At 43.6% G+C, this 142,840-nt stretch overlaps 7 protein-coding genes across 15 annotated transcripts in view; 1 reads left to right on the plus strand and 6 right to left on the minus strand.

Annotated features, from left to right (window-relative positions):
- Positions 1-12,886: 12,886 nt before the first annotated feature.
- col12a1a (collagen, type XII, alpha 1a) lies at positions 12,887-68,488 on the minus strand. Of its 4 annotated transcripts, none has more exons than XM_041953183.1 (66): positions 68,308-68,488; positions 66,746-66,851; positions 62,880-62,996; positions 62,620-62,763; positions 61,979-62,029; positions 60,457-60,720; positions 60,080-60,244; positions 59,659-59,832; positions 59,238-59,528; positions 58,492-59,094; positions 57,361-57,639; positions 56,996-57,271; positions 56,617-56,889; positions 51,611-51,880; positions 49,744-50,010; positions 49,403-49,595; positions 49,160-49,284; positions 47,416-47,565; positions 47,212-47,331; positions 46,928-47,092; positions 46,675-46,821; positions 45,868-46,007; positions 44,921-45,050; positions 44,001-44,146; positions 43,314-43,443; positions 42,980-43,116; positions 41,709-41,838; positions 41,456-41,595; positions 41,071-41,203; positions 40,835-40,858; positions 39,914-40,053; positions 37,029-37,158; positions 36,647-36,786; positions 36,398-36,527; positions 34,359-34,501; positions 32,650-32,779; positions 32,301-32,443; positions 31,944-32,073; positions 31,217-31,336; positions 30,932-31,078; positions 30,683-30,799; positions 30,420-30,572; positions 30,222-30,296; positions 29,992-30,131; positions 29,762-29,885; positions 29,513-29,656; positions 29,077-29,241; positions 28,782-28,820; positions 28,519-28,657; positions 27,653-27,795; positions 27,047-27,156; positions 22,752-22,910; positions 22,422-22,499; positions 21,416-21,502; positions 20,876-20,929; positions 20,421-20,516; positions 20,040-20,093; positions 18,997-19,050; positions 18,632-18,685; positions 17,915-17,986; positions 17,799-17,834; positions 17,643-17,709; positions 17,368-17,550; positions 16,992-17,069; positions 15,709-15,879; positions 12,887-13,801 (listed from the first exon to the last, which is right to left on the minus strand). In XM_041953183.1, exons 2-66 carry the CDS (start codon positions 66,813-66,815, stop codon positions 13,653-13,655), a joined length of 9,348 nt encoding a protein of 3,115 aa, XP_041809117.1. In that variant the 5' UTR covers positions 66,816-66,851; positions 68,308-68,488; the 3' UTR covers positions 12,887-13,652. The 4 variants fall into 4 exon arrangements, with proteins under 4 accessions (XP_041809117.1, XP_041809118.1, XP_041809120.1 ...); XM_041953185.1 differs by having other exon boundaries at positions 13,659-14,700; XM_041953184.1 differs by lacking the exon at positions 40,835-40,858.
- Positions 68,489-69,297: 809 nt separating this feature from the next.
- Positions 69,298-71,821, minus strand: LOC121618683 (cytochrome c oxidase subunit 7A2, mitochondrial-like). The gene is made up of 4 exons (XM_041954232.1): positions 71,725-71,821; positions 70,632-70,721; positions 69,776-69,860; positions 69,298-69,545 (listed from the first exon to the last, which is right to left on the minus strand). Exons 1-4 carry the CDS (start codon positions 71,740-71,742, stop codon positions 69,487-69,489), a joined length of 252 nt encoding a protein of 83 aa, XP_041810166.1. The 5' UTR covers positions 71,743-71,821; the 3' UTR covers positions 69,298-69,486.
- Positions 71,822-71,921: 100 nt separating this feature from the next.
- On the minus strand, positions 71,922-76,722 carry tmem30aa (transmembrane protein 30Aa). Its single transcript, XM_041953621.1, has 7 exons — positions 76,260-76,722; positions 75,409-75,528; positions 74,718-74,825; positions 74,550-74,637; positions 74,210-74,353; positions 73,910-74,119; positions 71,922-73,070 (listed from the first exon to the last, which is right to left on the minus strand). The coding sequence occupies exons 1-7, from the start codon at positions 76,506-76,508 to the stop codon at positions 72,877-72,879; spliced, it is 1,113 nt and encodes a 370-aa protein (XP_041809555.1). The 5' UTR covers positions 76,509-76,722; the 3' UTR covers positions 71,922-72,876.
- Positions 76,723-78,469: 1,747 nt separating this feature from the next.
- Positions 78,470-100,944, minus strand: LOC121618455 (filamin-A-interacting protein 1-like). The gene is made up of 6 exons (XM_041953969.1): positions 100,825-100,944; positions 89,969-90,263; positions 89,344-89,520; positions 88,906-89,084; positions 80,018-82,823; positions 78,470-79,127 (listed from the first exon to the last, which is right to left on the minus strand). Exons 2-6 carry the CDS (start codon positions 90,254-90,256, stop codon positions 78,921-78,923), a joined length of 3,657 nt encoding a protein of 1,218 aa, XP_041809903.1. The 5' UTR covers positions 90,257-90,263; positions 100,825-100,944; the 3' UTR covers positions 78,470-78,920.
- A 7,340-nt stretch (positions 100,945-108,284) lies between these two features.
- Positions 108,285-133,404, plus strand: tfb1m (transcription factor B1, mitochondrial). 2 transcript variants are annotated; one of them, XM_041953828.1, is made up of 8 exons: positions 108,285-108,318; positions 109,235-109,381; positions 109,937-110,088; positions 110,278-110,386; positions 110,480-110,631; positions 111,161-111,280; positions 130,688-130,815; positions 131,720-133,404. In XM_041953828.1, exons 2-8 carry the CDS (start codon positions 109,249-109,251, stop codon positions 131,985-131,987), a joined length of 1,062 nt encoding a protein of 353 aa, XP_041809762.1. In that variant the 5' UTR covers positions 108,285-108,318; positions 109,235-109,248; the 3' UTR covers positions 131,988-133,404. The 2 variants fall into 2 exon arrangements, with proteins under 2 accessions (XP_041809762.1, XP_041809764.1); XM_041953830.1 differs by lacking the exon at positions 108,285-108,318 and adding an exon at positions 108,694-108,770.
- Positions 121,305-122,039, minus strand: LOC121618362 (claudin-20). The gene has a single exon (XM_041953831.1). The coding sequence runs from the start codon at positions 122,037-122,039 to the stop codon at positions 121,305-121,307; it is 735 nt and encodes a 244-aa protein (XP_041809765.1).
- A 1,518-nt stretch (positions 133,405-134,922) lies between the features above and the next one.
- tiam2a (TIAM Rac1 associated GEF 2a) overlaps positions 134,923-142,840 on the minus strand; it is a 90,219-nt gene continuing 82,301 nt past the window's right edge. For all 5 annotated transcript variants that reach the window (XM_041953141.1, XM_041953139.1, XM_041953140.1 and 2 more), the window contains 8 exons: positions 141,020-141,199; positions 140,640-140,758; positions 140,035-140,143; positions 139,563-139,621; positions 139,343-139,445; positions 139,000-139,087; positions 137,519-137,673; positions 134,923-137,174 (listed from right to left, as the gene is read on the minus strand). In XM_041953141.1, the coding sequence (XP_041809075.1) occupies positions 136,471-137,174; positions 137,519-137,673; positions 139,000-139,087; positions 139,343-139,445; positions 139,563-139,621; positions 140,035-140,143; positions 140,640-140,758; positions 141,020-141,199 (1,517 nt within the window). In that variant the 3' untranslated portion in view covers positions 134,923-136,470. The remainder of the gene's footprint in view (positions 137,175-137,518; positions 137,674-138,999; positions 139,088-139,342; positions 139,446-139,562; positions 139,622-140,034; positions 140,144-140,639; positions 140,759-141,019; positions 141,200-142,840) is intronic.

Genomic DNA, 142,840 nt, shown 5'->3' on the forward strand with positions numbered 1-142,840 from the left:
TGAAGTGACGGCCTGATACAGTTTTCCTGATCACATTTAAAGGACTAACTGTCTTATCTTGGGACAGCTTTAGTCGCAGCCTTTTAGTATTTTATTTATATTAAATCTAATGGGCTGAAAGATTGTCAGTGCATTAAATTCAAACAAGGACGGGACTCTAGAGGTGTGCAGGTTAAAATTTTACCAAATAGATTTCATGCAGAAGCTTCTGGCAGGAACATCGCCCTGCTGAGCCTGAGAGACCCTGAAGTTCTAGACGCGTCAGACCAAAGGTTAAACCACCATTAAACCCTTGTACGTGTTTGCTTTTCATGTGTGCAATGTGTCCCACATTCAGTCAATTAAATGCAATTTAACAACGACGCACAACTAAAAATAATGATGATCATTTTTATTAATTTTGGTGTGGCTCATGTTATGGGAACACCTCAAACTGCCTGAAACTGGTGGTATATGGGGATGTTACTGTGTTGTAACATATGTAACACATGTAAAGAACACTGATGGTGCACGCATGCATCTAAAATAAAAGAGTGAGACTAAATCATGTGATGGTGCTCCGGTGCTGTGGGTAGAAAAATGAGTTTGGAGCCCTGAGGAACCGACTGCAGCACATGCTCGCTCACTCAGTTTCCAGTGGTGTAGAGTTATCCTACACCCTGTTATCAGAGCTAAATAGCACCACGATTTCTGGTGTTTTGACATTTCAGCAGTTCTGGTCGTGATCCAAAGAGACATAATGTGGGTTTTTTGCTCAAGCGTATTCCACACATCTTAGTAAAGAAAGAAATTATTTGATGCCACAAGTCTGTTTTGTCACGGTCGTATAACATATGCACCAGAGTTCCCGCTTTGCTTTCATGTCTCCAACATGTGTCGCGTGTCTCAGTAATTTAAAAAATATATTTAATGTCTTCTGTTGTGACTGCATTTCGCGTGATGCAAAGAGTTTTTCCAGTTATCTTGCCGAGATCCAGATCTCTATCCCATCTTATTTTTAAGCCATCCAGCTTTGGAAATTGTGTACTTTTAATACATTCACAGAATGCTGACAGTCCTCTCCTTTATGTCCTATCTCAAGGTAAAGTCCCTGAATTCCAGCAGGTCCTCTTCGATGGAGTCCACCATGTTGTATCGCATTGTTTCTACAGTAGCCCTGAACAGACAAACTAGCTCCAGAGAGGGCCTTTCACATTTTTTGTGTTTGTGTTGGTCACAGTAGGGGATGGGGGAGGCAAGGGGATATTCATTAGGTTGCAATCTGCAACATCACCGATAAATGCCACTAAATCCTCATACTGCACCTTTAACTGTACGTCCAGATATCTCAGAAAACAAGTCTGTAACTGAACACATGATGTTGATTAGTTATCAATAAAACATTGTCTGCATAAAGAAAAAGTTTGTGTTCTTCAATTTGTATTAGTCTCTAAGGCTATAGCCAAGGGTTCATGAAACATGGCAAAAATTAAAGGTGCCAAAGGCGATCCTTGATGTACACCACAACTTAAACTAACTTGATGACATAATACCATTGGTTAATACAGTGGCCACTGGATCCATATACATTAATTCCACCTGCTTCCTAAATAATGGTCCAAATCCAAATTTTTGTAGCACATAAAACAGAATGTTGAAAGTTTTCCACATAATCTGCAACAGACTGAGAGGACTGTCTGCAGAGCTCCTGCCTTGTATAAACCCCACCTGATCCTGATGGGTAAGTAGCAGGGCCATGTCTTTTAATGTGGTTGCTAAGACTTTGATGAGATTTTTTTCATCCATATTAATTACATATGGGGCAGTAATTAGCACATTGCTGTGGATCTTGTCCCTTCTAATGTAATGATGCTGACTCAATGCTTTCAGGTAGCCTGCTTCTTTGTGGAGCATCTTGACACACCAAAAATAAAAATAAAATATAATTCCTTGAGGCCTCTCCTAGCCAAAGACCACAGGTTGTTTTTCTGGTTTCTTCTATGGAGATATCGTCCTCCAACAGCACTTTCTCATCCTGTGTTAATTTGTTTTCCTCAACCCCACCCTGTATACAGCTACATCTATTGTCTGTATCAAAAATCAATGGAATAATGTTTAGAGATTGTAGCTGTGTTGCTCAGCCAGTCTGCCTCTCCTTGCTCGTAATATTTTTGTCTGGTACAGAACAAGACAAAGTGAGTTTTCCTATCTAGTACTGATTCATTTTACACCATGTATCTGAGTCCTGTTGCTCCATGTATTGCTTTTCAAGGGCATTTGCTTCTTACGGGAACAGAGGGGGTGGAAAAGGGAAGACCGCAACTCCTCCAGTTGTCATCCGGTTCCCCTCTTACAGCACAGCAGTGAGTAGCAGACAGGGATCATCTGTGAAATCCATCACTGATAGGAAGAGGATTATAAAACCTCCACTATCATTCACTTGGAATGTCCCTCCCACATGAATGAAGACCATCAGGCTTCATAGCACCTCTGTCATGTAACCCCCCCTCTCCCCATTTAAAGCCAGAGGAAGAAATTAAGTCACCCTGTGGGAGAGATCAAAAGATGAACATAATGATTCATGTTATTATTTTAGGTGTTTTATCTGCGATAATGACACACAGATAAACTACATAAATAAAATACAAGCTGTTGTCGTCGGCTGTGATGGAAACACACTCAGCACACCGAGTCGTCACGTAGCCTGCTGTACGTTCTGTAAACTTAAACTAACACGTTCCACCAAGACATTCAACAATGACTTCAGTGTGAAGCTGTAAAATGCTTCCAAATGACCGGCGAGGGACGTGGCGCTGGCTGTTCACTACCTGTTAACTGCAGCAGTATGGATGGAGTTAGGCCTGCTTTCTCAGTCTTCTCGGAACAATGTTCCAGTCTCATTTCAGCATACAGAATCAAAACAAACCAGTTCTCCAATATGCCATTGGGCCAAGACTCTCCTCTCCTGAGACAGTTCAAGTGACAAGAAATAGGTGACAATTCAATTTAGATTCTGCTTCTACCAAACTACGACGAGATTAACTGCCAAGTGATCTGATTAATCGTAAAACTCATCAAAGCCGTCTCGTCTTTCCAGTGTTACAAAAATCACCAGCTCTAGGTTTGGTTCTCTGAGTTGGATGTGAAAATCTTCAGGCTCTGGTTGCTGCTCTCCCAGTTTATGGCTCTCCTGTCCCAACCTGCTGTGCCCTCATTGTCCCCAGAGTCAGAGTCGCTGTAAATCACCTTGGCACCATTTTCCCTGTCTTTAAACTGGCCTTCTTCTGTGTCAGAGGCTGTGTTTGGTCACGATCCGGCCACGCTCATGCTCTGGCAGGCTGCTGACCCCGGCTGCGTTGGCGTAACGTTAAACTCTCTGAGCTCTCAGTCTGGGCAGACTAGCTGTACAGCTAACTGAGCTAACCAGCTAACGGCCAATTTAGTTAAAATTTGCGCAACTTGTGGCTCTGCCTAAGGATGACAGGAAACACTTCAGTTCAAAATCAGAATCAAAGTATTTTAATAATACAGAAGATATTCTGATGATTTGGAGACTTCTCTGATGTTTCTTCTAGCAGCAGTTTCTTGTTTTAGTTTTCCCTCGACTGATTCGCCTCATGACAAAACTGAATGCCCTGAAATTTGCTGTAGGTTTTGTTGGTCTCCCAAAGGAGAAATCGTTGTTTTGATGACCTTCTGACCTTTCCTCCAGCACCAACCATCCATCCATTTTATGATGCTGATCCAAGGTCTGGGTCACGGTGGCAGCAGGCCTAGCATGGTTGCCTGTACCTGTGGGTATCCCGCTGTCTTTCCGGGTGACATGGGACAAATCAGTCCCTAAGTGTGTTCTGCCCTGTGGTCTTTTCCCTAGTTGATCAGAATGGAAAACTTCCACAGGGAGTTGTCCAGGATGCACCCAAATCAGATGCCCGATCCACCTCAGTGGATTATCTCAGTAACTTGTCATAGGCTGATTGCAATGATATACAGAGCTGAAACTTATAGACTATATTTACTCAAACAATATATCTTACCTTAGTGAGAAAATGCTTACTTTAACCTGAACCTAAAAGGCCATTTTTGACCTTGAAAACCTTATGAAAACCGCTTAACTCAAGGACCACTTATTAGCTTTTTTTCTGAACAATCAACCACATTCCATGGAAAGTCTGCCCTAGCTGAACTCTATCTGCTAATGCAGACGCTGAGATGTAAGACTCTTTCACAATCAGATTCACCAAAGTAATTTATGCTAACCTGAATCTATGCTAAGCTAAACTGAAATATCAACAACTGACCCAAATCATAACCAAATCTGTGTAAGTGTCAATCGAAAGTGCCCCAATCCTTTTTATATTAGTAAATGAGTTCATCATTGTAAACCAGAGTATTTGTGGTCGTATTAAAACGTGGGAGTCCTGCTATAATTTAATGGGGGTTCTGTAATGACTCTATAACTCTAAAAATATCACTTGACAGTAAACGCTCAAGCATTTCTTTTTCAAGCAGCCTTTGACCATCACCTCTAAATCTTAACAGTAATTTAATCTTTAGCCGTGAAAAAGGAGTGAATGAACACATAACGCATGCTGACACAGATTTCACAGATTTACTTCCTTTCCTTTCCTTTTTTTGATCATTCCCAGAACACGAGCCCTTTTCTCTCTCTCACTGACATTCACAGACACCTCTGGGAGCTGAGTCATGGAGACTCTTCCTCCGCTGGGGGTTCGCAGGTCATCATGACGGCTGCTCTGCCAGCTGCTGCGGCCTGGAGGGGAAACCGGAGACGAGTTTCTCAAAGTTGCTCTGCAAGGAAAGAGTGACACAGCGTTACGTTGACCCCGGTAAGCGTTTTTCCTCGCTATCCTCCGGGGAGCCGGCCGCTGACGGTCCAGGCCCACACAGTCTGACCCCCACACCAACACCCACACAAACATCTGAATGAACTCACATGTAATGTCTGGTTACAATGTCCAACTCTATTCCAGCTTTTCTGGAATGTTTGTGTTTTTTTATGCCCTGTATTTTAGAGGCTTCACTAGCCATCACTTATTAACAATATTCCATGACTGATTTTGATCCGTGGTTTCCAGGATGGGACCTCCCAAGCAGTCCCAAGATAAATCTGAGGGGCCACCAGATGATTAAAGGGGTAAAGGAAAATCCTGTTAGAGAATTTTTTGTAACGTCCTCCTTTTTTTTGTGAAATACGAGATGCTTTCCCATCTTAATGCCTCTGAAAATGCTTAAATTAGTAGTTCTGGGAAATATGCTTATCCGTCTTCTTGCAAAGACTTAACCTGAAGATCAATACCAGTTTTATTTCTCTCTTTTCAATATAAGGTTATAATGAGAATGTTAGCTTAGCATAACAAAAATAGTGGAAACAGGGGGAAATCTAAGTTTGCTAACTGATGGTTAGCACGCCTGTTCTGAGAGGCTTATCTTCAGTCAGTTTCTAATGAAGGAAACGGTGAACCAAACGCTACGGGGATAAACAGTAGAAATAGTAGATAGTAGAAAATAGAGAGAAGCTCCAGGAACAACTAGCCGGGCCAGCTGCATCTATCATTTTTCCAACCCGGTTTAGATTAAACTACTTCTGTATGACGGATGTCTTGACGGCTGCATTCCCGTGGAAACCGCGATCACACGGGCCACTCCTCCTCCAGAGCCGTAATAGAAAACATGGAGAGTTGTCACTACGTCATCGAGCTTCCTGTCCCACCTATTTCGCTTGTGTGACCGCTGCTGCAGAAGTGGTAATGGGAGGATTTTGTTACTTTTGGACAGAGCCAGGCTAGCTGTTTCCTCCGTGCAAATAGCGATTTCCTCATCTGTCTCTGCAAGAAAACAAATAAATTTACCCAAATGACGCGCTAGTCCTTCAAAATAAGTGTAATACTACAGCAGAACCTTTCACCACTTCAGGCCTCTGAATAGCGTTCTAAACAGACAAAGTCGTGAAGGACCACAAAGCCGAGAGGGACCACTTGCGATGACAAGATTTTGGCCGGAATCAGACTCGGTGGTGCCTGTTTTTCAGGATTTATCTGCAGCAATATTTTCATTAAAGAGGCGTGTGGAACACCTACCAACAGCTATCTGTTCATCATTTAGAGCTTGTTTACAGGAGCATCCTGTCCCATCTCAGCTGGACAGCATGAAGTCATGTGGCGGTATCCTGTCCCCAGGACTTACCCCATCCTCTGGAGCATAATTTGTTAATTGCGTCTCATCTCATTTGACAGTCAGCAACTGATTGCATGAATACACGTGTCCCGTTCCAGACCACTTCAGAGGAGAGACATTTAGCGTGGCACAAACTTCAGAAACAACTAAACCTTTCCACAGTCTTCCCATGAAATCACTCGTTCTGTATTTACAAGTGGCTGTGACTTAACAAATACAGGATGACTTAGACGACATTTCCCTCCATGTTTGTCACACTTCATTCTTGACTCATGCTAGATCACTCTGACGAGCACCTGCGTTGGGATGTCTGATATCTTTAGTGAGAAATGCTAACTAGAGGCGCTGTGTGCTGCCACAGGACACTTGATTTCTGCATCATTTGGCTTGTAGTGCTGTGAAACCTCACTGGGCGGAAAGCACTGGAAAACACGGCTAAAGTAAGTGAGCTCTAATAGACGCAGATGGACCATGTCAAAAGTTGGGATGACTTACTCCAATAAAATATTTCACAGCTGCCTGGGAGCATTTAAACACCCCCACAAGGAACAAATAAACATGCACAGTAAACTGGTTAACGGTTGGAGGAGAGGCGTGTAGGAGAATGGTGAATCAATCAAGTTATAGACAGATTCATCCACACCTACGCTCTTGGATGAACTGAATATATGAAAGGATGTTGGTTTTTATGTTACAGTGTGCCTGCCTACAGCATTCAACCACCGTTGTGTGTTCACAGAGGTCCCCCGGATGAGTTTCACCTCATTAGCCCCTCAATCGCAACAACAAAGCATCTGAGACCACCCTCATCTCTCCATAAATACACCGGCTCACTCTGCAAAGAAGGTCGGGGATTTCACAAACATCGCTACAACCTTTCCTGGGATAGGCAGAGGAATCAAAACAGTTGTTGGCCTTCAACCAGAGATCTCTACAGCTGTGCTCTCCATGTGCTGCTTATTGCAACGGAGGGCAGAGCTCTGAACTGGGTGGAGGACTTTCAGAGACTCTCCTTCTTTGCAAAATAGACAACTTAAACAAGGGAACCTGAAGTTATAATGCTAAAGATTTTTCGGAAATCACACCACCTTTTTGTTGTTATTCATGTTCAATATTACATTCTATAATTATCTGGTGCCGGAGTCCGCCATGGATTCAAACTGCCTACCTAAGCATGAGGCACTCAGGAAACAATCTGTTATCGGCCTCGCTGTTTACTGTTCACATTGCCACAACCATATAAGAGCTGGATTAAGGTGCCGCAAACATCTCAACGCTTCCTGCTGCCGCTTCACATTAAAAGCAGCTTGTGAACCATGGGGGGGGGGCAATGTTGTGAAGCAGCCACAGGAAACACAATGCATCCGCAGAGGGACAACACAGCGAGACGGAGCAGCCACAACGAGGTGTCGATGAAGAGCTGCAGGCTCGTCGGCACCGTAACCGAACATTGCCCTGTCGCTGTGTGGAAAAGTACGTCGTGTGCAGCATGAGCTCGGATCATGGTTGGAGTTATTTTCGACCGATTTCTTTATTCAAACAATGTGAGTTTGTTTGGCTGCACTGTAAACAAACACGCTCAGTGGCTCTCCTGTTGTATTTCTGACAAAGCCGCTGCTCGATGAGTGTTTCCTGTTGTGTTCAAGTGCACATGCTGTTATAACAGAATCTACAGGTGCTGCCAAATCAGACGGGAAAAATCTTAAACATTACAATGCTTTGACTCCATTAGGAGACAAAAAGACTAAAAACACTACAACGACCATTATGTTACGAGACTGAGCAATCTTTGGCTTCTAATTTTAAACAGAGTGTTTTCAAGCATCTCATTAACGATTTAGGTTACATGATGCTATCGGCAGCAGCAACTGGGACCCCTGGAAACACTTGATTTATATCAATAAAACACTGCATAGTTCCTTGTTTTGTTTCTCATCTGGAGGACATTGTGCTGACAGGTAACACGGCAAATGAGGACATGGGGTTTTTAAGAGGAATAACTCATAATCAAAGCTTCATTTTTACAAGGTCAGCCGGAGAACTCGCTCTCCTCTTTCCATAGTCAAAGGGGAGTGCTGCTCGCTGTTGCTTTTGGCATCTCAGTCAGTGGAAACCTACTGTCTGCATGCTGACTGAATATTTGCCCTATAAGGAGTCAACCCCCCTTGAAGTTCAAAAGGACTACTTCATTCCTTCCTCAGGTTTTGGTTGGCAAGCCCAGAATCAAAGCCACTCCATTCTAACGGGTGGCTGCTTCAGGCGATGCAGTTCATATACATTTTTGTCTGCTTCCCTTTGTGCAGTGGCTCCCTTTCTAAGCCACATTAACGAAAAGCTGAGATGAGATACAGCATGATATGGTAGTGCTGTTTATAAGAGACTTACAGTAAAATGGTTTTATTGAGCCGATGGGATTCCACAAATCCATAATGATGAATTATTCTGCAGCATTATACTGAAAAGTTGGACTGTCACATAGTCTGAATGCTGGTTCCAAAGGGAAAATTCGAAGGGGAGTTTTTTGGGAATAAAAAACAGATAAAATCAAAGCAGACTTTTGGCTTGTAGCAAAGGCCATCCAATAAAAAGCTTTATTATTATTGGTCATCAAAAACCCATATTGGTCAGCCTCTCTCGTTATCCAATCGTAGGAATGAAACCTCAGCTCAGCTCTCGTATAAAGACACTTGTAATGTGTCAGTTTATGTTACATGTGTGATGGAGCTCATGCTTCAGCCGGGCGAAGCTTGTGTGACAGCATTTGTTCACCCCGCTGAGGTGTCCTTGAGCAAACCTTTGGTCTCCTGCACATTTAAAGGAATAGAGGAACATTTTGTGAAATAAGCTTTATTTTCTTGGCCTACAGTGGTCCACAAACCACTGTCATTGCTGTACGGTAAATGTGACGCTACCGCCAGCAGCTCGTTAGCTTAGCTTAGCATAAAGACTGGAAACAGAGAGAGAAGATTAGACCTTAGTTTTTGCACAGATTTAACAAGAAGATATTATGTGTGAACTTGCTAGCTTTAGTTGTGTTGGTAGGTGGATTTGCTACCTTTGGAAAGAGCCAAGCTAATAATAATTACAACATTATACTTGTTTTCAGCATTAACGTAGATGTTTACAATTCTGTCCCACTTTTCAAACATACTCCTTCCTTCGTAAAATAACTGGCAATGAAAATGCTGTGTTTATGGCGTCCATGGTACTGAAAGGTGCACTCATTAAGTGTGCTTATGATGTGTTCAAGGCAAATGTGAACTGCAGAAAAGCAGAGAGGAGGAAGGGCTCACCTCCATGTAGCTACCAGAACACTCAGAGCTACACTCAGTTTTGTCCTCCCTGTCTGTCTGATCAACGTGAGGACGTCCAGAGAATCTCAGCGCTGACTGAATCAAGCACGAAATTAAGCTGAAAAATTGGAACAGGTGCGAATTATCAAAATCACTTTGTGTGCAATTGTGTCTCACGAAAAATTTGGTTTACGTTTGGTCTGAACACGCTGTAAGCACAGAAATGATTGTCCCCCATCCTGATGAAACTGCCTATGCTACGTGAACGTGCGGTACACTTAAGGCTCCTGTTTTGTCTGTTTGAAAACCTGCTGCTGGCTGCAGCTTCACATTCACTGTACACACATGACAGTGGTATCAATCTGCTCATGGCGGGAAAAAGAAAAACATATTTCTCAAAAAAATAAACCATTAGGCATACTGAACCTGACTGCATGATGTATGGTTATGTATGATGACATATGTTAGAAGAGCAACATGTATTTACCCTCCCTCGCCAGAGGGTCATGACTTTGTTCTCTACCTCTATGTAGGGTCTGCACTGTAATGATAAACGTGCTGTACAGCAAGTTACAGTATGAGCAGAGCTGGAATGAAAATATGAACATTTTCCTCATGTTTGTGGTCGACAGCGTGTTATCTCCATTTAGCTGTCATCCCATCAGTTGTCACGCTAGAACCGTCATAGCAGTCCTTAAAGTCCAAATCAAATTCTACTTTTCATTTTACTATTTTTCAATACCAACTAATTTATCTCATCTGCTGCCGGTGCCCATGCCCATGATTTTCTTTTAATGAAGATACAAGAAAAAATGTCTTGCATTGTTCTATAAACTTTGACTCAGTAACACAGCTCCACAGTAAATCAACAGCTGATGAACTGCTGTGGTGAGTTTTGCTTTCTTTGAACCTCACTCTGTCTTTTGATGTGTTGCCACTGACGTCACATCACACAGTGGATATGAGTTTGTTGCTGCTGTACTGAAACAGTGTAAAAAGTCTTTGAAACCCTGAACAGTTTGAGATACTCTTCTGTAATATTATATCACATTTCCTATAAAATTATGCAAAACCTGACCTTATATACAGTTATATTCAAGTTTCATTAATTCATTGCATTTATCAACAATATGGCAAGAGTTTAACATTGTCCCCACATTTGACTTTCTGGCTGTGGAGCCTCAACAGTTATAAGAGTATGTTAACACATTCATATAGGCCCACACTATCTTTATTTGAGTGAGGAATAGCAAAACAGCTGTTTAAATCTGCACTAACTGATGTCGTTATGTGAACAATAGATGCTTATTGCTGTCTTCAAATGGCACTTGTGAGCTTGAGGTTATGACAGTCATGTGCACGGTATGGTCGCCATTTAGGGGGTTAAGTTATGAGAACGCTGCTGCTGGGTACTGACGACACAAGACCAAAACACTCCTTGTCGTTCTTTTGTTATTCTTCACTTCTTTCCAAGACATTTTGACTTATTCCTCAGACATATTATAATATTATGAAGAAAAACTCTATAAGACCAAAATTGCAGTATATTAACTTACCATCCATTGAAAAATGAACTTCCATCTGGCAAACATCCCAGAGCTTGTGAACTCTAACTTCTGGAAAATTTCCTCTTCCAAGACAGTGAATAATACAAGAAGGGGTCATTCATATGGATTCTTCTGGAAAACACAACATCATTTGAAGGCAGCGTATGTGGACTGTGAAAGATGTTGCTTGTAGTGATGAATGTGCAGAGAATCATCGCCCAACTCTGCAGTTTCCCTCATCTCTTTGGAGCATTTTAGCATCTTTCAGCTCGTTGTGTTGGTTTTAAGGCCTACAACCTTAATTCAGTCTCATTGTCCCTGTCAGTGTTGTTTTCAGACCAGCCAGATAGTGAAGCACGAAGCAGCTAAAAACACAAATATTTCGCTCAGGAGTTGATGGAGACCAAAACAGAGCAAGTAAGTGTAAATACTGTAAGTCAAAAAATCAATTAATGCAGGCTTCAGCCTTCATTTGGAAATGAAACGCTGCATAAGGCCACCGGTACCTCTCTTGTGGAGGAGTCTCTTTGTCTGCTGTTTGCGAGGGGGAGACTGGAGATAAAACAGGAGTTAGTTAAAATCTGTAAAGACCACAGATTCTGGAGCAGCCCACTTGAAACCCCGGCCACAAAGTGAACACAGATGCAAGCTGGATTGTCAACAAACTCAAAGAAATCAACAGACAGAAACCAGACAGGGTTACGGTGAGGATGGTATCAGGCATCACTGACAGTTTTTTAGTTTTCTAGTTTACAGGGTAACACCATATGGTTGAAAAGCAACAGCAACAGCTGAAAGCAACAGCTTCGTCTTGGAAGATGTCGTAGACTGAAGTTAAAACTCAAATCAGAGCCTGTTGGTGAGAAACAGTTCATCAGGTGTGATCATGTTTCAACAAGGCCAGTGTGTCTCAGAGAGAACTGCTGTGAGCTACGTATTAAAAATGACGGGCTTTATACAAAAGCCACATCATGACGCAGAGCCCATAGCTGTGGGTTTTCCCATATACGATGATGTGCTTGCTTCTCATGTTAGCCGTTGTCAGTATGTGAAATGCTTTTGTGGACACCGTCTCCGTCTCCTTTTTTTGAGGTTCCAAGAATAAATTTCTTGTGCACTTCAGAGAACAAATTGAAAGGTTTCCATTGAGGATTTCTCTCATGTCTTCTTGGGGTGGTGTTCTTGACCTCGATACTAACCCCCCCACTCCATCCCCACAGTTGTTATCTCTGGCATTTGTGCAGAACTCCTCCTCAGAGATGCTTTCCTTCATGATAATAGACAGAAGTGGCCTCAATTGTTCCTTACCTCATACATCTCTCATTTCACCTTTAGATATGCTTAATGGATGGAAATCTGTGAGTTTTTCCAGGGCTGGTATCTTCTCAATCTTATTTGCACTGTTTCCTCATGGAAATCTATGCATAATTATTACAACCTGACATTATGGAAGCCAACTGGGTGCATGTGAAAGCCTGTGAAGCAGTTCACATGTTGGAAGTGTTAGCTATTGTGGACTGTTTGTTTTCACACTCCGCTCTCTCTTCTGTTGCCCTGACATGAACTGACGTTCTGGACGGCACAAAATATCTTTAGCTGTCAAAATAAATAAAGGCTGAGACTTCAAAGTGTATTTCTCAAGGCCTAATGTTGGGGAGAAACCAGTTGTGTCACTCAAATGGTGTCTGTCAAAAGGAAAATGGTTGCATGTTGCTGTGTCATCAGGCAGCAGCTGAGGATCTGACCTTGGATTTGTCGCTGATAAACGTTAGCCCAGAGCCTGGGCTGTGTGCACGATGTGCCGATACTGTGACAAGTGAAGGAGCAATCAGCAAAAGACAAACACAAATGGAGGGCGGAAACAAATGCTACATTTTCAGTAGTTTTATTGAAAAATGCCTCTTCTGTTTCAGAAATAAATAAGAAAATAAGGCTGTGTGGAATTCACAAAATGTGCAGTTAAAACATGAGAAGAGCAATTCTATGTCCATAGTCTTGCAACCAAATCCAAACTGCATAGACAGAAAACAACAACTATATTCTGACTTCCTCAGTAAATATACAACACAAACATGCAATTCCACCTTTGGTAACAAAACAAATGAAAAGAAAAACGAGTTTGGTTTGTTACAATGAGTCAAATATCATTTGGTTTACAGGCCTAGAAAAAAAAACATCACAACGATCAAATCTTTGGAGATCAAATTAATTGTCTTTTTTTTTAACCAATGGAGTATCTGAAACAGTTTTACATACTGAAGTTTGACAAAAAAAACAACACGGGTAGCCTGAAAGTGTTCAGAAACAGACAAATTGTACTTCCTTGGAAAAACTTTCTGCTGGTTTTCACATGATTAGTGCATGACACATTGGAGTCCGATAAACACTTGCAGTTATATTACAAGCAGACACTTAAGGGGAACACTTAGCAAGCACACAGGTTTGTAATGAATGAACATGTAGGTCTGTATTAATGTTGCTAAACTTTCTCAGGTCAAAAAAAATATATGTTCAATATAGCCAGGGGTATCAAACCCATATAAGTGCTAGTTTTGCACTGAAAATCACTTCATCCTCACATGAGCGATCATGGATATTATTCAATATTACACTTTCTGAGAACTCCTTATTGTAGCTATGACGCTAGTGTCTCTGTATTGTCTTGTGGTAGTGATCTCTTTCCCCGTTGGTTTCGTGAGTAACCAGGTGATTGTATAGCTTCAAACTCTCCAGCTGGCTCCACAGGTATAGACTCTACCTCAGGTCCAGGCTGGTAGCGGTTAGCTAGAAAAATATTTGGGACGGCCAATCAAAAAAAAGGGTTCTTTCTACAACTTTTTACATGCACAATTTAAATATATTGCACTATGGAATTCCAAAAAAAAATCCCTGTGTCAAACTTTCACTTCCTAAAGTACCAAAAAAAAAAAAGCTAAATAAAGAAAAAAACTGTTTCAAATGCTGTGATGACACTTACCATAAAACCCATCAAGCTACTGGATAATAAGAAGTAGTAAAATAACCAGCTCATACTACAAAACACACATGGAAATGGCAAGAGAGCAACATACAACGTACACAAAGAACACGATCATTAAAAGTACAAATGGAACATGCTTCAGTCTGGACCAGAGCTGTTTAAGTCACTTAAGGCGTCGTAAACAGAGGTTATGCTGGTGGTAAGTAAGCAGAGGGTTATGAGGCACAAGCTCAATACAGATGTTAACTTGATTTTTAGTGACATGTCCTGGTTCATACAATCATTTACAAGGCACAAAAATTAGTTTTATTTACACATATCACCTCCACATTAACATTGCTTTCAGTTATGAAATCCTCTTTGTTAGTAGTTGTTTTGGGTGGTTTTTTTGTACATGCTCCTTCCTTCGTAGAAATGCTCAGTCTCTTTCTTTATTTTTCTCCCAACGGTTTGTGGTTCAAGATGCAAACAGGCCAGCAGGTTGCCATCACTGTAGCTTGTAGCTGTGAGATGATGTTAGTGCCAGTCCGCTCCGTTCTGCTTTTTTTTTTTTTTTGGCTTTCGTTATGTTTGTTTTTTAATGTTCAATTTGTGTCCATGGTGATTATCCTTACATGCCCCATTGCAAATGGGCAAACATCTCAGAAACGGGACTTCAAAGTGTAAGCGGCACAGGTGACTTAGAATGTTTACTATGCCAAACCTGAAAATAGTTCAAAGAGGGTGTGAGTTTTCTCTGTGGAACAAAGTTATAAGCATCGTATTTGATTTAATGCAAGTCATCATTCACTACTAGCTGGAATGCTTTACATGCCAGATTTGAAATTGTACATCAAATGTATGGAGGTATTGGAATATCATTGCTCCTATCTGACTGTTCCCTAAACCCCTCCCCTAAACTGTGATTGTCCAATCCTAGCTTAGCAGCTGTTGCTAAGCATGGCAGGCCTGTCAAGCTTTGGATTGCTCCATATTTTGAAGTGTGCATGGGGCTGCAGTAAGAATTGACTGATTGACTGATTAGGCCCACACTGCAATACAGGAACAATGTCGTTGTTTTTATTCTGGTGAAAGAATAAAACTTGTGAAAATGCAGACTTTTCGTCTGGGACATGAAGCTTTAACCTCAGTCTGTTAGCACGATATCTGTATGTAGCCATCGGCCGCATGTTTAAGAGACCCTTTTACAGGGTTCTCATTTTAAACAACTTGGAGTATTGAAAAGTCAGTCAGTGAGACAGTGCTTTCAAACAACTCATGAGCTAACGTTAGCTGAATTAGCTAGCTGCAGCTGATAAAATCTGCCGGCAGCAGTTGGAATTTCAGTAAAAGTAAAGTTTATGCATCGAGGGATAGAAATGAAAAGCCTTCTTTTGTGTACTGCTGACTGAAACTGAGGACGTATTCTTTCAAAAATATAAATTTTGATGGTAAATCTGCCTCTGTTGTCATTTTAAACTGCAGATGTTCATGCGAGAACAAAAAGCTTGGCAGCAACAATAAGCGGAGCTTAGCGAACCGTCAGATGAACTTCTTATGAAAACAACAGGTTTCTGTTCAAAAATCAATACTCTGGAACACTTGCATTCATATCTCCATACATTAACAAAGAAAGAAGTAGTGCACTGAGTAGCAAATGTAATTAGTCTGCATACACTTAGTCTTTTACCTAATGTAGTACCATGCAGGCCCTAGACAGTGTTGAGGGTACCTGTGTATCCTTGTCCATTGTAAGGAATGCCAACACACTGAGAAGAGTCGCAGTATCCAGGGGGTCCTGGTGGTCCCCTCACCCCTGGAGTTCCCTGGCGACCTGGAGGGCCACGAGCCCCAGCAGAGCCAGAAGGACCTGGGGGTCCTGTTCTCGACTCTCCCGGTGGCCCTGCAAAGGAGCGAGAGAAGGTGAGTAAAGACCTGTTTGAAAAGTCTCTGGAGCTGAGCGCGAAAACCCACTGACATCAGCCGTAAATCTTCGGGGTAACACGGGGCTGCGGCACTGTAATTTACATTTTCAATGGCTCAATTAAAAAGCTTGACCAAGAAAAAAAAAGTCTGGAGCTGTGTGGAGCTACCCCCCCGGCCCGTCTGTCTAGACGGTAAAACTCAGGATGGAATTTTCCCCCTCTCTCTTTTTCTCTGCCTTAAGTGAGCCCATGTGTTGTCAATGAAGCCACCAAAGAAAGCTCATTGTACAACAATCCGACTTCCCCACACACACATACACACACTCACACATACAGTATTCACACAAAAGTGAGTCATCAGTGCGGACTTCCTCCGACTGGTCCTCGGTTGTTTCTCACTTCATTCACAGAAACAGACAGTGTTTGCTGTTGTGGGGTAGACATCAATAGGTTTCTGTTGTTTTGTAAAAGCTTCCCCTGGGAAAGAAAGTCCTCTGAAGTGGTGAGCCTTTCAGAGAAACATATTGCATATCAGCTAGAACTGAGGAAAGGCTGTGGCCTTTTTCAAACTCACAAATCAGCCTAATAACATTTTTAACAGATGTTTCTAAAAAGGCATCACGGTCTTCGCTGAAAACTGATTCACAATTGTCTAAATGTTCTCCTCAGTGATGGACGTAAAAACCTTCCATTTACTGTATAAGATTTCTCATATGCAGTGTTTGGAGAAACTCAATGTACACGACACATAAATCTCTAAGAGAGGAAAGAATTGGGATTATGTTTGGGTCCCCTCCAAAGAATTTATGCAGTGCAGCTGCCCAGACGAAGGTGCCTGACACATATATACTGTAGGTAAATTTTCGCCTCTGGCTGGAACGTGTTAGTTTAATTGGACTAACGGGAGTACTCTGTGTCCTCGAAAGGTCCGCAAAAAAGGTGAAAAAGCTGTCACTGTGAGACACAAACTGTGAACAGTGGGAGACCAGCAGACTATCTGCAGCTGCTGGAGAACACTGTTCGTGTGAAAATGTGGACTGTTTCACCCATGAAAAGGGGAAAAAAAACCAAAAAAAAACGACTGTCTTACCTTGTGGCCCACTTGGGCCTCTTTGTCCTCTGATACCAGTTCCTGGAGATCCTCTCTCTCCCTTATCTCCTGGCAAACCTACATTAACCAGAGGAAAGGGTAGAAATCACTTTCACACCAATAAAGCATGTTTTGGGAAAAATCACCCATATTGGAAATCTGAAGGGCTTGAATTAAAGTAGTAATATTTTGCAATGCTAACTTGAATTATGTGCAGGCTACACAAAGTAATGCAGTTATGTTGTTATTTTACTCATGTTGGACCACCACTACAGTCCAGAGAGTCCATATCGCCATGGCTTCCATTCATTCTTTTGTTCTACCCCTGCTTGCTGCTTTGTACCACTACCAAACCTTCAGAGGAGAGATGACGTACCTCTTTCTCCCTGACTTCCAGGTAAACCTGGGTTTCCAGGGAAACCAGTCCGACCAGGTTGTCCAGGCTCTCCGCGGGATCCTTGGTTGCCAGGAGGGCCGGGAGGACCGGGTGGCCCCGGAGAGTTGCTGCGATATCCAGAGGGAATCTGATTGAGCATCATGTCAATTCTGCTCATCTGACCTGCAAGAGAAGAACGAATCATTTGGATTTCGATTACATTTGTGCTTTAACGACTCTGAAACTCCCTAAAGATTAAAGAAAGATTTGCTCACTGTTCACAAGCTGTTCACAAACTTGTCTGGCGATGGAGCGCATCATGTTCTGGGATGCAAAGTCTCCCTGGAAAATGAAGACAGTTACATGAAGACACTGCATTGCTTTGCTCATGATGCATTATTACCGGTGTAGGGTAATTTCATCACACGTACCCTCTCTCCTTTCTCTCCTTTAAGGCCAACAGGGCCCTGTTAATGAGAAGAACAGTGTTAGAACAAGCAACAATTGTCATGTGACTATAATTCGTGACTTGTTATTCAGTACACACAGGGTTTCCTGGATCTCCTGGTTTCCCTGGTTTCCCAGTAATTCCTGGTACACCTGGATTTCCAGGGCTTCCCTGAAAAGGAAAACATAGAAAGAGAAGTGTTTACTTTCAATCACTGCACACTAAACATAATTGCAGCAACATTTAACTCCTGCTCCCTGTTAACAGTTGTGTAACAAGCTTTAAGTTGGGATCTTTGCTTTGACATCTGCAGTGTGCGGGGGGGGGGCATGTGGCACAAGCCGCCAAAAACGCAGAGGAGGAGATGGAAACACTCACAACAGGCAACAGGGATGGGATGCGCACACACATACACACCAGGCACTGCTAATGAGTCTTGGAGCGGTCAGGATGGTATAGTGCATGTGAATTATATACTGGCACGTTGCCTGTTGGCATGATGGCTGGATTAAGTAGATTCAGACCTTCCCAAACCACAGAAGAAGAAAATGAGGCGCATGCACCATCCTCGTAACAGTGGGGGGACCTACAGTCTACAGTCTGCTGTTTTATGTGCTGTTCCAGCAGAGTGCAACTGTGGAGCCAGAGGAGTAATTGTTGCAGATAAACCAGGAAATAAAGCTCCTTCCAAGAAATATTTATTTGGCTCTCAACTGCACAACACAGAGACAGAGAGAAACAAACACACACACACACACACACACACACACATATGCACACACACACACACACACACACACACACTCACACACTCACCATGGGGCCTGGTGGGCCTCTGGGTCCAGATTGTCCCTCCTTTCCTGGTGGCCCCTGTGTAGAAACAACATACAATCACACATGGGTTACAACACACTGGGGACCCCATTCATGCAATACATCAGTGTCATGAGTGATGACGTTATATTGGTTTCAGCCTCGTCAGTCTTTATGAATCACATTTACACGTAATGGCTCAATTCTTCTGGCTGATGCAAGTCAAAAACTACATGACGGTCCTTCTGTATACGCTGAGCTAAGTGGGTGATCGCATGCAAAACATTCGCTCAGCAAAGTGTTGGATCCATTGGTGGGCTTTGAACACAGTGTGTACACTAAGCAGGCCTGGGGGCGGCAGATCTTACCCGTGCTCCGCTAGGTCCAACAGGGCCCAGAGGACCACGTGACCCGGGAGAACCCTGGGAAAAAAGCAGACACACTTAATCAAATGCTAATGACCAGGAACAACACATTTATACAGCTCCCTAATGCCTCTGTTGAGCTACAATCGACAGGAAAAAAAATCCTGCCGTTTCCCAGTTATTTGGCCAAAGATAATATATCATCTCGTTACTAAAAACTGGAATGTCTGTCGACAGGCGATGTCTACTCGACATCTGCATGGACGGTGCTACAATAAACGTATTTGTGTAAAGTAACCGAGACAATGCTGCCAGTAAGTTCTGAAGATCATAGAATAGGACTTTTCTCCCATGTCTGAATTTGCTTATTCGGAGGCCAGAATAACCAGTGGTGATGTTCTCTCCAGTTGAATGGTGGGAGTTGGCTGAATGACCTCAGCTGGATGAATTGGCGGTTGCTCGGCCAAGAGATGGCTATGTAAAACCAGCCCACTCAAAAGTGCCCTTCCACCAAAAAGGTCCCCCGTAATGTGAAATGGGTTGAAGCTTAAACTCGAATGTGCTTCTGACTCGAGAAAACGCTGAAATCCATAATTTTAGGAACTCTGAATGTTGTGCTAACGGTAAGTAAGGTTATATTTGACTTTATTTGATTGACATTTTCATCAAAGGAGGCACCAGAATGACATCTACTGAAAGTCAAAGATGCTCAAGCTTCAGACAGACTGCAAGTCTTCACTAAGTCACAATCATCCTCAATTACCAGGCTGGGGAAGAACATGTTCCATTCCCTGTTTCCCCTTTGGTAACACGAGTCTGTGCTCCATAATAATTTAACTGCATCTCTGGCCTTCTACTGTTTGTCAATCAACAGGCTGATCTGAGCGTGTGGGTCTCCCAGAGGATGGCATGGTAAACCTCCCACTCTGAGTGTGGTTTCAATCTCGCCATGTGGGCTGAAACTAGGCTCCAGTAGCAGCGCTGCTCTCTGTGGACAGCCTCCTGTTTCCTGCTCATAAACCACAAAGCGAGAGGGGCGTACTTACTTGCAGCCCAGTCAGGCCCGGGTCTCCAGGATCTCCCTTTGGTCCCGGGCGACCCTAAAGTGGGAGGAAGAGGAGGAAAAGAGTGGTTTGCAGAAGACGCTTTAGTCTTTGTTTCATCTTTTGTAGTCGGTGATTGTGATTGATTTCATGTTTTGTCAAGAACATCTGCAGGTAAGAAAAACAGAGAAGCCGGCGTGCTGCCTGGCTGGAGGTAGCCGGGGAGCGTAATGTGTTTTTACTTTGGCTGTGAACAATCTTCACACAAACACATCAGCACGAGCACTAATCACACGTGTCTGTCATATACATTACACTCCATCTACCACGGGGGCTTAACCGTTTCTTGCCTGGCTGGACTTGTGTGGTGTGCGGCTCACTTACAGGCTCTCCGGGTAGAGACAGTCCGTTAGGGCCCTGTGGTCCTGGTGGTCCCATTGCACCTGGGAGTCCTGGCTCACCGCGTGGACCCATCGAACCCTACGGCATTACCGGGACAAACAAAGACGTTTCACAGCCATGCTCTTGCAAAACACTTTTTATTGTACACATATACACAATGAAGGGCTTTTAAGGTGCTTGACACAGGCCCGTTTTAAATCAAGTGCAGGGAAAAATATACAGTTGATAACTGAATTCAGATGTGTGCAATTTGCTTTGTCTGATGGCGAAAGCTAACATAAGGCTGCAGCAGAGCAGTAACAGTTTCTGAAGTGAGACGATGACAATTATCATGAGTGAATCCAGCATTATTTATGATGTCAGCAAGCTTCACTAGCTGGAAACTGCATCAATTTATTTGAATACCACTTCAGTTACATATGTACGGTGTTACTCACAGCGCTGCCGGGCTCTCCTCTGTCTCCTCGTGGTCCCTTAGTGCCTGGGCTGCCCTGGAAAAGCATGGAGCCAGAAACACAGAGTGAGCGTAACAACAGGAGCAGATTCCACAAGCCCTAAAACCCCGAGTCCTACGAAATCCTCACCGGGGCTTAGCGTGGTTACCAAGCACACATATTCCAGACTTTCCCTCGAGACTTCCTCACTGTTGTTTTTCCGACAGGCATTTACAGTACAGTATCTTCTGACACTTCTCCCTAAGCCCACATTTCACCGCATGCCACTGGTCTCATCTTCAGCTGCTCTTCCCACAGGAAGAGAGAATAGCGCTCCTGATGTGAGGGACATCCTCAGTCTACTTAAGTTCAAACTGTATAGCAGGGACAGGTCAAGTAGCTCATTATAGCCGTACAGACATTAAAACACTAGCAGAGAAAAGTCTGGCTTCGTCATCATCATCAAAACATGTATGACTTCTGACAAAACCATTTTATCAGGTGAAGCGGACAGGAGACAAGGAGGGGTGACAGTGTCTTTACCGAAGGTCCGGGAGGCCCCTGAGGGCCAATGCTGTCCTGTGTGCATGTGCACGAGTGAGGAAGGGACGGACACTTGGCCTCATCTCTCTGAAAGCGGAGACAGACGATAAAGAAATCAGAAAGGAGAAATAAACACGCCAATACATGTCAGAGAAGTATCCCAACAGTCTGTCTCACACCCACCCACCCACCAATAATTGAGACCATGTCTTGGCAGTCTACAGAATGAAAGGGGTGAAAAAGAAAAGGCTTGATGTGATTTTGTGACAGTATTCTGGCAAAGCACGGTTGTGACTTTGCTCGGAGTTTAAGGAGAAGAGACAGCGTAGAAACCCTGCAAAGGTCATGATGGAACGGTGGCTCATGTCGAAATGCGCCTGGAGTCAGCTAAAGTCGGTGTGGGGCTCTGAGGCCAGATGCTCAGTGACAGCTGCAAACTTCATCCACATTTTTGGAAATGGGTCTTTGACATAATGAGTTATGTAAGACTGCAGTCATTGACGTGATGTATTAATATCTGATGCAAATTACAGATGAATTACTGATGATTGGATAAATGTGCATACATCCTGTATTTATCATAGTGTATCAAAATAAATGAGATTTACTGCCTGCTCTGCGATCTAAAGGAGCGCTTGTTTTCCATGTAATTGGGAGATACTGGCAACAGTCCGATTAGCACAATTACAGGGGACACAAGGTTCTATTCAGGTCAACTGAGGCACTTTCTTTTTAAATAGCCATCTATTCATCAGCCTAATGACTACATACCAGCGTACATAAACCTCTGAGAAGAAGAGGCTCACAGTATATACAGTTAATACCATGGCAATGGTCTTTCTACTATTAATTCCAAACAGCAAACAACAAGATTAAAGCAATTAATCCTACATGTGCATCAAATTATGTGAAAGAAAGAATCGAAATATCCCTCTAGTGCAGCTGCAGGGAGCCTCTGGACTTGACTTTACTGGTAAATGATTCTTAAAATGACACTTGTTCTTACTGTGGCGGGCAGGTCGCAGCATTTGTCTCGGCTGATCCAGCTCAAGCTGCAGATAATATCGAACATCTGGAGCTGGAACTACACAACAGAAGAAGGGGAAAAGATTGAGGGGTGTTACAAATGGCTCCCATTCCTGACGAAAATGCACACTGTTGAGACCAGACAACAACGAGTCCTTCAGAGAAATAGAAAGAGGCAGGCTTTCATGCCTCATGTATCAGTGCGCAGGAGGGTTTGGATATTGATTTTTTTGGAGAGTTGTGAAATTCTCTTCCAAACGTCCTTCCAAGCCTTCATCTTTTTAACGTGAAGGCTTTGTTTTTCACTTACCGTTGCAGACTGCCTCCTTCCGCCTCCAGACTTCACCATCTTGCCAAGCACTTCATAACCGTCCACTGTGATGTTGCTGGCCTCCTTGATGGGCTTCTCCGCCACCTCTTGGCAGTCCACGTTGAGCTTGACTTTCTCTGGAGAGATGGTGATGTGGAGCTGCAGGGGATGGAGAGGGGGCACAATTCAACAAAGCATTCTTGTCTTCTCAATGCTTCACAGCTGCCAGCTTTATTGCAACACAATTACTTGGCAGGAGGACTAGAAAAGCTGGAGCTTTAGAAAAGCTGGGTTTGGCAATCATATTTACTTGGAAGTGGCATGATTGCCCATTTAAAGAGAAGGGAAATTATTTAAGAAAGCGCAACCATAAGGCCAGGAACAACCTCACCGAACCTTTTTAAACCACGTTGTCTGAAGCTTATAAAGAAGCTGATGCTGTATCTCACACTAACACTCGATTCAGGAATGATTTAGTCTTTGCAGAAGATGTTAATTATAGGTTCTGATATTACCCCAGAGTGGTCACTGATTTGACATGTGGGTGCCGTTTGATGAGCCTACAGATGAATGGACCATAAAAAGAGGAAATATACAACAGTCTGTGATTGTATAACAACTCAAAATGACCAGATTTTGAAGTTTCCTGTATAGAGAACTCTGCTCCACATCTTGAAACAATATCATTTGCGGTGTGCCATCAAAAGACCTACACTTTCCATACTTTCTTCTCACAGTTGCAGATTTTCCCCTGCTCAACAGACAAGCTTTCTTTATGTCAGGAAAAGCAAGCTACCATTTCTTCCTACAAAGCCGTACCAACCGCAGATTGGGCCACAGCTCTTCACGAAATTCAGTTGACTTCCTTGGAAACACAACAAACTATCTGGTGGACCGCAAAGAGAGAGGGGTGTCATTTATCCCAGGATTCTGGCATGGGTATATTATACCATGATGCTTACAAAAACAGCTTTGGATGATATACTGGCATGGCAAATAATGAGCATGTATATATTACCTCACTGACCAATAAGTAAACATAATAAAAACAGTCTAGTCACTGGAAAATAGGGCCTCAGAAAAACTCGCTTTGTAGTGACCACTGCTCCCTCAGTTGATGGTATTTGCTGCTCAGTGATCTGGACATACTGCAGCGAAGTGTTGACAGAGGAATCGTTTTCGTTCATCAGTTGTTAACACAGAAGGTTTCGCTGTGCATCCCTGTGTCAACAGTCAGAGTACATATGGTAAGATTTCCAGCTGACAGCTCCGCTGCAATACATTTGACATATTAGCATGATTTCTATCAGATCGGGGTTTATTGTTCTTGGCTCTGGCCTGACTGCTCCTTTGTTTTCACTACCTGTCACTAGTTTCACGCATGCACTAATCAGCACGTGTCAGTCTCCTCTACAAAAATGCATCCAAAATGAATTTTGCTTTAATTGAGAGCAAAGGGGAATGTATAATCAGTATGACTCTGCAGTAGATTGGCGTTTCAGTGCAAACAGTGCTTTGACTGATCGTGAAATCCCCAGCTGGCCTGATCATTTTCATTGTGTCATTGTAGGTGGGAAGCAGTGAACAGACCAGGCACTGTGGTTTGTTTGGGAAGAGAAGGTAAGATATAATTCCCTGTATTTCTAGCGTGGTTTTTAGGGTCAGTAAGTCTACTTGTCCAGGTCACAGAGAGACGACGTCTGAAAGGAAGTTGTCAGAAATGAAGAACACAATGAGCGCAGTCATTGGACAATTTAACAAAAACCTCCCTCTCTTAATTAGTGGATGCATACATTGGCACGACCTTCCCAACAAAGTCACTGAAAGGAAAGTTTGAAAGAGAGTTCAAGACGGAGGCAAAGTACGGTCCGCTGTTCAGTAACTGCAGCAGCCGACACACTCGAACTTCTCCCAGTGTAACTCTGAACACATGACTAGTCACTATGACTTGTGGAAAATGTCTTCTTCACTTCACGTTAACAGGAAAGCTCCCTCTGTGGGCTCCCACCCTTCCAGTGTGGGAGGGGATTCCCCAGTGGGCTTGTGAGTGACCAGCATCTGCTTAAGTCATTGCTGAGAGCTTTCCCACATGTTCGACTAGCGGTAGACCACGACCTCTTCAGCCGGAGTTACTCTTTATTAACTAGCCAAAGGACAAAAGCCAAATCTGCAAGCACTCTCTGACCCAGCGCTGTGGCACACAAAGTGCGTCTCACACTTAAAAACAAAGCCTGCAGCTCAAATGAGAAAATACTGGTTGGGCACATGAAGATGTCTAAATGAAATTAACTACTAAAAAGCATGAAATTTAGAATTTGCTGCAGAAAAAGAAACACTTTCACTGGTTCCTGTTTCTCAAATGTGTGTATTTTCTGGTTTTCTCTGTTCTATGATAATATGCTCAGTATGACAATGACATTTGAAAATGTCACTGTGGGCTTTGGGAACATGTGATGGGCATTTTTTCCTATTTACTGACATTTTATAAACAATCTACAGATTTAAAAAAAACTTAAAGCTCAACATGTGATTTTATTGGGTTTTGTTTGTTTATCTCAACAAATGGACAATAAGCCCGACTGCCATTTGTGACAACCCTCGTGGTCACTTTTAGCACAGACACACACGCTGAGGTCACTCCGTAATAGCTACGGACAAAGTGTTGGGAAACCACTGACGACATGTAAACACACACCACCGCAGCACTCTGCAGTGGCACTGAGCACACCAGTAAATAAGCAGCTAGGTAGACCGCTGCAGGCTCGCCAGTTCATGGAGCAACAACTACTGCACCACAAACTAGCCACCTAATGTACAGTCAGACTACAGTCTCCACCACGGCCACAGACAGAGAGAACACACACACACACATGCACACACTGATCGGGCCGCCATCCCACTAGACCAGTAGTGATGTCATTTACATCCAGTCCTGACCCAACATTTTCCAGGGTCCTATTCATTCATGCAGTTACCCTACAATTAGTTGTGTGGATGCTAGATGGTCAAATTGAAAGGCCATTTACAAAACGCTCTGATGTTGGGGCCAATATATCGCTCTCATCTGTTCCCGAGTTCAAAAACCTTTAATATCAGGAAGAAGGCGAGCTTTGATGTCAGATAAGACCCCAGTATATTAAAAAGGGTCATTCATTTTGATTACCATGGAATTACAGCAAGAAAGAAACCTGTGTACTAAATAAGGGGCTCGCTGTCCTTGGAAACAAACTCAAGTGCAACTAGATGTGACTTTGATTACACTGGATCAGCCATTTTTTTCAGGCTGGTATGAAATAAACTGTCTGCTATTGTTCTAGTCTGTACACGCTCCTGTGGTGGAACAAAACAGGATGTTTCACATATGTTATTGCTCTGAGTTGCATTTTTTACTAACCTTGCTGTGGCCCAAAAGAATCTATACCATACAAGTGCTGTTTATCCCGCTTGTAAGCTCGGCATGTGCAGTGGTTAAACCACTGAAGAGAAACAAAGAGTTTTCAAAACAATAACACAACTGCAGGAGGTTATTTCAAGTTCGATGAGAGGTTTTGACAGATTCTTTGAAGAGTAGTTAATGTTAATGAATTTTTCAGTAAGTGCGCCCCTAAGGGAGTTCAGTCTTAATTTCTGGCATCAAAGACAGGGCGGGTGATTTTTCATTGAGACATCTGGAAACATCTGGATTCATCCTTTTAATCTGTTTCTTGCAATGCTTGCATTTTTCTGCCAAAGACATGACAAAGGAAGTCTAACAAAAGGTGCTACTGAGTTGCATTTTGGGAAATGTGGGATCCAGTACTGTTGAGGGTGGCCCATATTTGGAACCAAAAGTCAGGATACGTTGGACTCAGTTGCATCTCCCAGCATTCTGTAAGCGTCGCTGGAGATTTGCCTCCAACTTCTCTTTAAATGTATTTATAGACTCCACAACCCATTTATCAACTTAACTGCCTGTGGTCTAAAAAACAAAACTGAATGTCAAATCATAAAGAAGGCCCAAAGACCACTTTGACGACAGGCCAGCTGGATGGAAAGCCGGTAAGATGACACTAGTTGTTAGGTAATTCATTCAACTTAAGTGAAGTGTAAAAGTCAAATGGAGACATGTGAAAAGCTTTAAAAAAGAGTGAAAGAATGAAAACAATATTCTGTATGTAAAAGGATCTGAAAAGGAAAATCAGCCCACAGGTGACCACAAAAGATTCCCAGTCTGTCCTATAAAAAACGAAACTTTGATAATATCACCATGTGGTGCACACAGTACTCTTCTCTATAAGAATCTCGTTTGTCTTTACCTTGTGGAAGCTCCCGTGGAAAATCCACTTCACTTGCTCCTCGTTAAACGTGGCTCTCTGGATCTCTCCTCGGGTGTCCTTGTTGTAGAATGCTATTGTTTTGCTGGAAGCTGAAAAGAGAAGAGCCTTTGATGAATCCCGACACTGTGTGACGAAGCGGTGGCACGCAAAGAACAGACAGGACTATAGAGAACACATGGTCGTAGAGACAGGACATGGATAAAAAGAAGGCTTGGAGGGATTGAGTCTGTGTCCCTAATTATTTGCATGCACTCACCACGTGTGTAAGCGCACATTTGTAAAAGATACTTATTAAAAAATGAAGGCTTTCTTTCTATGAGGGAATAAAAAAGTCAAGCCAGATCCAAAAACAGAATCTAACTCAGCACAATGGATCGAAATCAGTCAAATTTGTTTTGATATGCTTCCACTGCCCTATTACCATGTCTGACAAAGATCAATTAGCTTTGGCTGTCTGTAAATTCGGTACAAGAGAGAAAGAAAGCAGTTTAAGTTGCTAATAAAGCGTGTACAGCTGTGTATATGTTGGGTCAGCTACAGCAGCTTCCCCCTCCAGCTGAGGGCCAAAACAGAATGGAGGCTTACGGTTGACGGTGATCCCGACCTCGGGGTTGTTGTTTTTGTCGGCAATCTGCCAGATATCAAAAGGTTCAGAGGGCGTGTCGGGCAGCAGGCGGAAGAGGAGGATGATGGTGTAGGATGGGGGAAGACCGTCCGGATGGATCTCCCTGTTAGTGTTAAAAATATAGACCGTGATGAGTCAAATCTGTGCAGTCAAACTATCACGATAGAAATTAATTCAGAGGCCATTAAATCTTGCTATAATGATACATCATCCAGTCTGTCACATAGGTTGCAGAGGCTGTAAAATATTGCCAGTTCTCCCTCTGGCCTTGCCAAAATTGTCCACATACTGAAAGTATTTTCTGTGCCTTTTCTTTTGCTGCAGTTCGAAGTGTTTCCATTTGTGCACATTAAGCCAATGGCTGCGCCCACACACACAAAACATGCATCATTATAAACATATTAACAAAGTATGTTGAAGAGGTTTGGATACTCAAGCAGTTCTGCAATTGCCTAACACCACTTAAACAAGGCCCAATAAAGAGACAAGGCTCTTGACCCAACGGTGATTGTTGTTTCTCAGTATGACATAGGTGGGAGGAGGGCCTGGTCCAGGAACTTTACAAATAAAGCAAGTTTTTCTGTTCCTGCTAGCACCTCATATTCTACAAGCTGCAAGAACAAATAAGGTTATGGGCTTGCTACCAAAGGGCATGGGGAAACCCCAACTGCGGAGGCTATTGAACATCATTAGGAATAATAACTGTGGGCTGGGCAGGATTATGGTGCACAGGAGATAAGGCCAACAGGCTGGGAATATCTACACAGTGAGACTCACACTCCCTCTGTTTGATACACCACAAATACTAATTAGCCTCAGCTCTTACTTGGTGGGCTGATTCAGGAAGGAATCCTTGTGCAGCCTGTAGGCAATGTAGCTGTTGAAGGAGCCCGGCTCCATGGACACACCGTTCATGGCAGCGAATGTCCGGTCTGTGATGTTGAAAGCCTCCAGCATTCTGAAGCCTGGAAGGGACAAAACAGGAGCCACGTTGAGAGTTTGAAAATAGAAATAAACCTTCCTACAGCACCGCATAGCTCTGTAGCGGATAGTTGACGTGTATGGTGTATCGTGATGCTGTGTGCTTACCAGGCGTTGTGAAACCATTGATGTAGATCAGAGGACACGCTGAAACAGGACAAAAAGTTTTAGAGGATTAGGAATTCAGACTAAGGATTAAAGAAAGTGATTCATGTCTGTTTATACGTTTCCTGCCAATAGATCAGTTGAAATGTGTGGCAATGGGTGAGCTTCCTGTTACCCCTGCTGGTGCACTAGTCAACCACAATAGTGATTACAAAATCAAAGTCAAAAGAGTTCCTGTTGCAATGCAGAAATACTAAACTATAATGGTGTTTTAATTATATACTAATGTTTGCCTTACTGGAAGTGGCCGTTTCACAGATGAAGGTGATCAGGTTGTCCTGGATCTTGGCAAAAGCGTCATAGTCGTCTACCACAAACACATGTCTCTCACTGGGCTTGCTGCCGATAATTCTCAATTCTGTCATGTCCACATCAGCCACTCCAACCACAAACACACTGTAGCCTGTGGGAGCAAAACATGCACACACACACCAAAAAAACAAAAAACAAAGACCATTGTTAAGCTTCCAACAACCACAGACAGTTTCATCGCTGTAGGGATTATTATAAGACTTTATTAAATCAGCCACAAACTTTGGCTCTGATGAAGCAAAAAGTTTGGGAGCAAACGGAGAATTTGGATAATTCAAAACAGCTCTGCTGCATACAGTATGAGCTGCAGACACAACACAGACCAAAATGTACATGAGAGTGATTAGTGATACCACACATACCGGAATGCTGCAGCTTTTCTGCACTCTTCTTCACGTCGTCCTGGGAGCGTCCATCAGTGACCACCACCAGTACCTTCGGGACGTTCCTCCTCATGCCACTGTCTGAGGTGAAGACCTTCTCGTAGACATGCTTCAAAGCAACGCCTGGTTGAGGGGGGGGAAGACAGAGAACATCGAATCTGAAGAATTCATTTTCTTTCTAACAATTTGTTTGCTCAGATGCCACTCTGATTTCTTTTCGTGATGTACCTGTCTTGGTGTTGCCTCCTCGGTAGCGCACAGTCTGCAAAGCTGATATCACAATGCCCTTGTCATGGTAGGTGTTCAGCTTGAACTCAGTTTTTGCGTCATCGCTGTACTGCACAAATGAAACCTGTTCAAAGAGAACAAATACGTAATAATCATTCAAAACATTGCATCAGGTCTGTCGTCTTAAGAAAATGCTAAACATTAAAGACAGCACCAAGGGATGTGCTAACCTGCATGCCCTTTGGACTGATGACATCAAAGGCTCCAGTCATGCTCTTGACAAACTGGATGACCTTGATGAAGCTCTCATCTCCAATACTCCAGGAACCATCAATGAGGAAGACCAGGTCTGCCTTGGCACCTTTGCACACTGTGGTGCAGGTAGAAAGACGTTAATGTAAAGCCTGATCTCAGCTATGCCATCATTATTCTAGCACACAAATGTCAAAGGTGTCCTCACCATCTAGCGCAGGGGGGACTGTTGCTGGAGCAGGGGGCGTGGGAGGCTCAGTTGGCACCTCCGTGGGTTTGACCACTGCGAGACAGAAAGGAGAGACATGCACAGAATTGAAAGTGACATATGACACTGTGGTTGATGAGGGCGCATTGGTGCAAAAGAAATCAGAAGGTTCTCGTAGCATGGGGGATGTTATCTTACATGTCTTCTCCTTTACGCTGACTCCAGGTCCCTCCAGGTTGGGGGTTTGGGCGTACACTGTGGCATTGTAGAGAGTGTCAGGGGTCAAGCCATCAAAGCAGTAACTACTTTCCGACCCTCTGACAGTAATCTCCTGAGATCCACTCTTGGAGGCTGGACGAGAAGATAATCCAGATTAGACAGATTCAGGTTGCAGGAATGTAACAAATTCAAAGCATAGTTCAACACGGCTTTCATAGTGTGTAATTGAGCAGAGCGCTTACTGTCAAAAGGATTGACTTTGAGCCTGTAGGAGGTGGCTGCTCTGTGAGGGGCCCATCGGATACAGAAGGAGTCGTAGCCAACGTTGTAGGTGGTCAGATCTGTCACATTCAGGTACACTAAAGGGAAGAATTATTCTTAGTGCATGTTCTTCTTTCACAAAAAGGGCTTGGCAGCCGAAACTAGCAGCATCCATTTATATCAATGCATATAAACCTGTCAGCCAATAAGTAATTGCATCATTAACTTACATGTGGTGCCTTGTCCAATCAGAGGTGCACTGAGGCCTGTGTTGTACTGTGCCAGCACCTTCAGGTCATAGGTGGTTCCAGGTTTCAGGTTGTGCAGTTGGTAGGAGGTCACATCTCCAACGAGCACCTCCAAGGACTCATCAGAGCCTGAAAGGAGACATGAACATGAAAAGGTCTCCAGGTGTGTCTGATTTTAAAAATGTACACCTGATGAAGAGAAACCATTAAAACACAGATATTCTCCATAACGAACACAGTTTTATATCCATAACAAAATGTCCATACCCTCAGGCTGGTAGATAAGCTTGTATCCATTAACCCTGGAGGGGGCAGGGTCCCAGGACACCCTGAAGCGGGTGTACCACTCATCAGACACACGGAGGTTCCTGGGGCCAAGCATACCCACTGTGGGAGACAAGACGGGGCAGCACAGTCAACACAGGCTTCGCTTCATTGCACTCAGATGGAATTCCAGTGTATTCATTGTTGGTGAACTGTCAGCAGGGTCATTTCCGTATTATATCTTATTATGGCTTTTGAATTATGTTGAAACATCTCAGTGAGTGATCAAGGGGTTGATAAATTCAACCACATCAGAGAAACCTGAAAAAATAAATAAATAAAATCAAGCCGCCTCAGGGCACAGTGTAAAATTATGGTATGTAATAAGGTTTGTTTTGTTTGAGAGACAAAATTAGGCAAAACATGGGCCAGCACTGCAAGCATGAGATCTCACTCACTGGAATACAGCCAGTTCATAATTCTCTGGCAAAGGCTCTGGGTGCTTTTGGCCTTCATGAAAAGGCAGGAATTCCACTTATTCCACTTTCACCACAGTGATTCAGGATCCTAATCAATGGATCAGTCTATTCAGATTTTCTGCTGTGGATTCCTCACTCTGTGTGTGCAGTACTGCATGATGTCTGTCATGTTGCTTAGTGTCTTAGTCCTTACATGATTTTTCCATGAGTTAACAAGTTATGCGTAGCTTACACAGTTTAAATATTCATACCTGTGCGTCCATCTCCCTCCAGCTCTCCTCCTGGTCCATCACCATAGATGGCAGTCACTTTGATATTATAAGGGGTGTCTGGATCCAGGTTCTGAAGGATCACGTTGTTTCTGTTTCCGGGCACTGTGGTCTACAAGACATAAGCCAAAACAAATAAAAAAAGGATTGATAAAAGAACTAATCAAAAGCATAGTAGAGATACGTGTGTATCAATATCTTGGATTGGTGAGAGTTGGGTTATCAAAATTATGATTATAGTCAAAAACTGGATAACTGTCACTCTAAAAAAAGTGCAGAAAGACAATTTATGAAGCCATGAGCAACAGTGGAATTATGATGAATTCTAAACCTGCTTACATATTCCTCAATGGGGTCTCCTGTGGTCTGGGCATAGGTGATGCGGTACTGCATGACGGGACCTTGGGCGTGTTCCCAGCTCACAGACAGAGTAGTGGTGGTGGGGTCGTACACACGCATGTTCCTCGGGCCACTGCGGGGCACTGAGTGAGGAGGAAGAAAGTGTTTGAGCCGTCAAATCAAAACATCTCCGTGTCAACGAGGTGTGTTTGTGTAATGGATAAAAATTGGCTAAGTACTTATTACTGAAATACTTATACTGGATCTGCGCACAGCATAATACATAAGGTCCTTAGACTGTTTTTCCTACTCAAGGATGGCCTTTAAAAACACTGGCCCGGATTCTTACATGTCTTTCCAGCGTCGCTGATGGTGGGTCCTTCACCGTCACTATACAGGGCAACCACTCCAACATTGTAATCAGTGTCTGGGAGCAGCTGCTGCAGGAGGGCCGTGGTGGTGGTCCCTGGGACCACAATCTGCATAGATACACACAGCATGTCAGCAACAGACACTTTGTGTAAAACCAATCAAATTATCAAAAGATAATAGCAAGTGTTTGTTTGTTTCCTAAAAACCTAAGCAATTGTGTAGGGGTTAAAGAGATCCCCCACCCAACACATACACAAACAAATATCTTTTCCCTGACTTCTGACAGCTGCATGAACACATCCATTTTACTCAACAACCCCTTGCTGTCAGCTCTAAGTGAAATATAGACCCAAATAATCCTTTGATGTTTGACAGCCAGCACCACCATTTAACCCACTCTGACAGTGACGACAGCTGATTACAGAGGGGTCAACTCCCCCTCACTCTCTCTCTCTCTCTGTCTCTCTCTCTCTTGCCTGTTGGAATGGGTCAGTGCTCCTCTAGGGCTCTGGCCTGGTGATAATGTCTGTGAGAGAGTGAGGAAGAGGGGAGGGATCAACACTTGTTTAGGTGCTTTGGATGGAAATGGAGAAATTGTGTGGTGAAGGGGGATGTGTGTGAGAGAGAACACTACGGGAGGATTAAACCAGCAAATGGGTTGGTGAATCTGCCTGCTATCTCTTCACATCACACATAAATGCAACAACACCGTCCCTTTGTCTGCTTTAGTTCTATTTCAGATGCACCACTCTCAGACTGCCACTATCTCACCTGGTCAGAAATTTACTGAAGTGCTTGAGCGTCTCAGTATAAAAATAAAATCAGAGGTGACATCGGTAAAGCTGGTAATTTGTGCTACAAATCCCAGCAGGAGCTAGTGTTAAATTTGTTGGTACTGGCTGGAAAAGGCTACATTACCTCTGACACACATCACTGGATCTCGCCATGGAAAAGGCCTGAGCCTGCCATCAATGTGCTGACAAATAGAGATGAAAGCAGAGTGCACCTCTCCATCGATTAAGTGGAATATGCCTCACTCTCCAAAGACCATGTTATTAGCGTCCCAGTGAAGGAACCACTCTTAATGGTCCAACTATCTGGAGAGAGCTAATGGTAGGATTTACAACAACACTTCAAAAGGTATTTGTGGATTCTTTAAGCAACCCAGAAATCCTTTACATGTGAAGATGTGGGCACACGGGTGCCAGATGCCACATATCGTTTCGAGAATTTCTGCTTTAATGAACACAGTCGTGGTTAAAACCTTTAGCAGTTTGTAAAAGAGAAGAATTCAGCTGGCAGCAACTGCACACATGCCTGCATACAAACACACTCACGAGGACCATTTGGTGAGCAGACTAGTGTTTCCTTTTAAATGCTAAGGATGGGGCTGTTTCAGCTTTGATGGCATATGGTATACTGTAAATGCTGGTCAAAATTTTAATTGGCTGTTGCTTGGGCAACATGTGCTCACACCTCCACCCTGGTTCTCCTTCTTAACCCTCAGTGTTTTTCTGTGTGCACTGTATGATTTAGAGGCATTGCAATAAGATCTTGCTCTGATAAAACAATAAAGAAATATTTATACTTATGGCTGCCATTGTGCACCTACTTGATGTAAGTGTTCTTTATTTCAGTGCATATGTGTTACACCTCCTTCTCCCCACACAGTGGATTGAAACTCACCGACTCGGAGGGCCTGGCACCAGTCAGAGGAGCGTAGACCACCCGGTACTGCTGGACTGGGCCTGTGGCAGCCTCCCAGCGAACGTTCAGCGTGTTGGTAGTAGGGTTGAAAACCTGGATGTTCCTGACGGGGCTACGCTCCACTGCAGATCCAGGAATGTCAGGTGGTGAGAGGGTGGTGAGAGGTAGACACAGAGATAAGGAAGAGAAAGGTTAGGTGGAGGGCCAGGGTGAGGTAGAGCAAAAAGGGGATACAGAGAGGGATAAGAGGAAGGTTACACATAGAGGAAAGAGTGATGACAAATTGAGGTTAAAGGCCAGAAACTCAAGTGGTTTGGACAGAATGGACAGATAGATGGAGGGATAAAGGCAGATGAGACAAAAAACAGGGATATTGTTTAGGTCAGGTACTCATAGGGGATGGACAGAGGTCAGTAAATTAGAGGCTAAAACCATCAATTACACAAGAACAAAGCAAATGCAGGCAGTATATTCCCATTCATATCTGTGTTTCAGCCCTGTTAAGTTTTACCTTGTGCAGTTTCATGGGGGTTGTTTTTCTAAGAGTTTAAATGACGCCTTTGTGAATCCCCTGGTTCCATACTAGTTTTGTGAAAAGCCAGAGCAGTCCAATGACTACATGAGAACATTTCAATAAAATAGCAACAATGCTGCCCAGTAACCAACAGAGACACATTTAAGACATTATTTAACAATAGCGCTATCAACAGGACACTTCCTGTCCGTGCCCTAAAGGTTAATGAAAAGGATACACAAGGCGTATGTGCTGCCCTGTGTGAAGCTTGCCTTCTCAAAACCAAAGCAGATGTTTAGAGGCTTTGTGCCGCTCCCCATTAAAACCCCATGAATGCAAGGGAAAAACACAGTGGGCAAAACACAGTGAGTGAGCTTCCGTACTTTAAAAGTTTCACAGAGCAAAGCCTGTTGCATAGAAAGCTGCTTTGAATTTTAAGGCACAATTAACAGGCAGCGGTGAGCAAAGTCAGCTCAAATACTAAGAGCTGAACCTTCCTTATATTGCACAAATTACTGCAGTTTGAATGAAAATTATAATATATTCTACAGAGGCAACAAAGTTACAAGGTTAGCAGTAAAAAAAGTTGTGTGTCAGTATGATCTGATATACTGTACATACTGTGTAAGAGCTTGGTTAACATGTCTAGGAAAAAGCCACAGAACATGAAGGAACCTTGCAACAGAAGGGAAAATGGGGGTAACAGTAGCATGCATGGAGCATGACCTTAGCCAAGTGAGCTGAGAGCCATAAAACATATAATGCTCCCCATTCATTTCTAACCCCACTTCTGTTTCTTTTTCCCAAAGGAGGGCCAATTACTCAATATATCCCCTCCCCCATTCCCCAGCCCAACCATTATCCTGACCACTACCCTTCATTCCAACCTATAAATGGACAATATTACGGTAAAGAGAGAGGAGACACCATTATAATGCTGCCAACCCGGAGGAATTCCTTCCTACGCAATCACCCCACAAAATGCTGACTCATTCCCAGCAGAGATTGGTGGTTTGGAATTGTGGGAGAAGCTGGCAACTCTCTGTTCTTTGACGAAGTTCAAACCAAGCTGAGTGAGCTTAATGCTGTCAGTTAACGTTATGTTTCAGGTTACATTTTTACATGTAAGGCATGTATTAAGTGTGCATTAGCTCACCTCTCGAGAAACAAATGGCATGTAATAGGATTGGCTTGACTTACAGGTTTTGAAAAGATTTGGATTATGACCCATGGACAGTTTTAACTGGCTGCCTTATTGAAGGTTCCTGACACACAGTTCCTGCAAGCCAACAACTGAGGCCAGTAAGTTCAGTCTGGACAGACATGAATGGATTCCTGACTTTAGAAAAAAAAATCCCACAGCCGTCATGTCATGTCTCAGAGGTCCTCTTCTCAGTCTGTATGGGCTATTCTAAACCCTGAAATCGGTCTTCTAGGGACGTCACTTCTGCTCCCAAACATCCCTGCATGTCATCTACAATGATTATACGCATGCTGTGCTTACATGTTTTGCCATTCTCAGACATGCGTTGACCCTCTCCAGCAGAGTAGACAGGAACCACAGTTACAGTGTAGACAGTATCAGACTGTAGGTTCTTCAGCACAGTGTTGTAGGTGCTGCCTGATACCTGGACCTGGATAGAAGTAGGACAAGACACACATCAGGTTGTGTATATAAATGCAATTGTGATTATCAAGGGTAGAACATTTTACTCAGCTTGCTCTAATACTCTACAACTATTTTGCAGATTACCATCTCTTCCTCTCCTCCAGCTGCAGGGACATAGAAGATCCTATACTGACGCACGTTGCCCTCAGCAGCCTCCCACTGGACATTCAGGGTGCTGGTAGAGGGGTCAGTGACCCGCAAGTTCCTCACACCACCCAAAGGCTCTGGGGTAAGATAAAGGTACGATACAGTTAATACCGCACATGCACCATAACAGCTTCATTTCTGCAGGGTGGTCATACTCAAACAGTGTCTATAAGCTCTAATGCAGTGACAGACCTTCCATAAGTACACCACTTAGACATACAGTACCACACTAAAACCATAACAACTGTACACATTGACTGTATGTGTCACTGTTATCATTCGTCATTTGGGACCACCCCCAGTGGAGAGGGCAACTTACTGGTCTTTCCAAGGCCATTTAGCTCCCTGCTGAGTCCTTTGGCGTAGACTGCCACCACGGTGATGGAGTATTCAGTGTCAGGGGTCAGCTTAGGAAGCAAGACAGTAGTTTTCTTTCCTCCAACTTGGGTCTAGGTGGGTAAAATTAAATGTTAGCATCCTTCTTGAAGATTTTATTTAAAAGTCTATTATTATGACTCGTAAATCAGTCACTGAAGCTGTCAAATGTTTGGAAATCCTGGACGATTATATTGGATATAAGTATGATACATTTAGTTCAGTTGTTTACATTCTCTTCAAAAGCATGTTCTACAAAATACACCTTGCTTTAACAACCTTTAGCAACTCTAATATACACTGAGGGAAAAGATATTTGATTGATCTGAAAATCTTGGGGTAGCACATCCAAACCAAGCTGTGGGCCGAGAGACTGTGACGCAGTAAAGGACGGACAAAGAAGGGTGGCTGGATATGCATTTGTTATTTTTTTCACATGAAATATTATGAAAAATATACATTATTGATTTTAATGAACAGTGCCTAATGTAAAATAAAAGAGAGAAGCACAATATACACAAGCATATTATGCATATATGACTCTTGAAGGGGGGACCAGTGGAGGGGCAAGCGATTGTATCAGGAGAGCAAGGTTGTGGCCCCCCTGGCCATCCGATGGCAGAGCGATTGCTCTCCAGGCATGCCTGAACTTGAAGTCAGTAAGCTGAAGGAAAAAATTCTATGTGAAAACTGTTGGATTGTCCATTTTTAAGAGGAGGAATGTTTTGAGTGGTTTGGGGCATGGCTAATACGCAGCACACAGGCCAAGGTAAATCTGTACGCTGATGGCTGAAACAGTTTCGCCATTATCAGTCCTGACTGCTGATGAATTTACGACACTGTTTTTGGCCGAAGCTATAAGGAGTGGGGACACACAGTGATTTTAAGAGCGCTGCGAGAGTGCGTTTTCATGTGGACTTGAGCATGATAATGCATGCACCTGTGCTTTTACGTCCGCTTGAATCCTCTGTGGATTTCTTTAATCACTGTACAGCTCCAGCTCACATTTTGTACACACGTGCAAAATCTGTGTCAGGCATTTCCGAAAAACAGACTTGTTGTCCCAGACGAAATAATGCAAAACTCCCTGGGCTAGCTATACTTACTGAAATCCTGACAGTGAATCAAGATGACTTGGCTGGTGCTAGCTTGTTAGCTTCCAGTTTTCCATCAACCTTTGAGTCTGATGTCACCCAGGCAATCAGCACAACCAAACATTCCATCTTGTGTTAAAAGGGAAACTAATGGTCAACCAGTGACCTACGTAACACCAGCTGAGCTGAAGCTGAATTTGGCACAAAACAGACGGGGTAGATTATAAGGACAGAATTATTTATTTTTAAACCTTAAGTAGCCTTTTTCCAGTTTGATAAATGTTGAGTGCCATCTGGACCTTATTAAAATAGGTGAAGAACAGGGAACTAATAGCCAGGTTTGTGAGCCCAGGAGCTTTTTGTAGCACTTTAAACACAATCTACTGTGTATGTATACTTTAGCTCATCTTTTGTCTCACACACGGCTTTTTTCCACCAAATGGAAACGATGTCCCCAATTAACTTTAGTCTGACATGTGTCCCCAAAAGTAACCTATGTCAGAAACACACACACACACACACAACTTGCAGACGATCAAACAGCACACACTGCCTGTGAGCCATCAAAGCCTGTTGCATGTAAATGTTAAATCTCTGAAGTATCTGTTTACTGTATCCCCTCAGAACTGTTAAATGGGCAGCCAAAATGCGTCATGTAAGCCTTTTACGACATTTATATTTTATCTCTCTTCAGAAACTCCTCACATGCAGTACGTGCCGAGTAGTGAGTGTGAAATATTTTCACGCAAGTTGGTTGGAACATTTAACTTTGATTTAAGGGTTTGTTTCGAAGCTTATCAGTGTGGCCACCAGACTGTAGTCTGCGTATGAGCATGAGCATAAGCACCATTAGCACGTTCCGGTCTCGCTTTTAAGTCTCGCTTGTGGAAAAATGTCTGAGAGCAAATTGAAACCAAACATTCAACTGTCATCCAAAAAGACTTTTGCGCATTCAGAAGGGCGGCCAAAGATGCATGACCAGCGGGAGACAGTCTGCAGCGTCAGGAAATATTGAGGAAAAACTAGGAAAGGTTTTGTCCATATTAGTGCTGCCATTTACAAACAACGGATTATGAGATTTGATTTAAAGTAAACTAAAATAATGCAATACAAGAGGCAGAGTTTCCTCCTCAGTTTTCCACTTCTGGAGGAAGAAACTAATCCAGTGACTGAATTAAAGCGCAAGGAGCCATGAACGACAGTTTGTCTGGTTAAGTAATGCTGGACTGAAGTCCAGTAAGTAAATGGATGATATTTTAATGCCTAGCGCTGCTGCTGTTTCAATTAGGTATACTAGCCTATTGCAGCAAAATCACAAACCCTGTGGTCGTGACCATATAAAAAATGTTACTCTTATTTATATTTCTTTATACTTAACCTAATACTTTTTATGTACTCTCTCTGTTGTATTAGCCATGTAATTTTGGTCGTCTTTTACACCTCCAGCCAAGTGTATTTGCTTTTATAGATGATGAAGTTTAAATTCTAACATCTGTTTCTTCTTTGCCATTAAAACTACCAGAGCATCTCTCCCTTTGAGAAACATTTACTTTATTAAAACTTCAATCTGCGTTTGTGTGTTTACAGATTCTGTGCATGTGAAATAAAAGCACTTTGTAAATAAATACCATGCCGTATGCCTTGTGTTAATTTTACGAGACATGATAGCTACACAAAGCAGTATGAGCACATGGTGCATTGTGGGTACGGTGCGTTGGTCTGCTGTGTGACTTACAGTCTGGCTCCTTCCTCCAGATGTGGGGACGTAAGTGATCCTGTAGTTCTGGACGCGGCCTGGAGCTGGATTCCACCTGGCGTTCATACTGGTGATGGTCTCATTGAACACAACCAAGTTGGTGGGAGGTCCATTAGGTGCTGGAAAAACGAACACACACGAGACCATTACTACCATGTCAATATCCATTATATGCAGTAAGAGCACTTTTTCCGTGGGGTTCCCTAAAAACATCTTTTAAAGACACAGTCCTTGATATCTTTGGTCAGCTAATGTTAAGATGTCTATTTTTAGTCATGAATGACTCAGTTGTCACCAAAATATCAGTTGATTTACTTCTAGATAATGCATTTTCTTTACTTTATGGTAAAACAAAACAGGTCCACCCCTGATTGTATCAAGGATTGCGGCTTTAAACAAGAAAAGACAAGCCTCCTCTGGGATTTTGTCTTTTCTAAAGCAGGGATGGATTGATGGAAAGATGATGATGGATGGATTGATATATGCATGGATGAATGCGATGAACAGATGGACGGATGAATAGATGATGGATGATGGAATGGGCTTCAAAAACAAAGGATTTTCAAATCCCCGTTTTGCAGGGCATGCATTGTTGAAATCCATCGTCAGCCATTTAATTCGACATTTGACTGAGTACGAACATATTCAGGGAAAGCCATGGGATGGATGGCATGGACAGTGAGATGAACACAGACAAGGACAGACAAACACATAATAAAACTGGCTGTGTCAACTGCAGCACAGCGCCACTGGAGCGGTGGATGGGTTAAGGGCCTTGCTTGATGCTGTAATGACGGTTGTCCGATGAATAAAAGTGCTGATGACTGGTTGAAGTAACAAAACATGCTTTCATCACTTGAAAGAAAAAGCATCCTCTTGCTTTACCGCAAATATACTTACGTGCGATAACACCATGCTTGGACACTACAGAGGCAAAAATAGAAAGGTATGATGGGCGTACCCTTCGCTGAACATTTCACTTAGCATATTTCCAGAAGGTAAAATCAAAAGGTTAATCATTATTCTAGCCTGTGGCCAAGATCCAACAGAGATTCTGTTGAGCAACTTAAGCAAAACAGTGTTGCTATAGTGACTGTTCAATTGTCATCACAGAGCGGCTGGGTTGTGCATCTTACATGTCCTCTCAGTGCCGAGCAGATCCTCGCTCTCTGATTCGTCCGGATAGATGGCGGTGACAGACACATCATAGGGCGTGTCTGGCTCCAGGTTCTCCAGAACGTGGGTTGTCTCGTCACTGTTAAGAATGGCCTGGTGAGGAAAGCACAGCATGTGGAACGGTGCTTGACTGACATTGTAGCCAATACAAACAAGCAACACAAGATTCATATTAGAGCGATTACAATTGGACTGGTGCAAAAGTCTGTTTTTTCCATGTTCTCACTGCCTCCACTGGAGGTCTTTTTCAAAGCAGCGCCAAAGTGCTTTCTGTGGGACTCATCAAGAAATACCTGCATGAATTATTAGACATGTAAACATCTTGGACAGCTGGTTTTCTCTTACGTATTGGAGGTTGCTCTCTCCCTTCTTAGTCCAACCAATGCGGTACAGAGCCACGTCAGGGGCTCCGTGCTCCCAGGTGGCTCTGAAGCTGGTCTGGGTAACTTCTGAGAATCGCAGGTTCTTTGGGGCAGGAACCACATCTAGAGAGGAGGGGGGGTTTAAGTGTGAGCTCTATCTCTGTGAGAAGCAGGCAAATGGAAGCCAGTCCCATTATCCACAATGTCATTATAGTAAGGAAGATGTCCATTATTACCAGTGATTGCTTCTCCCAACATTGGCTGACCAGGTCCCTCATCATAGATCGGGGTAACAGCCAGGCCATACTCTGTCTGTGAGATCAGGTTGTCCAATTGTCTGGTGGTCACACTTCCTCCCACTTCCAGCTGTAGAACAATCAAATGTTCATGTTAAATTTCATTACACAAAATCAATAATGCAAATATTTAGAGCTTTGAAAAGAAAAAAGAACTTCAGATGTTTTTCTCCTCATCTAACTTTTGCCAGGTCTTGTGAAACTTTAATTCCGTCCACAGTAGGAGTTTCCAGGAACAGTGGCGACAGCAAGAATGCACACCTAAGACTAGTAGGAAACTGTAGCAGAACATATAAAACTGCTTGTTTCTAGAGGAGAATGAGAACAAACAAGATGCATAACAAACAGTTAAAAGCAACAGAAATCAACAAAACACCTGCAATACTTACAGGATACACCACGCTGGTTTAACTGCTCTTGATTCCATTAACTTTTATTAGCTTGATCTCAAGAAATTGAACTTAAGGGATTCATTCTGAACACCCATTAACTTGAACAGCTGTTGTACGTTTGTCTCTCTGATCTTTCGCCTTTTCATTTGAGCTATAAGTCTAAACACAGTACTTCTGGACCATAAAATCCATGCAAAAGGCATCACCTGGATTGAATATGTCCTGCAGTCTGTGTTGTGGGCTCTATCACATAATCCATAAGATCAAACATGACATTCTGCTACTCTCTGAGCACTAAGCTCATCCTTCCTATGCACTACATTTATGACAATGACATCCTCAGCCTCACTTCCACATGTGTGTTTCCATCAGCGGAGCTTTGAGGATCACCTCCAGATGATTTATGGCTAAGGATGTAGCAAAAGGCCCAGAAGTCCCAAAAGGGAACATGCAACCATAAAGTGTTCATCCGATTCCCAGCCCCAGAGCCACCCTTTAACCCACGCAAAACCATGTTCTGATAGTTTCATAATCTTTTCATTGGGCTCCAAAACATTCCCCAATGTCCATCCAACCAGCTGCAGTGTCCATTATTTGCTCCCAGCCAGGATATTAAGGGGTCAGTCAAAAATATCTATGTAAATTCATCACCATCAAAGCAAATGGCTCAAACAGACATCAGACAATGAAAGTTCGTAAGAAAAACATGAGGGTATAGGACTGGTGAAAACACAGGCAGCTAACATCTCGTTTGCATGTATTCTATGGTTTCAGTGATGGCAGGAAATAAGAGCTGAACAGGACTTGAAGCAAACTCACTTCTTTAGCATCTCCATCCTCAGGCTTGTAGGTGATGAGGTACTTGCGAACAAGACCAGGAGCAGCATCCCAAATAAGTCTCATGGTGCTGTGGGTGATGTCACGAACCCTCAGTATGCCGGCAGGTGGCAGGGGCACTGAACAAAGGGCAGACGGTTGGTGTTAGTTTCAGGGCAGGAAAATAGTTAAGCATTAATGAAGACAATGTCGAGCCCACAGTGGCCCCCATAGACCTACTGTCAGATATCACCAATAAACAAGAAGCTATATATTTATAGCAACTTCATGAAATATGTGCTTCATGATATCAACTTGCAAGCGATCGCCTACATACGTGTGACTCCCTGCTTGGTCAGAGGCTCGCTAGCTGACTCTCCGTGCAGGGCGAACAGGGAGAGTGTGTAGGCCGTGTTGGGGAGTAACTTCACCAGCTGGACATCAGTTGTATCCCCTCCCACTCTGATCTGCAAGGGGGGCAGACCAAAGAAACAACATAAGGTCAGAGAGGAAGTGGATGACTCTTCAGTTACAGGGATTGAGACATTTGGATAAGAACAGTGGGAGAAATATTCGTGTTGCGGCACATCTGCAGATTCCGGTTTTGACCCACTGGGTTTGACACCTCATGAACAAATGATGATGTTCCCCTGGCAGAGTGAGCTCATGGTTCACCCACCCCCTTCGCGACTAACAATGTTCCTCTGTATTTTCCCTTTTGCCCTGTCTACTTAATGAAGAGACAAACACTGGTGACATTGTAAAATGTCATCTCAGTGTGTGACATCTGTGTTTTGTCAAGAGCTGCTGACAGTACATCGAAGTGCTTGGTCACTCTGAGTGTTTAGCTCGTGTTTGGTGCATATGAATGCATGCAAGCATGTGCGATCGTGTCCGCCCATAAACACATGTGCATGTGTTCATTTTCTCGTTGTTCAAATCTGTCATGTCCACAGCTGACTGGCTGCATGCCCTTTTGTTCAGTAACAGTGTGTACTCAGTGTTTTCCGAGAATCTCTCTTACCTCTTGCTCGAGGGTGGGCTGAGTGGCATTGATGGCGCTGTAGAGCAGCATGTAGCCGGTAGCACCCTCCGCCTCCTCCCATCTCACCCGCATGGTGGTGGTCTGCTCATCATAAATGTCCATGCGCCTCACGGCACTCAGAGGCACTAGGTGACAAAGAGGAATGTTGTTAAAGTCAACAATTATTGGCACAGTGAACTGTGTACATATGTATATATATACAGGGAACATTTGTGAATGTTTCTTTGATTGCAGGCAGAGTTTCTCAGGGCTTTTTTGTATGCCACTCACACTGTGCAAATGTAACAATCAGTGCTGCTTTATATGTGCTTTAACGATACTATATAAAACTATAAAATCTCCCCTACTTTAGAGAGTCCCAATAAAACAACAATTAACAACATCTTAAAAGAAAGAGAGAAGTCAAAATTGCACTTGAACCCCAGTGTAATTATGTAAATTGTCTTTGAAATTTCATCTAATTAAGATTTACTATTGCTATCTTTTTGCAGCCACATATGGTTTTATAAACATGACCAACATATATACATATTACCTTTAAAGGTTGATTAATGAAAGCCTCAAATTTGAAAGCATCAAATTTGTGTTATACAACTGAGCACGAGAGATTCAGTGACGGAGGCTGACTCAAAGGCTCATAATAGCAAAGGTTGCTGAAATTTAAACTGTTGTTCTTTGACAACATCATTTATCAGGGTTTCCTGAGGTGGGAAAGTCTCTGTGATTTAGAGTATGCTTCTTTAAGCAAGTTAAAGATAACATGCTCACATCCCAGGCAGCCGTTTTTGTTAAATAGTTTAGGTAGTTTACATTCCCACTAGCAACTTTTACCATATGTCGATTTTTATAAGTGGATCTCTTTAAAGTAAATGATAGAGGCCTAGAAAGAAAAGACTTACGTGTGGTCTCGGTTCCTTCCAGAGGCTCGCTGCTCTCCTCTCCCACCACTGAGTAGACGTTGACCGTATACTCTGTCAGAGGGTAGAGGCCCTGGAGAACCACTGTGGTCTCAGTGCCATCCACAAACACCTAATACAGAGGGAACAGTTATAAGATCACAGCTATAGGAGTCATCTGTAAAAATGCTCAATTATTTTGTAATGTTTTTCACACAAAGCTTTCATTCGGTTAGGTTTGAGGGTCAGCCGAGTTACATGTGTGGATACATTTTGCAGTCTCATCTGCAGTTAGAGTGAAAGTGTGAAAAATGAGGCGTTTTCGTTTGTGTGTGTGTGTTTGTGTGTGTGTGTGTGTGGGGATTATCAGTTTAGAAGCACAACAATCAAAAGCTCGATCAGTTTACTGTATCGACTTGAGCAGCTTTCCAATTTATACCAGAAATTCCTCTGACGAATTTTTACTGGACTAAAACTCAGCATGTGCTTCAATTTTCAGATCCATAAACAATAATAAAACCTCATTCACTATGTTCACTGTGAAACAAAACCATCGGCGCTGGACAAAAACAAACATGATTCCGACATGTAATTAGATTCAGACACCAAAAATGCGTCTATTCCACACATTGTGGAGCCAGGACCCTGCTGGCCAATAGAGCTATCACTCACGAAGCCAATATTTGCTTTCTAATCCTCTAAACTGAGAGCCTTGTGTTTTTGTTTCTTTGCCCTGTGTCAAATCGTAATGTAATTAGACACCCAAACAACAGGAGGCCAACACAAACAGGAGGCTGGAAGTAGACGTTGGAGCGGAGTTTCCCATTAGTCTCAGAAACAGTGGGTCAGGATACATTAAAACCAACGTGTCCAACCAACTACACTGACTACAGTCTTTTGACTGATTGAATTAGTGGCAGTAGTTAATTTTGCCATGTAGCAGGTACTACCTGCTGGGGACGTCCTGACAAAGTCATGTACTCCACGCGGTACTTATCCACAGGGCCATCAGGGGCAGTCCAGGTGGCCCGGAAGGAGCGGTGAGTCACCTCTGATGTCACCAGGTTAGTGGGAGCATCGGGTGCACCTCCTATTCAGGTGAAGGCAAAAAAAGAAAGGAACCGCAAACATGGGCCATCAGAGTCAACATTATACATCATCATGCAAAAGTGTGCCTGACTACCCTATACCTCAAATGCTTCAGTTGGAAATCACTGATTTAGAATTAATTAAATGAAGTAACAAAGATCATGGTATCTTTGCTATTTGATATTTATAGAGTTGTATATGCAAGGAGTGGCAAAAAACTAAATGTGGCAACATATAAAAGCATTCATATTTGGTAACAAGTCCTAACAGAATCTTGTACACACCACAGTACTTATTGAGACTCTGAAGCCACATCCTCTCCAAGGAGTTCCCCTACAGTATCCAATAGCAAGTCTTTAATTTGATTAAGGAGCAGATGATTTCCTATTCCAGGGAGGCCGAAAGAACATTAGGGGTGGAAGAAAATCATAGAGCTGCAATCATTTCCAAGAGCTTGGCTGTTTTTTTTGCTTCTAGTATTTCTTTCCATGGTGGGCCAGATGTGTAACTGTCTGTGGGTCCGGGATGCTATACACTATGTTTAGACTTCTAATCAACTGTCTGGGAAGTAGAAGGCTTCTGTCCTTGCACAGTGCACTATTCCTGAGGTGATCCCTTTACTTTAATCAGTCAGCTGTGTGCATACTTTGATGTAAACTCATACATACCTGGTCCCTTCACACTGTTACAGAGGTTGTCAGTGAGGTTGTCAACAATGTCCAACAGGAAGGAGAAGTCAGCCACGTTGTACATGTGAATGCTATCCGGATCAGAAGCAATGGACCTCAACTCATTCTCATCAGCATTCTTCACACCTAAAGAGCAATACGGAGGACAATAGTCATTAGTGCTTTGATACATATGACAATTTTACTTCATACAATGAATACGTCCAAGCAAACAGAACAGATGTTCACGTACCGATGGCATAGAGCTCAATGCCCTGATCACGCAAGTTCTGAGAGTTGGCGATGACATCGTCCTGCGATTTGCCATCAGTGATCAACACACCGATCTTTCTGGAGTTGGGTCGCATTCCGACATTCTCTCTGAAATTGTTCTGGAGGATGTAGTTCAAAGCCAGACCTGTAACGAAGACATCAGTGTTCATTTTTCATCTTGATAGACACACATTATAACATTTACTACTGTGCCCAAAGGAGCAGAGGTGGCAACGCTCTCAAACATAAAACAGATTAAAGTACCAGTCAGGGTGTTTCCTCCTTTGTAGGGCAGGTTAGACACAGCCTCCAGGAGAGAGTCCCGGGTTCCATGGGCATCCAAGTGCCATTCAGTTTTTGGGTCTCCACTGTACTGAGCGAGACCTGATGACACCAAAAGCATTTGTTACATCAATGCAAAGAGACTTTCTTTTGTTTTATTGGTGTTAACCAGTTGAGTAGACCCACCGATTTGGACCCTTTCAGGACCAATGTCGAAGACTCCCACCATACGGGCGATGAAGGCACGAATGGTCTTGAAGTTGAGACGTCCAATACTCCAGGAGCCATCCACCAGCAGCACAATGTCAGCCTGTGCAGTGGTCCTACACATCACATCTGAGAGGGCAAAATGTCCGTGTCTTAATTAGTTGTACTAATAAGTTGAACATATCAAATGAGACACGCAAAAGAGAAGTCCATGTTCAGCAGTCACGTACACAAAATGGAATGATGAATTGTAATGATGCAAAAGAAGTGTGAGAAAGGGAAGAAAGAGAGAAGAGTTCCACGGCTTAAGATTTCTTTTTTGGCATTGAACCAAACGAAATAACATCACAACATTCCCCAATGTGCAACGCAAACAACATATTCACAGGCAAGGAGTAAAACATTACATCTTCTCTTTCTCATCTGAGGTTTCATTCATCAAGACAACTTTTATTTTCCAAGTGTTGTAATGATTATCTTCTTGTCTTGTGGCATGTCGAGGCAGTATTTCTCTCAGTTTATGGATCCATGAGTTAGTCCCAGGGGCAAATCAGGAGAGTATGCCTTTAATGGCCTCTGACATATCAAAGGCCTCCGTTGGAGAGATTACTGTGCTCTCCAGAGAAGCAAGGTAATTTTCAGATCCTGTTTTCCAAACACCTGTGTGATGACAAGGAAGGCATCCGGTCCTCGGCACCTAAAAGAGGGCTGCAGATGTGCACTGGGAATAGGCAGATGTTGCACTAAATGTCACTAACTGCAGCTGAAAACAGGTTATATATATAAACTCAAACGTGATGACAGCTGTCAAGTTTCCACCGACAGCAAGGGAGAAATACAGAGAAAGAGGTATAAAAACATGTTTGTTAGAGGTATACAACAGGATAATGTAGTAAAAGCAGTAAAATGTATGGGCTAATGTAATTTAGACCAGTTCTTTGTAAAATAGGACAATAAATAAAAGAGAATGTTGCTCAAGACTTTTGCTACCCCCTCAACTTTCTTTGCCCTCAAACTCCAGAGGCTTGTTGAGAACTGAATTGCAGTCAGCAGGTGGTAAAGGGGAAAATGAGATTCTCTAACCGTATCTATTTCACCTTCAGGAGCTGGGAGCTGTCAATGACATCTCCCCCCTCGTTACCATGGGGCCTGCCGCTGAGTGGTCAAGCTGACCTTTTCAAATCTTTCCAGCAAACACAACATTTTTCCTCTTCTCACACTTCCTGCCTGCCGTGCTCTGACTCATGAGGTAGTAAAAAACATTTTATGACTGCAAACAGATTATACGCGTATGGCCCGAAACTACATTGGCTGTACTTGGACTGGAAATAAAAAGCGGAAGCCCAAAGTGACACAATGAAAAAAGCAAGAAAAGGGCAGACGTGGAATAGCCATTACATCTGTTATTTCGTGGGACAATTAGCTTTGAGGAAAGGCATTTAGCGAAGCTCTTCAGCTTTTATGGGGCATGAGTTTAGAGTGTATTTTATCTAAGCAAAAATTTACTATGTGATACTGTCTCCAGTGTTTGGCTATTGCTGCCCAGAGACATAACATACTGGAGACACTGCCTTAATGGTGATGACAGGCGTAGTAACAGACTAAAACCCTCTCAGTTGCTCATGTTCTATTTAGTTGTAGCATGCAACATGATTTCTGTATTATTTCTTTAATGATACTGTATATTTTGTGTGCTCTGTAGTAGATTGTTAGACAACTTTACCTGATGCCACATAAGGAGGAGGCTCGGATGTTTCAAAGAGAGTGGTTTTCTCCTCTCCAGCCAATGGCAAACTCTCTCCCCCATCAAACATACCAAACACATTCACTGAGTATTTGGTACCAGCTCTGTGAACCAAAAACAAATGATTTTGAGATTTTACTTGCTGTATTTTATACTGGAAATTTCTGTTTAAAGATCAGACGACAATAAGAAGTGAAATGAAAAATCAGCCTGAAGACACACCTCAGCTCCTCTAGCACCACAGTGTTGTCATATGGACCAACCAGGAGCTCTCCCAGATCAACGTATTCACCCACAGGGTGGAAAGTGACTTTGTAGCCCTTAACATCACCAGGAGCATGGTCCCAGGTTACACGGAAACTGGTCTTGGAAGGCTCTGAAGTCTGGAGGTTCCTTGGGGCTTTGAAAGGTGACACTGGGGAGAGAAGAGAAATGTGTAGATTGACTTATTGACACAGACAACTGATTAAGTGCTTGAGTTTGTGATGGATAATCGAACTTTTCCTAAACTTGGCAACAGAGAGAGCAATGTTTGTGGTGCGGTGAATGATAAACCAGCGTACATGTTGTTCCTTCTCCTTGTCTTGCTTTCCCTTCTCCAAAACGGTAGACTGGCAGAACAGTGATGTCGTAAGTGGTGAGGGAAGTAAGGCGTCTCAGCACAGTCGTGGAGTTGCCACCGGGCACCTTGGCCGCCAGCTGGCGCCCTCCTGACTTGGGTTTGTAGGTAACGCGGTAGTTGAGTACATTTCCAGGTGCCTGTTGCCACGTCACCTTCATGGTCTTCTCTGTCTCCTCAGAGACAACAATTGTTCTGCCAGCGGCCGAGACTGCGAGGGAAGAAAAAAGGAATGAAGGTTCGAAGAGGAGAAATGATGAATGGATGGTCTGAAGGAAAATGTAGTTCAGATGGAAATCTGTGCTAAATGTGTGCTTAACCGCCTATGTTTCCAATATACCTTTGGAAATATAAGCAGCATGGGCTCTCCTGCTGGTTAGTAAACTAAACAGTAACACGCTTGGCTACCTCACAGTCTTTCATCTGGATATCTGCTCAGTTTCCACATGCGTGTGGATACAAACCGACCCAAATATTTCTGATTTTCAGAAGTATACATTAAACAGGCCCAAATTTACATGATTGATCATGTTTAGTTGGTGGGTTTGGGAACCAAGCTTAGATGTCTTGTGAATTTGAGCAAAGCCATAGTTCTCATTTTTCCATTGCGTGTCCATAGAGTGTTTCTTTTGTTTTTTTTCTCAGAGCAGGAAGGGCAAGTGTGAATTGTCAGATGCCGAAATGAGCTGAGGAAAATATTCAGAGGGCTCTACTTCAGAGGGAGGACTTTTATTAATGGAAAAAAGCAGCGCATCCAAGTTGGCCGTGTGTGGCTCAGCCCAAAGAGGCCTGTGATTTGTGTAGCGCACAAGCAAAGAGAGCAGCAGATAGTGGGAGCGAAGCGAAGGAAGGTATGAGCAAAGTGGACATTTAAGTCTACAAAGCTGCCTCGCGGTTGTGTGTTCGGTGTGTATGCATGCCACCTTTCGTGCGTGCCAGAATCAATAAACATTAATGGATGGTTGGAAATATTTTTCCTTGAGCACATCCCATTTCACTAAACTCCCTCCCAAATGGCGTGAGTTTCCGCTCAATGTGCTTTTCTCATCCAAGCATGAGTGTAGTCTAACAAGGGAGAGGCCAGTGTCTATCTGCCCTGCATCTCCCATGAAAACCCAGTGCAGGTGTGCTGGACATAACGTCACCTCTGTACATACGCATGACACGCACGCACAGCCTTAAAGATGTGCGGGCGAAGAGTTTGGACTCTCGATGGCTCGGGCAAATGCCAGCAGCTATGACGTTATCTCTTAGCTCAACAGAATGAACAGAACAGTGAATGTCGCTGACAGATCTCTATTACTACATAACACCCAAAAATGGCGCTTACAGCTAAACCATGTTTCCTGGATCGTATTTAAACCTGCGTCACTGCCCCATATTTCTCAGTGATGATGTCCTATGACTCCAACTTAACAGGCTTATAAACTTAAAGGCTTAGGATGTGTTTTTGACAAGGACGTCTAGACCTGCATTCTTGGCTTTAAAAATGATCTTCTTAACAGTTACACATGAAGAAAAAAAAGAAAAAGAGTGCAGCTGTCCCTTTATGGTCATAGAGCTTTTTATGGCTTTTCTGGTGATAGAGTTACATCACACCTACCTTAGCTTCACACTATCTAGGTAACCACAAGAAGAGACTTTCAGATATAAAATGCAGAAAGAGAGGAGGAAACATCGGAAAAATGCCAAGAAAAAGAAAGAAAGAAACAAAAAGGAAGGGAGCAGATGTAGAAAGTGAAAAGGGGAGAAAGTGAAGGGTAGGGGAATAAGTGTTCAGTGGAAGACTTAAAGCAGCTTAAGTAACTTACCATCTGTGGTTTCCTCTCCAACCAGTGCCTGGCCCTCTCCATGGCCATAGACAGCAAACACAGAGACCTGATAACGTGTCTCAGGGGTGAGACCCTCCAAAACGGTGGCTGTGGTGTCTCCTAGTACTGTCTTTTCCCCAGCCTCTTCAGTGAACAGAGACTTCCACCTGATCCGGTACTGACGGACGTTACCCGGCGCCACGGCCCAAGTCACAAAAAAACTGGTGTCAGTGACGTCTCTGGTCTGCAGGTCTCTGGGTGAACCAAGCTCTGTGGACGAATGAAAAGGACCAGCGTTTGAAACGGGGGTAGAAGTATGACATCAGTCTGTGTGTAATGGATATGGAAACAGAAATGAAGTAGCACCACACGTTTACTTTTGTTGACCTTGAGAATTTTCTCAGGTTTTTCTTTGTTTTTCTTATAATTGGACCAAGATGGTCTTGTTAGTATGATGGCACAAAAATGCTTTTAGGGAGCTCCGTGATAGTTTTGTCCAGGTGGTGCCTATTTCTAATGCAAATATGTGGAGGTGTGAGGAAGTGAGCGAGACACAAAATGGATAAAACAAAGAACCCCAGCGATAAATCTTCAACAATCACTCATCTGTCTCTGCTTTAACCCCTCAGGAGCTGCTTGAACAACCTGATTTTCTCCCCTCATAATCAGGGACCGCTGGAAAAATCTCTGCAAAACTAATCATAAATCACATATTCTCAGCGTCTCTCCCGGCAGCACTTTAATTTTCCACCGAAACAGAGGAAACCCAAGCCACAAAAGTGCGCTTGCTACAATTGCAGATGTTGCGCTCTCCCTGTCTCTCTTTCACTCACTTTTCCTGAGGGACCATCATGAAAGGAGAAAGGCACGGAAATATAGTGGGGGGAAATCTGTGGTGGTGTTTCATGATGAGCAGCTAGCACACGGATGGCTAAGAGGGATACCCATGTCTAGATGGACTCTTTACATGCCAGTCTGGCTGCCATATAGAGGATCTGTATCTGCCACAGGAGGATAGGCTTCCGCAGATAGTCCTCCCTCACAATCTCTCGGATCCTGATCCCAATTCAAGCTCCTAATCCCCTACATGCCATCACCTAATGACAATATAATCACAGGCAGAGCAGTTCAGCTGGGTGGTCTGTCTCAAACCTCATTCATCAAACCTCACCAAGCGAGGCTGAATAAAAAAGCCAATTGCAAAGAATGAGACGCATCGCAAATCTACCACAAGCGCAATGCATGATCATTTTTAGAAATGTTACGCGACTGGGCAGTAGACAAGGCAGCCACTGTGTCACCCCATGAGTCCTTCTCAGCATCCATCTATTAAAGACGAACTGGAAGCTGATCTGAACAGAAATAACAGCAGCAGTCGTGCCTGCCAAGCGGAGCGGTCTGCACCTTGAGCAGAAGAGGCCAGATATGAAGAGTAATGGACACGATCGCAAACAAATGAAGAGTTCCAGATTTTCACAGACCGTGAAAACAGAGTGGGCCTCTTATAAATACCCCGACCGTTCCATCAAAAAGGGTCATCTCTGCCAGCAGCAGAGGATGAACTTGACTGACTTTTCCGGCTGTGTGTGAACCAAGGGCGAAAGGATCACAAGATAATGACTTCTGCAGACAGTGGCTCACTTTTCATCAGTACGCGCAGACAAGCTAAAGAGAAGGGGCCACTCCAAGAAGCAAAGCACATATACATGAAACACATGGTCCACAGACCCAGCAAAAGCTTTGGCTTGCATGAAATATATGCATTCACATGATGCTAATGTTTTAATTGTCAGTTTTTTATTTTTGGCAAAAAACAGTATGCTTACCATATGAGCAACTATGTATTTACAAGCATACATATGTAGTTTCATGCTAATAAAAGCATTCTGAATCTCCCCGTCTTACTTTCCTCAAGCCCCTAAATTGCATCCCACCCTTCAGGGAGAAGGGAACCCTCAAATTAAGACCTTGGACTAGACCAGTGCATAAATTCACTTAAAGCCTCACCCACTTCTCCAGAAAACCACATATGACACAACTGAAGATCATCTAAGAGATTTCCTGCAGGGCATGTGAATAACCCTCACATCTGCAGCCAAAGATGTCTAAAGCTTGAGAATATGAATGACTGCACTTATTAAAAAAATAAATGCCAGTAGGCAAGCAGAATGCACAGAAAAACACACCAGCGCACTCTTTGAAAATTGTCCAAATGATTTTGACATGGCTGTTGGATCGCTTGCTTCATTATCACCACGTTACATCTTGATTCGCAGCCGTGGTATTGGATATAAAAAAAAGTGGACAGACTCTGTGTTAAAAGACCCAACTAAGCTCTGACTTACTCAGTCTTGCTTTCTCTGTAAACGCTTCAGCAATCACTGAAGGAAATACATCGTTCCTCCGAAGTGCCATCTCAGCACTGGCACCCCACCTCAGACTTCCCTTACTTTATTGCTCTTGGTTCACTGAGGCATGCATCTGAGCCACGAAGATGAAGCCTTCAGTGTCTACGTGCCAAGGATGCCCGTCACTGGCCTTTTACCTCAAAGGACCTTTAGAGTGGTGGAGAAAAACAGTCTGGCAAGATCCTGGCACCGCCTAAAAGTTCCCAAAGGCATCGGTTTAAGAGGAAATCAAACCAAGGTGCAACAGTTTCACCTGGTGCCGTGCCGCTCTCCAAGTTAAAGATAGTAAAAAGAATCCCTCTGGCACACGTGAAAACATTTTTGTGTTATGTAAGTAGTTAATTATTTTAGAGATTTGTACAATGGCTTCAAGGGCTGAACATATGACCTCTCAGTTATGGGCTGAGCTTTTAATCCACCGGGACGCGATGAAGCTTTCTGGTTCACAATTTGAAGAACCCTTTCTTCTCTCTCTCTGCCTCTGCCTGTCCTTTGCCCCACCCTTGAGGAAGACAAAAACACTGTTCTCCCTGTGACCAGACAGACAGCTCACACAGCTTTGGTAACATCTTCCACATACTGGATAAAACTCCCTCTGCTTAAGTAAATAACTTTGCCATGTTTGTGTATAATATCCACATTTGGGGTATTTATCTAAACATTTGCTATGACACCTTCTCTGTCCTCCTTCTGAGTCACTTCAGGATGTTACTCAAGGCTTCTGTATTGGCTACCATCCACTGTTAGCCACAAGGGATGGCTTTGTGGAAGCCACTCTCTTCCAGTTTTTGCCTACATGGACTTCACAGAGAGGGTCACTCAAAGCGAGTGGCACAATGAGATCAGTGTTGAGGCATGGTGACGTCATGACAGCTTAATAGAGCTGGCTAAACAAAGTGCTTTGTCATGGAGCTTTTTTCCTGTGGGGGTGTATAGTTGATGACAGCACAGATTTGAACTGTGGAAACTAACTATAATCACAACCAAGCCCTTTGGTCAACGTGGGAAAGGAGAAAAAAAAGAGGAAAATAGAGCAAAAAAAAAAAATGCACTCATTTAACAAACACAGAATTATTCCGGGTGTGAATTCAAATTTTGTTAATTTCTATAGGACACAGCTTATTCAGCCTAATGCACAGGTCTAGGTAGCCCCCCAAAAATGGCCCTGTTAAATAGGGACACGCCTGGCACTGAGAACCTCACTACTGAGTGTAAGGAGGTGACATTGAGGAACAAGAATTCCTCTCTTGCTATTATGATGAATAGAATAGCTCTGATGCGTCCGTGGGCTCAAACTGCTTTCAGAGAGGAGTCCATTTCAGCTGAATCGAGGAAAGCGTGACGTGATTAAAGACAAATACTGTTCTGTTTTCATCTTGGCACACAGAAAGTTGAATAGAACAAAGCTGACCAAAACAATATCACACAATAATAATTTATCTCTAGAAAAGGCTAATGATCCTCATTCTAATGCACAGCCACAGACCATTCTACACTGTGCAGTGTTTAAATACTAACTCGCCTCTATAATTACATGCCCAGCCAGGTACGCTCCTCTTGTTTCCTACATAGTTTACTGGTTTCTCAGCCATAAGTGGAACTGAAAGCCAGAGATATTCTCCTCTGTGGGATACAGTACCATGATTGTTGTTTCGCCCTCCCAGAGCTAGGACCCCCCCTTCTGTCGCAAAACAGATCTCTTTAACTTCCTTTCCTGTGGTGTGAGACTACAACAATCCCACTTCCCACTCTGTGTGACATCAAGAGAAGGCCTGCCCCCTGTTGTGTCTCCTACGCTGTCATCTGTAGACAGGAAAGAGATGCTCAAACACAGATTTGTATCATTGCCTTCAGTTAACCCACAGGGAACATATGATGGCGATGTTGTTAGATGAACTGAACCAATCGCTGACTCCACATTAAAAATGGTATCATATCGGACTATAATGATCAAATATTGCACATATGTCTTTGAACCACTGTAAAATAATAAATTCTATGTCTAAGGCAGTCCAAGATGTAAAGGCAGCACCAGGCAGGCATATGGCTGTCAAAGTCTGTTCCAAGCCATTTCATAAGTTCTCTAGGTTTACAAGCATCCCCCACCCATTTCCATCTCACTGCCTTCATGGGCGGCAAAGCCACCCTATCCTACAGTCCATGCCAAAGGAATTACATTAAGTGCCACATTCCTGTCTTTTCCCCTCTAACCACAGCTCATATACTCAACCAACCTTGCAAAATGAAAACTCAGCTTCCTTAATTCTGATGTAGTCACCTGTGAGAAATACCAGATGGCACATTCTTGAGGGCATTTGAATGGAGACAAATGACCTAATTTTGGGAGTTTTACATAACGCAGGCTCTCATGAATAGAATAAAATATAAAGAATAACAAAGAAACAACAAATGCTCGTTCCTAAATTCCCAGAGTTTCTTTGCATCTCGTAAAGAAGCTGAACACAATAATTCATTTGTCTACTCTGCAGGAGCCACTTGCTGAGCCCACAGCCACAAACCATGTTTCACATTGCTGCCACACATTGCCTACAGAAGTAAGGTTTCACATTGGACACTAGCAATGTAACAGTCCCTTACCTTCTAAGGTGGTTCCTGTGCCCAGAAGAGGATCACCCACACCAGAAGAGTAGCGAGCACTAACAAACAGCTCATATTCAGTGCCCGGTTGGAGGTTCTTCAGCACAGCCTGGGTAGTATCTCCCTTGACGGATATCTCCTTCCTCTCACCGCCCTCAGAGGGTTTGAAGGCAATGCGGTACTGAAGGACATTTCCTGGAGCAGCCTGCCATGACAGTTTCATTGTAGATATGGTTTCATCAAAGACGCGAAGGTCACGAGGAGAGCCGCGGACTGAAAGCAAAGAAAAATGGATCAGACACTAATTCACATTCTCATTCATATCCACTTACTGTTAAAAAAAAAACCTTCCCAAAAGCACTGAGTTTATCTCACTCACCTTCCTTGGTGGTGCCATCTACTTGCATCTCGTCCCCCATGCCTGTCGAATATTCAGCTGATACAGATACACGGTAGGTGGTAATGGGGAAGAGCTCCTGGAGAACTATGGTAGTCTCCGTTCCAATAGTTTGGGCCTCCAGTATTTCTCCAGCACCACTCAGTGGGACATAGGAGAGGCGATACCTAATCACCGAACCTGGAGCTGCTTGCCATGACACCCTGAAACTGTTCGTTGTCTCCTCTGTAACTCGTAAGTTTCGTACAGTCCCTTGCTCTGAAAAAGAAACAATATTTTACATTCTGAATTTTCTCACTTTGATGACTGTTACAGAATTGGGTATGGTCCAAGTAAGTCTCTGTTACCTTCTAGAGTGGTCTCTTCACCAGTCAAAGGGAAGCTGTCTCCTTTGTCGTACTGAGCAAAGACGTTGACCTCGTAGGCGGTGATGGGGAAAAGGTGGGGCAGAACAGCTGTGGTGGTGTCACCAGGCACTGCCAAGGAAATGTAGTCTCCAGTGATGTCTTCAGCCTTGCGGAAACGCACCAGGTAAGACAGGACTCTGGCAGCAGGAGCTGTCCAGGTGGTACGGAAGCTTCTGGAGGTAATCTCAGAGAACTTCAGGTCAGTGGGTGGAAGCAGACCTGAAAATAAAAGATTACTTGTAATGAATGTCTGTCAGCAGTGCACAGGCCTAAATCATGTAAAATATACAAATTGCAAATTAGTACAACCACAATCATATTACACCGTGCATTTGTTAGATTTATGGGGCTCCTGCAGCTAAGTTTTATTCCATTCTTCTCTCTGTGTATTTCCTTGGCCATAATTACAACCTTCAATTACTGGCAGCAATAAAACACACAGCATTGCTGTAACCTTGTTAGACCAACAAGGTTAAAGCCACCAAGCTTGGAGTGCTACACTTACTAAGTGGCGTGTGTTTTGGGACTACAGGCTTCAGTATCAATATGTACATTGTGTGGTGTCATGCCATTCTACTGCTGTGTGGAACAGCCACAGCTCAGAGCTGGGGCGGCCTCCTGAGTCAGAATTATGGTCAAGTCAAAATAGCACCGGGGTTCCAGTCATTGTAGTGTTTTCAAACATTAAGTGATAACAAATGGTGTGTTAGAGCTCATTCAAGAAGCACATATGTGGTTTTGTGGTATGTTTATTGGCAGGCTATGGTCGAGTGAGCTGTTTAAATTTTGCCTGTGCCTCCCCTTGCAGCAATTCATTCAGTTTATACTGCTGTATTTCACTTTTTCTTAATTACATTGGCTCTTTGCCATTATTCCTGCTCCTAAAGACCGGGACAACTGACAGTCAGATGGTACAGTGTCTAATAAGGACAGCACGGAACAACGTAAAAGTACTAACATACTTGGCAAATGGCAGTCATCCAAAACTGATGCCAAGAAGTTATGGGCGTATTATGGGGCAACACTCCAGGTTATAGTTACGGGGTTTAGACATTATACCCTCGTACTTACTCCTCTTTTTGATGTTGAGCAGCTCCTGTTCAATCCTCAGACAGATGGACTGAGTCAGCTCCTTTGAGATCCTCTGGAAGGCATCAAAGTCCTCCACCTCAAACACATGATTGTCGGCCGGGGGATTAGCAATGGCCTCCAGCTCTGACCTCACTGCATCCTTCACACCTACGGCGAAGATCTCCACATCAATATTCCTCAGGTTGGTTGCGGCATCCTTAAATGAGTCGGATGACTTTCCGTCTGTGATCAGCACCATGACACGGGGAACATTCTGTCTCGCTCCACGGGCAGGGATAAAGATCTTCTCCCTGACATAGGTCATGGCCTTGCCGGTGTTAGTGGAGCCTCCACGGTAGGGGAAGGTGCGGACAGCTTTGACAACAGCACTTATGTCGTGGTGGGTGTTGAGGGCAAACTCAGTGTGTGGATCACGACTGTACTGGACCAAGCTAATCTGGACCTTGTTGGGTCCGATGTCAAAGGAATTGACCAGGACTTCCAAGAAGGCGCGGACTTTGGCAAAGTTTTGTAATCCAATACTGTACGAGCCGTCAACCAGTAGGACCACATCGGCTTGCACATCCACTCCCAGAGAGCATTCTTGAAAAAGGCAAAACAAAATGTGTTAATTAATGGTTTTGTATGGCTTCCATGTTGAAACAAGCTAACGAGTGAGGGACTTTGAGTATATCTAGTGTAAGAATAAGGAAATATGACACGTCATGCACAATAAATCATCTTACCAGTTGACACCTTGACAGGCTGGGTCTTCTCCATTGCCATGATGGGTTCACTAGGAGTCAGACCTTTGAGGGCATACAGGCTGATCTCATACTCAGTCTCAGGGGAGAGGTCACGGACATTGATGGATGTCTGGGTTGGCCCCATGTACAGCTCTTGGCGTTTCATTCCAGCAAGCATGGGGATGAGGGTGACCTTGTAGCCAGTGATATCACCCAGAGAGGCATCCCATGTCACCCTCATTGACTTAGATGCGATTTCTGTGACCTGCAGGTTTGAGGCCGGCTCCACCACTGGGGAATAATTGCAGGTAATTTATTATTACATGAGCTTTCAAGATGTATTCAGTATTAAAATGCTTGCTGGGCTGCAAGTTACCAATGACAGAACTTCTTATTAGGACCATTCTGTGTCAAGACTTACTTTCGTCTCCGCTGACCAGAGAGCTGAGCTGCTCATCAACACCAGAGCACACCTCTGTGATGATCTTTTTCTGTACTTCTTGGATCATGTCAAAGTTGGGAACATTGTACACATGTTTGCTGTGAGGTGTGGAGGCCATTTCCCTGAGCTCATCCTCATCTGCTCCTTTGATACCTGAGTGGGAAAATGTGAAGTACAACATCAACTCATATGTTCTTTAGTCAGTGGCTGCAAGACAGATGTGGTATGTTGTTGATGGTTTTAGAGTACTGCGCATGCTAGAAAAAAAACAGCAGTACTTGACTTTTATGAAGTCAAATGTGGATATTGCAATCAGTGGAAAATCAAATGGTTTCCAAGAACAGGCAGACTTTCACGTGGGAGAGCGCTATTCAACAAAACACTGAATAATAAACCATACCTAGGACAAATATTTCCACTCCAATGTTCCTAAGCCTTTTAGCATGCTCCTCCACTGGGTCCTGCGATTTTCCATCTGTGATGATCATGGCTACCTTAGGAAAAGTTTTCCTCGATCCAGCTGCCTCCGTAAAGATGTTTTGCAGGAGATAATCTATGGCATCACCTTGAGACAGAAATGCATGTGGGTGTTTAAATATTTGTTATGAATTCTTGCACTCATATGCTTATATCTCATATCATCACATTAAATCACTTTAAGGTGATAATCAGGTTTGCAGGGCAATCCATGTTGTAATGTTTAACATAAAATGAACACTTAAAATCACTAACAACCATGCAAACCCGTTGCAGCTTAGTTACTGTCCAGCAGAGTACCTGTCATAGTATTTCCCCCTTTGTATGGCAGGGAGTTGATGGCTTGGAGCAGGTCTCCTCTTCTGGTGTAACGGGTGAGGGGGAACTCTGTACGGGTGTCTGTACTATACTGAACCACAGCCACCCGCGTCTTGTCCTCGCCAATGTCGAAGGCCCCTGCCAGGGAGCCGATGAAACTGCGTATGTGCTTGAAATTTTCTCGGCCCACGCTCCATGAGCCGTCCACCAGGAAAACCAAATCTGCTATTGCGCTGACCGAACACTCTGGGCAAAGACAGTGGAGAAATAAGAGTCAGTCAGCTGAAAGATTCTGTAGCATGTTTTGATTGATCCAGATTAGGAAAAGTTGAAGTTTTACTACCAGTTAATGATTGGTATAAAAAAAAAACTTTGCAGAAAAGTCTTTATGTCTAAAATAGCAATTTCCAAGCCAGAAATGTGCCAATAAAGGTATGGAAGCAACAACTTGGTCCTGGACCAATATTTTCACACTGGCCCATTTCTTCTCCCGTCTGTCTAAATAAAATAAAATCCCTGACAGTTAGTTGGATGGCTCAGAGATATGCATTCTAACATCAAAGGAAATATCAGCCATTGCCAAACAGTGGGCTGGTATAGTCATTCCAGCAGACAGAGGCAAAAATGTGGCTTTGTAGACTAAACATTTAGCAGAGGTTCCACCAGCGATGTTTTATACTTTCAAATCCTATGGGACTAAATCATAGATGGAATTCTCTGGAACATTTAAGATGACCCTTTTGAAATAATTGGCAGGGTTTATGTGGATGGACTTTAATCCTCATTCCCCTCGGACTCATTGACTCTAAATTCTGTTCCTCGCATCTAATAAGGTTTATTCTTAGAAGGACTTCTCTTTCTCAAAGTTCCCTACCCTAATGTTGAAAAAGATGGCATCAAAGTGCGGGTTTAGTCCAACAATTTGGGTGGCTGTGAAAGAATTTCTGAGTGTTTAACCATGCATGAGGGTTTAGGAGAATCTGAAAGTGTGGCTATAATTTCCAGAAAAATCAACATGTGGGGAAAAAAACGAGCATATCCTCTTGTAAATCCACACAGATTGGTCTCATGACAGGAGCAGAGAGCAGTTTGACACCAGATTAAGAACTGCCACATCTTTTAACGCTTCTGGAGAACAGCATGACCCCAGGTGGCACAATGAACACGTCATTGCTTCACAACCCCCTCCTGCTTCCCTCCACTCTGACGCATGACAGAACCCTCGTCTCCTAGCTTCAAGCCTTCCTTTCCTTTTTTCTTGACGTGCTGACTGGTTTCAATTACAGGAGCCAACATGCGCCCTCCTCGTCACTGTCAAATCCCTGTCTGCTTACTCTGCGACAACCCCGATTGAAGGCAAAATGTACTGAGCAAATTATTCCATGGGAAGAAAAATAATACGATGACAGTCACGAAGGGAAAAAATCGAATATAAAAAGGAGTGGAAAGCCGTGTGGACGGGCCCTGTTCAGATTTTGGTTGACACCAGAGTAAACATACTCACTGATCGCATCTGACGGCCTCCTGACACGTCCGCTGGTGTTACTGGACTGGACTGAAACACAGGAAACACTTGGTGAGTTAGCACCACACATCGCCGCCCCTGCCTCACTGTGGGCTTTTTCACAGCGGAAAAAGGCAAGAAAATCAACACATCATAAAAGCTGGTCAACAGGATCAAAACCACATGCACACAAACACGCGTCTTTATGCTGCATTAGCTATAAACAGCGAGGACCTCAAGAGTCCGTAAACAGATGCGATTTCTTTCCAACGTCACATGTGGCTGGACGAAAACGCAACGTGGAATAAGTTATTCTCGTCTTAAGGGGGAATGACACTTTCTCTAGCACATCACTAGCAGTGGAATTCCCTCTACACTGATATTGGTGAACATCTCTCATAATTTATTCTTCACATCACGCCATTGAACATCAGCATATACAACAAAAGAGCAGTTTACTTCACTATTTAAAGAGAAATTTCTACAAGTGTACTTTTTGCGCTTATGTGCATGTAAACAAAGTCTGACCTTTTACTTGCGTCTTGCTCAAAAGTAATTGTGTACTTTTTTCAATTGAATATGTTTATGGTGCCGCTTTTCCCAAAGAATCTAAATGAACCCATAGTGAAATATGTACTTACTGGTCAGTTGTCCGAAGATGGGAATGCTCTCCTCTGACCCATCATAGGAGTTTATGGACACTGAGTAGTCCAAGTCAGGGGTCAGGTCAGTGATTGAGGTCGTGGTGGTATATTCATTGAGGGTAAAGTCTCTGACTGCTTCATCTAGGAGAGGGAATTTAACAGTAAATCAACTATTGGGGTGTATATCCAAGTGTACGTAACTGTGTGTGTATACACTGGTGGGTTCAGATGACGTTAAGTGCTGACTTCCTACTGACCTGCATCTGATACAACTTGTATTCTGAAGCCCTCTATCCTTGACGAGGGTCTCCTCCATGACATTTCCACTGTGTTTTCATTTAGAATTTTAAATTTCAAGTCTGAGGGGGGTTCCACTGCAAACAAGAGGCGAAACACTGTTAAATCACAACAAATACAAACATGCGCACGAATGTGGGTATATTTATGATCAAATCAAAGTGAGGCATTTTCAGTCAAGCATTCACATTGATCCCAACAACAAACACTTCATGGCTGAAGTGGACTTCGTTCGTTGTTGGGGACAGACACATAACACTGATGTCCGTTTGGGAGGGTGACAAGTGAAGAACACGCGACAACATTGAAAAAGTGTGAGAAGCCATTTTGGAGTAAAATGGCGTTTGTTTGAGTTGCTCAACCGAGACGGCCAGCAACTCAAGCACTGGCATACACAACATGTGCACGACATAACTCTACTCAGAGTGCAAACACGGAGTGAACCATCCAACGCATGCTGAGTGCAGTCATTACAACGCATGCCCCGACCAAATACTTAACGGCTTTTTTTTTTTTGATGGAGTTGATCTCGGCATCACAAAAATACAACAGTGACTTCATTCACACGTTACCGATTATACAATGGAATCAAGATTGCCATGTAGTTGGTGAGGTAACTCTCGACAGAATTGAACACCATATGTTATATATACGTTGTATATAAACATATTTCAAAGACAAAAAGTGGTTTGTGGTTTATTTGGTTAAAACTCTTTACACAAGTGAGTGGCACACATCCATTGCAAACCTCTTAAAAAGAATACACAATTCGTCGCTGGAGACCCTTGTGTACTTTTTCATTGGCAGCATAATGCATGAGAAGACATAAGAGAACAAAATTACTCTAGACACTGAAAAGACTGTTCGGATAAAGAGAGTGTGCACTTGAAAATAAATACAGGAAAACATATACAGTGTGACAAGACCACGCGCCTTTACACTTGACTTGATCACAGCGTCATGCATCATGTACATGAGAAAGTTGTTTGGTTCAACAACTTTGATCGACTGGACGGTAGTTTCCATGTACAGTTGGGACCACACAGACAGAGATGACAAACATATTTTAAAATGATACTCTTTCTTACAGCTTCTAGGCTTACCGAGCCAAGGGAAAGGGCTAACGTTAGTGAGTGCAAGTGTGTTAACATTTAGTTTGTGTCCTTCACATGCATAAAAGTCAAATCAAAGTAATTGAAGAGTCGTGCCAAGTAACTTATTGTCATTTAAAAAGTCTCGTACAGTTAGTTTTAAATATTCAGCTAAACTAAATTCTTGTTATGTTTCATGCGACCTGGCTTAAAAGGTTATGCTATTATGTACCAAATTAGTGTTTGATGAGAAAACATTCTTCATAGTGATAAAATGAACAATTGAAAGACAGTAGAAGAAACATGATGAACAAAAATACATTTTGTAAGAAAATTCAAGATGTTAATGAAGTTAGCATGACGTGCTTTGTACTGACATTTAATGCAATGCCTAAACTATCCAGAGAGGTACTGCGGGCAGCATACCACGATGGGGATGATGTAAAGTAGATGAGCATGCGCTAGACCGTGAGGGCAAAGCAAAGGGCTTCGCCATGTGGGTGCATGCCAGCTGCTGAGTAAGAATGAGAGCGCCTCGGGAGGCAAGAATATCATTGTAAAATACACTTGGAGGAGGAAGCCATAGCTTGGGACACACTGAATGCACAGGCAGATGACGAACAGGAGCCCGAGTAATTAAAAACTGGGATTGGAGGATCACCAACCTGGCATATCAACTCAAGGAGCCCCGATGGACTGCGTTCCCCCTGAATTCTCCACGAGTACTCATCTCCAACACCAAATGGCTAGGGGTATGGAAGTGTGAGTGGGTGTGTGTGTGTGTAGGTGTGGAGAAGTTGGGGGGTGGGTAGCGAGTAGAGGGGCGATGGTCGGTGGATTGAAGCATTTGAATAAAAAAAGCTTTGGACAGGTCTTCGCTTGCATGATCCACGCACCTGCCGCTCCCACGTTTGTTCACGAGCGTGCCATTTCAAATTGTTAAAATTTCTTTGACCATATGTCCACCTGGTTTTAAAATACACCTGAGGAACAAAGGCGGTTTTGTCAAAATAACCATCTCCGGTCTGTTATTTGGACCTCGCGGCCGCTCTTGTTATATGGACGTCTGACCATCAGTTCCTAATAAAGGACACCTCCGGCTCCCAGGGGCCAGAGTCTGGCTACTGTTCTGCTCGCAACCTCAGTCTCCAGCCAGGCAGCTATCCTGGCCTGAGCCGCTGCCAGGAGGAGAGACCAAGAAGAGGAGGAAAGAACACCGACTCTCCCAAATAGGCAGGACACATGCCAAAGTAATTCCGCAACATGTGCTGACATTAAACATTACTGCATATTAACTTTCCATATGTATTGCAACTCAGCGTTTTTGCGAATGCCCGCAAAGCAGCCCGAGAAAGGCTCTTTGTCTTTGTCTGCTGTCTGAGGATTAATTTGCTATTCTCGTATTTCATCTTTCCATTCCGTTAGCGGAGATATGTGAGAGTAGACGTTAGACTCCCCCCCCACCCCCCCACCCGCCAGAGAGCTTTCAAAGGGAAAAAAATCAGAAGGTTTCCATACCATATTTCCTTATTTGCCATCATTTTGGATTAAAAAGTCTGCATATGAAATTACTTTGAGTCATTTTCTGTCAAAACTACCGACAGATTGTTAACAGTCTATGACATGTTAGCTCGTGTTGCATGTACAGCAAAAAGTGTTTAACAGCTACTAAAACAGTAATATTGAAGAATAAAAACAGAGTTGGAAAGTTAAGTTTTTCAAGTGCAGTTTTTAAGCACTTCCATTCTCCTTGGATATTTCCTTTTAGAAGACGATTGTACCAATGAACACTCAACGAGCAATTTGAATGACTTCACTTTTGTTACTTACAGCAAATGCATTACCTCTACTTTTTACATGCTTTTAATGTTAAATGCAGTTTTAACGTTTTGATGTATTTCAGATGGTTGTACTCCACTTCCACCATTGTACTATTACATTGTTTCACAAGTAATTTAATGACTTAAAACACTGTATTCACTTACTGCTGCAGCCACTCTAAAAACCATTTCAGAGAGATTTACACAGGTTTACAAGATCCTGCTACAACCTAGGCATAATCATAACAACTAAACTATATGTGATCCAGCATTTAAATGTCTAACTGCCAAAGATTTGGCAATCTTCCAAATTTTGCTTTGGAAAAAGTGCAGAGGCTTGCTACATAAAATTGAAACAGCAACAGCCCTGCTTAAACATTTATGGGGAAACATTTAGCCATGAAATGACTTTTGTTCTACTCTGTGCCCTGCTGTGTAATGCATTTAATTAGAAATTGGAAATGACATAAACTTCAGTGCACTTGGTGTCTGACATTTGCCAAATCCGAATGAGAAAATTGCTCCTGAAGTATTGGTTTAAACCATCTAAATTACAGCCTAAATACGAGTAAATGAGATCTGGATTTGGATTTTACATCAAAGCCAGTAATGAGTCCTGACAGACAAATCTGACAAAATACGCTGCAAACATGGGATAAAAGCATGACAGTCATCAAGGAATCAGTCGTGCAAAAGTCACATAGTCAAATAGCATACACATGAAATAAGAATAACTTTATTCGGTTTATCAATACAAAGAGTTCACTGTCTATGTGTAGACATTAAGGTAAAATCCTAATCCCTGGAACAAAGTCAACCAGTGGAGATAAATAAGTGAAGGAGGAGAAGCGGGAGATAAAGAGACAGCGTGGGATAGTGTATGTAAGAGGACTGAGGCCAGGTGGTTTCATTTACCTTGAGCATCTATGGAGGATATCAGGACTGCAACAAAGGCAGCCGTGGCCAGAGACAGCCCTATCTTCATGTTTGGCCCTTTAGGGTCAGCAGCGCATCAACCAGTCTGAGGACAAAGAGAGAAAACGTGTTGAGGCTGCAGATGTATGACACAGTTCACTTAGTCAGTGCGGCGCGACAAGGCACCACATGCAGAGGATGGATGTTTGTTTCATTTACTGCTGCGTCAGGATGGTCTTATTTAGACTGAGGAATGGCCAGTTTGCCTTTAACTAAAAGCACATGCAATGTAACAATGCAACATGCGCGGAAAGGCTCTGCTTAATCATGGGTTTTTTTTAAATATGAAATCAGCATTGATAGCTCTCATTATGTAATCACTGCTTTCCACTATGACAAAAAAAACAATGCGAGATCCATCTGGACTCCTTACATAACAAGTGCCACACCTTGCTGCCTCCCGTTGACGCCCGCACCCTGAGGTGGGTACATGCTGAGTGGCATACTGTGGTTATTCAGTAATGAGGGGCTGAAGGAAACACTTCACCACACGCTCATCTGTTTGATGTTCATTAGCACAATCTAGAAATGCACTGCCCTCCAGCTGTCCTGATCGCTTTGGTGGCTGGCCGTGCCACTCACTGGTTCTCACTGACTTTATCCCTCCAGGGATGGGGTCTGGATGGCCTTATAAGGTCACCAAAAACTCAGCCTGTGATATCATAAGTTACTTCACTGTATTTCTGAACTGTATCTGAATGTGTAAAATATCTTGGGGCATCTTGATCGCAGTTCTTTTTGTACAAATCACATATTGTTGCATCTCAGATCTTAAAGGTGCCTCTCTAACTACTCTTCTTTGCTTTGACTATCTCTTCAGAGTCAATGACAGAAATCAACGAGGTCTTTTACATGAACTAACCTCAGGTAGTGGATTTAAGGTTGCTATAATGAAATCACTAGTCCATCTGAACTGGAAAATCTCGTGCGATGTGGTTGCCTTTTTTTCCCCACAAAGCAGAAGCGGACTGCATCCACACAGCATCGTCTGAGCTCAGGCTCTGTGATCTTTAGCACAGGCTGTGCGCCCCGCCTGGTGCACAAGCACCAAAACTGCAGCCAGATGAGCTGAAACGGCTCTGATGGCCCCATCAGACGCAATCGGAGCTTATCTATTTTAAATTAGTAAAGTCCACATAAAGTATAATATTCACCCTTGTTGCTCAAACACTGTATCTTACATTGATTCCGGTTTAGCTCCAGATATCAAACCAGTGGCTCATCGTTGCAATTTCATTTAATTCAGTCCAGCCTCTTTTAAAACTTCAATAAAAAGCTACACTGAGTTATTTATTGCTTGTCAAATAACGTTTCTTCATGCATCTAACAAGCAGTGATTAGATTTTTTTTTTTTTGGAAAACGCACAACAGCACAAAACTGCGATTAAATGGCAACATCCTCTCAAATTTAGTGGAATATAAATGACTTATTGCTATTATTCAAAATGCAAAAACAAACAAAAAATAAACAATTTGCACTAGATAAAAATGCGTCTACTCACCTATTCAACTCCCCACAAAATGAATCGACCAAATGTCAGAGCAGCCTGCTTGAAGCCTCCCCCTCTGGAAAGTAAGAGAAAAGTCTCAGGAGCTGCGGCTGGACCCCTCTCTCCTCTCTCTGGCTACTGGAAGCTCCTCCAGCAGATGTCCAAGAAGGAAAAGCCTCTTTCCAAGTGGGAAGAATCTTTCCACCATCGGCTACTTAACAGGGGGGCAGTTCCCAACTCTCAGTTTACCATCATATGGGCTTCTTACGAAACCCCTGCCCGTCAGTTGATGTATGTCCCCCGCTAAGACCGATCCGCTGTTTGGAAATTACATTTTTCCCTGCATTCCTTTGGTCTGGTGATTTAATGAGTTTCCAGTGCCAGTGTGACTTTACAGCAGTGCCACAGTTGGCCAGACAACGCTGAGAGGGGGAGTGTTTTATATGCGCAACAGGCAACTTTGGCTAGTTTATTTAGGCTGGTCAGATGTCAACTGAAATAAAAGTTGATTTTTTATTTTTTTTTTTCGCTTTGTAAACAGAAATCTCCCAACTCTAGGTATCACAGCGTTGCCATTTCTCAGAATGTCTTCAAGATGCTTAAAGAAACAAAACATGTTTATTATTGTTATTTTATAAGCGTGTTTATAATGTGGGAATCAATGGAAAATGAACATTGGTTGGGGAAGAAGTATTTCGGAACAGATCACCCTGCACTGCCACAATGAGCGCGCTTCTACATGACTGCTTTTTGGTGCCCTCTAGTGCTCACACCAAAGACCTACACTACACCCTAGTTCGGACAATCTAATCTATTTTAATCAAAATATCCTCGTTACAAGTCTCCCGCACAGCTCAAATTCTGAATGAAAAATAAGAAAGTGGTCTTGATCTATTTCCTAAAACATAAAACATAAACATGAAGCAGCAAGCAATACCACTGCCAATCTCCAGCAAGACTCAAATTTTAAAAAGTGTCACACACTGATGACATAGGTATTTTTTATTATCATTTGCAGCACATGATTTGTACAATCAATAAATATTTATTTCAAACATTGAAAGTACTGATATTATTGATAGGACAAATAATTTCCCAGATTACAAATCTGCACAACAGAGTTGATGAATTACACACAGCATGTGCATGATTGTTTTGTCAGATGGTAAAGCCCAATTTGCCAGTCCTGATTCAATTCGGCTTCTTGGGCATTGCAGCACTAAACAGCTCATACACAACATATCCACTCCCTGTGAACAGATCAGACAAGAGTTACAGATGTGACAGATGCAACACAAGCTAATTATCCTGACTTCAAACAACCCTCAGTGATGTATTGTCGAATTACAGTAATTTTACTTTCAAAGTCAGTTTCAGTAATAACAGTGGGGTCAAGTCACTTGTATGAAATGTGTTTTTTTTAAAGACAAACATCTGGCGTGAGCCTGACTCATCAAATCTCAGACAACTGCTGACATACCAAACACAGTGAGAATCATTGTGGCTCTATAGAGCAGAGCATCCTTTGACCCGCCCTTCAGATGGATCGGCATACCGTTGTCCTCCTGTTCAAAGAGCAAGAATGAAAGCATATACTTCTTTCAAAAAGACACCCCTACTTTAAAAGGTATGTGAAGGGCTTTTAGCTTCACATGTTTTTGTTTCTGTGGTTTTCAAATTTTTGTAGAGCTCATCTCTGGTTAACCATACAATTAAGTGGTGGCGTACAGTACACTATGCAATGAAGCAGATCTTGCTCTGGGATTTAGAAGCGAGGGTAGGTCATTTGTCAACTATGGCTACAGTAATTTCTAGCACTATGCAAGGATCAGCAAAGCCTGCCACACTGGAACGTTGATGTTGCAACAGATTTTTAATTAGCAGCTTGCATGCACAATTAGTAGAACTTCAGCCCCAGCTACAGTCGAAGGTCATTTAAAGATTGTAGGGGGGTAATCCACTGATACTTATCTTTCAGGCTACAAAGAGGATAAAAATCTGATTCTGTCTCGAGAACCTGGGAATAAAGTACAAACTTTACCATTATCAGTATAAAAAGATCCTTATTCTTTGTCTCATTTTAAACACTAACAAATGGAAACAAAGTTTTCAAATTACAAGTCAAATGGGCACATCTGCAATACTGTTTCTGAGAGGATACATAAATGCAAATTTCACTTCACATGTATGATATAAACTTTGCTCAGATACGTCAATACAAATGTCAGAAAGACAGTTCTTCACAGGACTAGTCTACTCCTACAGGAGTCACAGACATTCTGCGCTCGGTTACAGATGTCAGATGTCACCCTTGTCCTCAAAGGGATTAACCCTACCTGAAACAGTTTTTGCTTCTCCTTTACACTGTTGTCAATCTGTCTGCGAGCGCTGCTCGTGATCGTCCGCCTGGACAGCTGCCGAAGTCCCTGGTGGTACAAATAGTTTAAACAAGTTTAAACGATTCGAATTTCAGCATGACATACGGTGGATAATATAAACAACTAATTAACACTTAAATAGTATGAGAAAGTGAAACTGAATTGAGACGAAATAGAGCGAGTGTCATTAAGTGACACATGGTTAAAGGAAAGTTTCTATGACAGTTCAGCAGGCTGACTTAACTAGTGATGGGGAAATCATTTCTGTAGCTATGAACCACTTTGAAGCACGTGTGCTAAAAATAATGCCTTGTTTTCAAGTATCTGATGTAATGGTGACATCTGCTGGCCCAACCTATGTATAGCATTTGTATGAAAGGATTAAACGTTTGATATTAAGTCAATCACGATGACATTTACTTGTCAACCTACTTTAATTCGATCATCTATATTTATTTACAACTGGCCTTACCTGAAATCTCGAGTTTTACCGGGCTTTTCCTCAAAATTCTGGCGTCTGACTCTGCCTCCTCAACACAAATGCGTTCACGGAGTGTGGGAGAGATTGAGTTTTACATGCTTTGGGACACTGACAAGCCATGTCCCCGATACGTGTGAGACAAAACGTTTGTAGTGGTCAAGCGGTTTGTGTTGAGCTGAAGCGAGGCGATACATTTCTTTAAAGGTACCTTATTAAGTACTCGGCTTCCTGCGTAGTATTACTACCATATTGTTCAACCTGTTGCTTAACTTAGCAGGTAGCTTGCGTCCTGTCAAACAGGGCAACTTTGTTGACGTTATGCACACGCTATAACGGCATCAAATGAAAGGAACACTGCGAATTACTTAAATTAAATAAGTTAATTTCATATTATGATTTACTTTCAACTGCGAGCTGGGTAACGTTAGCTAACTTTGAAAAGTTTAGCTAGGGACCGTTACTCATAATTAGAGCGAGGTTAAGATAGCAAGTATTAACACTACGCTAACACTGGAAGGACAAAACTGGACCGCTTTATGGTGAATACAGCAGATTAGACGTCTCTCTTACCATTAGCTGTCTGTACATTTTGGCACACTTCTCTGTTCAGCTCAGAGGTAAAGGCACAGCACAAGGACACTGACAGTTACACTTCCCACAATCCTTTGGTGGGTCGATCATATCCGGTCGCGTGAGATTGTTATTAATAGTGCGCTGGCCATTTCATAAAAAAGCGACTGCTATAACATCACAAATGACATGAATACAACATTTGCCAAGTTGTTTAATTGGACCCTAAAAACCTTATAAAAACCCAACAATATCCAATTTAAACAAGTAACTCGTTATTAATAAATCAAGATCGCAAAATGATAACAGAATGTGAAGTGGAACAAGGGGAAAAAAAACGAACAAATGTGACACTTTTAAAGTGCATACCATTTGGTCAACAATGAAGAACGCAAGATAACTTAACAGGCAGGCAACTGTAAAAAAAATGAAAAATAAAATAATGATTGTGCTCTCGTCTTAATTAAGAATTAAGAATACTGGACATATGATGATTATTAAGTATTTTTTAAAAGATGCCTTATGACTGACTTAGCCTTTTTATACAACCAATCATAGTGGAGGGTAGATAACCATACTTTTGGTACTACTTGTCATGAGTATTCTATGACTCTCCAAGGATAAAATACTTCTTGTTAAACATCAATGCTTACCATAATAAACAGCACACGAGCAGTGATTATCCCATCCTATATTCAAGGTAATCTCAAGAACCACAGAGGTATGTCAATGAAATATAATGGTACATTCATCAGCAGGACATAGTACAGTACATTATTTGGACAATAACTTGCATTTAAAATACACACATCCTTCAATAATGAAGCCATTCGCAAAGCACTGCTAAAATAAAACATAGATACTTTGATAATGTATAGATAAATAGACAAAAACTCTCTTTTGAAGACATGAGATGACATTCTCAGCAGCTGACCTGAAGCTACATGCACAGACTCTAGCATCCTTCTTTTGCCTTAGTTGCCCTACACATAAACACAGCTTGATGACACACCTCAGACAGTGCTGCCTTTACACAAACACACAACAGACAATTAGAGACCAGTGTAATCACGCTAAAATCAACAAGCAGTCCAGAACGGACCCTTTAGGGTCACCTGTGCATGCAGAGGCTGGGAAACACGATACAACGCTTTAGTTTGGAATATCTGCACTGTTGTTGCGGGTGTCATATTTATGGTGGATGATGAGCAGAACCACACCCAGGAAGAAGCAGATCGAACCCACTGTGATGTAGGCAATGCCAAGGAACGGGTTCTTCCCTCCCATCCAGGAGATGGTGCTCAGGATCATCCGCTTGCGACCATCAAAGCTGAGCACAGGGTAATCTGATTACACACGGTTAAAGAAAAATGAATGAAGCTTCTGGGTTGAGAGGAAAGTACATTTGACAACAGGATTATTAAATAGTCTACACCTCAATCATTCAACATTCCTGTACTGAACTGAGAAAAGTGAAAGTACAGAGAGAAGCACAAAGGACATTTCACTAAAATCCATAAGTGAAATTTTTAACTATAGCACAGTCATTGTTTAGGCACGCTTTTTACTTGAAATGGTTAACAATGGAATGAGACTAGTTTTCAGTTCAGCTCTGTAGAGTTTCACTTGTTTTAGTACAACTCTGTTTACTTGTTGGTTTAAGGAAGCAGGATGTGTGTGAATATGAATTGCTCTTTTTCTTCAGGGGTCTCTTTCAAGAAGCTGATTTACTGAGATATCTGGACAACTTTGCTGAGTCAAACCCAGATTCCCCAACAATGGAACATGCGCTGACATAAAATGAACTCCTTTGGGTTTTGGTAATCACAGTTTTCCAGGTTAGTCAGTAAACCAGTTTCCTGAAAAATCCCCTGGCATGGATATTAAACAAACTGAACTGGAGTTGTCGTGAGTATTCTGGTGTTTGTTTAAAGAACAGTATTCACTGGCGAGCTGACAAGAAGCAAATTTAATTTTTTCAAATATTTACGTGATGTTGTTTAGGTGTTTTGTTGTTCATCAAGACAATCTCTGTAGACAGGACTTGAGTGTAATCTATGTGATTTCAAATGATCTAAGATTAGTGTGTTTCTACATAATAATCTCACCCTGTGAGGACCCTATAGCCTAAGGCCAGTTCAAGCTGTGACAGCACAGTAGTTTCTGGCTTCAACTAAAAGGATACTGTAAGTGATGTTCAAGATGTATTTGCCACTGGGTAGAGTTGGGGTCGTGTTGGGCTTCTTCTGGATGATGCGATAGAGCTTGCGAAAGGTGGGCAACGCAGCGGTGCGCATCCAGACAATGAAGTCCTCGTTGATAAAACCGTTGTTCTCAGGATCTGATGAGTCCAACTCATAAACTGGCTTCCTCCAGTTCACCGGCTTATTTGTGCCTGAGAGAGAACAAGACAAAAGCAAGATAGTCACTGTAACTTAAGTGTTTATGACCCTAATAAATGCTGTGTGCAGTTTGCTAAAGTCACCATGGAAAGCAACAGTTAGGTTGCTATTTCCACCAGGATTCCTGAACTTCACATGCTTGTCTGTCCACCACGCGATGCCCTTCTTTACCAGAGGGATTTCATTTCTGGTGCCATTGGAATCAATGTGATACAGCTCCAGAGTGTCTGAAAAAAGCAGCATTACATTCAATATTAGTGCATTAACTAAGTTCGGCAAATGAGCCGATGTCAGTGTTCTGTTACGCACAGAGCTTTTAGTAGGAGTTTCAATGATAAGACTTTTGTTTAACCAACAAGTAGCAACAATCCTTACATTGCTGAGGAGAAAAGCGTGAAAAGCAGATCACTGTGTCATACTTACCATTAAAGAGGCTGTTAGCGATGGCCCCACATGGAGCGATGGGCAGTCCTTCACTTGTACGGTACGGTTCACATTCCTTGCTGGGGTTCTGTAAAAAGCAGCCAGTTAAACCGATGCAAAAGGCACTTATTGAAATGTCATAAGAGGACCACTTTTTCAAGATTGTACCGTCAAAGCAGATCGGTCACCATTCAGTTGGCTGTCATCCCTGGACTTCACATAGCGTCTGTGGTTCTGATAGAAGTTGGATAAGCCGTAGTACATAAAGACATTGCTCTGCAGGGGAGGAGAGATTGTGATACAGACAGAGCAAATCAGTCAAGGCCAGGAAGTACTTCACTAAGACGACACTTAAGTGATTATTTGGATCATCAGCTCTATCTGTGCATGGCGAGCTTCACTGTACACAGAACTTAATTCATTAAGATCATTTCAACTCAACGTTCACATGTATCAAACATATGTTTCTTTGAGTTCTTAGATGAGGCAGATATTTTTTACCCCCACTTAAGTTGCTCCTAATTTGAATTATGATAAATTATAAACCAAATCTGGGACGTACTTAGTGGCACTGGTTTGTCTTCTGTGAGGACTGTTAAGATGATAATGCAACTGGCTGAGAGCTTTTTATAAATAGTCAATAAAAGCCTCCTGAAAGCTGCTGGGCTGCATATTTAGAATGATCAATGATAATGACGGTTCCAAACAGACCTTGAGTGTGCCTTTCTTTGGAGTTAAAATACATCTTAATGGACATTTAGTGTCAGAAGGGCAGATTTTATATTGTACAACGCTATCAATTTTGAAGCAAAAGGCATGTATTATTCATTGGGTCGGCTTCCTGTAAGCTGGTGCTCACCTCAAATGGCTGCTCCAGCGTGAAGGGCAGAGAGCAGACACATGGTGTTGTGCTGTTCCAGCTGAAGTTCTTGGCACAGCTGTAGCATGGATTGGAAACGTCAACACCGGTGTAATCAATCTGAAAATGAGGAGTCGGTTAGTTAAAAAAAATAGCACAACTGAACATATTTTGTACACCTCCATAAAATACATGCATTCTCTTTCATACTGTTCCGTATACACTTAGTAACCTGTTTACTCAATACAACTGAAAAAGACTGATTCAGTGTGATACAACTGGCCTGCATTAAATCCCACTTTTACAGAGGTTATACTATTCCATTTTTATGTTTTTAAGAGGTGTTGATTCAGTTTTTTTCCTAATATTTTGGTTACCTTATTGGTTCAAGAGGGCTGACTGAAAGGAGTTTCCAATATTTTGTCTACCCCCATCAATATAAAAGAGGTGTTATACTTAAAACGTTAGTCTATCCTCTTTAATATCAGTTGGGAGTTATACTAACAGGTGTATCAAACAGTTTGATATAACCGTGTGGACTAAATACTAGAAGCCAGTTAGTCGCTGGCTATTTCATAAAGTGTCCACTGAGTGTATATGCTAATTTGAACACGGCAAAGCCTGCCAGTGTTCAGAAATATGGCTAGCTAGGTGTCACTTGTTGTGTTCTTCCTCTTCCGATAAGCCACTGGTTCACCGGTCAACCGGTATGCGTGTTGTTGAAGACGCTTGGCGACAGCAAACAGTAGCCGTGGTTGAAACGGACCGTGTAGAAAACCCGAGACGACCTTGGTCAATGGTGGCTGTAAAGTTAGCAAGATAAACACAGGCAGCTGTTACTGTTACTGTACCTCGAACTCTTTGATGTTGTTTGATGAGACATACAGGCCGATGCCGATGGGGATGAAGATGAGACCGATAACGAAGAAAGCAGGCAGCACGGTGCCTGCCGTCAGGATGGGCTGCCAGGCCGGTAGTCTCTGCTGCTTGAACGCTGTGTTGTCCGGCTTTTTACTTTTCACAGCCCCAGCGCCTCCGTGACTAGAAGTACCCGAGTGGTGTCCGTCCTCTTCCTTAGCGTTGTAGCTTGACGCCATCATGGCTGCAATCCGCTTCGAGCAAAAATAATCTACTGTAGTTGACAGCCGACAGTTCCTGGTTGATTTTACACGGTAAAGAAGTGATAAAACGTTAAGACAAAGTATAAAACTGTCTCAGGGGTGACATGAACCCTCGGTCTAATCCAAATATGTACTCATTGTAGTCTTGATTTGATCTGTTTTGTTAATCTCACCCAAGAGGAAGAACCCGGAAGCTTCTGAGCCAATCGGATGATGAAACGTGTGTGTTACATCATCGTAGCAGAGGAATACGCCTCTTTCTCACATTGTCTGTTGTGGCCAAACATCTGATGCTAAATGTAAACATCCGACTTAATGACTTAGTTAATTGCAAAAAGGATGCAAGAAATTGAATTTTATAAGCAATTTAACACACAAGTAATGTTGACATTTTAACACAGCTAAATTTAGTGTTCAGAATGTACATTGAGAGCCATCTACCTGAACTGAATACTCCTCTTTGAAATTTCTATTAGGTAATATCAAGTTGTACAAGTTTAAAACTTTTTCAACATGATCAGTATTTTGTTTCATTTTGTTTCGCAGTTTTAGACAGAAAATGCAAGAATCAGTTATTTAAAACATATTCAGGTGAAGTTCATTCAGGCACTTACATTTAAAATCAAAATTTGCAATTTATGGATGACCAAGTTTAAGCAATTTAGCCTGAGTGGAATTCATCAGACATTTGTGAAATAATCCAAAGCACTGAAACTGAAAAAGAAGCATGCGATCCAGGAGAGTTGGTCGCTGGTCCACTTCATCTCTACTGGTCATTGTTTGAGATCTGTGTTATAGCACGTCTTAGTACTCTGTACTACCTGGCAGCCGTTGTTGTTGTTGTTGTTTTTATGTCAACTTATAATTTATTTTAATTTGTCTGAACATGTGGTCATGCTCATACCTTATTTGTCAAATTGTGTCTTACTGTTAAAGAAAAGTACTGATGCAATACCTGGAGCATCTTCTAAACAGGCCTGGGTCAGTTGAACTGGCAGTGCTGTTTGGATTGTGTAGGAGCAGTGTGATCTGGCACTAGGGGGGTTGACTCTGGGACGCCGGAGTTCACCACCTAGCCTCCTGGAGGTGTCGTGGGACTAAGTAGACGAAACACCGTTGAAGGGAGGTTTCCACCTGATGACCCCCAGAGACGTGTTAGGAATCACTGCTCTTTGGTATATACAGAGACAGAATAGGGGTCCAAGGTTCTTCACTGAGAATGAATCCCCTTTTTGAGCACAAGTATCTTGTGTTTAAATTAACTTAGAATATGATGCTAAAATCACCTTCTGGAATCTTTAAAGAGGAAATTCACATACATGCAGATAGATGGTTTTTTAAGCATAAACTGAAATTTTTACTTTTTATGATATATTCAGTGATATTTAAACACAACAATATATGAGTCCCCTTAGTTATAATAACAATACAGTTGTTTTAATCTCATCAGTTATTTATCTATTTGTTTTGTTATTAAATTGAAATCTGAATCTGAAAGTTCTCTGTGAAGCACATTGGTCAGCAGCTGTTGTTTTTAATGTGCTGTATCAATGTCTTGACATAAATATAGGATTACTGTGGCCTTTCTTTGCTCCTGTATACAAGCATAATAGTTAAACCTCATCACAAATTAAATTTGCTGAAAATCATGAATTTAAGTGAGTACATTGAGATTAATTGCTTCAATATATCGAAGTAGCAAGATAAAACTCATGTTTAACAACTTCCTTGCTCCCGTGTAGAGTCGAGACTAGGCCCTGCTGGGCACATTTCGAGAGTGCTGGCGATGTAATGTTGTGAAAGCGTGACTTACGATAAGCACACAAATGAAACAGTCCTATGCACTAGATCTGGCCTGTTTGCAAAGTTGAACCAAGCCTCTCTTGTCTTCACTGCATATTTGTGTTACAGAAATGAGCGTGTCACAATGCTTTTGAAATCACATTTATTTAAAATACTTTTCAGTACAAATCCTTTGAAGAAAAAATGAACATCATTTACACGAAAACAAGTATTTTGACTTATAATGTGTCCTTATAAAATATTATCAACAAACTCCTTATATTTGAGACAACCACGCAAAGCAAGAAGCAGTTAGTAGCCTGATATAATATTTAACCCAAATGCCCATCACAATACACACTATAAATACAGTAAATGTGTTTCTATCTAAACGGCAGAAATGGATATGGGAAGTACAAAAGACTTTACAAACATGAGAAATTAATGGCTTATTTGATTGCAAGTAAATGCCTCTGTGCCTTGTAATGTCTAGCTACGTTGTATAGGGACATCAGAGCTTTTTTCTCTGAGTGTTGTCTTTGTCTCTCTGAAGCACCATTTTTAGATATGCCCAAACAAAAGCATTTTGTTGATACTATATTATGCAAATCAGGCTTTTCCTCCATTTTGGGAAATATTGCTATTCACAGTGGATTTTTTAACTTCTATCCTCATAGACTGACTCTCAGCTCGTGACTCCAGCTTCACTCCACCCGAGATCCCCAGGGATCCCAGCACAGCCTTCCCTGTCTTCAGGCTCTTGGACATTGGGATGCGGGTCAGCCCTGTGCGAGGTGGCTGGGCATCGTGCCCAGTCTGTTGACAATGGGGAGAGAGAGTACAGTTTCTCAGGCAGGAGAAAGAAGAGAGGGCAGCACTTGAGGGAGCATAAAGAGTGGAAAAGAGGCAAAAGCTATCACAGGAAAAAGGTAATTTATAAACAATGTAACTGATCATATGTGCTCTAGGAACTGTGTGAAAGAAAAATGTAAATATTTATTCATTCTCTCACTTCAGTGCCAATGCGTGAGCCATTGCCAAGGCTATGCATCAGTGTGCTGTTGCTGGTGAAAGACTGTTTTTTGTCAGCCAGAGGGCACTGAGCCCTACATAGCTGTTTGTGAATGTAAACACCGAGCAACAACTATAAATTACAGCATGACTGTAGCGAAGTGGCAAAATGCCACATCATTAGCTCTGCTGCTCCGAGGCCTGCCCATAGGGCCATTGCTGTCACGCTATCCATCTGATCCACAAAGAGCATATTATAAGGTCCATTGAAACACCAACACAGTGTTGCTTCAGCTAACATTCTTAGCAGTGTGAGACGAAGCAGTGAGTGAAGATAATCACCTTACGAACTCACACTGCATGTTTGTATAGAATATGAAAGCATTGTCAGACGATGAAGAAAAGACTTCACACATCTTAAAGAACCAGTGTGTAGGATTTAGTGGCACCTAGGGGTGAGGATGCAGATTGCAACCTGCTGAATACCCCTCACGTCACTCCTTTCTTCACAAGTTGCTGCTAGTTGGTATATTTTGTTACTTTTTTACAGATCCAGGCATGCTGGTTCAGCTGTTTGTCTTTAAGCTAATTGGCTGCTGACTATAGCATTGTATTTAACAAATTCCAAACAAAAATTGAATAAGTCAATGCAATGGAGGTGAATGGAATGAACAGAACCTTTAACCGAAACTTACCATGCTTTGTGCGGGTTTGGAGGTGGGGGATGTAACAGGGGAAATTGTGATACTGCTCATCACTTTGCTCTGTGTGCTCCTGGTAGCAGTGGTGGTGATTTGGCGGGGAGAGCGTAAAACTGTCCCGGTTGATAATGTCATTTCCTTGCCCTCCGTCACAGCAGCCACCGGCCTGACTACCATCTTTGGGGTGATGCTATTGCCTAGATGAATGTGGATTTTGTTATCGTCAGTGGTGGTGATGATGCTAGCGTTGTTGTGGCCCTTCCGTATAGGCATTGGGACCATCTGCTTCTCAGGGGTAACCTTGAACACAGCTCGGCCCATGGTCATCTCCTGGGGTTCTGGGGAAGCAGATGCTTCAGGCACTATGGCAGTGCTCACTGTCATAATAGAGACAGGGGACAATGGCCTTCCTGAGGCAGAGGGTGGAGCTCGGCTGCTTTCTGGAGATTTGGCTCTGGATATCGTTGTGATGGTGACTGGAGACTTGGCTCTTTCAGGGCCTTGAGGTCCAGTGGTGGACTTTCTCTTGTGGGTTGGAGCAGAGTAGGTGGGAATGATCGTGATTCTGGATTTAGGTTGAGATGGGTTGGGGCTCAGGGGAGCTGAGCTAGAGAAAAAGTCCTCAGCAGTGGGGCTGCTGATCTCAAGAGTGGCCATGTTGTTTTGATGGTCTGGTGTTACTCGGATATGTAAAGGCTGCCCTTGCTTTTGGGGCATGGTCAGTTCAGAAGGCAAGTTATTTCCATTAATGTGCAGAGATTTTTCCAAGTTGGTCTCTTGAGGGGTGTTGTCCTTCTTCCTCATCCAGGGAATCCAGGATTTCTTCATGCCTAGGTCGCTACTAGATGAAGGGCAACGCTCAATGCCACTCTTCTCTGTTGGCTTCTTCAGGCACTTCTGCCTGAAGTTGCTCATGACGTGATTCTCTTCTTGAACGGACTTCCTGATAAACCCAGCTGGGGTGTCCTCTTCTGTCGGTCCAGCAGACAGTGCCTCTGTCTGCACTCCAGTGGATGTCACAGCAACGTCCACCATTCTCCTCCCATTCAAAGTGGGCCTCAGTGCTCGACTATGACGCTTTGCTATCTCCAGTTCTTTGGTGAGATGGAAAACTTCAGTGCCCATGTTCTTAGCTTTCTCCTCCTCTTCCAAGAATCTCTGCTGCAGGATAGAGTAGTCCACTTGGAGCTGAGAAAGTTGGTCTTCCTTGTGCATCAGTTCATGGATCTTCTCCTTGAGGGCTATGACATCAGCCTGCAGCTCCCTGGTTTTGACCTCCTCTCTCTTGCATTGTTGTCGGAGGTCTTCTTCATGGCTTTCCTCCTCTCCTTTCTCAATTGCTTTGTTTCGCGCTATCTGACTCCTCATTTCCTCCACCTGTTGGGAAAGAATGTTGGCTTTGTCTTGCTCAGTCATGAACCTTTTCTCCAACATGTCGTACTGGTCCTCTGTCTTGATCAAATCTCCCTCAACTACTTCAAGTTGTTTGAGGCGATTTTTGAGGCGCTCAATTTCAAATGTCAGTTCCTTAACTTTGTTATCTTCCCTTTTAACAGGGTCAGACATTCTTCCCAGTTCACATGTCACTGAGTTCTTCACCGACAGCTTTTCTGCTTGCTCAAACCCATCTAAGCGTTTTTTCATTTGACTGACCTTAGAATTAAGATCCTTAGTTTTATCGATTTCGTAGGCTAACTTAGTGCTTAGCTCGCCCTTTTCTATGGTTAGAGTCTCTACTTTGGTCTCCATCTCGGATTTCAATTTCAAGAGCTTTTTGCTTTCCTCTATCAATTTTTCAGTCACCTCCATAACTTTACCCTCCTCAGCTTTGACCATTGTACTCAAATCCTCCTTCTTCTTCTCATCTGACTTCATTCTTTCCATCAGTGTCTTTCGTTCCTCCATCAAAGCAACTGTCAGTGACTTCAGCTTGCTCAAGTCATCCTTAAGGCTCAGCTCAGACTTTTCTAACTTGAGTTCAGAAGACTCAAGCTCTTTCATACGAATCCTGAGAGCTACGACTTCATCCGAGAGCTCTTTGGTCAGGCCTTTCTCTCTCTCTAGAGCGGTGTGTAACTGTGAACACTCAGCCTTGCTAATGCTGAAGGCCCCCTCAAGTTTCTCTAACTCCATCATTCTTTTCTGGAGCTTCTCCACTTCTAGCCTGAGGTCTTTACTCTTACTGTCCTCCTCTTGTAGCCTCTTTCTGAGCTCCTTACACTGATTTTCAGTCTTGGTAATCTCCTCATCCTTTCCCTCCATTTCCAGCACCCGTTTGCGTAAGTTCTCCAACTCAGCAATCAAGTTGGAGTTACCACACTCCCCTTTGCCGATCTTCTCCCTCAGCTCCTGCAGTTCCTCCTCGGACTTCTTCAAAGCCATGTTGCTCTCCTCTAGCTCCTCTACTTGATGCGTAAGCCCTAAAAGTTTGGCATTGAGTTGACGGTTGTGGATCTCCTGACCGGCCAGCTTGGCAGTCATCTCCTCGTGTTGTTGGGTGAGTTTGGCAGATTTCTCTTTAAGCTCAGCCTCCAGGCTCAGCACCCTGTGGCCATCCTCCTGAGCACGCTCCTTAGCCTCACTCAGTGCCTGCTCTCGCTGCTGGAGCTGCTGGCTGAGTTCCTGGACTCGCTGGCTCTGTTGGTCCATTTGCTCCAGGTGCTGCTGACGCTCATTGACCAACATCAGGGCAAAGGACTTCAGCTTGACCAACTCCTCTTGCACCTTGGCCAGACGTTTAGAGTGCTCCTTCTCCTTTCTTACCTGGTAAGCCTTCTCGTTCTCAAGCAACCTCTTCAATCTAAAATGTGAAGGGGAAAAACAAAGGCAATGTGTTCGGTGTTTTATTGGTTTCAAAGTTTGCAACTGTGTCACAGAATGTGAATAATTTGTATTGTATTGTATTCTTTGTATTATTAATGTCAGCATTTAAAAATCCCGAGTCTATTCAGACTAGTGTGAGTGTAAAGGGTTCTTGCTTTATAGAAATTATCAAAACACACATTCACAATCCCCAAGATTCAAGTTTTCATGAAACATATTTTAACTATCATGCAAAATATTATATTTGTGCTGAAATTATCACATGAAGCCATATCTGAATGAGACAAAAACAGAATTTGATAGAAAAACTGATCATGTACTGTATGTTGTGCAATAAAAGAAAGATCACAGATGTTTTCTACTGTGCAGAACAAGCAATAAGATAAAGTGGGGAAACTGTCAAAAATCTAGACTACAACTCCCAAACCCTCCTGCAGTTTTCATCCCTGTTGTTGGGATAGAGACTAAGAACACAAACTGCTGGTGAAAGTGTAACTAACACCCCCTCACCAAGCGGTCTTCTTTTCTCTTTGCTTCTTTCTATGCTGCTCATGCTCATTCTCATCTCCGGCTCCAACAAAATACATGCAAAGCAGACTGAATGCAAAGCTGCATCGTCCCCTTGTACAATCCCAGGGACACAGTAATACAATATTCCACCGGAACATTTTTGCATTGCAAAAGAAACCAAATTAATACAGGCACCAGTACAGCAAGGACGATGTGCCAGTGAGAGATGCGCATCTACAGTTTAAACAACCTCTAAATGTTTGAAATTAGCCGAATTCAAACTATGTCCTCTATAGTGGATGATGTCACAACATCTCAGAAACTTTACAACAAACCCCATTTAAAACTTACCTACTATGGATGCTCTACAGTCAGCACATTAACATTGTTTGGCATTATACAAAATCCACTGAGAATGCATAAGAAGTAGCCAGGGCCTCCTTTTCGATAGATCTTCCACCGTCACATTCCAAGCATGTTATCAGGACAATGAAAGGTGGATAAATACAGTGGAGCACCACTGGACCTCTAGTGAGTGATGTCACCTCATCCATATAAGGCAGTAATGTGTGTGTGAGAGTGTGTGTGCTGCTCTGCTGTGGACACTGTGAAGGGGGCGGGACCTTTGCCACAGGAGGAGTGTTCTGCAAATCTCTCCCAAATTTTCATAAAATATGCATGTTTGAGGGAAAACAACAAAGCTGAAGACTTTTTAAAGAAAGTTTACGAAAGTATGACAAAAATGAAGAAATAGCAACACTTTCTCAGACAAAATCAGGTTCAGTGCAAGTTTGGTGCAAATTAAACTCTAACTCCAGTTTCCAAAGTGCACAGGATATTGCCCCTGCAGACCCGAGGCCATAATCTCACTGGTACAGGAGACAGGAGAGAATGTCTGCTGTAGTTCCACTTGAGGGGGAGCTGGACTTGAACTGGGTTCCTTGCAAAGTCTGCACGTGATGAGGAAACCAGATATAGATGAGTTGGATGTCTCCCTTGAGGTGAGGAAGATCTGGGAGGATACGTGACCATGACAATGGGTTTATGAAGTGCTGTACTCTGACTTTAGCATGAAGCTGTGTAGATGCGTTCAGTCTTACAACAAACCCCACATCTCTGCAAATGAATTCAGTTCGAATCTCTGAATGTTAATTATCAGTTTCTAAATGTCAGTAAACATCTACATTGATTCATATTACCAGCAGCCTTCATTGCCAAGTGGAATTAGTGGGTCTGGCTACTGTACAAAGAAGCTATCCAGATGTCAGAGTGCATCTCTTAAAATTCATGCTTACACAGTCAGATGTCGTTGATAGCCTAGAAATTGGCACTCTAAAATTACTTTCACAGAAAGGTCAAAGTCATGATGTCAGTGGTATTTGGCTCCAGTGATCAAGTCATGTAAGACCCATAGTTGAGTTTTGGAGGGCTGTGCTCTGTTGCTAAGGAAGGAATAACTGTATGGACAGATTGACTGTGTACATTGTATTCAGTCCTAAGTGGCAAATATAAATGCTTGCCTTAAAGCTGTGATTCTAAAAGCTTAAGAAGAAACACAGACCTTTCTTAAGATACATGCTCTTGTAAGTTTGTACATTAAGTGCATGTGTTTCTTCTTAGTTTTAACATTTTCAAGTGGATTGGAGGTTTAAGAAAGTTGTATTAATTAGGCTTAAGATTTCTTAGTGTGTGGGTGTGTGTGTGAAAGAAGTAAAAACACATTTCTTAAGCAAATACACAGGTGCGATCCACAAGCCAACCACCACAAGAGAACTCTTTTTTTCATCTCATCCCATGCTTCCTGGGGAATTTTCCTCAGAGGCACTGCAGCCCTTCTGCGCCTGAGGACTGAAGCAGACATGAACTGCCAAAAAGCTGTCAAAACACTGTGTTGTACAAGTAATGGCCTCTCTTGACAGAGAAAAGGCATTGACTGTTAAGATAGTCAGCGATAGTGTACAGTGGAAGACTGATGTGGTGCTAAAAGAGCAAAATCAGAAGCAAAGTGTAGACCGGACCATTTAAAGACAACCACAAAAGGTCTGCACAGAATGCATGTACACGGCCTGATGACAGATGGTTGAATAATGTGAGGGCTTTGTTGTAAGGCTTTAAGATGCGATTTCACTTTGTGTGCGTGACTTTGCACTCTTTGAAACTCCCTTCACGAATGGGAGTCTTTTCTTCTGTTAATCATTACACATTCCACCGTGCCACTTAAATATTTAAACTTGACGTCTGAATTGCTCTCTTGTCGGAGAGGGTGTTAATGGCTGATGGCTACCAGTCAGAAACTGTCTCTCCTGTGCCCATCCTCTGCATTCCTGCAGATGTTTGGCACAAGACCTTTGACTTCCTCGCATCAATCTCACCTAGATGACTGGAGGAGATCACACTGATGAAGATGAGATGATGACATGCTTCCATCTCACCTGAAAGAGTGAATTTCAAAACAGAGCAGTACCAGACATGGCAGGTATGTGCATGCTTCTGCTTAGGCGCTAATGTACCTGTGCAAAGGAAGTAATGTTATCATCTGTTTTATTTTGCGCATTGGTGTCAACTCATACATCAATCCATGGTGTCATGGTTCCATCAATTTCTGCTTCTGTCTGTTTTCATGGCTCTAAGTCAGTGTTGTGTCCATCTACAGCAACAGATAGAGGAATCTGGGTTCTGCAGGTGCTAACAGATCAAGACCTGGCCGAGTTCATCCCCTTCACTCTCTCTGTGATGACAGAGGCTTGAGCATGAGCCAAGGAACCTGCTGGAAACTACCTGGCACAAGAAGGAGGTCACCTCTTCTTGCATGCAAACCAAGGATCAAGTGATAGAAAGTTAAAGTGGTAGTTCACTTATTTGTGCCATGTGCTTCAAAATTAAGGCTTAGTGTTCCCAGTATTTAAAGGTACACCTAGTGCCAGCATCAGGTCAAAATTTGCATTTGTCAAACACGTTTATAACAAAGTAAGACACATCAGCACCAGGTGGTGGTTAGTTTTAATTTGCAAATGTTAGCATGTTAACATGCTAAATTAAGAAAAAAAACAGAGTAACATAGTAAATATCATATCTATGAAACCTCAGCATGTTGGCATTGTCACCGTGAATATGTTAGCACGTTCCACATTAGCAGTTGGCTTGAAAGCACTGCTGTGCTTCTGTAAGCAACACCTTACAGAGCTGCTATAGATGATCCTATTCACTTCCTCCTAATGGCACACCTGTACACCACTTTTGTTAAAATGTTAAGATGCACAAATGTGTCTCTACATCAAAGCTTCAGGTTAGATATGCTTTGGAGTCTAGTTCAGAAGAATATCAGCCACACAACATCTGCAGCAGCCTTACAGAAGTGTGCTGTATCCAGCCCTCCAAAACCCAAACTGTGTGAGCTGCCGAGACACTTGGCCTATAAACTCCACATAAATCATAAGCACCCTAATTAACTCTAGATAAGTTAATTTAAGTATGTGCGCACATTGATTTACAATCGAGAACAAATTCTTCATTGAAATGTTTTGAATCATGACTGCCCTCTTTCCATGTCACATGAAACCAGCCGAAGGAGCAGCTATAATACTGAGCTGAGGTCTGCTGCTCGTTTCCCATCCTTCCCCTCAGTGTGAGATGGCAACTCAGCTGTCATGACTGTGATTTAGCTTCCATGGTCTGTTTCCTGTGTCCTGCAGTAAAAGCTCAAGGAAGAGAGGTTGCCAGTGCCTCTGCTAGGTCAGTGCTGCAAATGAACTGTTTGAAGTTTTTACAGTTTGTGAAATGTTGCTTCTAAGTGATCTAGTCTGCTGGACAGATGACTGACTATATGTATATATGTAGGCCTCTGTATATAAATGTATATATATACTGTACAGTACATTACAGGTGCTCTCTCTCCTGCACACATGCTATCAAGCCCGATGGCACACTACTAATGCTAATATGCATAGCAACCAACATATTAGCTTACATGGACAGTTGTGCATAAAACATGCATCTCTCGGCTTATTCTGTGAGAATGGACAATGATATGTCATGTGAATTGCAACAAAACACATTCCCCAACATGCAGCAGCCAATTAAAATCTTTCATCTGTGAGTATGTTAATTAGTAGGGCCTCATTCAGGGCACATCTACACACTCAACCAAGGTTGTGAGGCCCTCCACACACACACACACACACACACACACACACACGTGATGTAACCATCCCTCCTCTGATGTTGGAGACCCTCATCCCTCTCCACCCAACCTCTCATGCCTTGTCTCCTCTTGACCAACAAGCCGGGTCGCAACCTCAGCCATGACCTCATTTCACAGATGATGTCATGGGAGATTTGCTCCTCTCAAAGCCCTTTTTTCCTTCACTTGTCTCTCCTCCTGTCCCTCCACCAAGTGGCCTCGTCTCCTCCCCTCTCTGCCCCTGGTCTCCCTCTTTCCCACAGCAAAGAGCCTGACCCCTTCCTCGCCTATAAGTTCCACTCCACCTCCCCCCTCTCTTCCGCAAGCGCTGTACCTCCAACTGTCAAACAAAGGTATGAGAGGTTATCATTTAGTAACCAGCTCCCCCTCTCCTCTCCTCTCCTCCCTCCCCATCCTCTCCTCTCTTCCCCTATCCTCTCCTCTCCTCCCTCCACTCTCCTCACCTTTCCTCTCCTCTCCTCTCCTCACCTCTCCTCTCCTCTCCTCTCTTCCCCTCTCCTCTCCTCTCCTCCCTCCCCATCCTCTCCTCCCCTCTCCTCTCCTCTCTTCTCCTCTCCTCTCCTCTCCTCTCCTCTCTATTGTGACTCACTTGGCCGATGAGGCCATCTTTCCCATTTTCTTCATTGTTCATCTGTCCTTGGATCCTCTTACACTTTATCTATCCCACACTGGTTTTATAAACCTTGTTAGCTCTAATTTGTGTTTTCAGTTTCTCCCTCCTCTCTCTCTGCAGTCCCCTGCCCACCACCCCTGTTTCACCTGTTTCCCCTTCAACATTACTCTATCAGCGTCTTTCTTTTACTGCCAACAACTTTCCCACATGCAAAACATATACTGCTTGTTTTACTAAAATTCTATACTAAAATTGGCATTAAATATTGCCTTATGGTACCACTTACACTGTTTATAAAATAAATGTTATCTTCTTTCAACACCAGAAAATTACAATCCAGGATGAAAGTATATATATAGGTATATAAAAACTGCCAGTTTTCTGAATCTTAATGTATTTTGATTTGTTTTACATAAATGCTCTGGACAAAAATCTGTATTTTATTGTGAACACATGCATGTATTTTGTGTGTATAGGTTAAAGCTTTCTTTTCCTTTCTTGCTTCATTTTTTCTTTTCTGTCACTAATGGACATTTTTCTGTTCTTCCAAATCCATAAAATAAAAGCAAATAAAATAACATTTATTATTCTTACCAAATAACAACATCTTTTCCTTGACGGGACATTATGTCCAGAGAAATTTAGCTTTTAGATCTGGAATGAAATCTGCTGCAGGGACTTTGCTCTATCATCTTAATGGAGTGGCACTTTCATGCTCCCACTGTCTCTCCTCACCTCTCTCTCTCCTGCTCCAGCAGGTTGGTGAAGTCGTCACTCTTGTTCATGTAGTCTGCGTGTTTGCGTTTCTCCGTGTCCAGCTCGTGGACGGTGCGCCGGTGGCACTTCTCTGCGAGCAGCAGCTGACCCAGCATCCTCCTGTACGTCTCTTTGTGCTTCTCCTGCAGACGCTCCAGCTGACACACGATCACATCCACACGGGGAAAACACGCAAGTACATGCAAAAATTTATACAGCTTGTTTTTGGCATGTAATTGACAAACATTATATAGGTTGCAAAAGAAAAACGTTTACACTTCCAACAAATATTTGGTAAAGTAGTAATACCTTTTCATACAGCTCAAATCACACCAAAGCATCGTGGGTAAAAAAAAAAAAAGATCTTTTAAATGGCCTGAACAGAAACATTGTTGTGACTGGCAGCTGCTAACTGACCTCAACCATAGGCTTTTGGTAGACACTGCGGCTGCTGTGCGGCTCGGTGCCAGCGATGAAGCCGTCCCTCTGCAGGGCCTGGAGGGCCGAACCAGGGGCCACAGAGCCATAACGGGATTCAAGGACCTCTGGGACAGTCGGTTTGGACTTTAGCATGGAGATAACATCTTCTCTGGCCTGAAAGCACATATAGAGATACATACAGCGTGCTATGACTTGAAGAGGAGGAGTGCCTGTTCACTCCATCTGGACACCTGTTCAAACAGATGGACAGAATGTGGCATTTTGCTAAAATGTCTCTGGATACAGTACAATATGTTTTAGGGTGTTGAAACATTTGTGGCATTTCTTCAACGGATTCCACATATCTCCAAAACACAGATAGCACGTTTTCTCTTGCATGTTAAACTGCCATTTCCAACCACAAGATAGAGCTATTGTGCAAAAACTCGCAGGCCAACTCAATCTGATGGCAGCATGCACTTTCCATTCAAACTTTGTGTTACCTTATGGTATGTTTTTTGTTTGTTTGTTTGTTTTGTTTTTTGCTTCATTATTGCACACACTGTAGATAAAAGCTCAAACAGATTTTGCCAAATACAATGGAAAGCAACACCCAACCCACCTGAACCTCTCCTTCCATGATGCCCAGCAGTCTCAGCAGATCCTCTTTGGACAGATCCATGATGCCCTCTGTTTTGTCTGCAACCTCAGGGGAATCAATCAGCAGCTTCTCTTTGTCAGAGATGACCTCAACCTCCACCTTATCCTCACCCTCCTTCTGCTGAACTTTGGCCATCAGGCTCTTCACGGGCAGAGCCACTTCCCGTTCTTGGCTGATGCCATGGTCACCTTGTGGAACCCCGAGAACCCCATCAGCCGGGCTCTCCACCCCACTGCTTTTGGACCTCATGTTCTACCTGCAACAAGAACAGAGGAAACAGTTTTTAAAAGAATAGTACTAATAAAAATAATACCATTGTTGTTGTTGTTGTTGTTGTTGTTGGGGGTTTTTTGGCACAGTTTGTTACTTTCCTGTCATGCTTTGGTAGTTTTAGTTTCAGCTGCTGTCCTGTAAAATATCTGTCCACTGTAATGCTTGATACAAACATTGTCTTAATTGTAAAGTGTAATATAATTTACAGTGAACTTCAGGCCTTGATACCATTTCCTCATAGCTCTACTTCCCGTTCACTGCTTTAGTGACCCAGTTTCACCTAATGACATGCACACTGCACAAACACACTGTAAACACACAGGGTTACACCTGAATGACGCTCGCATCTGTAATTCCTGATCTGGAATAAAGATCCATAATGATCCGGCGCTGTGTACGTGTTGCACGGCGGCTGGTGCATTCCCGACACGTCCCGCTCTCTCTCACAAGGGTTGTGTATCTCACGCTGAGTGTTGACGGACTGGAAGCGCGTTTGTGGCACTCTTGGGTGCTTTAACCTTCTCTGCTGACATTAAAAGTCTGACTCAAACATTTTAACCAGATCCTGAAAATAAATCCGTTGATGACAGACTCTAAATTTAATTCCACTACATGAATCATTTGTAACGACGCAAGTCATGCTGGGGTGGCCTGTAGCACGCTCGTTTTCGTAGCCTTGATTACTTAAACATACAATGGGAGAATAACGCTGAGTTAGTACATGCATGTATTGTTCACTTGCTTGCTGCACTGTTCCACTGGTTCTCACCTTCTTTGTCTGAAATAAATAAGTGGACATTTTAACACTATTACAAATATAAAAGTGGATTTTATTACAATAATTTTTTATACAGTTAGACATCTATTTCAACTATTTATCCATTACTTTTAGACAACTGTTTAACTTCTCTGCTCGCTTGCTAGTTTTCATGCATTCTCAATGGCAACAGGTGGTGTTCAGGTGTCACAGCTGCCTCAGCTCGGTGGCTGGAGTGTCATCATAACCGGTAGATTACTGGATAATGCAGAGAAATCAGCATCACACCAGCTCTTTATCCTATTTGGCTGTTTATTTTCCTCCGTAACACAAATGTGTGGAAACGCATTTAAAAAAAAAGTAGCCCTGCTTGGGAATGAGTGCAATAAATGGTCAAAGAGCAAGAAGGTGCGTTCGCCTCTCTTTGTGAATGTGCTAAAGCGTATGTTTGCGCAGGCATTTGTTTGTTTAAGCTCCCTAACAACAATTTAAGGACACTGAGCAAGTGATCAATTTCAGATGACATCACCAGCACTTTATAATTACAAACAGAAAATGCCCCCGGGCCCCAAAATCCCCACCCTAGCACCCTAGTGATGTCATAGCACCCTGACCTCTGAATCATGCTGTTGAAACATTCTGAGTAAGCTCGCCAAGATGTTATGAATTCTTGCTCAGGCGCAGGATTTGGTGCATGTAATAGCACACACGAAACACGTAAACCGTACACACACACGCTGAACATACATGGGGCAATATGTGTGCAAACACAACTATGTCCAGATAATCTCTTTGAGATTTGAGATCTGAAAACTCAAGGCTCAAGAACATCAGCTGAATCAGTCTGACTAGATTAAAACAAGGAGATGAAAGCGAATGGGCTGTTATAGAAGAGGGATTAGACTTTCTGCAGGCGAGCCTATAAAAGGTTTCGGTTCACATCAAGAGAAATGTTTATCTTCCGTAATAGCGGCGAGCGAAGTCAAGACTGCAGTGAATTCTAATGACGCTTGAAACGAATCTCTTTGAATCCCACCTGATTCCAGGAAAATGACCCAGCGAGGGAAGAGTGCAAGATAACAGCGAATGCATCTCTCGCTACAAGCAGAAAAAGAAAGAAACCTGACAAAACCAACCACATTCCTTATTTTAGTCGTGGGAGTTCAGTGAGTGCACATTGGCTCCAAGCAGAGCTGGTTCTTAACTGGAAATTAATAGCAGTGCCTTCGTTGCTGTCCGCAGCTATTAGTTTCAGCTGTGGCCTCACTATCATTGAGTCAAATGAGCAGCAGAGCAGCACACACACACACAAGTGCCTACAGTGTTCATCCCACCATTCAAGCAGTGCCAAAGAGTTTGAATGAGCAGAGAAATGCCCACTGGTGGAGGGCATTAAAACAGGCATCGCTGGGGCACGAGCATGAAGGCATAGAAACATGTGCAGCGCTATAAATGACTCGGGCAGAGGTCCTAAACGAGACAAAATGGTTGACGCTGAGTTGGGCGCTCTGCGGTTTATTTTTAATTTCTGGGCTGATGCCATGAGGAGCTACTGTAACCGCTCACCTCGTTTTGCGGTGTCACTCCCGGTCAAGCGAGCAGGCAGGAGAGTGTGGGAGTGTGTGTCGTTACAGCTGGGAGCTAAATGACTGGAAGGTGTTCAAATAAAAAGAGCTTTTTTAAAAGCAAGTCAGTAAACATGAAGAAACTCGCCATCTAAATGTGCTAAACTGAGCGATGCCAGTGTATTAAAAAGTGAAGGCGGTTCCCACAGAAAAACACCTTCTCTCCAACAAACTGCTCACATCAACACTCAAACATTGCTTTTGATTTATTGCAGAGGGTCTGAACTTGGAGAGAGTTTCCCCTCAGCAGTGGATAAGCTGATATCTCTGTGACAAAAGCTGTTCACTTGTTTACATTAACACCCTTTTAATCGGCTTGGCTCTGAATGAGCACATTTCGCTTCACGCTGAGCTTCCTGTGGTGACGGGACGATTGTCAGAAACTCCGACACATGCAGGAGTTTTCCTTTAAGCTCTGGTTTGGTCTCCAACTCCTGAGGGAAATATCTGCCTCTTTAGCTGCCAAACGCTCCATGAAATGCATCAGCTGCTAAACTTTGTCGACCAGACGTTGCTGGAGTATGTGTGGGCGTGATGCGGTATGCTAGCTGCTCTCAAATGCCCGAGACAAACCTCTCCTAGGGGAAACAATAAAGGCTAATCTAATTTAATTTAATCCAATCTAACCTAATCCAATCTAATCTAATCTAATCTAATGTAGTTTTTTTTTTATTTCATGATGGGTCTTTAGAGCTCAGAACAGCTGCCTGCTGCGTCCAGAAAATAGGTCGATGAGAACTGTGAGAGTGAATCAAGCTAGTAAAGTTGCAAACTTTTAAACCAAAACAATTTGCTGAAAGACACTAAAACACTTCACAGAACCTCAGCTGGGCGATAATTATCTGTGTGCTGGTCCCTATGAGCAGGACCTTTCAGATTACACATAGTCCTCTGGTCCAGTTTTAATATGAAAATATTGATTGTAGCAGCTTTAACTTTCTTCGAAAGGATTCAGACATAAGCTACACAGCTTCATACAGAACACTTCCATGACAGCTTTAGGAGATATGACAATTTCTCGGGCCCTATTGAAGATGAGACTTTGTTTGACAGGACTTTGTCATGAAAGTGTGCTTGTCATCAAAGCCTATTGATGACAAGTGTTTGATCCACCTTGACTAGTCACTGCAGTCTTAATTGTAGTGAATTCTCCTGAGCAACAAATGGGAATTCCAAATCCACGTGGCCTGCATTCCAGTCTGACATGCAGCATTCCCAGTTGTCTTTACGGAAAATAAAGGAGGGCTGTCAGACAATACGTCTTTACCCTGAGGTCTGCGCCAACTCGTCACAATGCCCGCGCACATTTATGGCATCCAAACCATCGCCGCGATGCTACTGATTGCCCGGCATCCAATTCCATAGAGCCTTCTAATATAAAAGGGTGGCCTAATACCCAGCAAGGTCCCAGTCAAGGCCTGAGCCTAAATTTAAAGCGGGACCCCAGATCTATCCCACGGTTTGGCCAAGCCCAGCTGTCACATATAGGAGTATTAATAGGTCCCAACGACACACATGCCTCCATTCCAAAGTGAAAAAAGGGGCTATGAAATTTAGGCTGTGGTCAGCAAGTTAGTGAATATCACTGATGTTCACTATCTGACTTTTATCTTTGCTCTGAAATCCCATTTACTCAAAGCATTTCATTCATAAAAATAGTGTTCATCAATAGCCTTGATGGCTGTAAACAGACCAGATTAACATCATATTATCAGCGATGAACGCTCTGCTTGAGAACTAAAACAATTAGAACAATACTTAATGAAACAGAGGATTCATCCGCAACAGTTCTGAAAATCGATGAAACATTTCAGCTGTTTAATTGAGCAAAAATGGCTAATGCTCTGTAGTTTCAGCTTCTCAAATGTAGCAGAACAGCTGGGTTTTTGTCTTCTGTATTATCTGGAGTATCTTTGGATTTTGGACAGTCGGTTGGGCAAAAGAAGATATATGAAGATGTCTCCCTGGATTTTCAAAACATGTGAAGAGCTATTAGCAATAAATAGTTATTAATTGATTATCAAAAAAGTTGTGCTGAAGTTGTTTTTGTGGTACTTTGTAAGACTTCATTAGTACAAAACAATGAATGTGAATTTGGCCATAAAGTCTGGATTTATATCCTCTGCGTGCAGATGTTCCACTTACAGAGCTGTAAAATACTCGCAAGAACATCAGCTTTAGCGAGCTCTACAATAGTTAGACCTATATATTGTGTTATTCATTTATTTAATTTCCTGAAAGGAGGTCATAATACTGCTGAACATTGTGCTGGTCTGTGATATTCTAATACAGAGGAGAAGTGAGGAAGGGGAGACGTCTGGTGATAAAATTCAGACTTGCAGCAGAATTCATTTGCCAGAGATGAGGGATGAGGAGAGCAGCTGCAAATAATGTAAGAACATGCTATAGGAAAAGTCATTTTTTTTGATTCAGCGAGTTTGATATATTCACACCACAAACCCAATGTGACTAAATAAGGAGAGGGGAATGTTCTTTGCATGCAAGCGTTTGGCAACTTGTTCTGCCAGAGGACACTGATAAAATGCAGTACGCTTGAGGAGCTCTTCCGCCCTGACAAGAAAAACACAGAAGCCCGCCAAGATATGGGAATTTCAATCAAAACTGTAGCCGTGGATGAGATTCGAAGCTACGAGTCAATCCTTCTAATATTGAAAGTTTTGCTAGCACCTATTTCCCGTGCGAGGGTACAAAGCTGCAGCCTGTTCCAGGAGTTTGATGGACGGCGTGTTCCAGCCGGGTCGGCCAGTGACCTCTGGGGTCAGATTTTGCATAACAGCCATGTTCAAGAGGCGTAAGCAGGGATGGATGACAAGATCTTTCTGTTCAGACAGCAACACTGACTCAGACCTGCACACATTCCCATGAAATTCCACTTTTCAGGAGAATCTTTCTAGTAACTCCAAATTGAACTGTCAAAGAGCCCCCACGGATAAAACTTCATCATTTACAGCTTGTCGTCCTCCATAGCAACAATAACTCTAATGCTGGCATGTCACGCTGGAACAAACTGTCAGCGGTGGGTTCATCTTGTAGTGTTCTCCTGATGTCACATTAACCTGATCCTCTCACTGGAGTCTACTCAGCAGTTAAGGTTACACTAAAGAGCAAAGTGAGAAGAATGCAGGAACCTCTCCACACGTAAGTTCTCACATTAATGCTTCACAAACAAGTCCTCAGAGGCAGTTCCTGAATCAGTCACTTATAAATTCTGACATATTTATGATGTTTATGATGTTGTGCCGGTGGCAGTTCGTTAAATATTCACTTTGAGTCTTTCATGAACTCATGTGATGCGCAGGAGCAACAGTAAATCTTTACAAGCTGAAACATGCATATTGAATATTGATGTGTGTGGGAGCCTTTGATGCATATTGTGTTCAGTCACACAACATGCCAGCCCCACTGCTCCTCAGCGACATACTGACTCCAAGCATATGCATGGGTGCAGCTGCCGGAAGGCATGATTCACCTCCATCTGTCTTTATTAGTTTAATATACACAATGGGAAAAATGAACACATCTGTTCTTTCTAAGAGTTAAACATGTTGTAGCACTTTCCATGGCAACAGCATTTATTTAATCTGTTGAGAGTGTCTGTTAACCAAAACCATGGTCAAACTTATCAGGCACCAGATCCTTCCAGGACGATGGCATGGGTGGGTGTCATCTTTATGCCAGGGAGATCAAGGAAGAGATCGAGTTCTGGCTGTTCCACGAATAGAAACAGCAAGACAACATATAGATGAAGATATGGATGAAGATATGGTACAATGTCACGGGGTCAGCCATTTTCACAGAGGAAGAACTAATCACTTTTTCTGACTACCAGCTTCTGAGGCCCGTAGAAATGTTGGCCAATGCTGAGGTCTCAATCAATTAAAGGCATTCGTTGTGATTTTTTTTGCTCAAAGTTATGCCATAGCCACACCTGCGTTGGAGGCAAGTAATTGCATTTGCAGTTCATAAATCAGAAGACACTCTGTCACTGCAGGTACGTCGGCACCTTTGCACCATTACGACCCTGAGAGTTAACAGAGTTTTTGGACGTTAAACTGTCACATGACATTGTGGCGTGTCCATATAATATAATGTCACTGACAGGGCATGCCCACAGACTGTATATTAAAAATTTCTGTACAAACTCCTAACTCTTCTTCTTATTGGCTGGTAGAGATAGAGGTCTTAATAAAATCTTGTGGCAGTAAGCATGGCCATCGTCAATTAAAGCAGGTTTTCTTTGCATTTTTTTTCTTTATTCCCAGGTTACACAACTCCCTGAGTGTTAAGACAAGGTTCTGCTGGTGACCATGCAAGACCTAGAAATGAATTTTGGATAAAATAAAACTACGGTATCTAAGATAATTGAGACGGGACACTCTTCCCTGATGAAACCCCAGCTTAAAGTTTCATTCATCAATATTCTTATATCAACACTGAATCAAATCATTACATATTTTGTAAAATAGATTTTAGCAGTGAGCCAACAGCCAGCAGTCATTTCACACTGCATACATCTGAGGGTGTCATAGCAGTAAAGGTGTAACCAACAACTTTAAAGAAGGCTGTCTTCCATAAGGTGTCCAGTGAGCCTGAATGAATAATCGGACCTGGAACTGTTTTGCCTAAATGGGATGCAGTCGTTATTAATTGATGTAAACAATTGCACCTGTGCTTTCCTTGCTTCGTCAAAAAGCAAGCAGGAAAAGCACTGGTTTATGACCACATTGCACTTCATGCTTCAAAACTTTACTGCATGGTTCAGTCTCACTGCTTTTACAAGACACTGACAAGCCAACTGCAACGCAAAACCTGCACCAAATGTTAGAAAGTTAGCAACTAATTGGTGACGAAAAACCTCTGGCAGGTTAAGGACCCACATATTTCTTCTTAGGAGGTGGTGGAGACCAAAACAAAGACAAAAGGAGGGTCTTTTTTTTTTAAAGTGAACTTGTCAGGAGGTGACAAACACATCTCCAGTGCTTTGGTAAGTCTGCTGGACGTCTAAGTCAAATGCTTGCCACCCTAACCTTAACATCTCTGTAAGGTTGAAATATGTGTGTGATTGTCAGTTTGTTTTGGAGCTGAGCCAGTAAACATGTCACATTCTGGTAAGCTTGGAATGATAATGAAATATCTGGCTAACCGTACTATTCCAAACTTTCACCACGACTACCCACTTCAGTTTTGTTAGGTGAGTATTTGTATTGTGTTGCGTCGCCATCACGGCTGTGCTCTTTTGTCTGTTGTTTACCTTTTTCTTAGAGAAAGAAACAGGTGGTTATCATAAAAACAATGAACGGATTGTTGCATGTGTGGACAAAAATACAGTAGAGGATAAAATGTCATTGGGTTAGAGAATTCTGTCTCACTAACAACTGTGTGAAATTACAGAGTCATATTTGGTCTTCAGCACTAGGGGACAATCAACCACAGAGAGGGCAGCCGTCCTTATCTCGGTGCTTTCAGCAAACACCGGCTGAGCCAACCCCCCCCCCCCCCCCCCCCCTCGGTGACGTCACCGGACAGATGAGATTTCTGGGTGCTTGTCATCTTCACACTCCGGTTCACTGGAAGAGTCACGGTTAAGTCACTTCCCCTCAACAAACATGGATAAGAGAAGAAAAGCATGGGCTGTCTAAAGAGGTCGCCTAGTCTTTCCCTTCTGTGGAATTTCAAAGTCTCATACATCAAACCAAAGTAAGCTTTTCCTGCTGAGATAGATGCGACAGTGCAACCTGTGATTTATGTGCTTTAAGATCACCATACAGAGACACACACAGAGAGGATAATAGCTACAGCCTATTAAGTTCTGATGAACCTGAAACATTTGCAACACTCGGGATATTCCTACTGTATGTGCTCTGGATGAATGACCTCACTAGTTCTAATATTATTACACATCCAGGACCAGTCAACAACAAGTCATCTACAGTGCCATCTTGCTCACTGCGTATCAAATGATCTCCAGAAGATCTGGAGTTGCTATGGAGTTTAAGGACTTATTTTTAAACCGAGGGAACATGAGTTATAAGCACCACTGTTCTGTGAAACATCCAAATGTGTCTGAACTGCATTTTTGGAATTCAAGACCAGAGGCCCTTATACGACTGGAGCTGTGCATGTGTCAGTGACAGCTGTTGTTGAGGCCCGCCAGACATATTGGGGAAGACACCGACCACTGGCAGTGAAGAGCTCCTCCTCCTCCTGCTGTGCTGTGTTTGTGTTCATGCACACGGACGTATCCTGAAACGAATTAGCCCGTTTGCACCCACGGACACGCACGTACAACACGCAAGCACAGACACACGTGCGTTGCAAGGAAGGAATGGGGTCACCGAGTTGATAGTGTGCAGGAGGCCGTAAAGGTGTCAAAGAAAACTGAAAGTAATGCATTTGAAAGAGGCACAACTCCTCTTCAGGACGTGGTGTCTTGTTCTTGCAATTCTTACTCATTCAAAATGTTTCCTTTATAACTTAGTTTTCCTCCTTCAAATCATTTTTATTGGCTATTCATCTTCTTAGTTTCCGTGTCTCAACCAGTTGTCCGAAAACATGCTTCACGCTCGATGCAAAAACGCAGCATTGCCTCTAATCTTGTCCAAGTTTAAAACATTCCCAGAGTGCCTCTCAGCTAAGCTAATGCTGCACCTCACAGCTCGATTACAGTATGTCACCGTCCGCATTTGAGCAACTCGAGTGACAGAGAGCTACAGTAATGTCATGAGGTAAGCTGGTGACGCATTTAGTGCATCTCAGATCTGCGCTGCTTTGGCACGCACCCAAGCTTATCCAGCTTGGTTTCAGTTTAAACAGGGGCCGCATCATTGATTTACAGTAAGACTGACTCATTTACAACCTGTGACTGATAACTGCCCGCTCAACATTCACAAATCTGCCTTTCCTGAGTGGCCGTTTGGCCGATTGAGCTCCACAGCCTTTGCATGTGCAGAGCCAGAGAGGATGATCTTAGATAAAGCTGGAACAAGCGCAACAATGTTAATGAGTTATATCTCCCCGCTCACTCTCTTTGTCCTGTTTTCAGCCGTGATATCACTGAGCGCACAGAGGCCACATCGGCCGGAGAGGGTGGGAGGCAGGAGAGAGAGGAGGGTGAGGCTGCACAGAGCCCCTGGACATTGACAGAGAGGATCTTTGACAGCAGCGTAAGCCACACCTGCGTTACATTCCCACGCTGAGGGGGAGACACATTTCATATTTTCTTTTGGGTTCATGGAGGAAGGTGATGCGCGTCTTGACAAATGGACAGCGGCTAGCAGGAGCCATGAGTCTCCTCTGAAAGGCCAATGACTTCATGCCGATGAAATGGAATTCATTTTGGCGTCATTACACTCCATAAATATTCCGGATGAAAGATGTCATCCTGCTGCAGCTTCGCGAAGGCCCTCACACACCACTGCTTCTCAATGTGAAGCAGTGGTCTGTGTGTGTGTTAGCGATTTTCGTGCGTACAGTAAGCAGTAAGAGCTACATGGTGCTGCGGAGGTGTTGGAGTTGGCGGCAGCGGGAGAAGTTGGATGTGCGTAGTTCTGCGCGATGGATGGATGACTTCTCCTTCCCCTGCATTCTCAAAATCTCAGCGCGCCATCATCCCCTGTCGTCTGCTGAAGCCGTGGGCTTCTCTTCCCACATGCAGAGAACAAAAGCGCTCACACTAAATGGTCTCATTCATACAGCACTATAAGATGCAAGTCACTGAGAAATGTTTGATTCATGATTCCCTCTTTTTCTGCATGCACTGTCACAATGCCAAATCTGTATTGCCATTAACAGCACCAAGAGTAGCCTCTTGTCTTCTGACGGGCGAGTGATTAATGCAACATGTGGACATCTGTGTCATTTGCATGTATAAAAAGTGAGCTGAATTAAGTGTAAGCTTCTGGGAAGAGTTGTTTCTTTCACATGGTGCGGAGCAGTTCTAACCACAGATTAAGCCAAGAGGGTGGATTTCTCTCAAATAATGCCCTTTATTGGCTTCACAAATTGATGACAGCTACGTAGCAGCACCATGAGCCATTTCCTGAGTTTTAGTCTGAAAGCAGAACAGCTGATAAGCTCAACATTTTGGTTTTCTTTGGTTGCTCTCTGATGGAGAATGCGTTCAGGAGGAGAAACTGACTTACCTGCTGTTGTGTTGTCCCCAGATTTAAGCAATTAGTAGCCACACCAAGAGTAATCCAGTCAAGTATCCACTAATATCCTCTGGCCTCTGTGGTCCACTTCTTGTGCCGGCTACTGAGCTGTGCCAAGAGCCATCTCAAGCCCTGCTCTCTCTCTCTCTCTTTCACTTCTTCAGGTCAGAGTGGGAATGGTAGAGAGCAATAACAGAGCACTGTAACTTCCCTCTCTCTCACCCTCCCTCCCTCTTTCACTCCCACAGCCTATCCAGTTCTGCTCCGCATAGCAGTCTAACACACACCTCTCATTCTCTTTCCCTCCTTTCCTTTCCAGAAGTCAGTGGACGAGTGTGTGAGAATAAAGGAGGGGGGGGTTGAGGAGGTTGGTTGGAGGTGGGCAGGCATTATTTTACTCTCTCTCAGCGGTTGAAAGGGGCCGTTGCCCAGTGAGGGGAAAGGCAGAGGTGCGTTGTGATGTCCTGTCACGGAGCCAGATCTTTTCACTCAGCGACGGCCTCCATTGTCCCTCTTTGCTCTTTTTGACTGGAGTCGCCCAGGCTAAAAGTATCGTTCTATATTTAACTCATCCACTCTTGCCAACGCGGGCACTGTTAGCAGCTGAGGCTAACTGAACGCTAGATGTTTTGGCCGGCAAGTCGGGGAGCTAACTCTCCCCGCTGACCCTTGGTGACAGCTGAGCCATGCTGGGAAAGTCCGGCGACAGCAGCCACCCCAGCGCTGCTCCAAGTAACCAACATTTGCTGACTTGGGAGGGCTGAGTGTGGCTAAACTCTCCAGGACTTTGGCAGCCCGACTGCCTTTTTGGCCCTGCTTTCAGTAGCCGAGGCCAGCGAGCTAAATGTGAGGTACAGTAATTGTGCTGTGCATCAATGGGAATAGTTGACTTTGCTGCCAGGGTGCTGTTATGTTCGACATGTGCATAGAAGCAGTAAAAAGTAAACACACTTAAACTTGGTTCACCTACTTTTTGATTTGCAGGATAGACTTTACGCACCTTTCAAGGTCAACATCAGTCAACAATATGTTGTTACCTTGTTGGCTATGGCACCATAAACTTAGTTTAATGCCCATTAAAAGAGATGCTATGCAGGCTAGATAGTTATCCCACCATTAAAGAGCCCATTATAGGAAACAGAGCATCTTCACCGGTGACTTCGTCCTGCGCTTCATCACCTGCTGAAATGCTCTGACAGAAAACCTGCCGGGTAAGACGATACATTGTATCAGACAAAAAACAAGCACATATTGCTGAAGAAGAGCAAGATATGTCATCCTACTTAGATTTTGCTTTTGCAGTGTCTGACAGACTGAGGGTCACATTAGAGGAAGCTACAGTGGCTGATAAGCCGTGTGGCACCATCCACTTCCATTAAAGCCTCCTCTGGAGAACGGCTGCAGACAGTTATGAGGCAGGAGCTGATGGTACAGAGACGTGTTTTGAGTAAACTGTGTGAACTAATGGGGCATCCATTAGCAAACGTACCAAGCTGAGCCCCCCCACAATAGCTCTTTAGTGAAATGTTCTACAGGCCTAAGAACCAAATGTCAGGCTGACGTAAACGGCCGAAGAAGCTGGCTGTGCAGATTGTCTGTGCTTGCATGTTAGCTCGCACCTACCGTAGTTTACCACATCGCCCTGTGAGTCGTCCCTGTATCATGAAGCTTCTAAAGGCAAATATTTTGCAAATGAATTTTGCTGTGCTGCTTTCTGGTGTGACCAGGGTGGAGCTATGGCAGGTGTCTAACCAATAAAGCTTTTTCAACGATCCAGCCCACCCCATCTGTCTTTTCAAATACATTTACTGAAGTGACAATAATCAATATTTTTATGCATCAAATGACAATGTGAGAGGGGTCGCTCATACTGATGAACCTACAGGGAGTTTCAGCTTGTTTAGCTGTCAAGCCCACAACAGCTATGGCACTGGTTCACTCTCACCACTCTCATGCGTCGTTTTCAGCCACAGCTGGCAGTTATTGTAGGTTTAAAGGAGGACATGAGACCACTGAATGGGGCTTTTAATCATGCACGCCCTCCTCTCCCTGCAGGACTGGTCTTAAAAAGCTGCATGCTTCCAATATTGTGCTGACATTGACATCAGCGTTTATGACACAAAAAAAAAGCAATGCAATCAGAAGCTGATGTAAAGCGGACAAAAAGTTGCATTTCCCGAAATGTTTCATATGTACAGATGACATTCATCTACTTCAGAGATGAATTGGTATATGACAGGGATACACGTAAAGCGTGGAAATAATTACACGCTCAGGTTGAAATGATTCTCCGCTTCTTTGTCAACACAGGAAAGACCCAATGCAGTCACCCAGTTTCCAGGGGTGAGCTTCACTGTACAAAACTTTGCTGCAATGTGATTGGTTGTTTTTGTTTCCTGACTCTTTCCATATCTGGCCACACTGACAGGGCTGAACAATTACTAAAGCAAACAATTATGGTCAAATCTCTTTGTTTCCAGCCTGACCCCGTTTTCTGTTACTGGTGAATGTTTAACTCGTTTGTAGCCTGTGATAATTACTAACCTATTATTATTTACCCCTAAATCATTGGGTAGTTGGATGATTTTTGAGTCACTGTATTTAATCCTGACCAAAGTTATGTATCAAGCATGAGGAGAGAAGGGAGTACAGCACAGGCCGGATTTTTCATTTACGTAAAGTAAAAGTCTTGTCAGGTCACCAGCGGGAAGCGCGCGGTGAACATAACGACACTCTTATCTCTAGGTGGAAACCAAAGCAAACAAAAGACACAGTGGCTAACCAGCAGATAAACTCACTGAGGAATTAAGTCTGATGGACACTCTCACTCCCTCTTTGTCAGTTCTTCTGTGTTGCAATGCAGATCCGACCCCGGCGGTTTTGTCCACACGTAACCATTGCTGGATTATGTGGGTGTGGGGGTGATGTAATGTTTTGTTCAATGAAATGAAAACACTCTTCAGCAGACGCATAGACAATAGGCAAATGAGGAGACAGAAACACTGTTTTCCTTACGTTCCTTTACTCTCCCAATCACCACTGGATATCTGGAGATACAAGGTCACCTGAGAGGTCGGCTGCGCATCAGCAGCCTTAAATTTTGCTATCCTGTATGTGACGCTCAAAGTGAATCGGAGCGGGGAAGAACCAAAAAGAAAAACAAAGCACATTTGTTTGACAGACGCCTTCCTCCCCACATATGAAGTCATCCCCCTACATGTGGTATCGAAAAGGAAGATCTATCCAAACTGAGGTCATGAGAAGTGTATTTTGATGGGATGCCATAATTCCCACACCCAAAATGAAGTCATGTGGTGGGATTCAGTGAGGAAGAGGTTTGTTATGATTTCACTCTGTATACATAATGCCCACAGGACGGTGGTCCTGTCTGGGTGCGTTGGGGCTGCGGTTCTTATGAATCATAGTGTGAATGTGGGCCTGTTGAAGTAGCTGCCATTCCCACATTTATGTGATGTGATCAGAATGAATAGCACTCTGGTTTAATTAATGCAAGATGGGTGATAAAATGTTGTTGTGAGAAGTGAGCTCTTTCATCCAGCTGCAAGGAAGCTTCAGCATTTATCTTTGCTGAAGGTTTTGTCAGAAGGGAACAGGCAAAGTGATGTCGGGCAAGTTCATTTATGATGCCATAAACCGGGCAACTGATGATGCAACCGACATTACCTTTGCCCTTTGTTCATCTGCAAGAATACACACACACACACACACACACACACATACTTAGACCTTGATTTTTCACACAGGTTTCTCAGCACTACCTTGTCATCACACGCTCCCCCCCCGGCGTCGTAATGGCCGAGGTCCCGTCCGACAGTCGCGTCTGTCGTCAAAACACTGCTGCAACATTAGCAACTCTCTTGTCTGCTTCCACTTCTTCTGAGCAGACATCACCTCAGCTCTCCCGGGTCATTTTCAGTTTTGGGCGCGCTGACAGATGCTAATTGCTGTCCAAGCAGAGAGAGATTAGACTGGGCTGAGACAACAGGGAACATGGCGTTCCTGGCCCGAGGCCATTGAGGAACTTAAGAGGCTGTTAGTAAAAGGGATGGAGGCCAAAGAAAAATGATGACAAAAAAGTAAGGGATGTGCAAATTTGAGTGACAGTATACCAGTGTAGGTGCTCGTGGCCACCTGTATAGGGCATCAATTTAAAGGCACACTTCGACATTTTGGAAAGTGTGGAGACAAGGACGTCGTACCCCTAACACTGCTGTCTGTATGTTAGCCAGCTAGCTAGCTCAGACTGGTTCATGTGATACCATAAAAAAGGCAATACTGCGCGACATGATGCAAATGTGATAAACTGCAAAAAAAGACTCATCCGGAGCAGTCACACCACGGCACGTACCAAGTCCTCACATGACGGGGCGAAGGGCATCGCTGTGCTCCTCCTATGTATGCAGCTACAACAGCTACAAAAATAAGCTGTAGCTGTTGTAGAGGGCAGATGGGCTGGTGCTCGGGCCCGTTCTTGTGCAGAGAGTTAGATAAGAAGATTGCTACCACTCTCTTGTCTGTATGCTCAATAAGCAGTAACCCAGCAGCCAGCTAGCCCAATTTAGCATAAAGACTGGAGGCAGCCTGGCAGTTGCGAGGAAACCAGGAAGTTACTCCTCCTAGCCAAGAAATAGTCCAACACAACCCCCTCCCCCCTTAAAACGACAGATTGCTGTTTTCGTATTTCAGCTTTTGTATGCAATGTATTAATTAGTCATCTTAAAAAATGCAGGTACATGGGTTTTGTGCAGTTCGGAGAGGGCCAGGCTAACTGTTTTCCCTTCAGGCTTTGTGCTAAGCTAACTGGCTGCTGGCTCCAGCTACATATTTAGCACAAAGACATGAGAGTAGTATCAATCTTAAGATAAATCTCTCCCCAAAATGTTGAACTATTTGTTTAACAGCAGACCACTCTCAATTATCTGGCACAAAAACCTCCAGGTGTTTTCCCCATAGCTATGACTGACAGGATATTATCACTCGGTTTTATTTGTCATAAAACGTACACAGGAAGCATATCATATATGCCATGTCTGCTGCTTCTTTGTTTTATTTTGCTCTACACTACACAATAAGAAAGTACAATGTCCGACTTGGACTCATATAACACACAAGTACCACAGAACAGCAAATGTTTTATGGTAAATTGTCCTAAAAAGGCAGACAAATCTAAGAGTACCACAGAAATACCACAACACATGTATCACAGGAATACAGTGACTACCACAGGAATTTCAGTGTTGAAGTACCACAGCTTCTTTAATGTGGTACTGTTACCATAGGATTTTTTTTTTTTTCTTAGGTTGACAGACTAGTATGTTTAATTAGGGTTTTGAATTTTCCCGTTACAAACACAGTAATAGTGTCCTGTCCAACATGATGAATGCACATAATTTTGTGTTTATAAAAAAGAAATAAAATGACATAATACAATACCTTCAACTCAAACTACATCAGCACTTCTTCATTCTTCATTCATATGTTTTCTTCAGCCAGATTCAAGAGATTAGTGTTCATATTACCGTCTCCCTCTAATCTATTCTTGTATTTGAGGACGAAAAAATGTAACGTATTTTACCAGTTGTGCAATTACTGTTTATTCAGTGGAATACAATATTGCCATGTTAAACACTTGAACCAAGTAACCCAAATAAATATTCATAATAGTATACATCTGGTTTCACTTTCTGGGCTGTTAACCCTTTTGAACTTGTTACAGCATCCATAACACATCCAGCGTAGTAATAATACTGGCTCAACTTATCGTCAGAGCAGATTATTGTTAGATTTACTGTAGACATCCCATTTCTTGTGGTTTCTGCGTTTATTGATGCTAGTCTGTGCGTCTAAATTGGCTTGGAAATTATATACTCTTTAGTATTTCTGTCTTTGTTTTTCTTCTGATGTTTCGGTTGAAGCGATGACTTAGCATCTCAGAAATGTTAATTGCTTATGTTTCATTTCCTGTTTTTGCTCATCACACACTATAGACTTGCTTGAAGGAAGTGACTCTCTGACGCCATCCTGTGTTCAGATGGCAACATAGTTTTGTTTCCCTAGGAAACTAAGCCAAGCCTTCCTGTTTTCCCGTCCTATCATTTTAATATCGTGCATGATCCATGTTAAAGGAGCTCCTGTGGGTGCTCTCTTGTTTTTTTCAAAAGATGTGGCCCTGGCTGCTGGGGTCATAGCTTCTATCTTAGCTGACAGCTAACAGCAGGTTATGCTGCATTTCATTAAGCAATTGCTGGTGGAGGAGTAGCGGCAGCAGGAATCCTGGTGGCTGGTTTGCAGTCATCAGATAAAAGTCATAACTAGATATTTTTTTCTGTATTAATGGTGAGATGATCATGGCTGGCCTGTTCAATTAAAGACAATGCTGACATGACTAAGCTATCACTGGGATGTATGATCACTCAGAGCCCCTGAGTGTATGTAATTCTGATGATCTATCCATGATTCTCCAGACTGCATCAGTAACTTGGTTTCCTTGCTATGTTTCACAGTAGTTGAATAAACTGTCAAGAAGGTGACTTTGTGGAAACCTCTCCATAGCAGCAGACCCAGCATGACCCCCACCCCACCACCGCCAGTGTTTTTCTTTCTCCCCTCCTTAGGGTTTGAAGCACTCTCCCAAGGTCAGCCAGAGCAGGAGACAGAGCTGCCACTCATCTGCCGAACCCTGCAGGGGAAGAGTATTTCCATCTCGAGCTCTGACATCCATGACCCAGCGTGGGTCAGGAGCAGAGCCTGGAGACCACAGAGCCATGTTGTCCATTCCAAACAACAGCTGTGCATCATCCAGCATGACAAAACACTTAGACAATACATTTCTGCCCTGCAGTGGACTATAGGCATGCTGTGTGCTAATCACTTTAAGCTGAGAGTTCAGTTAGTTCAACATTATGGAGATGTCAAAAGCTGAATTTATAGCCCAACAATCGCAGAGGAACCAAAGCATATTGTGTATTGACATGCCTGAGTGGGCCTCATGCCTTTTCTCTTTTCTCTTTTCTGTCTCCATTATATAATATTAACATATTAACAGCTGCATTCTTGTTCATTTTCTTCATGTAATATGGATGCAAAGCATAATTTACAATGTAGCTCTTTTGTCAGAACAAGTTAGCTCTCTTCAGGTCATGTAAAATCCTTGTTTTTAATGGTGCATTAACAAAGGAAACATCCCAAGAATAAGTAATGCTACTATGATTTATTATTCAAAGACTTCATCAACCAGCATAAATGTAAATAAATGCTGGACATCATCAGTGAATTGTCGCCCTCTTTTGGCTTTAACACATCATTACGCAAACAATGAACAGCGTTTCAAGGGCAACGTAAAATCCCGCCTTCTTCTGTATGATTCGTCCATTTTACCATTCTCACAAGCTAATTGGATACGAGGATGCCAGTTCAATGACGAATGCGGATGTGTAGGGGAGGAAAACGCCACCGGTGAGAAACGTGGGTAAACGCTTGTGTATTTTCAGCTCTGTGTGGTCATTGTGTTGGTTGCAGTTTGTTCTGCCCTATCTCGGTTTTTAGAACATACTACGAAGGGTTCGTCCATAGTCAAAGCCTTTTGCCATGGGCTCTGCTAAAGGCATTTGGACTAACAGCTAACGTTAGCTGCAAATGCTAACAACTGTGTCAAGAGTGTCATTCCAATGTAATGTCAACAAGTTTAAAGTGATTTGTTCCGTTTTAAATTGCTGAATTGCATCCAGCTATCATCACAATGTGCGCTGATATAACGTTATTATCAAAATGTTTTGCAGCTTTACTCATGTTTAATAGTGCACACATCAACATTATGCTAATTTGTTTACTACTTATTAGCCTGACTGGTACCCGCAGTTGAAATGTGAAAATGCTCATACATGGACATGCTTTCGAAACGTGTTTAAAAAGAACAGGTATCCAGTTTTTTGTGTCTTTATATTGGCCATTTAGTTTTTTGTTATAACACCGCTAGGTGGAGCACGAGATCTTATTATAGGACACATTAATGTCAGCACAGTCAGCTCCTCAGCACTAACGCCTCAGCTTAAGGCCAGACATTGGAAATCAATCCCATGACCTGATAAAGAAGTAATTGGAATTGATAACAATTTGTATAGCAGAGTCATAGATTGATATTATCTGTTCTGAATACTTGCATTATTTTTTTATTTAAAGATAAATCTCAGCAACATACACATTGTATGGAGAAGGTCACTCCTGACTTACCATAGTTTTCACCTCAATTTACTGACAGGTTATTATTACCATTAATGCCATTTTCAGTGTTTTGTAGACATTCACGCATCTCAGCTTCTGAGTGGCTTTGCTGCTGAGAAAGCTGATCAGTCGTAGTTTCTCTCACCTTTGTGTTTCACAGTGTTCCCCTGAACGATGGCTGCCTCGGGAAAACTGGCGTCTTTCCGTCTGCCTCCCTTGCCTACTGTAGGAGAGCTTATAAAGCTGTACAACCTGCGTGCTGAAAGGCAGCTGTCCCAGAACTTTCTGTTGGACTTAAGGCTCACAGGTCAGTCTGCCTCACTCTCTCTCTTTCTTTCTTTCGCTCTATCTGCAGTGCACCAGTAGCTCCTTCTCTTTGTTACTGTGTCTACAGTGAGGGCACGGTGTTGTGTTTTGTCAGTGCACTTGATTGCACAGCTCCACATAGCCTTGTTTCAAGGCATTGAAACCGACAGGCTTTTCTGTGTGGGTGAGGCTGAGTAGATCTCCTGCTAATGTGAATGGACCGACTCGATTGTTTGCAGCCCTTGCAGAGCTTGAGCCTTAATATAATTATCAGTGATGCAGTGCAGGTCTGATCTGCTCTCCTGTCCTTGGACAAGGTGACTTGTTAGATTAATGCAGCTCATCTTCATCACACATAGGCAGACAGGTATTGCAACATCACACACTATTAGTCTCAATTTAGATACCCAAGAGTCTGATGAAGACATTTGGTTGGAGAGTTGTGTAATTTATATGATGCATGAGTTGAACTGAAGTGAGTAGTGCTTCACTGAGCGTGTGCAAACATGGTGATGAAACACATTGCTGAGCTGCTCATCCATCTCCCTCTGTTCAGACAAAATAGTGCGTCATGCAGGCAGTTTGAGGGATGCCCATGTGTGCGAGGTGGGTCCTGGTCCCGGGGGACTCACGCGCTCCATCCTCAATGCCGGGGTAGCGGACCTGCTTGTGGTGGAGAAGGATACACGCTTCATCCCAGGGCTGAAGGTAAACTGAGCAGCCGCAGTTATTGCTTGTACACAATGTTATCAAGGTCATTCGGTCAAAGAAACACCTTCACCCTATTTCCAACAGCAGTATCGTTAACCACCTGCAGAGTGATTGATGATTATTTAGTTTTTTTTGGACACCTTTTCATCTTTATTGTTGAATATCACATAACATCGATTTCCACAGCTCTTGTCTGAGGCAGCACCAGGGAGGTTGAGGGTTGTCCACGGTGACATACTCACTCACAGAACGGACCGAGGATTCCCAGCAAATATCTCTAAGCCATGGGAGGAAGGTGGGATTATGAAATTATGAAAGATGTCACGGTGGTCCTGAGTAGTAAATCCGTGGAATTTAAATGTGTCTATGTGTGTGCGTGGCTCCGCAGATCCACCAAACCTTCACATCATAGGCAATCTTCCATTCAATGTCTCAACCCCCCTCATCATCAAGTGGCTGGAGAACATTGCCAACAGGACAGGGCCCTTCTCCTACGGACGCACCCGACTGACGCTCACTTTCCAGAAGGAGTTTGCAGAGGTGGGTGAACACTGCTGCATGTTCCAGTTTGGCATATTTGTCAGGATGCTGCCAAGAATCGCTCATTGAATTTAAAAAAACAATAAATTATGTGTTAAAACTAAAATTGGACCAAGCTTTTAGTATGTAGTCTAGACATACAGTAGCTCTTTTCATGCACAATCACGTCTATATTGCATAATGAATGGATTATTTTATTATTATGATTAAATATTGATTTGTGGATCCATAGTTAATCAGAATTTGCAACTAAAATAAAGAAATCTGTGGAGTTTTTATCACTAGGCCTGGTAAATCATTCAGAGCACAATTTAATGATGTTTGCTTAATTTTCTTTTCTGTTAATGACACATAAAAACATAATTAGGATGAACTTAAATACTCATTTGGTCTGGTTTTTGGTCTTTATGTAATATGTTTACCCAGCATCTGTGGTTACTACTAAGAGCAGCATTGTATGACCTCAACAATTAACCTGGTCTTACTGGATATGCATCATTAATATGCAGTAGTTTTTTTCTCCATCCAGAGGTTAACAGCCAGCACTCGCAGTAAACAGAGGAGCCGTCTGTCCGTAATGGCTCAGTATCTCTGCACAGTACACAACTGCTTCACCATCCCTGGACGGGCCTTCGTCCCTTCACCACAGGTAAGATTTACCTGCGATGATGATACTTAACATCGCTACATTTAGCTCTACCATGGCAAAACGCCAGCAGGCAGTGTGTTAAAGTGCGTTTTACAAAAAGAAATATCTCCTAATTTTATTCTAGGGCTTTTGTTTGACATGTGGCTGGTCTTGCCCCTCATATTCAAATCCACGCATGTACGCCCTCCGGGGATGATGCTGAAATAAAATTTACACACTGAGAAAAATTATGCTATATTAAAGAAACTGAATGTTGACTTCATCCTTAAGTGCCACATAGTGGCTGTCAGGACATCAGCAGATGGACACGTTACTATTGCACAGTTCTTACCCCGTGCAGGATAATAGTGAGACCTGTTCACATCTCCAGTCCCTGCTCCCGAGTCCCTGATCACATCACCATCACTCATCCCTCCCTCATTCTTCTTGCTTTAAGGCTTCATTAAGACTGTGTTGAATCAGTGTTGTCTCTGTTCTGTCTTTGGACCCTTTCTAGGTTGTAATGATGCCTGGTGGGTATTTGAGATGTGGCAGGATCACGCTGCGCCTTGTAATGAGGGCCTAGTTCTTTTTTAGGACCAACTTCTCTGTCTGCGTCTTTCAGCCCATGTGCGTGTGTCAGTGGAGGAACGGCGTGGCGTTCACTTTTACGTAACATGAGAATGCCTGGGTTTTCTTTTTTTTTTCAGGGTAAGGATTTATAGCAGGACTAGGGGGCACATTAAAAAATAAAAGTACTGCTGCAAAGTATGAAATAGTGTTGGTTTATAGACAGCTGCGTTTTGAGATTACAGACATGCAATGCTTTTGAAAGACGTGGGAGATCTCTTACATCTTTGTACAAATGAAACCATGTTTTTCTTTTCCTGAATTAAAGGATAGGTGTTAGGTTGATGTTAGAGATGGACTGTTGGTCCCTTGAAGATGTCGTAGCTCTTTAGGAGACCCACTATTGGTAAATATTTAATCTCCTGTGTGGAGTAAAATGCAGCAGAGTGAATGGGGACCAGTGCTGATTGTTCATTCTCTTAGAAGAGATGGCTCCCAATGATTATTTCATCACTCTCAGCTGCCTTTCTGTGCATTTTTTTTTTACTCTTGAGTGTCTTATTCTTGCATGTATGTCAAACTGTAGCTTAGTGGAGTTCAGCACGCTTATCTGCGCTGTCAGTGTGCACACATGTGCTCGTGTGTTGCATGCACGGGGTATGTATAAATGTGAATGGAGTGGACTCACACTGCATGCGCATGTGTGCACTGCAGATGAATCAGCGCCTCCCACTTACCCACACAGACCATCTATCCCCACTAAATGTTTTAATGGGCACTTGGTCGAATTGATATCATTAGGAGAGATGATGGCTGTTTGATGAGCAGGCCTCCCGCTGCTGGCATCCTATAAAAGATCAGAGAGTGCATAGAGTATATTAATGCTATCGTACACTCCGCATTGTGCAGGCCCCTTTTAACTAGTATGTCATGTAGTATAACTCATAAAAAGCTCTATGGCTCTGCATTGTTTGCTGGTGCACACCAGAGTAATTACGCAGAATGTGCATGAACAATAAAAATGTCCGGCCTGATTTACGGGAGCACATCAAAGGCTGGTTGGGGGGGCGTTGAGGTTGTGACACACAGGAACTTAGACTTCTAGCTAAAGCAGTGGTTTGTCTACAAATTGACCTATATATCATCAGGATGTATAAAGAGATATAGAAAATACAGGAAAATGTAAAGCAGAAGCAACGTCTAGAAATGGTAATGGCTAAATCCCCCCATTTGAGGGCAGAAGTTAATTATAATGGGGGAGTAACGCTGCCAAATATCAAAGGTGTCTCCCTCTGTATCCCTTTGTGTCTGTCGCTCTCTCAGTTCCTGCAATGTGTGTGTGTGTTTTTTCAGGGACTTTGTGACTGTGCCCCATACATATAGCCAATAAATTACCTCAGTGGTCTAATTGTTGGTATTATCTCGTTCCCACTGAAGCTTTGGGTTCACTGATTGTGTTAATGAAGCACAACTTGCTGCCGCTCGTTTTGCCTGCTGTCAGCATGTCTTTGCTATGGTCTGAGCTGAGGCTCTGTGTGCTGCTGTGAGCGAGTGAGTGATTCATGAGTATCCTGGAACAGGTCAGCTCAGTCATGTATCGATAAGATTTATGAAGATTTCTGTGAGGCGGAAAAAAAAGTCAGCGGTTCAGAAGTCCCCCCCCCTCCCCGCGCCCATCGTAACTAATGGCAACTCTCCTGCACTACACAAAAATACGCAGCAGCAGGTGCTACACCACTTAGTGCAGTGTGAAAAACATCTGAAGTGTTTTTAATACTGTGTAATCAAACAAACAGCATGCAGAAGAGCCACAGAAAAAGCAACAAAATCACTGAACCTTTTCAAATAACCTTGATGAGAATGTAGCTGGAGTTAAAGGCGGGGGTAAGGGGAAGTGCGGGTTGATTGGCCGGTTGATTTGAACCTATAGGATCTGGCCAGCGCAGGATAATAAGATAATGGGAAGGGAAATGTTGAATCCATTCTACATTAGCAGCTGCTGGGGCCCGTATTGACGTGGGATGGGCAGATAGGTTCCGATCCCCCCCGTTCAATCTGTCGGTCTTGTTCTTCTCACTCACCTCTCTTGTGGCTGAGATTGTCCTTGAAGGTTTCTGAGAGCGGTGATTGGCTGCTTTGATGGTGTTCCCCCAGGCTCTGATTGCCCTCAGTCTGTCCTGCTGCAGATCACACCTGCCTCCATTTCCTTATTGTCACTCTGCTGTTAATTCTCACATAGAAGGGCCGATTGAGTGATCTTTCAGTTGCTTCTGTCACAACTACACAAATATCTGATGAATCTCTTTTAGGGAGTAAACTGAGAATAGAAACTGCTGCTCTTCTGCTGTTGCTTTAATCACTTTACACATTTCTAATTTGTATTCTGGTCAGGGGTCAAGGAGTTTTAGAGTGCACGCTGCCATCAAGCCTCTGCATCTTCAACACGGACATTCAGCCGTCAGTTTCATTTCTGTTGCATCTTTAAATAGAAATTAGTTGATTTGCTACGACTAAAGAGTGTGTTGACTCGCTCATCTCTCCTCCCTACCTCTTCACTTCCTCGGCAGAATGTGATTAAAATCAACTTCTGTCCGTCACAGGCAGGTCTATAAATCGCGCAATGGATGCTCCATCACGAGCAACCTGCTGGCTCTTATGTAGAGCTCCTACAGAGCTCCGCGTCTTGCCAACAACTGTGTTATCCATTAGAAAAGGTGAAGCAATGAGAAGAGGGTAGTGGGAGATGTAGTAGGAAATATACTGAATGATAGAGGTGGAAAAAAAATGAGACAAGAGAAAATCAGTCAGAGACAGACAATGGGAGGAAAAGAGTGGTGATAACTAGGTGAGAGAAGACAATAAAAGTGAAAGCTGGACGGAGAGGAACTGACTAAAACTGCAGAGGTATAAAAGAGAGATGGGGATTGAGTCTCAGCAAATAAAGGAATTAAAAGTGTATATGGTCTAGATGTGAAATGAAACAAAAGCTGGAAAAGGACGTAAAAACAGCAAAGCTCCCTCCACAGAGGGAGTACAGAGCGCTGGAAGACAGATTCATGACAGAGATCGATCTGAAGGGAGAGTGAGGCGTACCTCCAGCAGATGGTTGTCTGGGCCACTCGTCAGCCCCGCTCTGAGTAATGGCTGCATCAGCCATCACCCACCAACTAACTGAGCCTCACAAGAGCAGAGCCCTACAGATGTTCGCCTTGTACACTGTCGTCGTCCAAGATCACAGGCCAGACGAGCAGAGCCTAAATTAAATCTGTTGACGCTGCATTGATCATCTGTTATGGCCGGCTGTTGTCAGGGAGAGTTTGGACTCGCGCAGTAAATACACAGAAGATACATCCTCCCGTTAGTAGTGATATTTTTACTGTCTTCCTGTTGTTGTTTTTTTTTAAGATCCTTTGAATTCAGGGGCTGTTTCAGCGCTGAATGTGACCCGACTCAGTGCAGTGTGATGCAGTGGCAGACTCAGTGATAGATATCCTCTCTGTGACCTGAAGTGGCCCAGCTCTCGCCTCAACAGTACGAGTGAAAATCAACTCCGAGGGACCGCACCGCTTTCTCACCCCCCGCCACACATCCTACAGGCACACAATTCATCTAGGCCTATTCCTATCTCTTTCAAACGGGGTCAAACGCGGTACCAAGAGTATCAAGGAAAGTTATTTCAATGACTCGTGCCGGCGTGGTAAACGCCCGAGGGCTTAGTCTCAATACATCACAGACCCAAGGTAAAGAAAAGCTAAAAATACTCTCCACCTCTTCTCTCCTTAAACAAAATGCCGAGGTTGGCAGAGTTGGCTTATGAACATCCACCAGAGATCTATTGCTCCTCCTAAAAAGAAACTGTGCCGGATTTGCTCGGAGTCAGCGCTCAGAGTTTAGCAAATTCAGCTCTGTTTAGTTAGCGAGCTTGTCAGGAGAGTATGCAGGTATTTTGAGGTGTAATGCTCAAAACCTGGCTATGTCCCAAGGAAAGAAGGTCAGCTTCAAACAAGTAAATCACCAGTGCTGCTATGATACTCTGATAACTAATGAAGTTGGTGGGGGGAAAAAAGCCTCATCACAGAAGGAGGCATCAATCTATAAGCTATTAACTTGAAGGCTTATTTGAATGCTCTAATTTCAGCTTCATGCACTGTGACTTCATGACTTCATTTCAGGCTTTTTAGACGAACTGCAGGTTGGATTTAGTGGCCGTTTTCTTCGTGATTGTTTCAGCTAAAGTATCTTACAAATTCCTCAGCTTTTCTGTCCATGTGTGAAAGTGCCTCTGCCTTTGCTTTCTGTTGCGTTTCTGCGCTCTCACTAACACATCGTAGTCTTGGAATATAATCCAATGACCTCTACAGTGATCGCTGTCATCCAGAGAGATGTAGATTGCAAAAAAAATCCACACCTTTCAACCTTTTAGCTCCCCTCACCTTCAGCTTGCAGAATCCTCCCAGCCACGCGTCCCGCCCCGTGCTCTACGCTGAAATATTAAAGGGCCTCCTTTGAACTGTCAGACTGTATTGTTTTCCTACAAGCGCTCCTTTTGTCATCTCCACAGCTTTTACTGCCTTTCTCAGCAGTTAACTGCTCAGCCAAGGTCGTTGCTATTATTCCCTCAGCCTCACGCGAGCACTGGGACCAGAGGAGAGCAGCTCCAACAAAGGAAGGTCACCCTCTCGTGCTGTTGATGACCGCTTTATATCTCCAATATGAACCTTTGCGTGCGTAACATCTGTGCAAAACAAAGAGCCGCACATTAAGCGTGGTGACGTACCAGAGCCATTTGGGAGCTGACTGTATTTTGAGCGATGTGGTGATCGCTAATGGACTTTTGGTGGCCGACGGGCATGACAGCTCCTTAACATGCTCCGATGTCTGTCTCGCTCTTTGTGTCTGCCGGCATGACTGGTGGAGAGCATCGACTGTCTTGTGAGCAGTCATCCCCTCATTGTCTTTCCACATCTCTTTTTTCTGCGCTTGATCTTTGGAAAGGTCATTCGCCGGCCAGGAAGGTCAATAAAATAAACTGTGAATTTGACGTGGCAGGCAAGTTCAAAGAGAAGAGCCTGACGCATGATTAACCCCTGCCTCAAATTGACAAGTGCACACCTCCCCTCATCTGAGCTCACGTTCCAGATATGTCATAGAGGCAACTCGGGGTGAAAGCCTTTGATGGAAAATGTAGGATAAATACACAGAGGAGCAGATCTTATTAGCGTTTCCCCACGAGAGGCGTAGTTATTTGATCTGCACTCTTGTTGCATAACCAAGAGGAGTGGGAGAATGAGAGAGGGAGAGACTTGAATAATCCATGTTTGTTTCGGGAAAGCACATTCTCACTCAGCTGGTGTCGACGAGGCTCCAATCAGCTGTAATGAGAGCCCAGATCCTCTTGGAAAGAAACTATTTTAGAAACGCTCCATGTGAAGTGTGTAGGCTACAGTATGTGACGCAGGCATCATGGTCGAGGAACATACAATACAGTATTCCAAATGCAAGGACTTTAAGGCTGAAGACATTTTCATTCAGCAAATTGTGCAAACTGTGATGATTTGGAGCAGAAGCTGCAGTTTTAGCATTTATATTTAGGCTTGTGGGGTTTTTTTTTTGCATTTACATGTTTATGTCAGGTTCATGTGGAACCAAAAGCACAGGGGATCCCTCTTTAATGAAACACATTTGCAGTATAAGCTGTTCGTTTAAAAATTTAAGGTGAGACCATTTCTCTTGTTAATGCGTTTACATTCGTGCAGTTTCATGGATTAAAGCCCGACCACTACAGGAGTTTTGAGCCAATACTGACATCAATACTTGAGACTTTAAACATTAATGAACAATTTTCATTTTAATATGAATGTCTGTCATAAACAACCTCCGACTGCATGTGTTATTTGTCTTTGGTGGTCGTCTTTAATTATTATCTGCAGCTGCTCTGCATGTTGTCAGTAAACTCATGACTCTGTGTCAGATACAACTGAGATGACTCCCATTCCCAGAACCTCCCAGAGGTGTTATTATTTCACTCATCTAATGGGCTGTGCTATCATCTCAGTGAAGAATGATTGGAAGAGGAGTTGTATTGAAGGAAGAATACCTTTTTCAAAAACCCATTTGCACAGGGTAATGTTTTATGGATGTGTATTTTAGTTGGACTGATACTGCTGTATTCCTGGGCGCTGCGTATGAGCAGCCTGCCTGCCTACACTCAGCACAGCCTGTTCTATCCAACAATCTGTACATTTGGCAGGAGGGTGAATGCTGTCTCCAGCCTTATCAGGCATACACATTCAAGCAGACGACATACAGTAAGTATGTTGCTTTCACAAAATAGTTTTATTGGTAAAAAATAGAACTACTTGCACAAGCACATTGAGACAACTGTATCAGAACTTGTGAACTGTTCATCATCACAAATATGCTCTTGCAAAGTAAGAAGTGCTAAAGCATCCACAAAAATAAGCTGCAGTTATCAAAATGATAAATCAATGTCTTGTTACAATATATGCAGGAGAGTTGTAACTCTTTGACTTTTAGGACCTAGTCACTTTGCACTCTGGCCATTTATAAGCTAATGAAATTGCGTGCTGATGATCAAGCTGCACAGCCACAAAAAAGAGAAATCTCTAGCTCGTATTTCCCTGCTGAATCCTATCAGACAGAAGTTGTTCCCTTTTTTTTCCCAGAGTGCCAGTTGTGTTATGAGTTTGTACTGGTCCAGGGAGCTTTGAATGCTCAGCCATTTGAAACAAACTGGTGTCAAGTAAAGTAACACAAGCAAAGGTGTATCAAGTCGTCTTCTTATAAAGAAGATATGGTATGAACATGACATTGTATTTTATATTGAAACAATCGGAGAGAATCCGGATCCCTCAGTAAAAACAAACACCTTTAAAGCCTAGATGCTTGTGTACAGCTGTCACAGACTTACAGTGAATCAGAATTCCTGAAACAAATACAAGTAATACATTTTTTTTTTTTCCATTTACAAAATACCACACTCGTGTCTTTCCAATGAAACTCTCATGCCCAGGGAAGTCTTGCTGTGCTTTGGGAAATGAGGAATAAAGAGGATTTAAAATAACCCTCGAAAGCTGCACTGGACTGTACACGAGCATCTAGCTGACTTGAGACTTAGTCTGGCAGAACAAATCACAAATCCATAAAACATTTGCTTATGTATAATTCATGTACAAACAACGCAATAAAAAAATAAACAGAAAGAACTCCAGACAGTATTAAAACGTGTCATCATGAGACGATTTGGCACATTCTCGAAACGCATAACGTGTCGGTATTAGTTGATGACATGGCACATTCTTTACTTTGTTTATTGCATTGGTTATGGTGCCTGGGCAGTGAGATATTGTCAGGAGGCCAGTTCTGTTGGCTTGGTCTGTGCCGGGCAAGATGACTCAGTCGAGGGGGGAGGAAACCTGGCCCTAGAGGGCTGCCAGGGTTGGCTGTGGTGCCCACAGAGATGCCCGTGGCGTGCCGGCAGCAGCCTGCAGGTGGCGAGCTGGGCTCAGCCATCTGCTCTGCCCCGGGAAGCTGCATGTTTATGAGGGAGAAGGAGAGAATGTGCAGTTCCATACATCACTGCCAAGGCCTATCTCAAGCACGAAAACAATATTCCTCTGATATCCCTCCCCCAGTAAAGAGTAGACACACTCTGGAATATGACTGTGTGAAAGCGTAGCTGTGCCACTGACATATGAGTAGGTGGGAGTTTTGTGTTGGAGCGGCCATGCTTTCAACATGCATCAGCTTTCTCTTGTCAGCGATCACATCCATGTGACGTGTGACACGAGCAGGGCAGGGGGAATTGGGAGCAGAGTGACAGGTAGGCAAAAGCGGAATGGTGACATAGTCAAGTGGCTGCAATTTAAGACACTGAGACCGTCTGCAGGTGCAGGCTGGTAGCATATGCGCACTGCAGACGCACTTGGAAAACAAGTCACATATGGAGAATGACTCAAACCTTTTTCAGCTGCCTGCCACACAGCTACCCAGCCAACCATGGCTCGAGAAGCTTTTCCTTTTCTGCCTCGTTTTTTGCCTTTCCGCCACTGCACCATTACACATCCGTTCATCCCTGTGAAACTACTTGCATGGTATAGACACCACGGCAAAGAAGAGCATTTTCCAAAAGCTCTGACCGCGTAACAGGGATGCTGCCTCATGTCTCTAGCTAATAAAAGGGATTAGCGAAAGTAGTGTAAGCAGAGGCTGTGATTGCAGCTTATGGCGCCATGGCTAGAGAAATGATGCCCCCCTAAACAACTTCAAGTCACTGACTGACATGCACATGCCCCCAGACAATAAAGATATTTGAATGCCGAATTCCGTTTCCATGGCAGTGTGGAGGAGGATGTGAAAAGCACATGCAAAAAGCCCTGTCTGAGTATTTACCGTGTACACAAAGACACACGCGAGTGTAAGTGTGTGGGCGTGCGTGTCTGAGGGCGTGCAGGAATGGGTAGATGGATTGGGATGGGTAGCTGCTACTCACAGGCAGCATGTTTGGGTATGGCAGGAAATATGAAAACAGCGTTATCAGAAAGTCCACTCTGCTGAAGGATTGAATCGCTCTCTATTAATTTCTCTCCATCTCTCTCATATGTCCACCTGCAGAGAGAGAGGCAGGCAACTGTTTGTCTGCATTTTCTGTCTCACATCCAGCCCAGCAGCCCACATCTACTCCTCCTGACAGTCCTCTTTGAGCAGTAACAGCAGGGCAATGTTTCTACAGCTTTTCAGGCACAGGCATTTTGTGGCTATGTCTCAGTCTTCTACCAGGCATTCTGCTGTATTAATACACATACAGGCTCCACACAGCATGCTTTAGAGGCAAAATATCAACATCATTCTAGTAGCTAACAAAAATATGACCATTTATTTCAATCAGTTCCACGTAGCATTCTAGTGGTTACAGTACACAAAAAAACTACAATGGCTTGCTATGAAAGGGTTTCCACCTACTGCTCTCACACGTTATATTGCCTATTTTGTCAATTGGGAGGGTACCAAACGATTGTAAATAGCAGCTAAATGATTGCTTTTTTCTTTCTTTCAATTCAAACCTTTGGTGAGGAAAAAAATCTACACGGAAGGCTTCCTTATTTGCTTAATCCATTCCCCAGGGAACTCTTTCTCTGATTTACTGATGAAGGATGTCTGCATTTGGTTAGCGGCTGCCTTCGATGCTGCTGCACCTTCTCCTGGCTCCTTACACATTCAAACTGTTTGTTCCAAGGCGCTGCTTAGGGAATACCTCCACTGCTTGTGCTTGCAAAACAGAAAAAGGTAGAAGAGCGAGATAGAGGAGAAGGGAAAATGAATTCAAAGTTGTTGCCCTCCTTTCTCATTTTTTCTCCACCTCCATCTGGAGAAGAGCCGAGTGTGTAGCATATGCCGTGATGGTTTCCCCTCAGGCTCGTCTCCCTTTAGCCGTGGCGCACGCAGCGCTGCTCTATTACACATAGTCCTGCAGGCTGTAGCCAGTCTTATTGTCTAATGGGGAGAGAGAGCAGTACTGGTGCTGGAGCTCCTGCTGCTGCTGGAGCAGCTGTTGCTGTTGCTGTTGCTGCTGGAGCAGCAATTTGTCAGGGGGAGGGAGCAGGACCAGGTCCTGGGGGCCATGCCTCTTCCCGGAGCAGGACATACAGAAGATGCACCCCCCCATGAAGAGGAATCCAGCGGAAACAAAGGCCACGTACACAGCACCCCCAGGCTCAAACTTATTGCTCTCGGGCACACTGGAGTCCAGGAAGTTGGTGATGACCTCATTGGTAAACCAGGAGGCAGGCACCAGACACAGAAAGCCTGCAGCGACAAAGCAGCCACCGCTGGCAATCGCAGCGTGCCGCTTGGAGCGCCGTCCACCACCCCAACGTGTGCATTTTAGTCCCAGGGATGCGAGGCAGAGGCCCATGGCAGCCAGCACGCAGCAGAGCACCATTGTGGTGCGGGCAGTCTGCAAGTACGCAGGTAGTGAAAGCACAGAATACTTAAGTGTGCAGCTGAACATGCCTGTGCTGTACCATGTGCAGTCCATCCACAGACCCTGCATCTGGGAAATCGCTGTGATGATGTTGGAGCCCACATCTGCGCTGACCTTCCAGTTCGGCAGCAGAGTGGCCACCATGGCACCCATGATGCCCAACAGCGCCAGGACAAACCCAAATATCTGCATGCCCGTGGATGCCATGCTCCTTTTCAAGTTAATGCAGCCGCTGCCGCCTCAGCCCTCGTCCTTGCCAGGCAGCATTCACCCAGCGCCAGCCGGGCTCGTCGACCCCACTGCCCAGCCGCCTCTCTCCCCTCCCTTGGCGGTGTACCAGCTGCCAGTCAAATCCCCAGCTCCTCAGCTCCTCAGCTGCAGCTCCACTGGACTGGAGGAGAGAGACGGAAATGAGAAACTGAAGTGAGTGGGTCCCCTCGCGCTCCCTCCTTCTCTCTCCCCTCATTCACCTCACACGAGCAGAGACTTTTATGGTTGGAAACAAAGGGCAGCAAGAAGCACGAGCGCTAAGAGCTGGCTTTGGCTGTCTGTACTGTAGGTAAGCAAAACACTGGGGGTTGCCGTGCATGCATGCATTTTCAGTGTGCTGCCTTCTCCTTTTCCTTACCGGAGCCCCATAGAGCTGTTACTGGAGAGGGAGAAATGAGTTTGTGGTATTTGCAATGCTCAATAGCTATGTGGACTTAAAGCTGCAGTGCCCTCACCCCACTCATATACTGTAAATTCTGCCACTTTGATTCACTGCTGTTTACCTGATAAACTGAGCCCACCTTTTCTAACAGTCACACAATCATCTTCAGGCGAAACACCAGTTTATTCAATTTAGTCAGCAGCTGGAATTAAACTTTGTGATGCACCTGTTCTTTTTTATTACTATTTTGTCGGACTTCCTTGCCGGCGCATTGTGGTCCGTGTCATCTAAATAAGCAGGTCGTTCCAGCTTTGAATGAAAAACCTCGAAGCTCAGTCTGATTGTTTGCTCTTGTTTTTTTGCGATCCACGGAAGGGGGGAAAAAAGCGATGTTGAAATAATCCCTTACCCCGGCTGGTGCAGAGCTGGCGCTGACGCGTCACGTTGTTCGCAGTGATTCCTGTAAACACACACATTGAAAGACAGCGGGCTGAGGAGGGGGCGAGGAGGCGAAATCAGCCCGGACCGCGGATCCATTCAATCCATCCATTTCCTTAGCAACAGTAGACCGGAGGACATCTCCGCGAGACCGCACAGCCGTGGCCGCAGCCGGGGAGAAATAACCGTAGCGCTCCGCTCTGCCTCTCTCTCTCTCTCTCTCTCTCTCTCTCTCTCTCTCTCTCTCTCTCTCTCTCTCTGTGTGTGTGTGTGTGTGTGTGTGTGTGTGTGTGTGTGTGTGTGTGTGTGCGCGCTGGGGTATGGCAGTCTCTGCCTCACAACAACTTTATAAACGGCTAAACCTCACTGTACAGCTCCCGGCTGTTACTGCACTATCAACCAACGGCGCTATTCAAACAGTAACTGCGTCCTCCTTTCTTTCTACCCCTTTCAGACACACTGAATTATGCGATACTTTTAATTAACTCGTTAGCAAGCTTAATAACTGCTGTCACTTTTTTTTATTAAAGTCATAACATCCGACCTATTTCACCGCGAATAATCAAGCTTCCCGAGTGTTAGCTAAAGAGCTAACTCGTTAGCCAGCCAACTTAGCTGTCCTGTCTAAAAGTATTTTTTTAAGGATGTAAAATCAGCTCACCCAAAGTGCAAAAAGATTTTCTCACCTAAGTTACCTCTAGAGCTGTCTCTGTGTGTAGAAAGATGTCTTTTCCCAGATTCTGCAATGACTGTCATTTCTGAAGGTGACTGTAGCTAATTAGCTCATATTTCAGCAAAAGTGTCTCCAGAAATGATGCTGTATATAAACCTCAGACTTCTCTGGTTACCCTTTTATTATTGGATCTACTTCCCCCAAAGAAGTAGTCCCTATGACAGTAATGCGATGGGATAGCTAAAATTCTGCATTTAATTTTACTTCATTTTCTTTTTTACTGTTTACTATTTTCCTAAACAACTCTCTTGTCTCGTCTGTCACAACAAACACATTTTAGTATATTTAGACTACCTGTTAATATTCTTTTTTTTTTTTTAATCTGGTGAATGGCTTTTTGTGGAAACAGCCGTAGTATTAGTTAATAAATGTCAAAAATGTAATTGCAAAATGTAATGGCCTCCTTCCCATCATATCAACAAACTAAATAAGAATGAGAAAAAGGCAGCAGATTTCACCTGACAGGGATTATTAAGTTTTGCACAATGGTATTTGTTGCTCAGATGTAACATTTGTCTCATCAGACTTAATTCTGGATGGAGAAAACTCTTCTTGCCGTGTAATGTAGATTAACTAATGAAAATTGAATCCAACCCATTCTTGCTTTGAGCTGCTCAGTAGTCGTAATGCAACACCGCTGTTGTTAACTGATAAGAAATGGCCAAGATTCAAAGTCTAGATAATATTTCCCAACGTAGCCCCACTACACAATTGGGAAGGGTAATCTAATTAAGACGGAAGAAAAATCTGCTATCATTATGACCACATGAGAGTTGTGTGCTACGAAGCTTTGTTTGTTTACGTTCTGGTCCAGAGGCCAGGGGAGCATGTGTACCCCACCATGCCAAAAGTGACCCTCCCTGGGGCATCATCTTCATCAGGCATCAGTCAGCAGGAGCCTAAAGCTCACAGCTGCTACCCTGTCTTTGCCCGTCTTTCCTCTCCTCTCTGTAGAGGACATGCAACAAAGGTGGGAGTGGCTAGGACGGCCTTGATTCATGAATGACAAAGAGGACAAAATAAGAGAGGGAAAAAAATCAGACAGGACTAACAGGCCTTGATACCCTTGGAAACGCAGATGTGTGTTGCTGTTATTTTGCTGCATGGGCAAATCAGCAAACAGAAGCCAGCTGTGGGAAATGTTTTTGCTTATCCCCCCACTTACAGTATAGCAACCAGACATTGTCCACAGTAATGTGTAGCCATTACGTGTAGATAGGTTGGCAGCAATTGATTTGTTAAGCTATTGATCTGTTTGTTTAATATGGCCCAGTGCTCTCTCCAGCCACTATTTTCCCCCCTTAAGCTCCCCCTAAGAGACCTTTTCTCAAAATGAGATCTGGCCAGCATGTGGGGACGGTGCACACTACATTACCTCTAGTGTGATGTTGGTGTCGACTCTCTCAGAACTCCTTGTGGGGAAACCACTGCAGCAGGAAGAGAAAATTTCCAGTTTTCTACAGACACGCTACATTATGGCGTGTGTGACCTGTCTCCTTGTAACCGATGAGATCCTAAGTGCTGATGTTGGTGTTGTTCTGTGGGGAGTAAGATAAATAAATGAATAGATTAGAGAGGGAGTGGGTGAAAGGGGAGAAAAAGATGGAAGGAGAGAAGAGCAAAACCCGGTTAACATAGACCCGGTGAGTGCAGATGTGTGACACTGTGATGTGTGAAGATATTGCGGGCTATTATAAGCGTGGTCCCCTTTATTTTATCACCTCACAGCAGAGCTCTCTAGCCTTTCTGCAGCATAGCTCTGAGGCGCAGCCGGACCAGCCACGCTCCCTTTTGCTCACACAAGGGCTTTTATCGTTCAATTTGCATTTTTCCTCTTTTATGTCCTCCCTTGCGTAATTGGTTTTCGTGCTCATCGTCTTGCAAAGGCGGTTTGTTCACAGCAGAGATGCAAGGTGTCGTGTGATAGCTGTGATGTCGCTGTCAATGCAATCTTGTTGTGGAGCAGGGCCCGGGTCCAGTTTCACCATACATTATATGTGTAAACCTGTCCAAGGCAAAGCGCTTGTGACATGTTGCAACATTACCGGCATTGGCTTGATTAATTGGTCTCCTCAGCTTAGTCCATTAAAACTGACTCCCAAGTGAACAGATGTGGCATAGCATTTATGAGTTTTTAAATATCCCATCAAAATTATTTTTCCCATGTTGTCCTCATTTACTGTTGCACTGGTACAGTAAATTTCACATTTTTGGGCAAAGTTCAAGCTTTTCTACGACGAAGGCGTCTCTCAAAGGAGCTGATCCTGTCAAAGAGCAGGACTACAGTCTTAAATGTCCTGTGTGCATGCCATGGGCGATTCCATGGGAAGTACACTGAGCTGCCTGCACAGGAAGCCAAAGCCCTTCCTCCCCAAACCCTTCCAGCAACATCAGCCTACTTTATTCAGCTGCATTGACTGCTGCCTTCTCCTCTCTGAGAGGCTGTCTCCCTCCACTGATGTAATGGAGGTTGTCTTCTCAAGGTATTGTCATGATTAATGCAGCTCTTCCCCCTTTGGTTGCAGGATCTCAGCGAGCTTTTCTCTCTTGTATTCCCTGGCTGTATATAGCTTTTTTTTTCCATCCCACTGCTCCTTCTCAGAACCTTCCTGCCATTATGTAAGCACAAGTGTTGGTGGTTCAGGTAGCACTGTGGCTGGTGCCCCAGGGCCCCTGCCATCTCATCTTGGTTACGCTTAGAGGGACATGACAAATTACTGCTCACACACCATTGGGCAAGAACTGACCAAGAAAAAGACATCGGAGGTGGAAATAGGGAAAGGCTGAGCTTGGGAACACAGGGCAAAGCTGGACTAATAGAGTTCCCTGCTGAGCTTTGGGAAGGTCAAATACATGAAATATGGTAACACGATGGATGTGGATGTGGGACTATTGTACTCAAGTGGGTCAGAAAAGGTCTTGAGTTCTGGACAAAAGCAGACATGTGACTTTTAGATACAGATCTCTCATATTTTACCCTTTTCAAATCTTCTACCAGGGGAATCAGCAGTACAAAACCTGTTTACAGTCGAAATGCAAGGTGTGGCTTTATCAGATTATTTAATATACCTTAGGTAAGAACTCTATGTAAAAATGTTTAAAATCTTCATTTTCAAAAGGCTGGATCAGAGCTGCATTGGGAGTCAGAGCAAGAGGAATTTTCCTGAGCTTGAGTATGGATCCTTACATAACAGTCTAATTTAGATGCCAAATTAGTGGCAATGATTCGCTTGTTTTTTCCCCTCTAAATACAATGGTTTGCTCAAGCCTAGAAGAAATGATTGCAGTCAGAGCATTTCCTATCTGTGCTCTGTGTGTTTGATCCTTACCGCCACCTGTGTAAAGAACAGGGGAGAGGGGTGAGAGATAGCAGAGCCTGAGCGAGGGAGAGATATTAAGTCTGTCAGATAGGGTCAATAAGTCAGTCTGCTGCCCCAGTTCAGAGTCTCCCAGCAGATGCAAAGTATTTTAAGTGTTTCTGGGGGAGGGCCGGGTGGGTGAAGGCATGTTCATTGCACCTCAGTCGAGGGTCCAGGTGACGGCACGTGATTTAGGATGGAGTTTCCTTGCATGTTGAGGTTATCAGGGGGAAGGATTAATGGCAGGGAGCAGGATATATTCCAGTGGTGCTACCTAGTGAAGCCGTGTTGCAAGGCCATACATAAATCATAGCAGCAAAGTGACTTGGACAAGCTGATGGCTGAAATGCTGCTGCCTGTATAGTCCCAATATCGACTTTTCCCCTTGCTCCTCTCTTAAATCATGAAGTGTGGAATATAAATGGCCTAATTATTCCAGCAGAGAGTGAAATTAAAGGCATTCATTTTTATTGCTTATTCCTCACAGATGGTGGTCTGATCTTGCCTCACCAAAGCACTGATAGAGGCGTTTTGCAATCCAGATCTAAAATCTCGACCAGACTCCTTTGATGTGTTTGTGACAGGTGGAGGAATTGATTCTCATAATACAAGCAGGCTTTCTAAAACAAATGGTGCAGCCGCAGCTCTCAGTGCCCTTGACACCGCCTGCCACGTGGCCTTTGTATTTAAAATGCATCATCTGAACTAAAAGGGTTAGTGGATTAATAATAGACTTATCAAGAAAAAGCAAAGCCCATTGCTGACACAAATAAACCACGAAGGCATCATTCAGTATTAGACTGTGTTAAACATGACAAGAGATTAAAATTAAACATGAGATTTACCGAACAGCTCTATAGTACATGCAATTACAGTCTCAACTCATAACAGCCTGCCTGTCTTCATCCACGTCGAACCGCCAATGCTGAACCCAGGAGTTCGAAGCTTTCTCTGCGCTATTATTGCGCCTAGCCTTCAGGGCCGTTGAGACTAACAGCCTCCACCAGCGTCGTCCCATTAAACGCCACTGCGGCAGGAAGCTCAGCAGCAGCCAGGCATCTCTACACGGGGATCTATAGATCTGATAAGAGATAGTGCTGCGGTTTACACATGCACCCGAGCACCACCTCAGTTGTTCGCGGAGAAGGAGAATCTAAACAGATCATTAGAAATCCTTTGCGTGTCCTTGGACCACTTTAGTTTTTCTCCCCTAATTATCAACGCCAGCCCCTGGCCCAGGAAAGCAAAAGGCAGCTGTGAGTGAGTGTGAGTCACACAATCCAGAAATACAAGCTTTACGGATGCACAAGGAGCTCAGCAGGGCATACAGTCTGCGCTGAACTACATGTCCTTTTATTATACCTCTGCGTAGATTTTTGTCTTCTCTCATTAACATACCTGCACAGACTATATATAGCATGCAACATCTGTCCTGCACCTCTCTGTTGTCCATCTTCTCAGCTTGTATATCCTTCAACAGGACAAACCTTACTCCACTTTCATATCTGGGACCTTTTTCCATTCGGCCGGACAGACGTGTGAGCTACTTATTGAGATGTTTGTTATTTTTTTCTTGCTGTATCCTGTAAAGAGCCTTATCTTGAAAAGCACTCAAAGCCAAAAAGCACTTAAGGGCAATGAAATTTATTATTATTAAAACCATAATATGTAACATTCCTGCATTGAAATGTGAAAATTGACTGGAACAATGTAATTTTGTAGAGTTGAATAGTTACATTATCCCAAATATTTTCAACAATGCTCAAACCCAGAGTAATCCTCACTTTTATACAAGGTAACATGCTTTTCATTTGGTCACCTATCAGTGGCGACGTATCCCTTTTACCTCCTCTAGTTGCGATAACTTCCTGGGAAACTCTGGAAACACCAGATGGTAAGTCCGAGAGTGAGGAAGGAAGTCGGCGAACCGGCCAGCTAGCCGCTCTGTTGTCTACCGTTGTTTGTGTTGCTCATTTTGTGGTGGAGCACGATTCTTCTTTTTCTTCAGCGATGTTTAACAATGAAGACAACAACTCCCATGATCCCACGTTACTTCACGACATCATGAAACTTATGTTTTGTTGTCGTTTTGATTGAAGCAGCAGAAATGACGTACTGGGCATTTAAGATGCTGCTGATTCCCCGTTGTCGGTCTGCTCAGCCTGTCAGGATGCAGTCCCTCTCAGTGCACCCTCACTAGGGACGTCAGGTTATTACCAACTATGGAAAGGCAGACAGGCGACTGCCCCGCTCTGCTGCCCGCTGTCTGGCTTTGCCATTGGTCCACACACAGTGGAGTATCTCTCTGATTGTGCAGTAGCCCCCCAAGCTATAACTTGCAGGACTGAATGGCATCATGCTTAAACCACTGAAAGATGATGGCCCGATTTGTGCTGCAAATGCACAGATCCAGAGATTCAGAAATAGCCTTTTAATGTATTTTGGTTCTTCAGATCCTCAGAAGATAAACAGAGTAGATGATCCTTTAAAGGGAAACGAGCAATAGAGTGAGGAGGGACCACATGGACGGATTGTGCTCGAAAGTTAAAGAGAGAGCGATCTGAGAGCAAGAGTTAGGCTCTGCTGAGTCTGGCATGATTACTTCAACAGTGTGTCATGTCAGCTTAGGGCTGACACAGGAAGGATCAGGAGACTGCAGCTCATGAAGAACTGGAGCCAAGTTACCACCACCACCACCACCACCAGCCCTCTGCTGTAGTTCACTGATTCCTAACCCCAGTGGATTGTAGAGTGGCTCAACAAATTTCACAAAACAAAGAGATTTTACCAAATGGTTGAACTAGACAACTAAAAGTAATGAATCGTTAGCTCAAGGTAATTGTTTGGCTGTTAAAGTAGGTAGCTTAAGGTAATAGAGAAACAGTTGAAATGGTTGGCTTACGTAAGTAGTAAGTAAAGCTCCATGAGTATACTCAAAAATATACACGCTAAACTTTACAAAGCCAGGTTGTTATTGTAGGTTTAGGAGTAGTTTCTCCATGAATTTCTTTAATGATTATTTTTTTTCCAAGAAGGAAGTGAAAGGACCCGCGTACCGTGTCCACCGAGTCTCCCGTAAAGCAGGACATGAGCTCTGCGGTTGCCTGACGTACCCACCACTGGATCTAGGTTCATGTTTCGTTGGCTTCATGCTCAGTGGAAGGAGGAAGAGCTATAATTGATAAAGACAGTGTGATGAAGAGAAGAGTGCTACAGTGAGTCAGGCTCAAAGGTATTAAGAAACTCAGTGGTGATGCAGCGATGGGAAGAGAGACAGGGAAGATAGAGAGAGGCTCAGTTTCTATGGTCCATCGCACAGGTGTTACTGTGGCAACTGGAACCGGCTCGCCAGCCAGCCATGCTGCGTCATCTTATTTTCTGCCTCCCTCCCTTCTTTTATCCCAGCGTGTTGATCCCCCTACCCGTCTCTCTATCTCTCTCTCTCTCTCTTTGTCCAGCTTTGTATCTCTTTCGCCATTTGTCAAGCAGCCTTTCTCTCCACACTTTGCATTCTCCTGCCGGCTCTTTATTGCCACTTTATTTTCGGCATACCCATGAACACACTGTTTGCTATCTTGTCTGAAGGTCTGCGCTAACCCCCTGCTGTCTGTCTGTCTGTCTGTCTGTCTGTCTGTCTGTCTGTCTGTCTGTCTGTCTGTCTGTCTGTCTGTAGGTGGACGTGGGAGTAGTTCACTTCACCCCTCTGGTTCAGCCCCAGATCCAGCAGCCCTTCAAGCTGGTGGAGAAACTCGTAAGGAACGTCTTCCAGTTCCGCAGGAAGCACTGCCACAAAGGAATAGAGTAAGCACAATTATACAACTGGATGTAGCTTGTCAAGCGTCTTCCCTCCCTTTCTTCTCCCCCCTCTCGCTCTTTCTCTCCTTCTTTCGCTTTTTAATCTTGTCTCATCCTCATCTATCATTCTCTCTACATTTTTCATTCTCTGTTTTCTGACGGCTTTATCTCAACATTAATTAGAATGATTTTTCGAGGCTTTCAGTGACTGAAGTCTGAACATCAGATGACACTCAGAGCGCTGTTCAAAACCACTGGCAACAAACCCACACGCCCACATGCGTGTGCTCGCTGCCCATCACTGCCTCGCCGGTTAGGAAAGTGTATGTAGGCCCGGATAACAAAAGAACACTGGCTGTGTGAAAGAGAGCAGCAATTATGAGTCATTGAGGTGGCATCGGAAGACGAGGCAGCATATTTTATGTAACTGCAGTGGGTTGGCGGCAGCGGCACCAAATTGGAGAGGAGGCACCGGCGCCGAAGCGCCTCAAAAGCATCTGTAGTTTGGATTGTGTGGAATTGGCTATTGCTCACCAACCTGCAGAGAAAGAGTGCGCAAGAACATCTTGGGCAGGGAGAGATTTTCAGCGTGAGAGACGGCAAAATGAGTGGAAATTTGACATTTGAATAATCGCTGCCCTTTCTGTGTTAAAGAAGTTGTGCGTCAGTATCTACATCCCTTGACTATGGAGCATGGCAGTGGAACACATTAACAATTCATGAGCAGTTCCAGCCCTTTGTGTGATTTCAATGATCTTCACAGATTTGAAATAATTGCTGAGGGATAATTTCTTTCTGTTTGAGATTTATAGTGCCATTAAACATGCATGAGCGTTAAGATATCAAAGCAACGTGAGTGTAGGAATCTGTACTTATCATGTACTGTATCATTTCTTCACGCCCCAACCAGGATGTTGTTCCCCACGGCTTGTCGTGCAGAGCTGACAGAGGAGATGATGCAGAAGGCCGATGTGGACCCCACTCTGCGCCCGACGGAGCTCACCATACCCCAGATCAGGGCTTTAGCGGACGCCTACGCTCACCTCTGCACACGTGAGCCCGGTCTCTTCAGCTATGAGTTCAGAGAAGAGAACAGGCTGAAGCACCTCACCGGGCAAAGGAAAACACCAATAGACGCATTTACCGACACGCCAACCGGCGCACCACCAAGTCCTTGACAACCCCGCAGAAAGAAGAAGAAACAGCCAAGAGAAGCCCCATTAATGGCCTCTGTTAGCACAGGGAGACAACAGACTGCTCTTAGCTTTGACATTTTCACCTGGCATATGCATGCATTTTTAAAACGCTTTTCCCTCCACCCAGGGAGCAATAGGTATCTTGGTATACATGAAATCCTGGGGCAGAGGCAAGAAACACGAGGCACATAAAAATCCTGGGTGGGCTCGATCGGCTCTCGTTCCAGGATGGGACAAACTCAAAGCCCAGTCGTGTGTTTTTGGGAGAATAAAGAAAGCGTGCTCCTCGCCCCCAGTAGCTCAAACAGTGAGTACCTCTTTTATATCCCGATTCTTACTTCGGATCCAACTTGCATAACACCTTGTCCTGTGGGACCTGAGAGAAATGTCAGTGTTTTCAGGGTGGTTTAGAGAATGGGAACAACATGGCAGCGCCATATCCAGGCCATTTTTTCCTTCCACTGTGTACTGTATTGCTTAGTCACTTGGGAGTCAGAGCTTAAAGGGAGGAGGAAAGTGGTGGGAATTTGTCAGCTCCAGTAAGCCTCTTGTTGTATTAAAGGAAGAAGAATTGATGCCTATGGTGAAAAAAAAGGGCTAAAAAATGTTAATATAACATAAATGTGGGTGGAGGCACTGATGTCATACACATTTGTTACATTTCTTGTGCAGAATACAGCGTTTATGACGTGTATGTTCATTAATTTCGAGCCTGCTGTTGTCATTTAAGGTTTTAATATCAATAAAAGTTTAAAAATCTCCACTTTCAATGCTAGAGCAGATTAGCACCAACAGAACACGACAGGGCTGCAGCCTGCCAGCGTGGCAGATGGTACGCTACGGTTGACGTGCCAGAGAGAGAATTCACTCAGTTCTGATGATTGGTGGGTGTTAATCTCCAACCACAGTCAGGATTTCATCAGATCTACATGGCAGATAGGTGCGCGGGGCTGCCACGTTGGCTCAGTGACCCTAAAGAAACATCAAGTGGTTTTGTGTGATGATTATTGCGTGTGTGGGAAGAGCTTGGATGGTGGGAGCCGATATCATGCACAAGGGGAGGGTAATTAGCCGCTGATTAGATACACCTGTTCAGCAGTGGAGCTATTCTGTCAAGCTATGCTGTAATGATGTTTGTTCTTGTTTGGGCTTCATAATATATATCCACATTTAGCTCTAAATGACACCTCAGCTACCTGCCTCCAGTAGCAGCAGCAGAGGCCTGCAAGCTGCTGTTACTGGACCGACAGAGTCCGGTCCTGTAGTTACAGGTGAGTCAAAGCTCGATCCTCATGTCAAACTGGCTGTCATGTATGGGACACGCATTGTTTAGGCTTGTAACAAAAAAAAAAAAACTTGATCAGAGTTGTTTTGAACATGCCCCTCTGAAATACAGTGAGGAATAAACTAGCATTGAGTGCATTGTTTCTGTTGTTGTTGCATCTGTGCTATACATGTGTGATATATATATGCTGTAAGCTATGTGTGGCCCAACGACTGATGCTAAGACTTGTCGAGACTGTTAGAGGTGATCAGAGGACATTTTACATTTTCAGTCAATCCCACACACGAGTGTGAATCATTCTGGCAAAACGTAGCATAAATCAGGGATAATGATCCTCAGCTCACCACCCTTCAGAATTAACCTGCATAGTTTTTAGTGTGGTTTTCAAGCCATTAAACTGCCACAGCTGTCCGTCATTGCACGATAACCTGATAAATCACACCAGGCCTGAACCGAACACAGTTTTATCCTTGCAGCCAGTTGACAGCTCTCAGCGTAGCCGCTATTCAGCCGCCATCATGGCAGATTGACTCCAAGTGATTTGTCACAGACTAAATGCAAAGACTCTAAAATAGTAAAAGAGCGCAAGATGCCTCCCCTGTTGCACTGCCAACATTTGCTGTCCACACATATTTGGATGCTTTATCATCATGCCTGGCTGTCTAGTGGTCCTCCACACCTGTTTATCATGTCAGGAAATAATCTGGCTCAATGTGAAACTTTGCAAGGAGTAAAATGCTAATCACAGTCTTAGAAGTAGCTTTCCTTGTGCAGCCCAGCGGAGTGCATCAAAGTGAACAGGTGGTGGGTTGGCAGCAGGTTGTAAAAAGTGTCTTACAGAGTCATTTCAACCAAGAGGTTTTTTTAAACCTCATTTGCTTTTAAGTGACACTAACTTTAAAAAAAAAAAATGAAATATCACGTACTTCCCCTTACAAGCAAGTTTACAGGAAATAAAATACACCATTTTGACACAAAGGGTTTTGCTGCTTCAGCCGTACGTGGTCTGGTGTGACCACTAGCTTTTGGTGGCTCATGTTAAACATTACAACATTAACAACATATTGCTGTTCAGCCGAGTCTGTGAAGAGAGGGTAGAGCCCAACATGTCAGCAGACGCCTCAAAATAAAGCTGAAACTATTTCTATCCATGCAGATAATACTGAGGCTTTAGTGGGAAAAATGAGACCCACAAAACATCATTTAATTGATCATTTGGGTGCTTTCAGTCTGCTGGCTTTAATATGAAAATGAATAAGGAATAGAAAAACTAATTAATTGTCCTCGTGGAGACACTGAACGTGCTCAGCTGATTGAGAATTTTCCAACATATAGCTCGGTTAATTTCACACGTCCCTGTTTAAAATCTAAACAGCGCGGTAAACCTCTTTCTTCAAGTAACTGTGCCCCACTTCTGTCAGATGATTATGCATTCTATTGAGGATATACTTTTCTTCCAATACCAGGATATAGACTTCTGTGTTTGTTGTGACAGCTGATCAGGGCCTGGCTGCAAGTCTAGCTAAGGGACCGAGCCTGAGATAAGACACTTACTTCCCAGTGCTGCTTTATCTGTCAATGTAAAACTGGACTGACAGCTGAACTGAAAGTTGAAAGCATTGTTTTCCAGGCGTCATTCACAGATAAAACTTTTATTTATAAAACAATTCCATAAGAATGGGGCATTCACATTCATTGGTATGCTAGCATTAAAGGCATAGTAAAGTTGAGCTGAGAAGGTAAAGACTGTAGTAGTGGTTTGCCTTTTTTTGTAGTACCTCAATATGTACTTTCTGCTATGGCAAACAAAACGTTTTACAAAAATATCAGCTGCATTTATTGCAAATTCCTGCCTCGTTTCTTACCTGTACAGTGTCAAGTATCTATAAGAGAATACAGAAATGTCTCAGAGATAGAAATGATTATATACACAAGACTCAAACAGAAAGAAACATCGGGGTTTAAACATTATTGCTGTTTAAATCGTTCAGTTAAGCAGCCATATCGCAAAAACGCTTTCCAATGCATACTCTGGAAATTACAATCTTCATCGAAGGACGACCAAAATCCAGCAGGCTACATTTAAAATGAAATGGGGAGAAAAAAGAAACGTCAAGCTGCATTGCATTTTTTAATTACTGATGGACCAAATCTTTAGCCAACGGTTCAAGCCTTCACCCAAAAAGTTACTTTGCTAAGATATACATAATCAAACCTATTAATAAATAGAAACAGCATTAATTACATTAAAACCTGTACAGATAAAAAATATTAAAATATATAGGCAAACAGTGTACTTTAGTGCACAAAATACAGCAAAAAGGCTTGGTTAAAAGAGGTCAGCGTCCTTCCTGTTTATTTGGACCGATGTCGTCTCTTCTCAGGAAGTCTGACCACCACCAGAGCTCTCTGGGTGGATCCTATCAGTCTGTCATAGCCTTCACTCAGTGCCTCCTTTCGTCTCATTTTTTACAATAATGCAATTCGGAATAAGCGGTGACCTACATTGTTTGGTTCTCTGAAACCAAACAGAGCTGGATATATTACCAAGCCTGGACACTGGGCCTCTGTTTAAAGCCTGCTGCAGGCAAACTGTGAAGCAACGTGTAGCATGATAAAGACTCAAACTTATTCATCTCAGTATCCCGTGGCTCTACATGCACCGTGGACTTCCCTCCTCTTTAAACTTTTGGGACTGACAGACCAAGGACGCTCTCCCCATTTCCTCTTAGAAAAGGTCAAAAACCAAATAAAAACTGCCAATCAGCGGGAGCCGCAGGGGGAACCGGGATGGAATACGTCACTCAGACGGTGCGCCGGGAGGAGGCAAAGCCCAGAGAGCTGAGGGGACCGCAGGTACGCAGCAGTGCTTGGCAGATTCATTGCAGTCATTATCATTGGGACAGAAATCACCTCGCTTCGCCTCCCTGAGGGGGAGAAACTGGGTCTGTCAGCCAATAAGCCTCCATCAGAGCAGATCATTTACACCTGACTTTTAGCGGGCAGCTTTGTGGCTTGCTAAACTGACTTCTGGGTTGAGGCACAGCTTCACAGCCACCCTGTTAGAGCCCACGGGGTTTCCCCTCTTGATGCAGGGGCTTTGGTCAGCACCTCTCATCTTCATGACCATTAACTTGTGGCCTGGGCTACGGTACAGTTCTGCTCTGTCCACCCAGCCCCCTACGAGGAGGCGGTGTTTCCAGAGTCAGTGGCGCAGCTCTCAGCTGGGTCATAGAAACAGTCTTCATTCACAACAGAAGTCAGACTTTGGACGCTGAACTCTCTCTCCAGCAACGTGTTGAGGTCCACCACCCCTGACGGCGATGCTGCGTCCGTCTGGCTGTCCAGTGACCTGCTATGTGCCTTCATGGTCAACAGTGCGCCCTGGCTCCTCCTGAAACTGCTGGGTTTCCTCTTTACAGCATTGAAGTGTCCTCGCATCAGTTTGGGCTGGGTCTCTGGAGTGTCCCCCATCCCCTCGGGCTGAACGCAGGGCGCCGGCGCACATTTCGACACAGCGTCCTCTGAGAGTTGAAGCTGAAGGAACTGAGCCTCAATGGCGCTAGTTGGGGAGCTGCTGTCTCCACTGTCCCTCCTCGTTCCTCCCTCGCTAAAGCCGTCATCATCCTCATCGCTTAAAATATCAGACTCTTTCACAGAGCTGGAGCGGGGCTGCGAGCTGGAGCCAGGAGTCTGAGACCAGTTCTGCTGGACCGGGAGGATATGCGTGTCAGAGGAGGCACATGGCGGAGGAGCCCCAGAAAAACTGTAGGTTCCACTGCTCAGGCTTCCCTCGTCTGAGTCTGGCCCCAGCTTGGGATTCCCGGCCTGGGCGGCGAGATCTCCAAGCGGCTGCTTACACAACCAGGAAGCCCTGGAGGAACCTGGAATCAAACGTGGAGATGGGGGTCAGAAATGCCACTCTTATCTGAGCACAACACATGCACCATTAGCCCTTCTAGCATTTTATGACCTAAAAGTAAGATATGATCATCTTTAAAGTACATGCATACTTTAGGTTTCACGGTTATTTTAAAGCCAAATGTCCTTAAAGGTTAAACACCAGTCAGCAAGAATCAGTCCATGTTTTTATAGAAAACTTTCCCAGGAAGCAGCAAGTTTCCACAAAATAAATGCTCATAAATCTTTAACTGACAGAAATATCTCCTCCAAAAAAAAGGGGAACAGTTTTTGGTTTTTTTTTAGAAGAATGCTTCTGAACGCTCACCTAGCCTCGCAGAGGAGGGCAGGGCGCTGCGCAGGGGGGCCAGGCGCTCCTTGCCGCCCCTCTCCAGCGTGCCCTCGCTCCTCATGTTCCTCCTCACGTTCTCCCTGAGGATGGAGCGGATCACCTTGATGACGCTGACCTTGCTCTCCGGCACGCTGAGGAGGACACAGCACAGGCAACGTGGAAACATGAGCACAGGGTCTGCTGAACTTGATTTCAGACGCTAAATATAGATTAAGGTGATTGGTGAGAGAGGTCCGCCGTGTCCCCGGCGAAGCGCGTGATTTAATTCATTAGGAGTGATCCAAATTTCACAGTGTGTAATGAGAATTACCAATTCGGTCACAGGCTTCACTCTCACCACCATCCCCGTGTACTTTATACTGTTAAATGCTAAAATGACAGCAAACATTAGGATCCATGGGAAGAAATGCCAAGCCTATAGCTATAGCCCTAATAACTCTTCTATGGGGGCTATAATGAAAACAAAAATGGCTTTATTATATTATTTAATTACGTATGAATGTATAATCATACCTAAAAGGGGCAAAAGGAAAACTTTTATATGTTCTAGTGGTTATGTTTTGGTACAAGCATTATAAATCATCATATGAGAGAACTGTGGACAGATCAGCTGAGCTCCTTCCCCAATTCACAGTGTTTATCTTAAGGCCAGCTAACCATCAGTATCATCAGCTAAAAAGGGAAAAAGCACATTGTTTTATTTATGCTCCAGTAGAACTGAAAAAAGAGGTAATATTTCATAGAATAGCCTCATTCTAATGAAATAAAAAAAAGACTGATGAGACCACACTTGTATGTACCGTTTTCCTGTGCTTTGAGAGATTATTAGGGGCATTATGAGCACGCTCACTTTGGGTTTACCTCTAAATAAAGTGCAGCAGATAATCTGACTAAACTGTTGGCTTGTTTACGACCTGTCTGACCACCTGACTGCTTGCATTTCTTGCCCTGTTGAACTTCATTGCAGCGATGATGCCGTGTTACGACACCTCATCACCAGTAGTAATGGTGGCCAAAACTAAAACAATAAGACTGAAGTTGTAATAAACTGTAATTATCCTTTAAAAGTGCCCTAGTTCTGGTATGTGTATGGGATTCAGGAATTTTGTCCTTTTTGCTGCTCCCTGTCAGGCGTCACCAGAGCGTATCACCTGTTTTCCACTGCCCATCCCGGCATGGATATTTGATTTTCATGATCTGCATATTTGACTCGGAACAGGCTTTTGACGCTGGAGGCTCTTCCTGGAGCAGCCTTCCCCATTTATCCAGGTTTGAGACCGGCAATTAGTGCATCCCCAAGGACTTGGACATGTGGAGAGGAGGAGCTGGGGATCTAACCGCTAACCCTGTGATCAATAGAAGACCTGCTCTACCTCCTGAGCGGCCCCGCTATGGAATCCACGAATGCATGCCACAATTACTCATCACTGATTCCACCATAAAGTTTAATCTCTGACCTGCTACACAGCTGGAAGACGGTCTCCGGCCTGCCTTCCACTTCAGACCTGGAGTGAATCAGCTCCCAGATGCAGCTGCTTTCTGTGCCTGTTACAGGGAGGGTGAGGAAATAAAGGAGAGGCTTTTAATCACAGTCCAAATATGGTTTATGGTTTCAGAAGGCGATGGGGAGGGAGGGAGGGAGGGGGGGTGGGAGCTGAAGATGTGCATGTGTGGGCGAGGAGAATAAGCTTAGGGGTGCGTGTGGGCAAACATGAAGGGGGAGAAAGAACAAAAAGATTTAGTGGCTGTACTTTGTGAGTGATTTAGTGGGGATAATGTGGCAGTGTGCCGGCCTCTTACCTGCGGTATTTCCCAATCTGACCTGCAGCGCAGAGAGCGGGATGAGCCAGCGGAACTTAAACGGGTCCAAATCTCCGTGAGAAAGTGCTGAGCGAGAGTTGGCCTGGTCGTCACGGAGAGGAGGCCACGTCGGGGAGAAGAGGAAAAAAATTAGACATTTCACACCCAGCGCACCGTTTGTGGCATGTGAGAGTAAATGAGTGAAACAGACAACACTTACCATCTTCTTCTTCAGCTTGTTGTTTTCCCTGTAGACCAATATCACCGCTTTCTTGAACACTGGCGAGAGAGATAGAGAGAGAACACATCAGCGTCTTAGTTTTGACTGCGACTGCCTCTTGGGGAAAGCTGACTGAAGGAGTGCAACCCACAGAAGCATTTTATTAGATGCCAGCTTGAAGCCTTAAAGCATATATCAGCGCTACAGCTCCGGATATTGAAATCGTGCTACTACAGACACATTCCTGCACGGCTGTACAGCAAACCAAATACGCTTGGTTTGCACTGGTTAAACCTTTAACTGCCACAATCTGTGGATCGTCTTCTATTTGGACGTTTGTGGCCAAAGTTTGACGTGAATGGCAGTCAAAACATTGCTGGGAGTCCGACAAGGTTCGGGGACGTGAGCAGGAGAACGTGGGACTCGTCGGGACTAGACGCCAATGGCGGCAGGGGCCAGCGTGCAGACTCACCAAACACGGTCATCTCTGGGTCTTTTCTCATGCGGCCCAGCGATGGATGCGGGTTGAGCCAGACCACTGAGGAATGCATGAGAAACTCTCCCATAGAGATCTCTGTGACCTGAGAGAGACACGCAGGAGAGGGTTGTGAAGAGAGCAGGAGCAGAGGGAGAAGAACAACGAGCCAGACTTTTGGCTTTTCACTGCTGTGAGAGATACATACTAACCTATGTCTATGACTGGAGCTCCACAGACTAGTGTTTGTACATGGGATGAAAGCAAACGAAGTAAATCTGGATCTGGTTTTTAGCTGAGCGCTGTTATATTCATTGCAAACATACAGTACCATAGAGAACATTATTTAGCCTTCACTTTGAATATTAATGTTACCAACTAAATATTCCATCACTTTGTAAATGTATTCAGTCCCTAGAGGCAACGCACAGAAGACGGCGTAAACAACATAAGCTAAACAGCTCCACTCTGATGTGCTGACAGTTAACTGGACTGAAGCGTTTTTTTAAAGCGGGACAAGTATTTGCTGTGTGACATCACTGTCACCAAGGCAACTTCCGACTACACGCACTATGCTTCCCGATTCGGACACATGTATGCACCTCTTTATCGTGGCCACTCTGCTCGGCAACTAGCTGATCAAACACGGAGCCGTAATCCTCGTAGATCTTCTGCATCTCGTTGATGTGGCTGGCCACCTTCTCCATGGCTTTCAGAGCCTCTGCAGGACGAGAACAGAATGAAGTGTTTGTGCTTTGCATTGCAGTGGCAGTAGCAGATTTCATTTACTCAGTGTGTGTGTGTGTATTTTGTATGGGAAAAATGCCTGTTCTTACATGGCGACATCTGTCACTTACTGTTCCAGTGCATGATGGCATGACAACATGACAAGTGTGAACAAAGTCTATATTTTTAGCGCACTCTCCCCACGTACGTGCATGTGCATGTGTGTTTTTAAGTGCACATGCACTCCTCTTCCTACCGGTGAGGTGGTAGTGCTCCTCGCTGTCGGCATCGGTGAGGGAGACCAGCTCCCGGAGCAGCAGGGGGTACTTGAGCACCCTCTGCACCGGCTTAATCAGGTAGGACTCCAGGGTGGATGAGTGCTGCTTGGTGGGGTTCCTTGCATCCAGGAATTCCTTGAAGGCCTGATCCGTCTTAGCTGAGAAACACACACATACTCAGTGAATGAATATGAATCTTTCTGCCGTGTGCAGTCTTTGTTTTAGTTTTTTTCCTGGTCTACTCTGCTGGTCTCGTGCATACGTAGTGAGAGAGATGTGCAGCTGCACTGTAGGTTAAAGTGAGATTGTGCAGCCCAGTGCAGAATGATGGTGCAATAAGCTGTCTCCAGCAGGGGGTAGTGTAGGCTTCTACTCAACCTACCATGGCCACTGCAGTGCTGAAGTGTAAACGTGCATCCATTAAACTCAGCATGTCACCTTTCAGTATCAAAAAACTGAAGGCAAGACTTTCAAAAAGCAGAACTGTGTTAAGTTACTAAAATACTACAGCCGTCTTAGTCACAACGTGCTGAAAATGATCGAGTCGGGACTCATCACTTTACGCTGAAGCCAAAAGCGTAGTGTGAACTGGCAGGTATAATACAGAATGAGCCTTCTGTAAAGGTGGTGACATTTTCCCCGAGCAGTATGCTTCCACGGCGCTTACTGAGGGGGGCCATTAAAGTATTAATTATAGCACTCCCAGCCACAGACAGGCAGCAGCATCGACACCTCCCAGAGTAATTGGCAGGCAATTAACGAGTCGACAAATAAACAGAGAAACTAAGGCAACCCAGGGCCCTTGGCATGATGGGAAGGGGAGGGGGGTAATGAAGATGGCAGAAACGGGCATATAATTACTTAAAGGGTTGACAAACTCCCACAGATTTCTTTTCCCAGTCCTTGGATCAGCTGGTTGTGGCCAGACTGTAACTGGGTGCTCTGTATCACGCTGAGCCAACTATATACTCAGTGCAACTATCGCCGTGTTACACTTCCATCCTTATGTGTGCTGTGCAATTATTTTGCTACGTGTTGCTCTAATATTAGTTTGCGCGCACCGACTGTAATACTTCAACCAAAGCTTTTAATGGCGGGGTGCAAAGAATAGGCTGTCTGAACCCTGCAAGTAGACGACTTTGAATCTGGCATCTTTTCCCTTTGCTCGAGCATTTGGAGCCAGTTTGCGCCGACTTGGCACTGCCCACGGACTAAAGGACTTAAGAATAATCACTATGCCAAGATGTGTCTGAGGAGGACAGTCAGTAATTTTTGACCATACGAACCATAAGTAAATAACAAAGCCCTATATATTCATATTTTGTACAATATTATTACAAAAAATAACTATTTGAGGGTGATAGAAGGGTGTGATTGGGTATTGGGCCCACCCTTCTGTTTCCATGTGGATCACAGTTTTAGGGTGTTTTAACAGCGCATCTATAAAAGTTATACGAGGGTTTTCCTCAAAGGATTGGAGCAAAATGTCTTTTTATAGCCTGATGGTGCCATAATGTATCATTAAACATCATTTTCATCATTTTTCAAAATATTCAACGCTGCAGAACGCCGCACCAACGCTGCTTTGATGACCATGTTTACCCCATTTTATTCTCCTCGAGGTATTCTGACCCATCAGAGACTTTTCTCAGTGTTTTTCTCCTGATCCTATTAAACATCCATCCTGTGTCTTACTTTGAGGAATATCCCACGCAATTCTAGTAATGGGGCAGATTTAAGCCGCACAAGGGGGCAATTTGCCCACCCCGTCCTCCCATGTCGGCAAAGAAGCCAATCCT

This window comes from Chelmon rostratus, chromosome 15 (assembly GCF_017976325.1).
Source record: "Chelmon rostratus isolate fCheRos1 chromosome 15, fCheRos1.pri, whole genome shotgun sequence".
Taxonomy (NCBI): Eukaryota; Metazoa; Chordata; class Actinopteri; order Chaetodontiformes; family Chaetodontidae; genus Chelmon; species Chelmon rostratus.

Bases quoted from the DNA above. Each gene is read 5' to 3' on its own strand.
- LOC121618683 (XM_041954232.1), bottom strand. The intron at 69,861-70,631 runs GTAGGGTTAATC...CTCTTTGAACAG, and splicing joins AGAAGCAAAAACTGTTTCAG to GAGGACAACGGTATGCCGAT. The intron at 69,546-69,775 runs GTATGTCAGCAG...ATCTGTTCACAG, and splicing joins AATGATTCTCACTGTGTTTG to GGAGTGGATATGTTGTGTAT.
- LOC121618362 (XM_041953831.1), bottom strand. From the start codon at position 122,039: ATGGCATCCACGGGCATGCAGATATTTGGGTTTGTCCTGGCGCTGTTG.
- col12a1a (XM_041953183.1), bottom strand. From the start codon at position 66,815: ATGAAGATAGGGCTGTCTCTGGCCACGGCTGCCTTTGTTGCAGTCCTG. The intron at 60,245-60,456 runs GTACTCTGCTGG...TTCTGTCTCAAG, and splicing joins AGGGGGAAATACTATGACAG to GTGATGCCATAGATTATCTC. The intron at 50,011-51,610 runs GTAAGTTACTTA...CTTCCCTCGCAG, and splicing joins TGGAGAGGAAACCACAGATG to TCTCGGCCGCTGGCAGAACA.
- tmem30aa (XM_041953621.1), bottom strand. From the start codon at position 76,508: ATGATGGCGTCAAGCTACAACGCTAAGGAAGAGGACGGACACCACTCG. The intron at 74,826-75,408 runs GTGAGCACCAGC...CCTCCCCTGCAG, and splicing joins CGCTGGAGCAGCCATTTGAG to AGCAATGTCTTTATGTACTA. The intron at 74,638-74,717 runs GTACAATCTTGA...TGCTTTTTACAG, and splicing joins GTGACCGATCTGCTTTGACG to AACCCCAGCAAGGAATGTGA.
- LOC121618455 (XM_041953969.1), bottom strand. From the start codon at position 90,256: ATGAGGTCCAAAAGCAGTGGGGTGGAGAGCCCGGCTGATGGGGTTCTC. The intron at 89,085-89,343 runs GTCAGTTAGCAG...ATCGTGTGTCAG, and splicing joins ACCAAAAGCCTATGGTTGAG to CTGGAGCGTCTGCAGGAGAA. The intron at 82,824-88,905 runs GTGAGGAGAGAC...TTCACATTTTAG, and splicing joins CTGGAGCAGGAGAGAGAGAG to ATTGAAGAGGTTGCTTGAGA.
- tfb1m (XM_041953828.1), top strand. From the start codon at position 109,249: ATGGCTGCCTCGGGAAAACTGGCGTCTTTCCGTCTGCCTCCCTTGCCT. The intron at 109,382-109,936 runs GTCAGTCTGCCT...CCCTCTGTTCAG, and splicing joins GTTGGACTTAAGGCTCACAG to ACAAAATAGTGCGTCATGCA. The intron at 110,089-110,277 runs GTAAACTGAGCA...CGATTTCCACAG, and splicing joins GCTTCATCCCAGGGCTGAAG to CTCTTGTCTGAGGCAGCACC.